The sequence below is a fragment of the Panthera tigris genome, chromosome C2 (assembly GCF_018350195.1).
Source record: "Panthera tigris isolate Pti1 chromosome C2, P.tigris_Pti1_mat1.1, whole genome shotgun sequence".
NCBI classification, from domain to species: Eukaryota; Metazoa; Chordata; class Mammalia; order Carnivora; family Felidae; genus Panthera; species Panthera tigris.
In genome coordinates, this window is record NC_056668.1 from 150,390,026 (window position 1) to 150,530,067 (window position 140,042).

General features: G+C 49.7%; 4 protein-coding genes across 10 annotated transcripts; 2 read left to right on the top strand and 2 right to left on the bottom strand.

The window, feature by feature from the left end:
* Positions 1-5,287: 5,287 nt before the first annotated feature.
* CSRNP1 (cysteine and serine rich nuclear protein 1) lies at positions 5,288-17,905 on the top strand. 3 transcript variants are annotated; one of them, XM_042956326.1, is made up of 5 exons: positions 5,288-5,434; positions 11,763-12,013; positions 14,556-14,815; positions 15,332-15,646; positions 15,730-17,905. In XM_042956326.1, the coding sequence occupies exons 2-5, from the start codon at positions 11,803-11,805 to the stop codon at positions 16,708-16,710; spliced, it is 1,767 nt and encodes a 588-aa protein (XP_042812260.1). In that variant the 5' UTR covers positions 5,288-5,434; positions 11,763-11,802; the 3' UTR covers positions 16,711-17,905. The 3 variants fall into 3 exon arrangements, with proteins under 3 accessions (XP_042812260.1, XP_042812259.1, XP_042812258.1); XM_042956325.1 differs by lacking the exon at positions 5,288-5,434 and adding an exon at positions 10,616-11,478; XM_042956324.1 differs by lacking the exon at positions 5,288-5,434 and adding an exon at positions 10,616-10,835.
* A 3,077-nt stretch (positions 17,906-20,982) lies between these two features.
* TTC21A (tetratricopeptide repeat domain 21A) lies at positions 20,983-56,020 on the bottom strand. 2 transcript variants are annotated; one of them, XM_042956333.1, is made up of 29 exons: positions 55,848-56,019; positions 54,439-54,568; positions 53,794-53,904; positions 52,977-53,143; positions 51,492-51,614; positions 49,109-49,266; positions 44,562-44,646; positions 42,374-42,472; positions 41,218-41,410; positions 37,517-37,614; positions 37,149-37,349; positions 36,236-36,365; positions 34,327-34,484; positions 33,884-34,099; positions 29,166-29,404; positions 28,299-28,371; positions 28,089-28,199; positions 27,579-27,717; positions 27,284-27,387; positions 25,876-26,064; positions 24,867-24,977; positions 24,079-24,160; positions 23,117-23,267; positions 22,706-22,867; positions 22,336-22,528; positions 22,022-22,246; positions 21,474-21,594; positions 21,290-21,357; positions 20,983-21,186 (listed from the first exon to the last, which is right to left on the bottom strand). In XM_042956333.1, exons 1-29 carry the CDS (start codon positions 55,872-55,874, stop codon positions 21,109-21,111), a joined length of 3,942 nt encoding a protein of 1,313 aa, XP_042812267.1. In that variant the 5' UTR covers positions 55,875-56,019; the 3' UTR covers positions 20,983-21,108. The 2 variants fall into 2 exon arrangements, with proteins under 2 accessions (XP_042812267.1, XP_042812268.1); XM_042956334.1 differs by lacking the exon at positions 25,876-26,064 and having other exon boundaries at positions 55,848-56,020.
* Positions 56,021-56,113: 93 nt separating this feature from the next.
* GORASP1 (golgi reassembly stacking protein 1) lies at positions 56,114-66,658 on the top strand. Of its 3 annotated transcripts, none has more exons than XM_042998388.1 (9): positions 56,114-56,213; positions 59,857-59,937; positions 60,530-60,733; positions 61,991-62,077; positions 62,227-62,357; positions 62,587-62,764; positions 63,520-63,670; positions 64,144-64,296; positions 64,533-66,658. In XM_042998388.1, the coding sequence occupies exons 1-9, from the start codon at positions 56,151-56,153 to the stop codon at positions 64,793-64,795; spliced, it is 1,311 nt and encodes a 436-aa protein (XP_042854322.1). In that variant the 5' UTR covers positions 56,114-56,150; the 3' UTR covers positions 64,796-66,658. The 3 variants fall into 3 exon arrangements, with proteins under 3 accessions (XP_042854322.1, XP_042854323.1, XP_042854324.1); XM_042998389.1 differs by having other exon boundaries at positions 64,636-66,658; XM_042998390.1 differs by lacking the exon at positions 64,533-66,658 and having other exon boundaries at positions 63,520-63,837; positions 64,144-64,234.
* On the bottom strand, positions 66,659-109,525 carry WDR48 (WD repeat domain 48). 2 transcript variants are annotated; one of them, XM_042998387.1, is made up of 20 exons: positions 109,458-109,525; positions 98,122-98,262; positions 94,687-94,765; positions 93,926-94,008; positions 93,683-93,812; positions 93,488-93,601; positions 91,641-91,729; positions 91,167-91,268; positions 86,567-86,791; positions 84,190-84,264; positions 82,990-83,092; positions 81,355-81,452; positions 80,126-80,233; positions 79,717-79,813; positions 76,549-76,644; positions 74,232-74,337; positions 73,034-73,121; positions 70,638-70,714; positions 69,285-69,477; positions 66,659-68,649 (listed from the first exon to the last, which is right to left on the bottom strand). In XM_042998387.1, exons 1-20 carry the CDS (start codon positions 109,503-109,505, stop codon positions 68,554-68,556), a joined length of 2,148 nt encoding a protein of 715 aa, XP_042854321.1. In that variant the 5' UTR covers positions 109,506-109,525; the 3' UTR covers positions 66,659-68,553. The 2 variants fall into 2 exon arrangements, with proteins under 2 accessions (XP_042854321.1, XP_007081079.2); XM_007081017.3 differs by lacking the exon at positions 93,488-93,601.
* Positions 109,526-140,042: the final 30,517 nt, after the last annotated feature.

Genomic DNA, 140,042 nt, shown 5'->3' on the forward strand with positions numbered 1-140,042 from the left:
TCAAAATGTTTTTCATATTTATTTATTTATTTCGAGGAGAGAGAGCATGAGCAGGGGAGGGGCAGAGAGAGGGAGAGAGAGAGAATCCCATGCGGGCTCTTGCGTGGAGCCCTACGTAGGGCTCGATCCCACCAACCCGACTGACTGAGCCACCCGGGTGCCCCTCAACTGCTCAGGTTTTCAATCCGCAGATTTCCGTTCAGAAACCTTCCAGTTTGGACAAACAAGTGTTCAAGACCTTACTTGAAGACGGTCCCCTTTCCTGAGCTTGCTTCCCAAGGCCTTAGCACAGTGGGTCCCAAATCCACTTTGTGCATCAGAATCCACTGGAGGGCTTGTGGGAGACAGGTCGCTGGGCCCCACCGCTATAGTTCCTGACCTAGTGGGTCTGGGGAGAACCCAAGAATCTGCATTTCTAACAAGTTTTGGGTGATGCTGATGCTGCTGGTCTGGGGGCCACCACCCCTTTAGCTTGTTGTGGGGACTCGGGTGGGTAGAGGGATGGGGACCTGGGGTGGGGGGGGTGAGTTCCTTTGAGGGAAGGAGGATGAAGCAAGGAGGAGAAGAGCAGGACTCCCCAACCCAGGACTGCGTAGAGGAGGAAGCCACCTAAGGAGATAGGACCTTAGTCCTTGTTCCCTGCCTCACAAAGCCTTCTCCCATACCCCGCCCCAACTCGGCTATTCTCCATAAATCCATAGGCCTGGGTAAGGAGCATGTTAGCTGTGAGCAGACAACAAGGATTGCGAATCAGAGAGCCAGGCCGCCCTGGACAGGGAAAGGCACCCCCATTCCTCACACTAGCCTTGGAGGTGGTGACGTTGGGGTGGCATACCGGAGGGTATCCCAGCTGAGGGAGGGAGGTAGAAAGTGCTCCTGGGGACTCAGCTGCTTTGATTTGATTTTGAAAACTAACATCTTTTCAAAATATGGTGCTGGGAAAACTGGATATTCACATGCAAAAGGGTGACGTCAGACTCGGACCTCACACCATATATAAAAACTAACTCTAAGCGGATCAAAGCCCTAAACACAAGACCGAATACTATAAAACTCTTAGAAGCCAAACGACACGAAGCTCCTTGCACCTGAGAATCAAGGTAGAGGAAAATTCTTACCCGTCTAAGAAATCTAAACAGCTGAACCTGACCTGGGAGCCCCAGGTATCCCTCACTGGTCAGGAGGCAGACTGACTTCCTGGTGGAAGGCTGAGAACGAGGGCATCCTTTTCACAATCGTTGCGCCCCCCACCCTTCTTTTATCAAGGTAAAACAGTGACGTGAACAAATCTGAAGTGTAGAAGTTGAGTTTTTACATATGTATGTACCTGTCCAACCAGGGCCCAGATCAGGATCCAGAACATCTCCAGCATCCTAGATGCCTCTCTCTTTTTTTTCAAAGTTTATTTATTTGAGAGAGAGAGAGAGAGAGCGCGCGCGCGCGCGCGCGCGCGTGCAAGTTGGGGAGGGGCAGAGAGAGAGAGACGGAGAGACAGAATCCCAAGCAGGCTCTGCACTGTCAGCACGGAGCCCGACGTGGGGCTTGAACCCATGAACTGTGAGATCATGACCTGAGCCAAAGTCGACACTGAACCAACTGACTGAGCCACCCAGGCGCCCCCGCAGAAGCCTCCCTTATGGCCCTTCCCCATCAATACCCTCTAAGGTAATGTTCTCTATCCCTGTTTAGTTCTACTGCTTCAACGTCATAGAAATAAATGGAATTATATTTATTGCTCTTTTCTGCTTGGCTTCTTTCAGTCAATATAATATTTGAAAGACTCACCCTGTCATCTCATGGGGCGAGCGTTTGTTCTTTTTCATTGCTGTGTAACATTCCATTGCAAGATAAATCACACTTTGTTTCCATTCATCCATTGGACAGCTGGGTTTGTTTCCAGTTCTAGGTTGTTAGGGATACAGTTGCTATACAATTTTTGTAAGCGTGTTTTGGTGGACACAAGCACTTTGTTTCCCTCCTGGGTATACACTGAGAAATGGAGTTGGAGTTACCTATGCTCAGCCGATTTTCCTGCCACACGATTTTCCTGCCACACGATTTTCCACAGTGATTACATAAATTCACCCTCCCACCCCAAATGCATGATAGGTCTGCCTCATTCATGACAGATCTTGGCATTATTCTTTTTTTAATTTTTCTGATGGGACCATTCCTGTATAACTTTGAAAAATATTTATTTAAAACTAGTAATAATTTTTTTATTTACCTAAAATGGGTGGTCCAGGGATGCTGAATGTTTGAGAAAATTTTTGGACTCAATTGTTAAGTATTCAGAAATTCCCCAAGGATGTGTGGGCGTGTTTCTGCCTATGTATGTGCCACAGTCACAGACGATTTGCTCCAGACCCCACCCTCCTTGCCTTGGAACAGACCCTGCACTTCCCCGTGAACAGGAAGAGCTTAGTTGGGATCCCAGAGGGAGATGTTTCCCATCACCAACAACATCTGGGGAACATCTGGAGAGCCCATCCCAGGACAGGGAGACACTTTGCTGGAGAAAACACATCACTTATTGGATTATTTTTGTGTTCCTATATTTTCTCTTATTCTCTTCCTTTCCTGCCCCCCCCCCTCCCCCCCAAGCCCCATTACCCACTGGGTCCCCTGCTCTAAGTCCCCACTCCAGCCCTTGCCAACTCCCTGCCCTGGCCTCTGTCTCATCTGGTTTCCCCAATACACAGCCCAGCAGGATGCCAACCTGGGCAGCCTGAGAGACCCCCTATTAACTCCAGTGTTCAATCCTGCCCAGTTGATCAGCAGGCAGCGTCTTCTAGAAAATTAACTCAAGGAATGTTGAAGCTGGTGCAGTTCTCTGGTCCAATGCCTCCATTTTACAAGTTGCAAGACTGAAGTTAAGAGAGAGAGGGAGAGAGAGAGAGAGAGAGAGAGAGAGAGAGAACTAGAACCCCACTCCACTGTAGGTCATCATAGAAACCCCCTTTTCTCCTGGGGACCTGACCAAGGGAAGGGATTAGAGGCAGGAAGGAGGCGGCAATGGAAAAAAGGATTCTTTGGAACCAAAAAGGTCTGCAAGCAGCAGCCACAGGGAGGACAGGGCTGACTGTCTGAGGGGGTGGTGGTGGGTGGGTGGCCACCTGCCATCATACCCTAAGGGCTGAGTCACCTCTAACAACTGACACCCAGCTCTGTAGCCTTTAAACTCCCTCCTGAGCTGTCTCAGCCACACCCATGGCTTCCTTACACCGCTGTGTATGCCGATGACCCTTCTGTGTCCACTTCCAGCCCAGCACTCCCCTAGAGCGCCAAGTGCCCGTTTACTAGGTAAACTTATTCAGCTGGTTCTTACCGAGCACCGAGGAGAGCGAGACACAGCCCCCGCCCTCCCGCGACTCCTAGAAAACACAAGGAAACCCACAAGTAAAACACAACTGAGTGCAAGGTAAGGGCAGGCTGGAGAGGAGCATCCTTGGAAGTCTGAATCAGGACACAGACCAAAAGCTGATCACTGACAACCTGGGCTGGAGTGATCATCGAGAGTGTGGGCGGGAGCGCAGGGATAAGGCTGGGAGAAACTTGACGAGACTTAGGACAGAATACCTCCCGTGTGAATTAAAACGACACGCATCCGTACCAATATTAGGTGTAGAAGGTGTAAAAGGCCACGTACACAGATTAGAGATGCCCAAATGGAGGAGCAGGGAAGGGAGTGGGGGGTGGGACCACGAAGAGACAGAGGCCAGGCTGCGAAGGTGGGCACAGGCCGGGTTATCTGGCCTTTGTAGGCCCCACAGAGTTGCGACTTCGTCTTGAGGACACTGGGAAGCCACCGGAAGCTTGGTACCAGCGGTCCAGATACCTAGCGCACACAGGCGCACACTCAATGCATGCAGGAAGGACGAGGGCTGTAGGAAGCTTCCTTCAACCTGCTTTCCTCCCATTTTTCTTCCCCGGAAAGGTACAGGGCAGGTAGACCCCTTCTCGCCCGCTCTCCATAAGCACCTGTGGCTCAAGAAGGACCTCCGCCATCATCTCCACCCCAGAGCCGTCCAGGCAGGAGAGGTCACCCCCACCCCCCACCTGGAGGAAGGTAGAAAGGAATCCCGAGGGTTGGGCTAGTCAGAGACAGCATTCATCTAGGACAGTCGGAGAAAAACCCAGAATGCAGCGGGAGCGGGACTGGAAAGGGGGAGGGTCAAGCTCCCACGAAGGCTCCCTGGAGGAGGCAGTGCAAGCCGAGACCTTAAAGGCGATGAGATTCTGGTGAGCGGCGGCGAGAAGGCAGAAAGGCATTCCAGGCGGGAGGAACGCCCTGTAGCAAAGGTGTGAAGGTAGAAACGCTCAAGGGACACGGGTGGTGGGTAAGGTTTGATCTGAGGTTGGGACGAAGGGTAGAGGATGGTCTCCCGGCCAGGACTCGCTGCGGGGGCATGCACACACTTTTCCCTGTGCAGTGATACAGGGAGAGTTGGCCCCTAGTCAGGGAAGGCCTTGGCGGGAGCAGAGAAGGCAGTGGGCCATGTTAAGTGGCTAGGGTCTGGCTCAGAAGAAATCCTTCTTCTTTTTTTTTTTTTTTTTTAGGGAGGGATGGGATTGCGGGGCGCGGGGTGGGGGGCGAGGGAAGTTGTATCCAGGACCCCCGCCCCGGGTCAGTACTTCTGCAGGGTCTCTGGCCCCGGGGCCGAGGTGAAGGTCACGCCCACCGATTACCTCCTCCCCTCCCCCTCCCCCTCCCGGCCCAGGTTGGTCTCCAGTCACAGTTTACTTTTCCGGCGCATCTTGGGGGGGGGGGGGGGGGGGGGATGGTAAGGAGGGGGCAGAGGAAGGACGTTTAGATTGGACGATAGCAACTGGCTCAGGCAGGGTTGGGGTCAAGGCCTGGAAGGAGGCCTCGGCTCCGCCGCCGTGGCCGGGCGGCCTCCCGGACGCTCCGCGCCGCTCCGGGCCTCAGTCTACCCATCCGCGAACGGGGGCCGCGTGGCGAGGTGGGGATCCTCGCGACCCGGCTCCGCCGGCCGGGCGCGTCGGCGACCTCGGGAAACCGCGGGAGGGGGACGGGCGAGGGCGGCGGAGGGCCGAGGGCGCGGGGCGGTCGCGGCGGCCGCGCGGGGTCAGAGTCCGCAGGGAGGCCCCGCGGCCGCCGCGCCGGGCTCCGGGCGGGGGGGGGGGGGGGGGGCGGCGCCTCCGGGGCGGGGCTGCCGGGCGGCCTGGCGGGAGGCCGGGCGTGCGTCAGCGCTGCGAGCCCCGGAGTTTTCCACTGACGAGGAGGGCGGAGCGGCGGGCGGGGCCGGGCGCAGCCAGTCTCCCGCCGCCGCCGCCGCCGCCGGACGCTCAGAGAGAGGGGCGGCCGGGCCGACTGCGGCTCGGCGGAGCGCGCACGGGGTCGCGGCACCGGGGGCGTCCCCGGCCGGGACGCGGGTCGCATCGGTGCCCTTGGCGAGCGTCCGGATCGCAGGTGAGCACCGAGCAGCTGCGGGCCCGGCTGTCCGGGACGTCGGGGAGGGGGCGTCCCGCGCGGGGCGGGTGGGGGGGGGGGGGGCTGCGCCCCTCCGGTCCCTGCCACTTGTCCCCCCGCCTCCCCGAGCGGGCACCGGGGCGGGGGGACGGCCCGGCCCGGCCCCTGACTGCGCGCCCGGCCGGCGTCCGGGGCGAGGAGGCGGGGAGGCGAGAGTGGCAGGTTTTCCGCTCCCCTCCCCCGCGCCACCGAGGGTACCCCGAGAAGTCGCGGCGCCCCGAGCTCAGTGCGGGTGACGGCCGAGCCCAGGTTGGCGCGGGCGGCTGGGTGACGGGGTGCGCGCGTCCACGGGAGAGTTTCCTTTTGACCCAGTTGCCTGAGAACTTTTCAGAAGTTCCTCGCGTGGCCGGAGCAGGTGACATTTGTCGCCTTCCTCCTCGGGCTCCCCCCGGGGGCGGGCGCCAGGGCTGCGGCGCGTGCCGTGCCCGGCGCCCCCGGCCAGCAGGGGTCAGGGAGGGAGTGGAGGGAAGAGCCAGAAGGAGTGAGGCTCTGTGAGTCACGGACCCCGGAGGGTGGGAGGGCGGAGGGAGGGAGGGAGGAGGGATTGTGTCGTGCGCTCACCTGTTTGTCAGTCACCGTCACACGCGGAGGCCACCGCTGTGAGTCACGGGCGCAGCCCCGCCGGACACCCGCGGGCACACGTAGGCTCTCTCCCACGCACTTCTCGGCTCCCCTGCACGTACTTCCCCCAGGTCCTCAGTTTCCCCGCCCCGGGGGCCCCTCCGCAGGCACGCACCTTTGGATGCCCTCGCCACAGCAGCCGGCACACGCTTAGGCACTCCCGCTCCCTGGCACAATCACACTCGTAGCCCCCACTCCTGACACCGGAGGGACCCTCCCCAGCTCCGCGGCCCACGGCCCACCCCACACCTCCACGCCGATGGCTCACAGCCCTCTGGATGGGGCCTCCGCCGCTGGCCCCCCATCCTTGACATCACTGCCCTCTTCCACCTCCACATCCAGAGGTTACCGAGTCTATTCCCCTTTCTCCTGTGCCCTCCCTGTCCTGTCATCTCTCACCTAGCCCTGGCACCGGCCCAGCAGGTCACACCCCCTCCAGTCGGCGACTGAGCCATCTTTTTAAAATGCAAATCTGGTATATTGTCAACTCCCTCCTTAAACCCTGCTGAGGCTTCCAGTGCCCTGGGGCTAAAGCCTGTCCCGGCAGCCGCGGCTCCAGAAACCTGTCGCAGGATGCCCCTCCCCCCCCCCCTCGGCTGTGCCCCCCTCTGGAGCTCTTTCTACTTCCTTTCCTCCCAGAGACTGTTTTTACCCTCAGCTTTGCCCCTCCTGCCCCACATCGCCTCAGACCTGCGTTCCCAGCGCTCACCACCGTTTTGTAACTACACAGTCCTTGCCACTGAATTCAAAAGCTGGGAGAGTGCAGCCAGTGTAGGTCTTGCTGTCCCTGTGTGCCCGAGTGCCTGACACTGCACCTGGCATCTTATAGGAGCTCAATAAATGTTTGTTGAATGAATGAATGAACGAATGAATGAGAACGAAGGAGGCCCTGCTCAGGTGTCAGGTACAATTTCCCTTCTGCAGGAGCAGTTGCCTTCTGTAGCCAGCAAACATTTGGCACCTACCCAGTGCCAGGCTCTGGAGGCCAAGGCTGAGGAACCGTGCCCCCCCCCCCCCCCCCCGCCCGGATCACTTTCAGAGGGATGGGGGGGGAGGGGTGTGCTAAGGCTTCCCTTCTGCCCTCTTTGTGCTGCCCAGGTTGTTTTCCTAGCCAATCCCAGTGAGGGCCAGAGGGACTCAGGGGTGCCCTCCCCTTGTCCCAGGAAGTAGCTCCTGAGAGTCTGGGGTCGTGTGCCCCCAGGTGTTGGGGGTACTGGCCTGACCAAGGCCTGGGGCTCTGAGGTTAAAGGACATAATTCTTCAGATTCCCAGAGGAGGATAGGACCAGCCCAAGGTGCCCTCTCCCCAGTACCAGCTGTGGTCGGGGGTTGGGGCACTGGGACTAACGAGTGGCACAGAGAAGTTGATGAGACTTCCCAGAGGCCCTGAGATATCCCCCTGACCCCCAACGAGCCTTTGTTTGCCTGCTGCCCAGGCTGAGGCGGCCTTCCCTGGGTTCACATAGTGTGGCCTGAATGTGTAGATAGTTGTGGGTAGTAGAGTGGGGAAGTGTCACCCCTTCGTCCTGAGCTGTCAACTCCTGTGTGTGGTGACAGGAGGGTGGCCTGATTCTCAGGGCCCAGGCAGATCCCGGAAGAAGCCTGGCTGTCTTTGATTCAGAGCCTGCCTCTGGGGCTCCTGGGGGTGTGGTGTTTCTGTCTGAGCCAGCTCCTGGGAATCGCTTCTCCTTCCCCCGGGACCCTAGGATGGGGGCTGTGTTCACCCTGGGAACAGTGCCATGGTTGGGATCTTGATTCCTGGGTAGCTGCTGAGGGCCCCTCCCCCCTCCTCTGACTCACTGTCTGACACTTTTCTTGGACTCTTTCACTATCTTTCATTCCTTTCTCTGACTTGGCCTGTCCTTGTCTCTGGCTGTCTTCTTGTCTCATCTCCTGCCTCTGGATTCCCAGGTGGGACAGGGAGGCACTGAGATCCAAGGGCTGTCCCCTCTCCCTCCACCCCAGGGGAGCGTCAGGGACTTTGCGGGTGTGCAGATCCTGGGGGGGGAGGGTCACCCCTAGAATGGACAGTGTGACGGGAGCTTATCTGTGTCCCTGTTTCCCCGTCCGCAGCCTTGGAGCCTCTAACCTCCTCACCTTGAGTTCCCATTCTGTAGACAAGCCTGAGGCAGAACCAGGGTGTCAGGCTTAAACCTGCTTCCTTGATATCTATTTGTTTACTTCTGGAGAACAGGGAGCCTCCTGAGATGCCTGTTTGGCACCTGTCTGCAGCCAATGCTTTTTAACTCCCAGAACCACTCCCTTCTGTGGCTCAAACCCTCTGGTGCAGGCTGGGGAGTGGGCATGGCACCCCCCGCCCCCCTCCCCGCCCCGACTGACTGTGACAGGACCAGGAGATCACTCTGAGCAGTCACCCCTCAGAGGTCCACCTCTGCTAGAGGTGCCTTCTCTATGCCAGGCTGTTCTAGGCATGGGCACAGTAATGGCCAGGCAGAGAGGCCGTCAGCCTGGTGTGAGGGAGGGGCGGTGAGACCGTGGCGAGACCGTGAGAGAAGGGCCCGAATAGGGGAATCCCAGGGCCCGTGGGAGCCCAGAGAGGCATATAGTCAGGAGTGAGGGGTGGAGGTTTCAGGGAGGCCCTCTTGGAAATGACTATTAAAGGAGAGCGAGGCTGGGTTCCAGCTTGTGCAAAGGCCAGGAGGCGGGCAGGTCATGGCAATTAGGGAAACTGCAAGTTCAGCTGGAATATAGTGAGGGGAGGGTGGGGAAGCAGGAGCCAAGCCTGCCTCAGCCTCTCGTGGAATTCTAGGCTTGATCCTAAGGGCCAGCTTTCCTCAGCATGGGGGTGGCAGGGAGCCATGTGGTTTAGGAAGACCACTCTGGCTGCAGGGGGGTGACAGGAGCAGAGGCAGGGGACATTGGGCAGTAGCAGTGGGGACAGAGGCATAAGGGTAATAAACTTTTAAAGGTGAAGGAGACATACATAAAATGCATAAAGCCTATGAATCCCACGTGTACAGTCAGGTGAATTTTTAGTTTTAGACATTCATGGGACCCCCAGCTAGGTCAGCACAGAATGTTTCGAGAGGATGCCACCCCCCTCCCCCCGGTGAGATTTCTGCTATCCCTCGCCCCCCCCCCCCCCCCCCCCCCCCCCCCACATTCTGACTTGTACCATCACTGATTGGGTTTGCCTTTCCTTGAACTTCATTCCCGTGTATTCTTGTGTCTGGCTCCTTTCATTCCACATGACATCATTGAGATTCACATGTGTGTATCGAGGAGCTCGTTTTTCTCACAGTTCGGAATGACATATTCACTAAGCACTTACTGCCGGTCTAAGAACTTGGCATGCACGGATTCACGTAAACCTCCCAACCCTAGGAGGTTTGAAGGCCAAGAACCGGAGAAACGGAGAGCCTGAGGACCTTGACTGGGGTCACGCGATCAAGTAATAGCCAAGCCAGGGTTCAAATGCAGGCAGTCTGGTTCTGGAGCCAAGGTTCTTAACACTGTGCCGATGGCCCCCCCAGCGCCATGTCTGTGCCTAGCCTTGCGTGCGCGAAGTGAGCTAGTGTGCGCTTGGAGGGCTGGGCGCCTGGATGTGGCCGGAGGGAGCGGGAGGAAGGAGTGGAGTGAGGATGGCTGCAGGTTTCTGGCTTGAGTAACTGGGTGGGTGGCAGTGCCGTTACTAAGATAGGGAACACAGGAAGAGGAACAGATGGCATGGGGGGTGGGGAACAGAGACAAGGGGTTCGATTTGGGGCCTATGGAATTCTATGTTTCTAAGGGACGGCCAGGCACAGATAAAAAGCGGGCATTTGGTTTTGGCGGGGGGTGGGCCTGGGGCTTGGGCATGTGATTAGGCATTCGGCACCCTGCGGACAGCATCTGGGGTTTGGGAAAGGATGGGGTCTCCCAGCGGGGCCGGTAGGGGCAGGCTGTGTGGGTATGCTCTGTCTGTGTGTGTTTCTGTGTGTGTCTGGGGGCTGCACGTGTATGTATGTGTGTGCCTGGCTCCGGGTCATGAGTTTCCCCATCTCCTGGGAGAGCCTGCAGGTCAGCTGGGAGCTGCGTTGTTTTTGTTTGTGGTTTTGCAGGGGGTGGGGTGGGGGGGGCGCCCAGCCTGAGAAACTCCCCGCTGAGAAGCCCCCGGAAGCACCTGTGCGTTCTCTTCCCCTGGCCCAGTGTGAACGAAAGGTTAGCAAGGAGGGGGGTTTCTCTTGCTTGTCTCATGCCTGCGGGGAGAGGCTGCCCCGGGGACGAATTTTATCCGGCAAGTCCGCCGACCGCGGACCCCCTAGGTCTGGGATCCAGACACTTTGTGGTAGGCTCGGCAAAAGGGGACAGGGGCCTTTCGAAAGGACACCTGAGTAGGGGAGATCGGCAGCCTTCTGGTTGGTTTTTCCTGTTCTCATTTCCTGTGATGGCAGTGGGGGAGGGGCTCCCCAGCACTGGGGCCTCTGCATCGTTTCCCCTTCCTCCTGGTGACCTCCTGGGGCCCAGGCCTGAGCACTGTAGGACACAGACAAGGTACAAGGTGGCCCAGCCCTCAGGACTGAGTCCTTTGGGGACTGCCAAGGGTGGCCGAGGCATTTAGGGGAAGGAGCCCCCAGTCCAGTCCCCTTACCCGAGGCCAGCCAGGCTGTGGGAGGCTCTGTGGTTGAGACCCTCCAAAGGGGAAGACACAGTAAGCTCTGTGTCCTGACGTGGCCCATGTCACCAAGCTACAAACAGGAGAGAGTGGAACATCTTGACCGGTCAGTTTCACTAAGAGTTGTGTGTGTGGTTGGTTGGTGGGTTGGTTTGTTTGTTTGTTTGTTTCAAGGGGAAACAAACAATCTCCACAGGAAGTTAAGCCAAACAAACGGGGTTAGATATTGGAGGAGAGACACCATGTAGATGGGTTTTTAAAAGCAAAACAGGAGTTGTTAGAGAAACACGAAGCACGGCCAGGCCTGGAGACAGGGGACTTCGGTGGGGCGGGGGTTTCTGAGGGAAAGTCTGAGCGGCTCTGTCACAGGAGAGGAGGGGCTCTGGAAAGTCCTGTGTCTGGGAATCGGGGCCAGTGTCAAAGCCAGCCTGTTTCCCGGAGCGCCCTGGTCAACCTGGCCCCGGAGAGGGAGAGGGAGAGGGAGTCTGTGTGTGTGTGTGCAGGGTGGTGTGTCGGTGGGTGTGCAGGGGCAGCCGGTGGAGGAGGAGGAGGAGGAGGAGGAAGCAAAGCCACCATACAGGGCTGTGCGGGCTGTGGCAGACGGCCTCACACACACAAAGGCACACAGATGCGAGCCGTGTGAATCAGCCAGCCAGTGAGTCAGCCCCCAGGATTCCTGTCGGGGAATGAGCGAGGCCGGGCTGAGGTCCGCCGGTCCATCTGTCGGTCTGGTGTATGCATGTGTGTAGGTGGGTCGTGGGAGGTAGCGGGGAAGGTGCCTGGTGGTGTCCCGGGAAGGCGTTTGGGCAGCGGCGGTGGGAGTCTGCAAGCGCCAGGAGGAGGCCTTGGCCCTCAGCGCCTGCGCTGGTGGAAGGAAGCCTCCTGGAGCCGGGCCCCCGGGCCCCCTGCACACGGAGTCGAGGAGGGGGCGGCCCGGGACACCTCGCAGGGCAAGGGGAGCGGGGATCGTGGCCGGGCGCCCCACCGCCTGCCCTCAGGCCTGCCGCTGAGAGCACTCTCCTTTCCGTTCCAGGCCATCCGTGCCCGAAGCCCAGAGTACCCCCAGTGCCACCATGACTGGGCCGCTAAAGAGGAAGTTTGACCAGCTGGATGAGGACTCCTCCTCGCTCTGCTCCTTTTCCTCCTCCTTGTCCTCGGGCCGCCGTTCTGGCTCCTGCTCCCCGAGCTCTTCCGTCTCCCTGGCCTGGGACTCAGATGAGGAGAGCCCCTGGGATCAGATACCCCTGCCTGACCGTGACTTCTGTGGCCCCCGGAGTTTCACCCGTGAGTCTCCCCCCGCCCCCCCTCCCGGGAACCACCACACCCCTTCATCCTTCCTGAAGATGAAATTGGGAGGCCCGCCTTGTCCCCCGACAGAGCCATTCTGGCCCCTGGAGGTCATGTCCCCGTGGCTTTGGCTCCCCACCTTGTCCACTTCCCGTAATACAGTGGTTACTCAGGAATGCCCTCTGTCCAGAGGCACCGGGGCCCGGCTAGATTCACCTTTGACCTTGGGACTCCCTGCTTAGAAGTCCTGCCGGGCAGGACGGAGCTCCTCACTGTGGCCCTCGGGCCCTCCGGCTGCAGCTCCTCCCTTCTGTTCCAGTTTCGTTTCTCCAGCTTGCACACCCTGTCCTACCTACGGAACCACCGGAGTCCCACGCCCCACACTTCTGCACTGCGGGGCCTGTCAGGCCGGTCCCTCTCCTGTCAGAATGCTGTTTGGCTTTGCCTGAACATAGTGGAAAGGTTTCTTTCCCCCAGTTATTTTTCAAGCTGGCAGAATTTTGATTTCGAACTGACAAAGCCCTAAAGCAGTATTCCTCAACCTTGTTTTCCATTATTATTGCCCCCAACCCTAAGGAGCCTTTTTAGACATATTTTTCTTTCTTTTTTAATTTCTTTTTGTTTTGTATATATTTTTTCATTTTATTTATTTATTTATTTATTTTATTATTTTTTTTTTTAACATTTTTACATGTTTTTATTTATTTTTGAGACAGAGAGAGGCAGAGCATGAGCAGGGGAGGGGCAGGGAGAGAGGGAGACACAGAATCTGAAACAGGCTCCAGGCTCTGTCAGCACAGAGCCCGACTCGGGGCTTGAACTCACAGGGTGTGAGATCATGACCTGAGCTGAAGTCGGACGCTTAACCGACTGAGCCACCCAGCTGCCCCTCATTTTATTTATTTTTTTAGAGAGAGAGAGAGCAGGGGAGAGGGACAGAGGGGGAAAGAGAGAACCTGAAGCAGGCTCCGCGTTCCGCGAGGAGCCCGACGCGGAGCTCGATCTCATGACCATGAGATCATGATCTGAGCTGAAATCAAGAGTCAGACACTCAACCCACTGAGCCACCCAGGCAGCCCTAGACATAGTTTTCCTAATTATGACATTCCTGCCATGACATTTTAATACCTCAGATATGGTGTCTTTGTTTATGTACTTGTTGTACATCTTTATATTATACTAGAAAAAGAGTATGATTTGTAGCACATAGAATCTAACAGTATGTTGACTAAACTCCTGTAGGTTTATTGGAAATACAAGAATGGCTTAATATTATAAATATCATAAAATATAAAATACTATAAAATCCGGTTTTATACTTTTATAGTTTACTATAAAATATAGGAGCCACTGTAGATGTTGAAGGACATTTGATAAAAATGTCATGTTCCTTCTGGATAAGACCCTTGATAAAGTAGCAATAAATGGATGCTACCTTACATGATTAAAAAATATGTGTCTCAACCCAAAAAGCTGGCATTCTGATTAACGAGGAAATATTAGAAGCAGTCCAACTAAAGAAAGAGATGGGGACGCTGTCACCACTGGTAGTTAGCATTGTTCAGTAAGTACTCGCCAGTTAGCAGAGAGGACGAGAATTCTATATATTGGATTGAGACAGACAAAATAATATATTGCGTGGAAATACATGAAATTGCCAGTATTCAACTGCTTTATGGTTCTGCCTATGGTTCAGCCTAATAAAAAGGAACGGTATACCAATATGTGTACAGAAGATACCAAATACGTAGCTTACTACCCAGTATACAATCCATAATTTAGAAAGGTAATCCCAAATAATAGCCTTTCTAAGTGTGCTCCAAAATGCAGAAGCTATAAAGGAAAAGATCAATATATTTTTAATTATGTAGCCTTAGAAGTTATTTTATAAAATGCCTTGGACAAAAATAAAAGACTAAAGGGGCATGAGAGTGGCTCAGTCGGTCAAGCATCCCACTTCAGCTCAGGTCGTGATTCCCGGAGTCTGGCTCTGTGCTGATAGCTCAGAGCCTGGAGCTTGCTTCGGATTGTGTCGCCCTCTCTCTCTCTCTCTCTCTGTGCCCCTCCCCCTCTCATGCTCTGTTTCCCTCCGTCTCTCAAAATGAATAAACATTTTCTTTAAAATAAATAAATAAATATTAAAAGGCTAAAATATTTGCACAGATAGGCTAGATGATTACTGTCTCTAATGTCATATATAAAGAGCTCCTGCAAATCAATACAAAACTACAGAAAGCTGCATAAGGAACCTATAAATGGCTAATAAAGATGGGAAAGATGCTTAATGTCACCAAATGCTCTCATTTGGACTGGTAAATAACAGTAAGCCCATGGTGACCTAGGAGTGGCGTTCAAATGTACCAGCTCTCATCCCAGCCGGGCTGGCTCCATTTCTCCAGATCCGTTCGGATCCATTGCTTTCTTTGGGCTAGGAGATCGGAGGGGGAGTGTGAGGAGAGGCAGCTCGCCATCTTCCTGGAGGTTAAGCCGTCCCTCACGGAGAACTAATGCCCTGCCCCTTCCCTCCCTGCCTTTCCAGCGCTGTCCATCCTGAAGAGGGCGCCCCGGAAGCGCCCAGGCCGCGTTGCCTTCGATGGCATCACCGTCTTCTACTTTCCTCGGTGTCAGGGCTTCACCAGCGTGCCCAGCCGCGGTGGCTGCACTCTGGGTATGGCCCCCCGCCACAGCGCCTGCCGCCGCTTCTCCTTGGCCGAGTTTGCACAGGAGCAAGCCCGGGCTCGGCGGGAGAAACTGCGCCTGCGCTTGAAGGAGGAGAAGCTGGAAGCCCTGCGATGGAAGGTAGGGAGACCCGCGCCTGGGCCAGCTTCTCAAGTCCTGGCCGTGAGGGGGCGGGGCCTCCGGGGTGGGAGCCCGGGTGCTCATTATATATTTGGGGAAAGAGGCCCCTGGGGCCAGTGTTGCTCGGCCAGGGCCTGTCGCCTGCATGATCTGCAGAGTGGGGTGTGGGAGGGCCTGTTTGCTGCAGGGGTTGGGGGCACGGCGCCGGGAGCTGTCTGGGGGTGGGGGGCGCCAGGAGCATTGCAGGGAGGGCGGGAATCTGGAGTCGATGTGACCCTGGGGGTCATTGTGTCTGGCCTGGCCGGTTGATGGTTGGGTGGGTTTGTCCATGGACTGGGGAATGACAGGAACGGGAAATCTCTGCAAATGCCCCGGAGGCAGTGTTCTTGGCCTCCCAGCTCACTGTGGTATCTATGGTGCCCGACCCAGAGCGCTTGTCGGGTGACCGATGGCCGTGGGTGGGGGCAGAGACCCCCGTCTGTCCCTCACATCCCTCCTCTCTCCCATTGGATACAGCTCACGGAGGCTGGCGTACCCGAGACGGAGGCCGGCCTGCCACTCACAGTGGACGCGATCGATGATGCCTCCGTGGAGGAGGACTTGGCTGTGGCCGTGGCCGGTGGCCGGTTGGAGGAAATGACCTTCCTACAGCCCTATCCGGCCCGGCGCCGGCGGGCTCTGCTGCGGGCTGCCGGAGTGCGGAGGATCGATCGCGAGGAGAAGCGGGAGCTGCAGGCCGTGCGCCAGTCCCGCGAGGACTGTGGCTGTCGCTGTGACCGGGTCTGTGACCCCGAGACCTGCAGCTGCAGCCTGGCGGGCATCAAGTGCCAGGTGTGGGCCGGGGAGGGAGGCCCGAGCGCAGGGGCTTGTCTGGGCTCGGCGGGACCCTGTCTCACGCTCTGCTCTCTCTGCAGATGGACCACACCGCGTTCCCCTGCGGCTGCTGCCGGGAGGGCTGTGCGAACCCCAAGGGCCGCGTGGAATTTAATCAGGCACGGGTGCAGACCCATTTCATCCACACGCTCACCCGCCTGCAGCTGGAGCAGGGGGCTGAGAGCCTGGGGGAGCTGGAGGCTCCTGCTCAGGGCGGCCCAGCCAGCCCCGGTGAGCAGGCGCTGGCTCCCACTTTCCCGCCGGCCAAGCCCCCCGCGAGCAGCGAGCTGGGAGACGACAGCTGTAGCAGTGACATGACCGACTCCTCCACAGCTTCAGGCTCGAGCGAGGCCCCCAGCGGCCCCCCCCGCCCAGCCCTGCCCGGCCCCGGCTTCCAGCCTGACATGGATGATGACAGCCTGGCCCGGGTCCTGAGTTTCAGTGACTCGGACCTGGGAGGAGAGGAGGAGGAGGAGGAGGAAGGGGGAGTGGGGACCCTCGACAACCTCAGCTGCTTCCACCCAGCTGACATCTTTGGGACTGGTGACCCCGGTGGCCCAGCCAGCTGGACCCACAGCTATTCCAGCTCCAGCCTCACGTCAGGCATCCTGGATGAAAATGCCAACCTGGATGCCAGCTTCTTCCTAAACGGTGGCCTTGAAGGGTTGGGAGAAGGCAGCCTCCTGGGCACCTCGGTGCCGCCCAGCTCGGACGCTGGCCAGAGCAACTCCGTGGACCTCAGCTTGTCTTCCTGCGACTCCTTCGAGCTGCTCCAGGCCCTGCCAGACTACAGTCTGGGGCCTCACTACACCTCCCGGACGCTGTGCGACAGCCTGGACAACCTCGAGGCACCCTACTTCCCCTTGCCTGCCTTCTCTCCGCCTGGGGACGCCGGCTCTTGCTTCCTGGAGTCCGTCATGGGCTTGCCTGACTCAGCCGCCGAGGCCCTGGCTCCCTTCATAGACAGCCAGTTGCTTGAGGACACCGCCCCGGCGTCTCTGGTGGAGCCTGTGCCCGTGTAAGGCCCCGGGGTACCTTGTCACGGCCCCAAGAGCCCCGTTGCTGCTTTGTTGTAATTTGGGGGCTCCCTGAGGCCTGTAGGTAAGGGTCTCCCGTTGGCTGGCTCGCCCGTGCGGGCACTCCTGATTTTTGTGCAACACTCTGGATTGATTTATTTATTTTTGTAAGTTTCTGTGCCGAAGAGAGGGCGGGGAGGGGGCCCTCCCTTTCCGCCACCCTGCTCCCCCGCCCCCCAAGCCCACACAGTCTCTCCTTCCACTTCCACGGTGTGCGTGCCAGGAACAGGAGGACGTAAGCCTTCCCTGGAGCTTCGCAGACCCCTTTTCGGTCTCGTATGATGTTCCTTAGCCCAAAGACAGCAAGACAGGGCAGCAGTCAGCCACTTCTTACGGCTTCTCCTGCCATCCTGAGCCCCAGACCCATGGGTGGCTGCGTTCTCTGGACTGTAAAGACTATAATTTATTTCCATAATTTATTTGGAGACTAGGAGGTGTAGGCCTCTCCCCTCTGGCTGGCGGGCAATGCTGGGGTTGGGGTGGGACACAGACCCCCGTGAGTCCCTTTTGCCTTGTAGTCCTATATCCCTGCCCTTCCTGGGCTTTGGTATAAACCAGGTGTGGATTTGGGCCCTGTGGTCTGCTGTGGCAGCTGCCTGGCCCCGGGTGGCTGAGGACAGCGTCCAGGCAGGGGGCTGGGTGGGGCTGACCAACCGTGACCAAAACCTGCCCCACACGGCCTCCTCTTTTTCCTGTCCTCTGCCATATCTTCCTCCTCCCCAAAGGTCACAGCCTTCATTCTGGGCCCATCAATGTAGAAGGGAAGCAGGAAGCCCCAGCGAGGGCAAGGGGCTAGCCTCGGGGCCCGTAGCACGCCCCTGACCACTATCTCAGGGCTTTCTGGGCACCGCATGCCAGCCTGGGCCGCCTGCCCATGCCCTGAGGCCACCTGGCTGGGGTGAGGGGCGGCCCCTTGTGGCTTTTATGCCGTTCGTTTGCTGATGTTAAGTTTTGCATCCTAATTTCTATATCGTCCCCGAGTGTTAGAGCTATATAATTTATTCATCTTTCTCCATGTCTGTGCCAAGAAGCCCAGGCTGTGGGCCTGCCTTCTTGCCTAGGAGGCCTTACCAGCCCGCGTGCTTGTGGGAACACCTTGTACCTGAGCTTACAGGTACCAATAAAGAGGCTCTATTTTTAACACCCGTGGTTTGCGTTTGTGGGACCTGGAGATGGGGGGGGGGGTCTACCCTCAGGAGGTGCTGGGGAGGGAGGGGGAGGCGGGCCCTGCAGGGCAGCGTGGACGCCGAGCCTCTGCTGGGGTAGGGGTGGAGACACCACATAGTGGGCCTCCTTCCGCGCAGGCCAGTCATGGCCAAGTGGGAGGCTGGCCGGGCAGGGCAGGCCGAGCAGTTTTCTCTTTGCGTCAACCCGTCTCTCCCCAGTGGTCACCTGGGTGGTGGGAGCAGCGGGGCAGTCTTCTGAGACTGAAGACTGTCTCAGAAGACAGGGCTATCTGCCCGGGGTTTTTCCCACTCGGTCACGTGGAGCTGGGGCCTGGCTCCGAGGGTGAAGTAACCACCCCCCCACGCCCTCCCCCTTTAGGGGCAGACAGTGGGATGTAGCTGGTAGAGGCCTCCTGTGGGGCCCAGCGGCTGGGGTCCCCGGGGACTTGAGCCCCGGAAGCTGCGGGACCTCCTGGGACCTCCTCCTCCTGCACCAGCCGGACCCGTCTGACCTGTCCCCGGCCTAGGCCAGAGGAGCAGGCCTCGCCCTGCCCTGGGGAGTCCCAAGTGTGGGGCCTGAGGAGGAGCAAGGTCGACCTCCCCCTTAGGAATAATGGCTTATCCGAGTGCTGGGAGGGAGGAGGACCAAACAAGGACAGCAGATTTGGGTCTCCCTTTTCTCGCTCTAATCGTCTGCCTTTCGGCCTGGGCTGGGCTCCCCTTTATTTCATCTCTGCGGCTTACGGGGTAAGAGCATGGACCCTGAGTGCCAGGTTCACATCCCAGCTCTGCTACTACCTAGCAAGGTGACCTATGCAAATCACTTCCTTTCTACGACTGCAGTGTCTTGCTGTCCCCCAGTGCTGTGCACATAATAACGCTACTTGCCTCATAAAAGCTTTTTCAGTTCACGCATACACAGCACTTAGGAGAGTGCCAGGAGCGTGCAAGCCTTGTGTGCATGTTTGTGACTTCCATTCTGTTTTCATATTGCTGCCTCTATGTTTTATCCTCTCTCTCTCTCTCTCTCTCTCTCTTTTTTGTTTTTTTGCCAGTTCTGTCACTCTTTGGGTATCTGTCTCTTGCCTCTGGACATGCATGGATGTGACCGTGTGGCCATATTGTCAGTGGCCGTGAGAGGACCCAGAGCTTGGAGCCTGGCCCGCGGTGCGCAGCCTGTTCCTGTAACCAGCGTAGCCAGGGACAGCCGGGACTTAGGCTCCTCGGGGTGGAGTATCCCCATACGGTCAGCGATGCTGTCTCCCCTCTCACTGGTCCCTGGGAGCCCTTTTGCAGAGATTGTGTCAGCATGGATGCTTCAAAATCTGGGTCTCTCCAAGGGCTCTGAGGCCCTGCTCTGACGAGCCTGGGGGTCCAGGTGGCAGGTTCCTGCAGCCCCACCCCGTCCCTGGCTGGAACCCCCACAGGTTCCTGCCCCATGGATACGGCCCATGGCTGGACTGGACCTGCCCACTTCCCCTCTAGGGCAACAGGATCACTTCCTGGCTTTCTTTTCTTTTCTTTTCTCTTTTCTTTCTTTCTTTCTTTCTTTCTTTTTTTTTTTTTTTGATAAATGAAGACAACTTAGGTTTTACAGCAACAAAAACGTGATTAATGTACAATCCATGACAGCATCATTCTCCAGACGGGCAAACCTGTCTCTCAACAACCCACCCCCAAGAAACCGGATTGTAACGCAGATGCCAGGAAAAGGGACTGGTTTCCCAAAGGAAGGATGCTAAGTAACCTGGGGAAAGCGTTCCAGGTCATTGACTCAGACCAAGAGGCCGTGCACCCGATCAGCAGGATGTTATAGAAACAAGGTCCCGCTGTCACGAAGGATAACTGTTCTACAAGGGACCCCTACCGGTTCAGTTTCCAAGCTGTAGTCACTGGACGACAACTCATAAAAACTGTACCACAGCTGCGTCCTCGCACTCACGCTAAGTGCGTATTTTACTTTACATCAATTGTATCCATGTGCTTAAAAGTTAGAACCATTGTAACAGCACTGCTTAAAAGTTAGAACCATTGTAACAGCACTCATGAGTTCACGAGTTCATCGTGTTTTCCTCTAATAGAGAATATATAATATAGAGGAATGATGTTTTAACACATAGTTATTCAACTTCAGCTATCTGCTGTATATCAGTGGCAGGGATTTGTATCATGGTTTGGGAACACAGATCTAGTCTAATTTCCTGCCACGGAGGGGAACACGGAGGCCCAAAGAGTAGAAAGTCTTGGGAAGATCACGCTCCGGGCTTCCAGTTCAGAGGTCCTTCCCCTGAGGCCTGACTGGCCCATTCTTGCCATCATGAAACACAGAAGAGAGGTGTTGGGAGCTCCAGCCAAAAGTGACCGCTGTCACCCTCTTGCCAGGTATAAGTAATACAAGTCATCTAACTAGAGACACTGCTTTTGTCCCCAGAGGTGGCGAACGGGTTTCTGGAGGATTAAGTTTGTTGGTCAGTGTCTTTTACAAAATCTTAAGTGAGAACTATTTTTTCCTGAGCTGTATTTCCCCGTACCAGGCATGGGGAATCACGTTTGTCCCAAACCAGAGAGGACCAGCCGAGGCCAGCCAAGGACTTGATGAGGAATCAGAATGTATGGACAGAGTGAGCCAATGAGCCTCAGAACCTGCAGGACGATGGCATCCCTCACACAGAACCTCAGCTACGGGGCCTTCTGAGCCGGCTCTCCTATCTGTGCCACTGCCGGGAAGGGTGTGCGGGCGGCAGGACAGGGGCGAGCAGTCACTTCTTGAGCTCGGGGGCTCTGGGGACCAGACGGGAGAGGGGAGGCACTGACATAACCATATTAAAATCGCTGTGGGGATTTTTAAAAAAATCACCTCTTTGCTCCCTCACAGAGTCTGGAATAAAAACGGAGCCCAACAGAAGGTGCCCAATGAGCCCGGCATAAGCTAGCTTGGTTGATGCCCTTTTTTCCTCTGAGCAAAACTGCTTCTTGTGCCTGAAAAACACAAAGCTTTGGGATGCCCCTTAGATCAGACGAGGCACGAGCCAAAGAAACCACACACCATACAGACACGGGAAGAATACGTCATTTTCGAATCTTCTCTCCACTGACCCACTTCTGACCCCTACTTCTGTAGAAGTGAAATGTCTGTAGGTTGATGGCTTCTCCCCGCCCTGGCTCCCACTGACCACAGCTAGGGCCTCAGAGACCCTTGGGCCTTTTCCAAAATTTCTTCTCTGATTTGGGGGTAGTTAGGATGCTCTCCGAGGACCTGGGAACAGAGGGAGAAAGGGTGTGCGGCATCAGGCCCCTGCCTGTCACCAAGCCCCCTCGCCCCTCCTCCTGGTGCCTCCCAGCCGCTGATGGTGGCTTACCGTGTGACAGACTTCAATGGCCTCCACAAATCTCTTATCCTTCAGGTAGTTGAAAGCGAGTTTGAAGCCTGTCCAGGGGCAGAGGAAACACACACGGTGGCACCTTGACCACCCAAGAGCCAGGGTGGTGGTCCTCCCGCCCAGCTTCCTCCTCACCCGCATGGGCCCTGGCTGGTGGCCTTACCCACGGCGGGGCTGGCGTGATGACTGTACTTCCAGGCCAGCTCGTAGTTGGCGGCTGCGTCTTTGTAGGCCTGCTCCTTCTCCATGATGAAGCCCATGTACTCATAGGCCCTGAAGCAGGACTGCAGGGAAAGCCAAACCGGATCCCAGCACAGGGTGGAACCAGCGGTGGGGGGAGGGGACACGGGGCGGGGGGCGGGGCAAGGGAGGGTGGGGAGCCGCATTAACGCCCACCTCTCACCGACTCCAGCAGCACCCCCACCTTTGCTGGGGAGGGGTCACCTGTGCGCCCCTTCTAGGATACCCCTATGCTTGCATGGCCCCTTTCTCCACAGCGCTCTGCGCTGACCTGCAGGCCCCTGGACCTCATGAACCCTTCCCATCTCTCTTCACCATCCCGCATTCCCCTCTCCCGGCTCCCCGACTCTGCGCGCCTCCTCTCGCCTCGCCCCGGCCCTTGCATCTCCTCTGCCCCCACGCCCCGCGCGCCCCTCCCGGCCGCCTGGACGGGGCGTCCCCGCTTCCCCGACGGCAGCGCGCCCCCCCTGCCTTGTTGTATTGCACGCAGCGCCGCAGCAGCTCCGAGGCCAGGTCGAACTTGCCGCCCTGGCAGTAAACGTCAGCCAGTAGGAGCCAGCTCTTCTCCAGGTCCTCGGCCTCGTCCGGCGTCCACGGGGCCTTGGCCAGACGCTTCAGCTGCGTGCGCGCCTTGGGGACCTGCTTCAGCAGCGCGTGGGCCTGCGCCGTGGCCAGCAGGGCGGGGACGCTGTCCTTCTGCACACGGGTGGGAAGCGGGCGTCGGCGCGCTGGGCCCCCCCGAGCCCGGCCCGGCCCCTCGCGGCCCACCCAGCGAGCCGGCCCACCTCGGCCTGTGCCATCGCGATGAAGGTGCCCAGCGCCGCCTCCACGTTGGCCTTGTCCCTGGTGGCCAGCAGGCAGAGGCTCTGCAGCAGCCGCAGCTGGGTCTGGCCCCAGTCCGAGCGCGGGTAGAAATCGCGCAGCAGCTTCTCGGCGGTGCGCACGGCGTGCTGCTCGAGGGCCTTCCTGTCCGTGGAGCTGCGGGCGTCCGACGTGAGAGTGGCAGGCTGGCAGGCCGCCTGCGGGCCCACGGCCCACGGGCCCTCGCGTGGTCTCTGCCCCGCCACGTGGCTCTCCCCGCTTTTCCCAGGGGCCCGGCCCCTGCACCCCGCCTCCCCTCCCCCCACCAAGCCCCAAGGTCAGCCGGGCCCCTACTTGCTCTGGGCCACCAGGTTCTTGAAAACCTCTCCGCCCACGACCTCGTTGTCCGGGTTCAGGCAGATCTGCACCATGTAGTAGGTGGCACTCTGGCCCCAAGTGCTGTCCTTGCGTGCCTTGTTTAGGAACTTCAGTGCTTTGTTGGGCTGCCCTATGCGCCTGTAGTGGAAGTGAGACACAGATACCAAGAACCAGAGAGGGAAACTGAGGTCCGGGGAGTGCAGGGACACACGGGCGCCACTCCCGGAGTCTGCACGGAGCGGGGCTGGGTGGCTGGTCTCCCAAACGCCTGCCCCGCAAGTCAGTCGAATTTCTGCTTCCCCAGTGCTGAGCGGAAGCCCAGCTTGCCTGCCAGGAAGGGCCCCCTGCAGGGAACTGCCCCAAAGACGCGCGCACTCCCCAGCTCACCAGCAGTAGATGCCTCTGCAGTAGTTGAAACCTGGCTCCAAAGGAGCACGGCTGGACATCCTCTTGACCAATTCAAAGAAGACAGGGGCATCCTCAAGTCTGCCGCTTCTCCATAGCAGGTCAATTAGTTTATTCCATGCCAGAAAGTTGTCTACAATAGGAGAGAAGATGCCAGGCTGTGAAAACCAACGGCCAAGTCCGATTGGGCGCTGTGGCCTGGCATGGAGAAGTGAGGGGCCCAGCAGACACTGCCTATTTGGGCTGAGCGGGGACCTCCCAGCAGCTTCAATGTCTCCCCTGGTCTCCAAAGCTGAGCAAAGAATAATCATCACACTGAAAAGTAGCAGCTAGAGCTTACACAGTACGTTAAGCATTAAGTGCTTTACCTACACACACCGAGGTAGCTATTTTTCCCTTTCCACTGAGACACACAAGTTTTCGGCCAAAAGTCACACAGCTGGTAAGTGGAAGACCGTGAGTTAGACGTAGGCAGTCTGGCTCCAGGACCCCGCGCTCCTAAGGGCCGCAGTCTGCTGGGCCTCGGGGCAGAGTTGGCTGTGGGCCCGCAGGGGCTGTCGTCTGAGCCTCAGGTGTGGCGGGAATTTAGCTACCTAACAGGGAGAGTTTCCAGCCACCTCCAGGTGGCTGTCACCTCAGAAGGGGGCTATGTCCAGTCCAGTGGCCGTGATTTGGAGACAGACAGGCTGTCCTGGGTCCAGGGCCAAGCACTGCCCTGCCTGAGACCAGGAACTGGCCCCTCGGACTCGGGAAGGGCCAGCACGTTCCATCGGCGCTTTATCAGTTTCCTGTCTCTCTGGGAACAATCAGAGAGGAAGGGGCTTCCTCTGCCCAGTCAGGAAGGAGGGGAGGCGGCCCACCCTTGTGGGGGAGAGCAGCCCTTGCTTGGTGGGAACTGATGCAGGCCATCTCAGTGGGCAGTCTTGATGTGGGCAGTTCGTTACCTGGTGCTTTCTCCAGGACTTGGTGGTAGAGATTGACGGCAGCTTCGTGTTTCTGTTTTCGAAACATCAGGTCAGCCATCATCTGTCAGAAAACACACAATGCTCCGGGACTCCTGACAGTTCGCCTGGCTGTGGTGGGGAGGCGGGTGGGCGTGGGGGTAAGCAGAGAAGGTGGACAAGGACGTCCAAGGTCGCCTCTCTGGGCCCTGGGAGGAGCGGCCACAGGAGGAGCCCAGAAGACAGGGCCTGCTTGGGGTGGGAGGAGTGCGGGGGTGAGGTCACAGGTGGGAAGGTAAGCCCAGGGGTAGACACCAGTGGGTCCCTTTGACAGCCAGCAGAGCCGGACCCTCCACCCGTGTCCGAGAACTGCCAGCTGCAGGCAGTGGAGGCAGAATGAGGACTCCCCACTCCTGTGGGGCGGCCCTGGCGGTGGTCTGGGTGTTAGGGAGAGAAGTCAGACTGGAGAGGCCTTTTCCCACATATTTCTTCTTTAAATCCAGGAACCCGTCCACCCTTGCCTTCACCCACTGTGGGTGTGGTTTCCCCTGGAGCCTATCAGCCTCCCCGCCTCCCCTTGGATTGGCCCGGGAGGCTGATGTTGCCCCGGCTGCCGGCCCACCCCTGATGCACGTGAAGGGCATCAGGCCCAGTGCTCAGTCCCCTCTGCCTGGTGGCCCCTGGGGGTGGGTCAGCCAAGCATCGGAGTTATGGGGCCAGGAAGCAGCCCTTGCGCGGTGGCGGGGACCCTGGGGAGGGCGGGGGGGGGGGGAGGTCCTGTGGCCCCATACCACTGAGGCCATCTCGTGGCTCTTCTCCGTCTGCAGGAGATCGGCACAGTGCTGCTCACACAAGTCCAGGTGGCCCTGCAGCAGGTAGAGGCGGGCCAGCTCCAGCAACACCTGGGACGAGGCCGGATGTGATCAACCAGGGAGCATGATGGGAAAACTCGGGCTGGTGTCTCACTCTCGCCTAATCCATTTTTATTAGTTCCACCTTCAACATATGTCCCCGGCTCCCCCTTCTCCCCCAGTCATACCACGTGTTTTACTAACCAACCTCTGAAACTAGGGGCCTGGGCAACTCGTCCTCCTCCTTTGGCTTGGACCTAGCCCCTCTGGGCAGCCCTCTGTGGTAGCCTCTGGGCCAGGCACCCGTCTTCTGAGTTCCCGCAGTGTGCAGACCCACATGCAGGCAGTGGAACTAAAAATGTGCTCATCTGTCCCTCTGCCTGAGGCAGTCTGTGGGCAGGGACCCTGTCCTGCCCCCCGTGGCCCCCCGGGCCTAGCACCGTGCCTGGCGCGTATGATACGTCTCTTAAATGAGTGCGTGTTGAGCGAATGAATGGCTGTCACTAAGCTCTTCATCGGTTCTCCTAGTGTGGACTCAGCCACCACTGCCTCATCTGGGCCACGCCCCCCTCACGACTCTAAACCTCCTTGGAAGCTTAGTCTGGCTTCGTGCCCAAAGACCCCTGGCAGCCACGGCTGTCACTGTGCCCCCGCCTCCAAGGGGGACCTGAAAATGCCAGACTAACATGACTTTTGGGAGCCTCTTCCCCACTCTACCCCGCACAAGGAGCTGTCCGAAGTGAGGCCTCCCAGTCTTGGTCCAAGGGCTGATGGCTGAGGGCCCTGGGGTCAGCCAGAGCAGGCTCCCCACACCAGGGGTCCCGGGCCCCTTGACCTGCAGCTCCTCAGGGAGGCACAGGGAAGGACCCGGCCTCTGCCCCTAGTCAGGGGACTCCGCAAGGCAGCAGGGCCCAAGAGAAGGAGCAGCCTCTGGCTTTGAGGACCCCACCTTATTGTCATCAGGCGAGTAGAAGAGGGCATCCTTATAAAACCGTACTGCCTTGGCAAACTCCTTCTCTGCCAGGTGGTGCTCCCCAAACTGGACACAGATGGAGGCTGCCAGTTGTTTCTGGGAGGGGATCATTTCTGGTTGCTCCAGTGCAACATGCTTCAGGATCTGAGACTGGAGGTCCATGGCCTTGGGAAACCAGTAAACTCGGGATCAGAATCCCGGGGCCTGATGTGCCAGATCTCAGGCCAATTCACAGAAAGAATCCCTACTCTCGTTTCTGGGTCAGCAGATTATCAGAAAGGGCATCTCAAGTGCCCTTGAGCAAATCTGGGTCACTCTGGGCAGGCAAGGCCCCTGGCTGAGTACTCAGGAGGCAAGCTGCCTCTGCCCCTGGGGCAGGAACGGAAGCAAAGGCACTCAAACAAAACACTCTGTTGTGCCTGTACTTGTTTACCTGTTTCCATCACGCCTTGATACTTACCGTGTCTAATTTGCTCTGGCCCTCCTACGGGCTAGAAGAAGCACACAGTAGGTACGCAGGGCAGGCTGCGTTTTGATGGATGCATTTGCTCTGAACGTTGCCCTGCTGGGAACTTGGGGCAGCCTCCACAAATATCCACAACATAAAATGATCGAGTAACCAGGGAGCATCGGGACAAGAAGAATTGATGATGCCGGGGTTAAGTCTTGGGAAGTGGGCACAAATCAGCACTCGGCTTTCTAAGGGCCAAACGGGAGTGGGAATCCAGTGGGAAACAAGGGAATAAATCGTCTCAAGCCGTCAGAGTGGGCTTTCCTGGTACAAGGGCAGAAGGCATCTCGGGAACAAGAAGCCAGCCACACCCTTGTGGAGAAAGAGCGAGGGAGGTGGGATAGGAATGGCCAGGAACTGTCCCACTGGGGCAGCCCAGGGGAGAAAAGAGCTTAGGTTGGGACAGGCCAGACCTGGTTCAAATGTCAGCTCCCCCATTTACTGGCAGTCTGACTTTGGGCACATTTCTTAACCTCTTGGAGCCTTATCTGTGAAATAGGAATGTCACAGTGCATATCTCAAAGGGCTACTGTGAGAATTAATAAGAAAGCAAAAAGCCCAGTACAGAACCCACCATAGAGCATTCAGTGCCCGGGAGCTGCTCGCATTGTCCATTATTATCCCACGGGCATCCCTGCCGACTCCCTGCTTTCTCCGACCCAGCCCAGCCGGGCTTGGGGCACTCCGGGGCACCATCAACAAAGAGCACAGGTCGGGGAATAAATGGAAGGCCGAGGTCAGAGGTGTGACCCAGGTCCTCTTTTGAGTGCCAGCCCTGGAGCCTTCCAGACCTGCAGTCCTATCCTTCCTTTTATAGCTCCCACCAGGAAATGGCCAATAAAGAGCTTGAGTCTATTGTCTAATGTCGATTACCTTGTTCAAAGTTCCCATCACGTCTTCTTTTTTATGACTCTTGTAAACCTTTGCCAGCAAAAGCAAGCACTTGACATTGTTCATCATGGATGGGAGGTCTTTGGCTGCAAAGAGTAGAAACTACTCCGATTTGAGTAGAAACTCAAATCAGTGTTCTCTGGTGCCTGGGAAGCCAGGGATGGGGGAGGTAGGGGACTGGGCTCAGGACCCCAGCTAGCGCCCATCCCCATTCCACAGGAAGAGACTGCAGGGCGGGGGCAGTAGGCTAGGGAAGTGACTTCGAAAGGGGCCTCACCAAAATCGTGTTCCAGTGCCTGTTTCAAAACTTTTTCTGCTTTGTTGAACTTCTTTAACTTCAGGAGCAGTTCAGCAAGATCACAGCACAGAAAGTCCTGTCCATTGATCTTCTGTGCAGCCTCATAATAATTAATTGCCTTTGGGCAAACAGGAAATATTGGCCTCGGGGTCTGGTTCTACCTTGAGTGCCTCAAACCATGTTCTCCTCGGCGGCCACCACACCTGTGTGTCCCTCCAGAACACAGAAGCCTGCGATGAGAAGGCCCTCCCAGCTGGCAGAGGGCTCAGGCTCGGCGTGTGTGTGTGTGTGTGTGTGTGTGTGTGTGTGTGTGTGTGTATGGCTTCTGAATTCTCCCCTAGCCAGCCCCCCTCCCCCACCCACTTCAACAGGGAGCTATGGTGGGAACGCAGCCACTCCCTTCCCATCCAGAAACTTCCACTCATGCACCCCCCTCCCTCTTCCCTGCTGGGCTGGCCCACACCTCTCCCCACCCCAGCCTGGCCTGACCTTGGTGTACTGGTGGGTCTTCACATAGGCTTGCCCGATCCTGCTGACCAGCGATGCATCATGGGGGTTCTTTCTATAGGCCTCGTCATAAGCCTCCAGGGCCTTCTCAGGCTGGTGGGGAAAGCGTCCAAAGGTCTCGGTCTCTCTTCTCTCCCGCTGGAGACATGAGATTGGGGGGCCACTTGGCAAGGCCACGAGGCTTTCACTCACCTCCTGAATGTTCATGAAAGCATCCCCCAATAGCAGGCTGGTGTGGGGGCCAGGCAGTTGTTCACAGAGCTCCCTGCAAAAGTAACCAAAGACTTAGCTTGAACCTATGCACTCTTTGTGTTTCTGAATTCATCTCCAACTCTTCTTTCCCACTCATTCATTCATTCATTCACCTAATACTTACTGAAAGCCCACTGTGCACGAGGCACTGTGCTAGCTACCTTAGTCCAAGCTCTGCTTATCTGTTATCTGGACCATGCCAGAACGTCTACCCTTTCTTCTGGCCTCCAGTCCTAACCCTCTAGGCCCCATCTGCATAAGCAGGCATCCTGCTCTTTCTAAAACTCCGGTGTGGCCGCGTCACCCCACCCCACTGTTTATTAGTGTCCCACCGCTCTTGGCTTTGCCTCCCCCCCGCCCCCGCCCCCCAGCGCTGCCTCCCACCTGGATTGCCTAGATAGAGTTCTGCTTGAGGGAGGGGCTGGGAAGGTCAAATCATAAAGACAGCTCTCCACCCTCCTGCACCTCACCTTGGCCACATCGAGTCACCGGACATTTCTTCAAGGAGGGGCAGAGTCAGGGGCCAGGGCAAAAGTGCATACCCGTGGTTCCCACCAGAATGTGGGCCATTCGGGGGAGGCCAAGCAGGATGGATTCAATTCTGTATCTTCAGAACTCGGCAGTGAGCCGGCCTGGCTAAGCTATCACGCTCAAATGCGGACCCATGGGAAATTCTGTACTTGCATTGCATCTAACACACTTGGAGGGTGCAGACTGGAGACCCAGGTTGAGGAAACACAACCTGGAGAAGCCACTCCCTAAAACACCACCGGGAAGGAGGCTGTCAGGGCGCTGCCTGGGGCTTACCGGTAGCAGCCGATGTAGAGGCAGATGTCTTTGCGGGTCTGCAGGTAGATGTTGGCCATCTTCTCCTTGGCTTCCACGTAGAAGGGCTGCTTGGGTGTGATGTTCCTCAGCATGCTCAGGGCCACGTCCACGTTCCCACTGCTCAGGGCCAGGTCCACGTTGGCAATGGCGATGCGGATCTCCTCCGGTGTGCCCCTGAACTCGTTGATGGCGTCCTGCATGACCTTGGTGGCCTCATGCTAGAGCATGGGAACCCAACAGACCTCCGTTAGCTGTCACCCACCACGGGTGACCTGAAAACACTTGAAATCTCTTGGAGGCGACTTAAAGGGATCCCTCTTCCCACTCCTGCCCCCAGAGAGAAATGAAATATGGAGACAGCCAGGAGCAGCCTTGCTCCACGGAAGGCGAGGGGAGGATGGCTCACATCCACCTGCAGAGAGGCTCCAGTGGCAGAAAGAAGAGAGATCCCTTCAGTGTCCACCACCACTCTTCCTGGGGGCAGGGGAAAGGTGCCTGGCTAGCTGGGGGTACAGAAACCCTCGACTGTTCCTTAGCACCTCTACATCTGTTGGCAATTCCTTCTTGTGGGAGACCGATGGATGCATCTCCTTGTAATTTCCTGCTTTCGGTCAAAAGTATTTTAATGTTATTGTATTTGGCACGTTAACGGTCTGTTTCAATTATTTCCTCATTATATTCATGCCCTTGGTTATGTTAACAAAGTTGCTTTCTTTCCCCATTTTGGTACTTCCAGACTGGGATTCAGCCTTACCAGACATTTCTTCCTCAATCTCTGCTTTCTTTTTGTTTGCTTGGTATATTTGTATCATCTTTTTCCTCTCATCCTGGGCCCTTTGGTGTTTGAAGTATAGAGAGTAAGGGTTCTCTCTGTTGCTAGTTTAAACCACTCTGATGCCTCTTTTATTTAAGAGGTACATTTATTTCATTTACAATTTTGTTACCACAGATACGTTCTTGGGTTTTCTGGCAACAGAAAAGTTTCTGTTTTCATTTTTTAAAAAATATTTATTTTTTGAGAGAGAGAGAGAGAGAGAGGCAGCATGAGCAGGGGAGGGGCAGAGAGAGAAGGAGACACAGAATCCCAAGCAGGCTCCAGGCTCCGAGCTGTCAGCACAGAGCCCGACGCGGGGCTCGAACTCACAAACTGGAAGATCATGACCTGAGCTGAAGTTGGATGCTTAACCGACTGAGCCCCCCAGGCGCCCGTTTTCATTTTTACATGCTGTTGTGTTCGGCTTTATTTCTGCCTTTATGACCTGCTTGGTCCTTTCTTTTCTTCTTAACTCTTGATTAATGTGGTGGAGATCGCCTCTTAAATTCTACCAAGAGTCATCTTTCTATTAAGAAATGTCTTGTGTACATTTTTTCCCCACACTCTATAAAGTGGAAACAATTAGCATGCTTATAATAATGCCACCTTCTCCCTGAATTTTTTTATAGGATGTTATTGTTATTTCGATTTTAATAACTTTTATTTTAAGAACTTAGCAATTATACTGGCTTTGGGTCAAAATTACTGTAATTATTTCAATGCAATTAGATTTATTTAGATTAGTTCTATGTGTCCTTTTACACCTCACATTTTTTCCCACTTATAAAAACTTCATTTTCTTTTGTGTTTTAGTTGTCTGGGTTATATCAGCACGTAGGTTGTTAAAAAAAAAAAGTTTAATTCATATCATAATTCTTGAGTTATTTAATTTTTGTGTTATTCAATTTTTTTATACTGGGGGACATCCTTTCCCCCTCAACACTTTGTAAATATTGTCTGTGGTCTTCCTGAATTCAGTATTGTTGAGTAAAAGTCTGAGGCTTGGTTGATTTTTTTTTTTTTCCCCACAGTGGGTAATCTGCTGCCTACCCAGATGCTTGTTGGAACCTTCAATCACCTTGTTTTTGGTTTTGTTTTTAAGTGTTTATTTATTTTTGAGAGAAAGAGAGTGAGTGGGGGAGGTATAGAGAGTGGGAGGACAGGGGATCCGAAGTGAGCTCTGTGCTGACAGCAGAGAACCAGAGGTGGGGCTCGAACTCGTGAACCGTGAGATCACGACCTGAGCTGAAGTTGGACGCTCAACTGACTGAGCCACCCAGGCGCCCCCAGTGACCGTTAATCCTTGGTTCCCATGACTCCATTAGGATATTAGTATTAGGATTTTTTAAATATTTATTTACTTATTTATTTATCTGTTTATTTATTTATTTAAAAGTAATTTCCACACCCAACGTGGGGCTCTCCCCTGCTCCATTTCTTCTCTCTTCTGCAGGAACGTTTATTTTGCCTTGGTTGGATATGTGTGGTCTCTCTCTTTCTTACCCGTCATCCCCTCACATCACTTCAATGATTTTCTCACCCCTTTCCTGCACCAGAGAGCTTCAGCAAGGGTTCAGCCACTTTCTGTTTTGTCTCGTGGGACTATAATTTTCTAACGGCATCACTGTTTTCTATGCTTACTTGCTTTAATTCTGCCACCTCTGGGGATCTCTGGTGCTCTGGGGATCTCTGGTGCTCTGCTTTGAGCTGGTTTTACAAGATTCCATGTTTCCATTTTCATCAAATGTAGACAAGTTCTCTTAGAAGTACTTCTTCTTAGGGACGCCTGGGTGGCTCAGCTGGTTGAGTGTCCGACTCTTGATTTCAGCTCAGGTCATGATCTCAGGGTTGGTGAGTTCGAGCCCCGTGTTGGGCTCAGTGCTGGCAGTGTGGAGCCTGCTTGGGGTTCTCTCTCTCTCCCTCTCTCTTCCTCTCTCTCCACCCGTCCCCTGCTCACATGCTCTCTTTCACACTTGATCTTAGCCAAAAGGCCAAGAAGCGATCACATGCTCTCTTTCAAAATAAATAAACTTTTAAAAAAGTATCTCTTCCATTTTTTATAGAACTCTTTCTCCCCAAGTGTAATCTTCACTTGTCTTTTGCTTGTGATTTTGTTTCCTCTCCCCTCTTTCCTCCCTTCCTTCCTTCCCTCCCACCCTTTCTTCTTTCCTTCCCTTCTTCTCCTCCCTCCATCACCTCTGTCCTTCCTTGTAATCACCATATTGGACCCCTTCCTCAAATGGGACCGGTCCCCCCTAACCTGGCCCTTTGCCCAGGATCTAGGCTGGGGACGGACAGGGTCTAGCACAGCTGCCCTAGGCTCACATTTCCCCTGAGCTTTCTGTGGGTCTTCCTTTTGGGGGTGGGCTTAATGAGAAGCTGGGGTCAGGACAGAACCCCTGGCTCACTGTGAAGGCCCCAGTCTGCAGATCTGTCATCTAAGCAAAGCACGCGGCAGAACTCTTTTTCAGGTTATTTCCCTCCTTACTTTCCTCGGGCCACGTCTCCTAGAAAGGAGCCCGGACAGAGAGAAGCAAGGAGGCCATCTGACCAGGGAGTTCTTGCTCAGTGGCTCTGCCCTTCCACGGGCTGGACCCGAGTCCCTCTAGGAATGCCCCTGCTTCTCCCCACTTGAGCACATCTCCAGTTCAGAAGGTTTCAAGCAAAGGCAGGAACCTCTGGCCCCGCCTCACTGCACCCTGCTTTCTCTCTCACCCACCGATGGTAAGTTCCAAAAGGACCTTGCTAGCTTCTCTCCTCTATCCCCAGCTGCCGGATGGTGCCTGGCAGCTAGCTGGCCCTCAATCAATAGCTGAATTGACTGACTGAATCGACTGTGCTGGGATGTGGCCGTTCCCTAGGTTTGCTCTAGGTGGACATTCCTTCTCCACTTTTAATTCCTGTGCTCCTTTTGGCAGATTTAAAGGAGGAAAGGACAACAAACAGGCTTCCACATCCCCACCTCTACCCAGAAGGCGGTTTTCTTTTTTAATGTTTATTTTTGAGAGACAGAGAGAGAGAGTGAGGGAGACAGAGGGTGCATGGGGGGAGGGGAGAGAGAGAGGGAGACAGAATCTGAGCCGGCAGCACAGAGCCCTACACGGGGCTTGAACTCACGAACTGTGAGATCATGACCTGAGCGGAGGTCAGAGGCCCAACCGACTGAGCCAACCAGACGCCCCCCAGAAGGCAGTTTTTAACTTTAAGGAGAAAAGGGCCTCACGAGCTGTTCCTTCTCTATGGCAGCCAGATGCCCCCGTACTGGCGCATTAGAGATGGTCCTGGAACTCTGCCAACCCTCTACGCTGAGCAGGTGAGTGAGTGAGGACAGCGAGGCCGTGGGAGCCTGTGGAGTCAGCTCTACCCCCACCCCCCACCCCATGTTCCCCCGCTGCTCCTTCACACCAGCGTAGGACGCTCAGGTGCTTCCTGTCTTTGCCAAGCCAGACCTGCCAAGGCCCCAGGGCTGCCTCATACAGTTGAGCAAATTATATACCACAAAACTCCCAAGGGGACACAGTTCGTAAAGACTGTGGTGTGATTATGGCGTCTACCGGGGCTGTGCCTTACCCAATCTGCACAACCACCCGTGGCTGTCCTGATGGGCCTGTGTGCTCTGCCTCTGTGAGATCCTCATGGGGACAGTGAGGCAGGCAGGCAGGGGACAGATCAGGTGGGGCTCAGTAGGCTTTGGACGTTAGCTAGAAGGCACTGGGAGCCATCGAGGCCTTTGGGCGGCGGGTAAGATATGCTCCCAAATGAATAAAGGCTCGAATAATAGAACGAATAAACATCAGCCAGAACCAAAGAGCCTGGTTCCCAGGCTTACCCCGGACCTCCAACATGCCCCAGTCCCCAGGGACGAGAGCGTGGTATTTCTTACCAGCTCCCCATTCATGCGGAGGGCATCTGCCAGTTCCAGTAAGAGGGACGCCCGCTCACTGGGCTGCATGGAGGGCCCGCGGAGTTTCTTGCCTTCTTCCGTCTTCCGAGTTGGTAATTTTATGATCATTTTCAGCGTCCTTATGGCTTCTGGATAGTCTCCACACTTGTTGAGGGCCCTGGCCTTGACCAAGTGGTAGAGGGGGTGGTCTCGGACCTAGAGGAGCAGAGTGGAGTGTGGGGCCCCGGTTCACGGCTGCTGCTCAAGGCACCCAGACTGGAGAGGGCCGCGGAAGCCCACCGAGCCTGCCCTGGCCTTTGGCCCGCAGAAGGGTCTGAGGGATGCCGAGAGCTCCTGGGGCCTCTCCCAGGGCAAGTGGGGGCTGTTGGCCAGCTGGGCTTGGGGAGGCGGAGGCGGGGCGACTGGGCACAGAGGACCCCCACCTGGAAGTTGTGGCTGACGCCCAGCTCTAAGCAGTGGGAGCACATGGCAAAATTGCCCTGCGCCAGGTAGATGTGGGACATGAGGAGGTGGGCGTCCACGGAGGTGGGGTCCAGCTCCAGGCAACGCTGCAGGGTGCTCTGGGCATTCTCTAACTCTCCTAGAAACGATAAACAAACCTCTACATCCGGGGGTCCCTGGGGGACTCCCAGGACCCAGTATGTAGAGGCAGAATGAATTTTGTGTGTTCCGTTACCCAGAAATACCCGAGTTGGCCATTTCACCCAGTTCTGTTCTGTTTCACTCAGAGGTCTCTTCTTGAAATTACAACTATCCAGACAAAAGCCTGGAAACTCAGACTGTGGGGCAACCCTTGAGGAGATGGCTAAGGCACGTCACTGCTCTGTCCAGAAGCTCCGGGGGACGCTTAAGTCTCGAGTCCCACACCTCAGAGCAGAACAGAACCTAACAATAACAGCAACTGTAATAGCCCCGTCTTACGAAGCACTTGCTTTATGCAAAGCACTTTTGGAAAGTCAGGGTTACTTTCCTGCCGGTTAGTTAGTTAGTTAGTTAGTTAGTTAATACCAGCCCTGCAAGATGGGCGGTATTGTCTGTGTCTTTTTGAGGTAGGACTGGAACCCAGTTACATAAGTAACTCAGCTTACGAGGGACAAAGTCAGCATTTAGACCCAGGGCCATCGGCTCCTGAGGCTGAGCTCTGCCTGCCTTGGCGCTCAGGGGCTGAGGGCTCTCCCCGCAGCCAGACTGGCCCACAGCCGGCAGCAGTGCAAGCCCAGGGGTGGGGTGCAGTGAGCTTGTAGGAGAGTCCCCCTCTCTCTCCATCCAGGTCCCTCAACAGCTCCCGCTCAGGGCCCATAACTTGGCGGGGAGGGGAGCAGCTGCTTCTGGGTCCCAAACTCCCTGCTCCTTCCTTGTGCGCTGCTGCAGAAATGCGAAGATGTCACTATGGCAACCTAAGCAGCTGGAGACCTTGCTTTGGCCCTTAACTTGCTTGTTGCCAGCTGCCCGCACCCCTGGGGGAGTGTTCCTGCCCTTGCCTTGTACCCAGGAGCCCCTGAAGCTTGTGGGTAAACCTGGAAACCCAGATGACAACGGGGAGGCCCACGGATGAAGACAGGGTCGGGGGAGGGGGTGTCTCTGCACGGTGTGACCCACGCGAGGCCGTGCCAGAAGCCAGACACATGCCATGGCATTTGGGATCCTTTGGAAGCCCCCAGCGCACCAGAGATCAGCCTGCCTTCCAGGCAGACTGGGGTGCAAGGCCACAGGTGGAGAGTCCTCAGAGGGGACAGCAAGGTTCCCACGGACGCGTCTCCCTTTTCCCTCTCTCCAGGACCTGGGTCTCGAAACAGGAGAAGCCGGAAGGACATTGCTCTGGCCACCCTGAGGCTCTGAGAGCCGAATGCTACAGGGTCCCACCTCCCCGTGATGCCCTCCTGCCCACCTTTTAATAACTGCGACCCTGCCAGTTCCCATCCCCTCCCCCGCTTTGGTTTCCTCCACGGAATTCCTGTGTCCTAACAAACAAGGCCGCGTGCTTCTCTGTTCTGCGTATCGTCCATTTCCCCTTACTAGAATGCAGACCTCACGAGGGCATTTCTGCCTATCCTGAGGACCGGGTGGATCCCGGTATCGGAGCAGACCCTGTGCGGAACTGAAGTTCAGCCGCTTCGGCCGCGGTACCCCGCTCAGAGCGAGGAAGCCTCCAGTAGCCGGGCGGGTGGGAGAGACCCCTGCTGGTGAGGGAAGTCAGGCCGGTTTCTGGGGAGTGGAGGCCAGGGGTGTGGCCGGGCCTGGTGAGGGGGTGTGTGTCTGTGTAAACCGCCCGAGGCAGGGGGCTGCGACCCCCGGGGGGGTGGCTGAACAGATGAACAGACGCGGGCTCACCTGAGAGGTACTTGACCTGAGCCATCACATACAGGGGGTCGATGAGAGCTGGCGCCGCTTTGACGACAGGACTCAGGATCACAGCGACTTGTTGGAGAAGCGGAGACACGATCTGGCCCGGCGACCGGGGCTGTAGGAACACGGGGCCTGGCTGGACGGTTTGCCCCGTTCCAGAGAGACTCCTAAAGCTCTCAGGAAACACTCTCTCAGTGAAGGAATTTTACTTTCTTCCTCGTGTTTCTTATCCAGTCGGTGCCTTCTAGTGCTACCACACAAGCTGCAGAGAACGGGGACTTTGTTTCGCTGACGGTTGTGTCCCCAGTCCCGACCACGGCGTCCGGCACACGGTGGTGCACTTAATAGATATTTGTGGAATGACTCATTACGTGGCACTGGGGGGGGCATTACGATAGCAAGGTAAGATCCTTGCCCACGGAGAATCTTGACTGGCTGGGCAAATAGGCAAACGAGTAAAGCAGGCAAAGAAGTAAAGACTAACAGACTTCTTAGAAGACTTGTGGGGAAAAAGGGAGCTGGTTATTGTCTAGGATAAAGGCAGAGGCGTGGAGCGGTGCCCTGTTCCCGAGAGTGTGGTCTGTGGGCCAGCAGCAGCGGGATTCCCCTGGGGGCTGTGCTGACAGCTCAGAGCCCGGAGCCTGCTTCAGATTCTGTGTGTGTGTGTGTGTGTGTGTGTGTGTGTGTGTGTGTGTGTGTTCTCTGCTCCTCCCCTGCACACGCTCTGTCTCTCTCGGTCTCTTGAAAATCAACATTAAAAAAAAAAAAAAATTGAAAAGCAATGGGTCCCCGAACTTCAGGGGCTCAGAGCCGCCTGCTGACCGGGCCAGACGAGGTCTTTGCCCCCGTCCAGGCCTATGCTCCAGACCCCCGCCGTGCAGATGGGACTTCCTCTAACCTGCTTGGGGCAGAAGAACAAGTACTCCCTGGCGATGCAGACCAGGAAGAGGGGGTCCAGCTTTTCGAAGTACTCGGAGCCCAGGGGGAGGCCCTGCATGCCGGCGAAGTGCAGCCCCGCAGCCTCCTTCAGGAGCCAGGTGGCCTCCTGCTCCCCCTTGTGCTTTCTGGACGCCAGAAGGGCCTGGAGGAAAACCAGCACCTGGGGGAGGCAAGCCCAGGTCTCGGCACCAACGCCAGCCGGGCCGTGGGGAGGCGAGCGCGAAGCAGGAGTCCGGGCCCTGTTGGCTGCTGGGTGCCGGAAACTGGGGCGAGGGGAGGGCCGGGGACACAAGCCTGGAGCGGCCCGCGTCCCCAGGGAGCTCTGACCTCAGACTTCCCGAGAGACTGCTGCACCTCCTTCATAAATTCCAGCTGCTGTTCAGCCTCCTCCAGGTGGCCGTCCAAGATCTGGCACCAGATGATCCCTGGGAACGGGGCAGAACAAGCGTGAGGAGCCAGCTCGGACGGACCCGGAGCCAGCAGGCCCGCGGGCCAAGAGCAGGGATGAGACAGCGGAAGGACGGGCGGCTGTGCAGGGGGCCTTTCCCAACATCTCCGCAAACGTAAAGAGCGATGCTCGCTCCTGGTAAAGAATTCGAGGCAGGAGGCAGGCAGGGAAGCATATCCCTAGCTCGTGCTCTGCCTTTAAGCATGCACCGTGGCTGGGACATTTTATTTAACCACTGCCCCGTTGAAGGACACCTCATTTCGCATCCAGTTTGCTTTCGATGCTTAAATGCTCCCGTGCCACTGTAAACATATTTCCGCGTTCTAATTCCTGCAGTCGAGTTGACTGGTCAAAGGGCGTGTATATCTAAAATGTTGATAGATAAGGCCAACTTGTCCTCCGGAGATGTTTGAATTAGGGTTACTGCCAAGAATTTGAAAGTCGCCTTTCCCCACAACCTCGACGACGTGCTTCACTCTTTGCCAGTGAAAACGTGAAAAACAACTCATTTTAGTTCCTTTTTTTTTACCAAGAGGGGAAAGGAGCATTTTTCCATACATTTAATGCCCCTTTCCTTTCTCCTGTGAATCTCCTGTACCTAGCTTAAGCCTGATTCTTTTTTTTTTTAATTTTTATTTATTTCTGAGAGACAGAGACAGAGCATGAGTGGGGGAGGGAAGAAGGAGAGAGAGAGAAGGAGACACAGAATCTGAAACAGGCTCCAGGCTCTGAGCTGTCAGCACAGAGCCCGATGCGGGGCTCGAACCCACGAACCGTGAGATCATGACCCGAGCCAAAGTCAGACGCTTAACCGGCTGAGCCACCCAGGCGCCCCTAGCCTGATTTTATTTTAGGGCGATTTGTTTTCTCTTCATAAATATTAAGATTATTAACCCTTTATAGCAAACATTTTCTACCAGTTTGCCATTCACCTTTTAACTATTTGTCACTGTCTTTTGCCATCCATTAGTTTTAAAGTTTTACATAGATCAGTAAAATATTTTCTTTTAGGGCTTCTGAGTTTCCTCCAGGGAACCCAAGTCCAACTGAACTTTTATGTTTCAATGTTTAATCCATCTGGAGCTTTTAAATTAAAAAAACATTTTTAAAATAATTTTTACCCCTGATGTGGGGCTTGAACTCACGACCTCAAGATTAATAGTCACGTGCTTTACCAACTGAGCCAGCCAGGCGCCCCTGAAGTTTACTTCTGAATATGGCGTGAACTGGGAACTTCCCTTTACGTTTTTCATACTGGATAGCCAGATGTCCAACCGTGAATTGTTGAAACCTACCTCCATATTGGTTTGAAATGTCACTTTATTTGTAAGACCTGTTTCTGTTCTGTTTATCGCCTTGTTTACTCCAGCATTGACCTGGAGCTGACTTACCTACTGGTGTTCTGTAATGTGTTTTGAGTTTGGGAAGACAAATCCTTCTACTCCTACTACTATAAAAGAGGAATCTCTTTTATAGATATTTCTTGGTCATTTTGGTGTATTTATTCCTGACTGTCTTCCTAATGAACATCTTGGTTTTTCACTTATATGCATCCCACTATTTGGCTCATCTATGGAGTTAATTTACTTTGCAATCGTATTTGTAATTTTCAGTAACTTTTTCGTTCTCTACAATCTTTGCCATAGTAGCCTCTTCTTTACTTATTGACTGACATTGTAGCCTCTGAAAACCCTGGTGTTTTAGTGGGGGGTGGCGAAGTCTTTTCTGTATCTGGCTTTAAACTTGGCTCCTCAGAGGGCCTTGGCTTTGCATGGTCCACTTGGCCCCTCTTTCAAACTGTTAGCAGATTTACAAAGGACTAGACTGATGAGTATTAGCAGCTGAGGCAGATTTCCCAAATTGTTAAGGTCACTGTTTTTCTGGGCACTGGACTTCCCTTCTGGCTGACTGGTGAGGGGGCTCCCCTGAATGAGGAAGTGGGGAAGGACTGAGCTGGGTGGGGGCTGTCCTAGGGGGTGTGGCCTGTGTGTGGAGCAAGTCTTTTTGTCCTTCATGTCCCTGGTGGTGGTGGGAAACAGGGCTCTGCTCTGCTCCCTCCTGCCCCACCGCCTTGAAAGGTCTCCTTGATTCCGTTCTCTGGTTCCCCTGTCATCTCGCTGACTGCCCCGTGGCTTGTGTAGCTCCCAGCCTCCAGCGACCATGAGCTTGCTTTTTTTTTGCTTTTTTTTTAATGTTTATTTTTTTATTTTGAGAAAGAGAGAGTGAGAAAGAGAGGCGAGAGAGGGAGAGAGAGAATACCCAGCAGGCGCTGGGAGCGCAGAGCCCGACACAGGGCTCAATCTCACAAAGCGTGAGATCACGACCTGAGCCGAAACCAAGAGTCAGACACTCAACCGACTGAGTCACCCAGACGCCCCTTGTTATTTGTCAACTTTTGTTTTTCTTGGAGCTCTTTGGGAGAAAACGGGTCTACTCGTTTCTTTAGCTGCCCCGTCTGTGTACCGTGTTGGCATACGGCTTTCCAGAGTGGCTTGTCATTTCCTTACTTTTGATGCTATCTGTTTTATATCCTCTAGAAATGTGACGTTCTCAAAGTTTCTGGTCCACCAAAGGCAGCTTTCTCTGTTTCTAGGGCTGCGTTATCTTTTCAAAACGTCTTCCAGGATTTTATGGGTTTGGAAGTGGAGGAAGATGCATGGGCTCACGAGTCAGCTGACGTGGTGAACAACCTCTCAGATAACCGTGCTGTGCTGGCGAAGAGCCTGGACCATAGAGAGAAGTGGCTGGACCCAAAAGACACGGCTCCTGAGAGCTGGGGCAAGGAGCCAGCCTGCCTTGAGCCTGGGACCACACAGTTTCCTCAACCAAAATTAAATTGCTGGTTCAGAGTTCACCAGACGCCGTAGATTTGAAGGCTTAAAAACAAAATGTGTAAAATGAAAATTGGGGTCTGGGAAATTTACTGACGTTTCTCTAGAGCGGGGTGGGCAGGCCTCTGGACAGACAGGGAAGTAAAACTCTCAAAACTATTGCTCTGGTGGCCTCTCAGCTCAGGGCCTGCAGAGGGAGAGTCTAGGGGCTTTGGGTTGGGGTGCTCCCGGACTGGGACCCTCTCCAACACTGGCCTTGCCGGGCCTGAGAAGAGGCAGGGCCCCCGAGCGGAAGGGGCAGGCTGCTGGTCCTCCAGGGGGTCACAGTGTGGACATCGGAGGTCTGACGCAGATCTGAGTGGCCGCGGCCACACTCTGACAGTTCCTGTGTCTCTTACATCTATGCTTACTGATTCATGGGTGACTCAGTTGGTTGAGTGCCTAACTCTTGATTTTGGCCCAGGTCATGACCCCAGGGTTGTGGGATCGAGCCCCATATATGGAGCCTGCTTGAGATTCTCTCACTCCCTCTGCCCCTCCCCCCCCACTCTCTCTCTCTCTCTCTCTCTCTCTCTCAAACAAACAGACACCAATTCATGCAAAGGCACCCCATCATACAATGTACTCCAAAACTCACACACCCTCTAGGGAAGATGCTTCCCAGCGCCTCTCTTCTGGACCCACGGAGGCTACCTTGCGACCTGCCTTCCCGCACCCCCCACCCCCTCCCTTGCCCAGACCGCATAGACCTGTCAAGGCAGCCACACTGCTCTCGTCCAATTTCATGGCCTCCGAGTACCACAGAGATGCCTCCTTCACTTGGTCCTGTAGGATGAAGAGATAGCCCAGCTCTGTGGCCACGTGGGCGTAGGCGGCTGTGGCCACGAACGTGTGCTCAATGAAGCCACACACCAGCTGCAGAATCGCCTGGTGCCTTCCACACTGCAAGGAACGGACACGTGGGAATAGGGAGACCCGTCAGCCCAGCCTGTCCGAGCAAGGCTGTGTCAGAAATGGGGGATACTTTGGCAGTCCCGTTTCGGGTGCTTAGGAGAGACTAAGAGGGGCCCATGACCCACATAGCCAGGGCTGTGCACTTGTCCAGCTTCCAAAGCCTCACACTGGCCACATCTGTGGAATTTGCCTCCAGGCAGGGGCCCTCCAAAGGGCCCACCTCCTGTCTGAGTCGCCAAGAAGTTTTTCAAAAACTGAAGGGGGGGCAGAGCTCTTTGTGCCCTGTCGGTGGGACGTGGCCCCGAGGGCAGCCATGTTCCCGGCCGTGTGTGGAGAACGAGCACAGAGAAGCAGACACAGGTGTGTGTCCCTGAGGGAGGGATGGTGTCCCAGTGGCATTCAACCACACGGTTCTGGTTCCTGAGGCCCCACAGCCACCCCGGATTTTGCAGCAACTCCTTCTAGTCAATCTGCTTTGGGGCTGAAGGGTCTGACAGAGACAGACTGTTTGGCGACCTGGTCTGTTTGCACCTGCCTGATGGCAGAGGGGGTGCGGGCAGGCCCGACTTTCCAGGTCACTTCCCCAGAGGGACAATATGGCAGTTGGGTGCCCTGGCACCCCGAGCTAGAGGCAGGCATAGCTCTGCCGTGTAACAGCCACAACACTGCTCTCTTCCCCCAAATAGGGAGCCTCCTACTCTGAAAGCACTGTCAGACCCAATGGCTCTGATCTTTACAGCGTCCCTGAGCGACATCTGGGCCAAGGAAACGGAGTGTATGAGACACAGGTGTTGTTCAGAGGCGGGTAGGGGCCGCTAGGTATGGGCCATCGGCCTGAGAGGCCAAGTTGGAGCCAAAGAGGGGAGGGCAGGGTCCCCGGGGGGCTCCCAGGGGGGCCATAGGGCTCCCCTTAGGAACACCCGGCCAGAAGCACGATTTCAGAAACCTTACCAGCCTGCTAACCACAAGGATTTTTTTAAGATGGAGGTTTGGATTTTGGGGCTCTCTTGTCTCCAGTGCCTTAATCAGGTTTCTAACATGATTGGCAGCCTGTGGGGACAAAACAGACAACGTCAGAGGCAATATATAAAGTGGAACTCGGGCAGAGGTTCACAACCCCGCTGTCCCTTAGCACCCCCTGGGAGATCTTAAAACACCCATGCCCAGAGGCCAGCCCGAGAGATTTGGGTTCCACTGGACTGGGGTGGGCCCAGGCACCAGTATGATTTCAAAGCCCCGTAGTGGAACTTTCAGGAGCTTATGCACCCAAGAGCTGGCAGTGCCCCTTTGTTCATGGATTTGCGAAGAGAAGTTGCCCTTTCGGACCCACCCGGCCAGAGCCAGAAGCCAGCTGTCATGGTGCCCACACAGCGGCTGACCAGGCCGGCGGCACATCACCCGGGCTGGCCCAAGAGCAGATGGTCATGGCGAGTCCCTGGCCTCGAGCCTCTGCTCCGTGGTGACATGAGTCACCACACTGGTGCCCCCTTGTCATTCCAGTGAACCCTCTCAAAGGCCCTGGAAGTCAATAGAGCTGTCTGAATTGTCCAGTGCAGCAGACAGAGGGTCAGAAAGGTTAGGTAATTTGCTTGAGGTCACTCAGCCAGCCGGGTGACTGACTCCAAAGCCTTTGTCCTTTCCGGTTGACTCCTCTATCCATTCCCTACCGAGGAGCGAGGAGCGGGGAGTTCTTAGTTCCCGGTCGCAAAGAAGTGTCAGGAGTGAAACCCCGGATGGGGCAGGTCTACTCTGCTCAGTCAGGGCAAAGCAAGCTTAGCACTGAGCAGCCTGGGCCAGGGAGAGGTGGGGGGTGAAGGACGGGCATTCAGACAACTCTGCCCCTAGGATTAGCCCTCAGGCCCCGGGAAGGCCTGCCCAAGGCTCCTGGGTTGCCTGAAGTTGAAGACAGGCCCATCTGTTCTCTGGTTCCGACCCAGCGATGATGCTGGGGCCTCTTTGGAGGGTTCCTTCTAAACATGGACTGTACCCTCTGTCTCACCCCACTGCACAAAACCCACAATCTCAGAGCTGCGCAGAAGGAACCGGAAGCTTCTTCTTCCTATCATGACCCCTTAGCGACTCCTGATTTGCCACGCTTTTCACAGAAGCAGTGTATTTACTCAAAAGGCAATGTTACGGGGTGAGAATGCAAAGTCTTCTCAAAGATAAAAACCTATCCTGGTATTGAGGTTTTCACGAAGAACTGTTTCTGTGTTTGGGGGCTGTTTTGGGTTTCTGTGGAACACTACAGGGCTTAGGAGCAAGTTTGGGGCTAGGCTCTACCTGGCCAATACCTGCTTTTTCTGCAGACCTACATCATCGGAAACGCCTAATAGAGTATATGCGTGGTTTCCTTTATTCACAGAACTATGTGTTCGACAAGACATCTATCTGCTAAAACTCTGCGAAAGACCTAACAAATTAAAAAAAATCTTAGGTAGTGGGGTATCCCAACAATCTGTACAATTCTAGGGTGTGCTGGTTTAGGGGTGAATATGATTTGGACTCATTCACATTCAGAGGCTGTTTGAAATTGAGAACGAGGCAGATGTACCTACTCTGACCCCAAACGTGGCCCTAAAGTACAAAAATTGGATCCCAAAGATTACAGGTGGGGAATTTTTGAGGTATGTCCATATTCAAGTGGAGATCAAAGATGCCCAACAGAAAGAACTCTGGGTTATTTTGAAGATTAGATTTGGACTCAGGGGGAACTATGGTGATTGGCAGTGGAAGGAATCACATGTGAAAATCCTTACATGCACATTTATTGACTTAAATTTTTTTTTAAAAAAAATGGGATTTCGTGACATCAGGCACTGTTCCAAGCTCTGCCGTTTGTCATCCCGTTTAATCCTTATAACAACCTCACAAAGTGGTGGGAATTCTCTCCACTTTTTGAGTGAGGATCCCAAGGCTTACCCAGGTGAACCCGAACCACAGTCAACTTCACTGCCGACCCAGAGAGCAAACCAGAGGACTTCCCCTTGACAGGGAGTAGGAGGGAGGGAGGGGGGGAGGGAAGGAGCTGAGATCCAGGGAGCACCCTCCAAGACCCTGGGGATGAGGGCACTAAGAGGGCTTCCTCTCAGGCTGTGCGTGTTTCAAGGTCTGGCTCCTGAGTCTTGAAAGAACTTCCCATGGTGATGTTTCCTTCTCTTGCAAGTTCATGCACGGCTAGGATTTGGCAGGCGTCAATATTGCTTTCGTCTTTTTCTAGGATTCTGAAATAGGAAGAGGAGGCCAGGGTGATGTGGCAGCCACTTCCGATTGCCTTGTATTATCCATTCTACCCTTCTCCTTCCAATAACAGAACTCCCAGGGCAGCACCTGGGTGGCTCAGTAGGTGAAGTGTCCGACTCTTGATTGCAGCTCAGATCTTTTTTTTTTTTTTTTTAATAGGCTCCACCCCCAGCGTGGAGGGAGACCAGGGCTTGAACTCACGACCCTGAGATCACGATCTGAGCTAACGCTCTGGAAAACAGTGCGGAGGCTCCTCAAAAAATTCAAAATCGATCTACCCCATGACCCAGCAATAGCACTGCTAGGAATTTACCCAAGGGATACGGGAGTGCTGAGGCACGGGGGCACTCGTACCCCAATGTTTACAGCAGCACTCTCAACAATAGCCAAATGATGGAAAGAGCCTAAATGTCCATCAACTGACGAATGGATAAAGAAGATGTGGTTTATATATACAATGGGATACTACTTGGCAATGAGAAAGAATGAAAGCCTGCCATCTGCAGCAACGTGGATGGAACTGGAAGGTATTATGCTGATAAGTCAGTCAGAGAAGGACAGATATCATGTTTACACTCATATGTGGATCTTGAGAAACTTAACAGAAGACCATGGGGGAGGGGAAGGGGAAAAAAAAACAGACAGGGAGGGAGGCAAACCACAAGAGACTCTTAAATACAGAGAACAAACTGAGGGTGGATGGCAGCGGGGAGAGAGGGGAGAGTGGGTGATGTACATTGAGGAGGGCGCTTGTTGGGATGAGCTCTGGGTGTTGTTTGTAAGCCAATTTGACGATCAATTATATTCATAAAAAAAAAAAAAAAAAAAGATCTGAGCTGAGATCAAGAGTCAGATGCTTAACCAGTGAGCCACCCAGGTGTCACTTCAGCTCAGGTCTTGAGCTCAGGGCTGTGAGTTCAAGCCCTGTGTTGGGCTCCGTGCTTGGTGAGGAGCCTACTTCAAACAAACAAACAAACAAACAAACAAACAAACAGACTAGAACTCCCCACTTGGCTGGGTACTTGCTACCCAGGATAAACACTACATCTCCTAGCCTCCCCCTGCAGCTTAGGTGTGGCCCTGTGACTAAGTTCTGGCCGACAGGATGTGAATGCAAGTGTCCCATGTGACGTCTAGCTGTATCCTCACAGCATATGCCTTCCATTTCTTCTCTTTCCTCCTTCCTACTGGCTGACATGTGGGCCATGTGAGCCGCATCCTAGGTAGAGTGGCAAGAAAGAAGGGGCGTGGGACCCTCCAGAATGAAGTTGCTGCCCCTGTCCCGGGCAACCACCCGAACTTTTACCTGACAGAGGAATAACCTTTCACGTTATTAAGTCATGTGTCTGGGGTGTCTTTGTGACAGAGGCCATTCATATTGCAGCGAACACAGGCGTGATTATCGTACCATGGTCCTGGGGTGGCGGAGAGGTGCTTGGGGGGCAATGCGTGGCTGTCAGATGGAAAGGGAACCTCGCTTTCCATCATGTGTTTCATTGTGAACATGCGATTTCTGGTCATACGTACTGTGGGGTTTTCGATGTTCTGTTTCTTTATAGGAAACTTCATATATTTTTCAGCCTGGTCAGGGATGGCCTTCTGCTTAATAGAGGGTTACTTTAGGGGCGCCTGGGTGGTTAAGTGTCCAACTTCAGCTCAGGTCACGATCTCACAGGTCGTGAGTTCAAGCCCTGCGTCGGGCTCTGTGCTGACAGCTCAGAGCCTGGAACCTGCTTCTGATTCTGTGTCTCCCTCTCTCTCTGCCCCTCCCCCCCCCCACACACACTCTCTCTCTCTCTCAAATAAACATTAGAAAAAAGAGTGTTACTCTAATGAACACACAAAATTCTAACATGATTAGTTAGGCACAGTTAACATTCAAACAGTTCTAACCATTCATGGTGATTCTGAAGGTACTAACCAAAAACATTTGGATATTTAAAAAAACTTAAAATTAAAAAAAAATTTATTTATTTAGAAAAATTTTTTTAATGTTTATTTATTTTTGACAGAGAGAGACAGAGAACGAGCAGGGGAGGAACAGAGAGAGAGGGAGACACAGAACCCGAAGCAGGCTCCAGGCTCTGACCTCTAAGCACAGAGCCTGACGCGGGGCTCGAACCCATGAGCTGTGAGATCATGACCTGAACCCAAGTCAGTTGCTTAACCGACTGAGCCACCCAGGCTCTCCTAAAAATTTTTATTTTAAAGAGAGAGAGAACCGACAGGGGAAGGGCAGAGGGAGTGAGAGAGAGAGAGAGAGAGAGAGAGAGAGAGGGAGAGAGAGAGAGGGAGAGAATCCCAAGCAAGCTCAATGCTCAGCACAAAGCTGGTCTCGATCCCATGACCCTGAGATCATGACCTGAGCGAGATCAACAGTCAGATGCTCAACCACCTGAGCCATCCAGATGTCTTCCCCCAAAAAACTTTTAAATAACTTATGGACTAAAGAAGAATCAGAGTGGGTATTAGAAAATTCTTAGAGCCAAAAGGATCCTGAAAATATATGCATCCAAATGTGTAGATACTGCTAAAAATGATGCCTTGAGGGACATCCACAGACTTACACACTGATATTCTAAAAGAAGATTGAGAATGGATCAGCCAGGCATCCACCTCAAGAGTTGAACAGCCCTTGATCCAACAAGAGCAGAACAGCCCCAAAGGAAGAAGTCGCTGGAAATCATAAAGAGCAGACATTAATGAAGTAGAAAACAGAGATGCGGTAGAGACCATTAACAAAACTCAAAGCTGCATCTTTAGAAAGACCAATAAGGGGGCTCCTGGGCGACTCAGTCGGTTACGCGTCTGATTTTGGCTCAAGTCATGAACTCCTGGTTCTTGAGTTCGAGCCCCACATCGGGAGCCTGAAGCCTGCTTCAGATTCTGTGTCTCCCCCCATCTCTCTCTGTGTCTCTCTCTCTCTTTCTCCATGTCTCCCTCTCTCCCTGTCTCCCCTGCTCCTGTTCGGTCTCTCTTAAAAAAAAGCATTAAAAAAAAAGTTTTTGAAAAGACTAATAAAAGAAACAACTTATTCTAATGTTGACGAAGGAAAACAAGAGGACAGGGAAAAATAAATAATATTAGGGATGGAAAGAGAAACACACATAGAGGGGGGCAGAGATTTAAAAAAACAAAACAAAACAATGGGGGCTAGGCGCCCGGCTGGCTCAGTGTGAAAAGCGTGAGACTCTTGATCTTGGGGTGGTGAGTTCAAGCCCCACGTTGGGCATACAGATTACTTAAACCAACAAACAAACTTAAAAAGATAAGTTCTGTGAGCACCACTCCCTGGGAAAACCTCCAGGAGGGCAGGCATCCGGTGTGGGCCTCAGCCCTTTGGCACTAAACACCGGGGCAGGGGGGCCGGGCGAGGGAGGTGGTGCACACTGAGGTTGTGGCTTTCGGCCAGGTGTCCCCAGGTATCCCGCTGGCCGAAGGCCAGGCCTCCAGAGCAAGCTCTTGAGCCAGCTCCCGCCAAGGACACTGGCCAGGTATCAGCCAGGCCCACACAGGCACTGCACGTGGGGGCCCCCGCGGGCCGAGCCGGCAGGATTCCCGTTCATTTGTGACCGGCCGCCTCTCTCGGAGACGCAGATATCAGTGAAGATCATCAGAGAAATTACCGTCCGTCCACAGCGGGGCAAGGGGTCTGCTTGCGATTTGTTTTGTTCTTGAACTGTGTGGGGTGTATTACCGCAATTCAGTAACGCCTCACAGTGATAACTTGGGATTGCTCAGGAAAAAAAATAAAATTAGCCTGCGACTCTCTTTGGGGGAGAACATTTAGAATTACTTAATAGGAATAGTTGAGGCGCTAAGAGTTTAAAGAGAGAGGCTTCAGTTTATCTAGAAAATCCCAGCCTCAGAAAACCTTCCATCAGACAACCCTTCCCCTGAAGTGGTCCTGTTTTCTATCGACGATGACAGCGCTCCCAGGTCACCCTGACGAGGTGCCTGGCTTCCACATGGCCCAGGGACTCTCTAGAGCTGGCCGTCTGGCTGACGTGCCCAGCCTCAGCTAAGTCACTGGGGACCTCTCCCCCTGAAGCTTTTATCACAGTATATCATACCCATAGTTGAAAACAATTAAATAGTGCAGCGGTCCCTTTACTCCCCCCTGCCCTCCTCTCCTTAGAGACAACTGCTTGTCGTCCCATAACCTGGCTGCTTTGGGTTCTTTGGGTCGTTCCCTCCAGCGCCCTCCTACACGATCGGCTCGTGCCTCTAGATAATGCCCATTTCTCTGTGTGTCCATCAGACCGCGTCCTCCCTGCCCTCCCCGTGTGATCGCATCACTATTCATACCTCCGCTGTCAACAAGAGTCACTTTTTTGTCTTGTTCCGTCAAATACATGGCATCTCCTAGCTCCCCAGCTCGTACGATGGGACCCTATCGGCGCCCTCGGCTGGCAAAGAAAGGAAGCGACCCCCGCCCCTCACCTGTGTCCTGTTTCTACCGCCTGCTCCCAGTCCTGCCGAGCCAAGAACAGCCGCATCTTTAGGACGAGGGCGGGCAGGAAGCTCCCCGAGATGCCGGTGATCTGGTTCACCACCTCCAGGGCCTCTGAGTAGTTCTGCTGCAGCATGAAGTATGTCGCCTGTTGAAAGCCCAAGAGAAGAGTCTCCATCGGTGCCCACGAAGAGAGGGGGCGGTGTCAGTGTCTCTGCCAGGACAGGAGCAGAGCCTGACACGTGGGTACCGTAGGCCCCCTCGAAGCCCCTGGGGAAGCAGTCAGCGCTCAGAGCGACAAATCAGGGTCCACAGCAATCTTGGGCTCCTGGACAGGCAAGGCAGGGGCTCCAGGGAGACGGGTGAGCCCCGAGCAGGCGTGGGATCCAGCAGGGCCACGCGAGGGGACCCACTAGAGGGAGGCCCGGGGGTGCCGGGCACTTCTGAGTTCCACCAACGGCCCACTCGTTTCCCATTCGCTTTCTTTTTTAAATCTTTTTTTTTTTTTAATTTTTTTTTTTTAACGTTTTATTTATTTTTGAGACAGAGAGAGACAGAGCATGAACGGGGAAGGGGCAGAGAGAGAGGGAGACACAGAATCAGAAGCAGGCTCCAGGCTCTGAGCTGTCAGCACAGAGCCCGACGCGGGGCTCGAACTCACAGACCGCAAGATCGTGACCTGAGCTGAAGTCGGACGCTTAACCGACTGAGCCACCCAGGCGCCCCAATCTTTTTTTTTTTAATGTTTATTTTTGAGAGAGAGAGTGTGTGAAGTGAGGGAGGGCCAGAGAGAGGGGGACAAAGGATCTGCACTGACAGCGGAGGGCCCCGTGCGGGGCTTGAACTCACAGACCGCAAGATCATGACCTGAGCCGAAGTCAGATGCTGAACCCCGTTCGCTTTCTTCAAGCTTATCGCTGAAAAGCGCTCACCCAGGCCCAGGGGCGGCTAGTGTTTGCGGGTAACCCCCTTAAAAAGCGTTTTGTTTTTCTCTGTCAGGGCCCCCTGGGCCAGAGTTTGGCTTCTGCGGGCCAGTGCCAGCCACCAGGTTCTCCTGAGTGAGGCACGACATGTGCCTGAGGGGCAGAGGGCACTGCTCCCAAAGGACTTGAAACTGGGCTCTGAGGGGAGCTTTTGTTAGACCTTCGGCAACCCGCCCTTCCACGACTTATTAAGAACAAGAGGAGGACTGTTCTAGATGAAGGTTTATGCATACATGTGCTCACTGCAGCCCTCTCTTTCTTTTTTTTTAATGTTTATTTATTTTTGAGAGAGAGAAAGAGAGAGAGAGACAGTGTGAGTCGGGGAAGAGCAGAGAGAGAGGGAGACACCGAATCCGAAGCAGGCTCCAGGTTCTGAGCTGTCAGCACAGAGCCCAATGTGGGGCTCGAACCCATGAACCGTGAGATCCTGAGTCGGACGCTTAACCGACTGAGCCACCCAGGGACCCCACTGCAGCACTCTTTCTAAATGTAAACTGAAGACGATCTCAGGGTCCAAAAACAGGAGATTGGGGTGACAAATTCTATTAGGCCCAGGCGACAGGGGACTGGCTTGATGGAGACGTTCAAGGTGACATTTACATATGGTGGAATCTTACGTGAAGAAAAGGGAACCAAATGACAGGAGGCCCTGTGATTACAGCTGTATTAAACATATTAAATATGTCAATATTAAACACACTAAACAATGCTATCTCCTGCCCTGCAGAGGTGCTCAGTGGGAACCCTTTCAGGACCAGGAGAGCTGGCAGCTGACAGCTGACCCCTGTGGGGTCATCCGTGGCTAAAGGAAGCGGCCTCGTGCCAGGTCACACCCGTCCCCAGGGGGCAGCCCCCATCCAGCACGTGGTCAGGGAGGGGCCGCCCCAGCCCTAGAACCCCGACTCGGCTGAGGCCTGCGCCGTGTCACGAAGCCACTTCTGTCACCCAGCCCTGCGTTCACTTTTCTAAGATATCTACAAAGAGGAGGGAATAAGAGGCTAGTTTTTCTTTCATAGGCTGATTCCGTGAGGGTCACGTAAGAAAAAAGGAACTTAAGTGGAGATCAGAAAACATAAAACTTGCCACGAACCTCCCTCCTCTTACGGCCCATTGAATTTAACGGGTGAGAAGAGAAGAGGCAGAGACAAAAGGACAGACCCTGAGAAGACGTCCCCACCCCCGCCCATGCAGAACGAGACGGGAACCCACACCGAGCCGGAAGGACTGTGACCACCGAGTGGACCCTGACTGTCTCTGGGCCCCCGCTCCTCATCGGCCAGGAGAGGGCCTGGAGACAGAGCGTCTGGCCCGAAGTCCCCTGGTGGATCTTTGGCTCCAATGGCCCAGGCAGAGACGACCCCCCGCCCCGCCTCCGTCCCCCGCTGCCCACCTTTCCCATCAGCCCCAGCACATCTTTGGCGTCCTGCATTCCTTGTTCCAGGTACTTGATGGATTTCTTCACGATGTGGGGCTTGTCTGAGGTGAGGTCCACCCAGCCTCTGAGCACATAACCCTGGGATCAGAACAAGACAGAAGATGAAGTCCTTGGCCGCGCAGAGCCTCTTGTCCGACCCCTGTCACTCTCCACCCCCAGGCCCTGCCAGGCACACCTACTTGCAGACTCCAGGGCGGCCCTGCTCTCTCTCACTGTCAGGACTTCGCTCTGATTGCTCCTTCCCAGCCCAGCCCTCCTGACCAAAGCCCCCTCACCCGGTCAACTACCACTGGTCTCTAAAGCTCAGCCTGGGAGGGCCCTCCTGTCAGAAGCCTTCCGTGACCTTCCAGGCTGGGCTTGGGCCCTTCCCTGGACCCCTGTGGCTCTGCTACCCCTACTGACACACTCCCACCCGTCTTGTCATTGGCTGTCTACTCAACACTGGGATCAGGGGGCCACCACTCCAGCCCTCTCCATGTCCTAGCCCAGCGCAGGGCCCGGCCTGCATGGAGGCAGGAACGAGCAGGGGCCATTGTGAGCTCGGGGGCCTTGCCAGTTCTGCTCCAGCCTTCACCCAGTCTCTGCTGGATAGGCAGCCGGGCCTGGGAGGTGAGGTCCGAGGTGTAGTTGGACCACATTGCCCTGAAGCATCCCTCTGCCCTGGACCAGGGTTTCTCACTCTTTACCGTTACTCTCCTCCTAAGGAGCCTTTCCAGACATTTTCCCAAATCGTTTCCCCTCCCTCCAAGACATTTTAATATCACAGATATATTATCTGTTTATGTAGTGTGTAAATCTGTGTTTTATACTTTTTTTTTTTTTTTTGCCCCCGCCCCTCTGTGTGTTATATAGTAAGATTTTTTTCACCCCCTCCTCCAGGAACCAATTTTCACCCCTTTGGGGGGGGGGTGACATCACCCCTGCTGCGGTGGTGACTAGACTGAGCCTAGACTGAGGCTTCAAACTCTACCCTTAGTACAGGTCCCCCACGTGTGAGATCCACAGCATGTGAGATCCAATATGCGATCCACCGTATGGGCCGTCGCTGACAGCCAGCCGACCCCTGCAAGAAGGCAAGGTAGGCCCACGGTGGAGACCGCTCATCTAGTTTGCCAAAAGAACCAGGAAATCTGGCCTTTTAGGTAAAAACCTTTTGGTTTCTCAATGTCAGCAACTCATCCGAGATTTTAAAAATATACAGCACAGGCTACGGAACACCTGTCTGCAGATCAGACTCCGGACGCGTGCCAGCGTGTACTCGGCTGAATCCTGAGACAACGTGGGCGGGGGCCCCTGGGAGACCCAGGGTCTCGTCCGTGCCCAGGTGCGGCCCTCTCCCAGTCCCCGGGGTGCCCCGGGGGGAGTAACGGTCACCCCAGGCTGATGTGTTTGGATGCTGCTTTCTGCAGCTGCTGCCCTCATGATGCCGGAGGCAGGTACCTCTCTGGGGCTGCTGGAAACTTTCAGCGTGCGGTCGATGTACTCCTTGGCCTTGTCACGGTGGCCCATGAGCCAGAGGAAGAGACCGGCATAGTACAGGGCAGTTCCGCTGGCTGTCTTGCGGATTTCCTTCAGGCTGTTCTCGAGCTCCTGAACGGCTTCTCGATCTGTGAATCCGAGAGGAGGGGGAGGGCAAGGCAGAGTAAGCAGGGCGGCCTGGCCCCGCAGGAGGCACTGAGGGCTCGGGGACCTCTCTGGCCTCTCTGAGCCTCCTCTAACACGCGGGAGACTCCAAGGAGCCCAGGCGCTGGAAACCCCAGGAGCCGCCCACGCCCGCACTTGGCTTTGCTGGCTGAGATTTATCTTTTCTCCTCTGTGCCTGGCAGCTTGCTGAGCAGACAGACCAAACCGAATCGCCTACCTCAGGCCCACAGTCCATCCTGGGAGGGGACATCGTGGTTCGTAGCGTCTTGGAATCTTTCCCTGCCTCTAGAGAGGTGGACATTAGGGGTGGGACTATTTACACCAACTCGATTCGCCCTCATCAAGATCTTGGCGAAGGAAAGAGGGTGTCTTCCCAACCCTTGGGAGCTGGAAGGAGGACCCCTCCCGCTGTCACCCTCTCTGCGCATGGCTCCCGCTCAGTCGGGCCTGGGCACGGGTCTTCCTTGAGGCCCCTGGGGGAGGGAACGGAAGTCCCTCCTCACTGGCCAACAGCATGTGCTGTCATCGGGGCACGTATCTCCTGCGGCGGCCCTTTGGGGCTGCATCCCTGGAGCGGGGCGGTCTCTGCCCCGCTGGGCACGGCCGCACTCACCGACAGCTGCACAGCACTTGTGAGCATAAATGAGGGCCATGATGGAGCACAGGGACACGTCTGGGTGGTTCCGGATGCTCTCCAGGTTGCTGATGGCATCCTGGATGCGCTCTGCAAAGAAGAGCCCACGTGGTTACGTTCTGGGGCTCCAGGCCCAGAGGGCAGGACGCTCTGCGGCAGACACGTGGGAACCCGTCGCGGAGCTGACCCAAGCCTTGGCACCACCTGGCTCCAGCCAGAATCATTGGGCTAACTGGTCCCAAACGTCCCCAGTGGCCCAAGTTCCCTGAAGGGGCTGTTGGTACCAGGGTCCAGGCTGCAAGGGGCGGCTGGAGGGCTTGGAGCTCAGATGTACCTGTGAGTCCTCGCAGGCTGGGACTTCGGGCTGGGGGCCATTTCTGAAGAACGGCCTCAGGGCATGCCCAGCCAGCTGCCCAAGAGCCACAAATTACACGTATCCCCCTGCGCCCAAACTAGATACGGATCACACAGCCATCTGCGGATTAACCTGGGAGTCTAGCTACTGAGCGTAAGACCTCTTCCGTGGGAACGTGACTGGGGTGGAGGCAGGCATCCAGGCCGAGCCAGAGCGACAGTGCTGGGCTGGTGCCTGAGGTCAGGAGGCCGACACTGCCCAGTCCTTACCTTCTCTGAGGATCCCATAGGTTTTAAAGAACTGCAGTACGGGGTCGTTGCTGAATTTGTCCAGGCCCAAGGCCGCAGCCTGCTGCACGTGGTGGAAATACCGTTCCTGGCTGTAGTAAATGATCCCAGCCTGTGGGGAGGAAGTCACGGTTGCAACAGCCCCAGTCCCTTCTCGGTCTCGGTTCTGGCCCACTTTCTCCCCCGCTCCCTGCTCCTCCTCTGTTCCGGAAAAGGAAGAGAGAAAGGACATTCAGGCCTCATTCAGTTCTTCCCCAGCCCCAAGAGCAACTCCATGCCATTCCCTAGGAAGGAGTCTGGAGGTGTTTGTGAATTATCCACAGATTATGGGTCAACGTGACGGAGAATTCAACTGAGGCTTTGTCTCAGGAAGGGAATAAGGGGAAAGAGAGAGGACAAATGATAGGAATGGTGACGCCACTCGTGAGAGTTGTAAGTTATTGTGGGTGAATCGCCTGTTGGGAACTGTATCTAGGGCTTTCCATCCATTATCCTATGCATTATTCTCTCCATAGCCTTCACAGTTAAAGAAGCTAAAGCCCATGCACAGTGTGGCTTCACAAAGGTCATGCAGTAAGACGGGCTGAGATTTCAAAGTGAAGTCTCACTTCCCCTAAAGGTTGTGGGTACGGGGGTTGGGGAGAGATGTGGTTGGGTTGTAAACAGCCTCGTGGGCCATTTGAAAGAGCTCAGACATCATCCTCAGGGTAATAGGAAGCAGCTAGAATGGGTTTAAGCGGGAGGAGGGATGTGTTAATATGGGTGTGTGGGGGTGTGTGCGCGGAGGGATGAGCAGTGGCTCTGGTGCAGGGACTGCTCGTGAAGAGAGGTGAAGCAGAGAACTATGTGGGGTGGGGGTGGGGGTGGGGGGACTGTTCCAGGTGCCTGGGGAGGGACGGTGGTGATTCTGGATCAGGAGATAAAAAGCAGTGGGTGATGCCAGGAGACATGTGGGAGCTGACATTTCCTGCTGATTAAAAAGGACCTGAGATGGGTTACAGTTAAGGCTGCAGGATCAAACAGCGGTGCCATATCGGAGATGGGGGACGCAGAAGAGGCAGAGGCAGGGGAGAGGGAGATGATGGCAAGATGACAGAGATGGGTTCAGGATACTTTGGTTTGGGGGAACTCGAGGACAGGATTGGGTGGGGATACCGATTTGGGGCTTAGGGTGCACAGGGAACACCAGAGAAAAAAAGATGCGCTCGCCAGGAACAGTGAGGCCAGAGGGGGCCAGGCCCTTCGTTAGCCGGCGCGGGGAGCGAAAGGCGGGTAAAAGGCGCAGCAGGAAGGGTCGGAGAGGTGGCAGGAGAGCAGCCGGGCGCGAGGGTCTCGGGGCCAGAGGCGGGGAGTCCCGAAGGGCAAGGCAGGGCAGCGCTCTGGCCACGCACCATAAGGGAGGAGTCGCTGGTGCTCATCTCCGGCGCCCGCGGCTCCGAGCCCGGCTCAGGGGGCGTCGCGCTGAGCCGGATTCCCGAGTCAGGGTCCTGGGCACGCCTCTCGCGGCCGGAAGTTGGAAGAGCGCGTCCCTGGAAGCGGAGGGGGCGGGCCGGTTGCCTAGGGCGTCAGAATCTGGGGTGGGAGGGGCAGGCGCCCACGTGACGAGGCGCGGGCAATCGAGCGCCGAGACGGCCGGTGCGCGCTGGTGGCGCCGGGCCGGGCCGCTGGGTGGGCGCCGCCGCCGGGCCGCCGCCATGGGCCTGGGCGCCAGCGCCGAGCAGCCCGCGGGCGGTGCCGAGGGCTTCCACCTGCACGGGGTGAGTCGCCCCCGCGGCGCCGGTGACCTTGGCTGGGCGCCCGCACGGAAGCGACGGGACGCTTATCGGCGGCCCGAGGTCGGCAGCGGCGGGGTCTCGGCCCCCGAGGGGCCGCCGGGTGGTGTCGGTGGGGGCGGGGGCGGGATGTGCCTCCTTCCCGGTGGGAGCCTCCTGCGGGAGGCGGCGCCGCGGCCCTCCGGCCCCCGGCCTGTCTGCGGCCGCGGTCGGCCCGGCGCCGGCCCCGGCCCCGAGTGCCAGCCAAGCAGGAAGCGGGAGCGTTTCCTGGTCCCGGAGTGGCACTTCGCCCGGATGAAGATTGCACCAGGTTCAGCCGGGAGGCACTTGTGCACTTAGGTCCTATTTGCGGTCGCCTCCGGGCTGGGCCTGGGGAGAGAGCCAGCGACACTGAGACGCTAGCTCGCCGCCCTCGGGTCCAGGGAGTCGCTGGGTGGCCGAGAGGACGCCGACTGCCAGGGAGCCGGCCGGCCCGCGCGCCGCCGTCATGGGGTCGACAGGCCTCGGGTCGGGGGCTCGAGGGGCAGCGCGAAGCAGCCAGGGAGAGCGGGAGCGGGAGAGCCAGGAGAATGGCGCAGAGGGCAGCAGGGGAGGGACCTCGGGTGAAACCCGCGGAGAGGCGCGACCGAGAAAGTCGTCTCGGTGCTGCGACCAGGAGGTCTGGACTGGCAGTTCTGGGCAAAGTGAAGACGGAGTGGGGTTCCTCGAGTCTGAAGAGGAGGAGAGGGGCCAGCAGCCAGATGGAGAGTTGGGGTGACAATGTGTACCCTGGAGAAGGAGGGCTGTGACAGGTGAGAGGGGCAGGAGGGTCTCTGACCCCAGAGCGCAGTGGGTACCGTGCTTTCCCTTGGGCACCGTGGATAGATGCAGGGCTGAGTGTAGGCAGGGAGTGTCTGTATCGTTTTTGGGAGGCTCTGTTAACAACCGCAAGGGGGGAGGGCTAGAGGAGGGTTTTCCTAAAAGGAAAGCCAGGCGGGCTTCAGGATTCTGCCTGGGTGATGGGCTTTGTCCGGTTGGCATCACGGTGAGGCCCCTGACAGAAAAGGTGGACGTTGGGATGCATCCAGGAGAGTTTTGCAACAGGTTGATGGAAAGGGAAGGACCTGAGGATTTGGCAAGAGGGAGGGGTGGGGCGATGGGGGCAGTGAAGACAGGAGGGGCCTGCTGGAGAGGGCAGAGTGGAGAGGTCAAAGGACTGGAGGTCTTCCATGCCCCCAAACGGACATTTGTAAGCACCTGCTCTGGCAGGCGGAGTTCTGGGTCCGAACAGGGGACAGAACAGACGTTGTCCCTGTTCTCATGGAGCTTACGTTTGGTTGCTGGCCCTGAGAGGAGGCAGGCACAGACGAAATAGATCTCCACGGTAAGTGGAGATCGCTGCTGGGGTGGAGGGTAAAGCAGAGGAAGTGACAGATGGGTCATCAAAGCACCTCGGAAGGAAGGAGTGGGCAGTACGGATACTTGGTGGAAGAAAGAGCCTTCTGGGCAGAGGGAGGCCCTGAGGTGGGCTGGGCTTGTTGTGTTGAGGAAGTGCATGGACGGGGCGGCCCCTGTAAGGAGGGCAGCGGTAAAGGATGAGGCCGGATTATATTGGGCCTGGCATGTTGTCCTGAAGGTCTAGGATTTTATTCTGCCCTGTGGAGCCATCGGGACGTTTTACGTGGAGGTGTGACATTTCCTGCTGACCTCTTTTTTCTAATGTTTATTTATTTGTGTGTGTGAGAGAGAGAGGGAGACAGAGGATCCGAAGTGGGCTCTGATCCCTACGCGGGGCTCGAACTCGCCAACCGTGAGATCACGACCTGAGCCAAAGTCAGATGCTTAACCGACTGGGCCACCCAGGCGCCCTTTACTAACGTTTTTTTAAAAATGGAGGACGCGTGTGCCGCCCTCTGTCAATATTGGCGTCCTCACCGTGTGCCAGGCACGTTGGAGAAGACCCTGCCCTCGGTGAGCTTAGAGCCACGGAGGGTTCCCAGGCACTGGTTGTTACAGGATGGTGGAACAGAGCTGGCTCTGGGTTGCATTTCCTGGGGCTTCCCCTCTTCTGTGAGTCGGTACGAGTTTAAGGGTTAAATGCAAGGTAGAGCAGGTGTCACAGTCCCCTGGCCTGGAGCCTGTCCTCAGCAAGGGTAAGCTGCCGTCACGTCACCGTTAATTACATTAGGTCCCCTGCTGGGGGACACAGTGGAAAGTGTTACAAAAGCACACCCGGTGGGGCTGTGGGGTGGGGGTGATGAGAGCCCCCCCCCCCCACCAGGGAGAGTGGGACTGAGGGCAGCGCTTGCTGCTGGAGTGGGGGTGCAGGAGTGGGGGTGCTGCGGCAGCGGCATAGATTATTAGTCCCGTAGAGCCACAGTGGGTGATGGCGGAGCCCAGGGCGAAGGCAGTGGAGTACAGCCAGAGGACGAGGTCACGGCCGAGGCTGAGTAGAGGTGCAGGAGGCAGCTGGGAGAGGGGCCAGCTGGGATTGGAGTCGCTTCCTGAGCTCACTGTCACGGGAAACCATGGCAGCTTTGGGAGGTGGTGAGCAGGGGCCCGGCTGGTGGTGTCACAGCCAGGAGGGGTTCCTAATTCCAGGGCCGCATTAGCTTTGATCCAGGGGCTCGGTGTGAGCTCTCCTTCAGCTGGGGGGATCCAAGACTCTAGGGGCTGGTGGGTAGTCGAAGCCACAGGGCCTTTCCATTGTGGAGGCCACAGGAGCCCAGTGTCCTCTGGGCTGATGCCTGACCAGCAGGACATCAAGTGCTCACAGCCAAAGGCCTGAGGGTGTGGGTGCGGGGTGGGGGGGGCACCGCAGGGTCCAGCCCCGGGTATAAAGCCTGCATTGTTTGAGCAAGGCTCTGTAAATGGGGCCTTTGAGATGGATTTCTACCCCAGCTGGGAGGCCTGGTTGTTGTGTGTATGGAGCCGGCGGTGAGTCCCGGGAGTACAGGGCAGGGGCCCCCCCTGGGCTAGGAGTGGCTCCTGGCGGATCTGTGTTGCGTGCTGTGGGGACTAGGCTGTGAGGCCGGGATCTGGCTCTGCTCACTGGGCCCCCTGCTCAGGCTCATCCCTTGGGGCAGTCCCTCCAGTCTGCTTCCCTCAGCCACACTCCTCAGCAGCTGCCACGCCTCCCCGGCTGGTCATGGGTCCGTCACCACAGGGTCCGGGCCCTCTGGGATCTGGCCACAGGCTGCCTTCCCCCTCTTTCTGAGCACAACCCTGGTTCCGTCCTGGGACCCTCCCTTCCTGTCCACATCTAAACCTCTCTGGTAAACTCTCCGGCTTCCCAGTCTCCTAAGCCTCCCCCCAGGCCTGTGCCACCCTGTGTCTCTGTGGCCTTCTAGAAGCCCCCAGGGCTGCCCTGAGCTCTCCTAGGAGGCCTGTCCGGAAGCATGCTGTGCGGATCATGATCAGACAAGAGCCATTTCCTAAAGAGGAAAATTTGTGCCCCGGAAGGCGGCAAGAGAGGATTGAGTTACCTCGACCGTGCCCATGTGTGGCCTGCCTGGAACAGTTCGTGCAGTACACGTGTCCCTGCTGGGACACAGGGATCCGTGATGTGTGGCCTCTGAAATTGGGGGCCGGGGCTTTCTGGGAGGGGCACGGGGTTGGGATGGTGACGGTGGCCTCTACCGTGGGACAGGTACAGGAGAACTCCCCAGCCCAGCAGGCAGGCCTGGAGCCCTACTTTGACTTCATCATCACCATCGGGCACTCGAGGCTGGTGAGGCCCCACCATGTGACGTCTGTCTGCCTTGCTTGTGTGTGTGTGTGTGTGTGTGTGTGTGTGTGTGTGTGTCTCCTGTCCCACAGCAGACCCCATCCTGCTCTGCCTCCCTTTTCTTCTGGAGGGAGGCCCAACCCACCTCTCCTTCTCCAGGCCTCTACTTAGCCTCACTGGGGCTCTCCCAGGGCTCTGCTCCTAAGCTTTCCGGGAGGAGGCCGGGGGGGGGGGGGGGGGGGGGGAAGGGACTCTTGGAGCTACCTTTCGGGGCCTGAGAGGTGCGAAGGCTCTGGCCGAGGGGCGCCTCGCAGAGGGGCAACCCTGCCACGCTCTGGACCACTTTGTTGTGTTCCCCAGGGGGCTGAGGGAGGCAGGTTCAGTGGTGCCTAGGGGCACCCTGTGGGGGCTGCGGGGGTCGCCGGCCCCAGAGCCCGCCGTGGCCCGTGCCCTCGCCGGGTCCTGCCGGGGCCGCTGGCCGCCAGGCCCTTCCTCATCTCAGACCCAGACCGGTCCGAGGGGCCCCGACCCGGGGGTGGGGGTGGGGGTGGGGGTGGGGGGTGGGGCCCCGGCGTCAGCCCCACTGCCCCTGCAGAACAAGGAGAACGACACGCTCAAGGCCCTGCTGAAGGCCAACGTGGAGAAGCCCGTGAAGCTGGAGGTGTTCAATATGAAGACCATGAAGGTGCGCGAGGTGGAGGTGGTGCCCAGCAACATGTGGGGCGGCCAGGGCCTGCTGGGAGCCAGCGTGCGCTTCTGCAGCTTCCGCAGGGCCAGCGAGCACGTGTGGCATGTGCTGGTGAGTGGGCCCAGGGTGGGCGCGCGGGGGAGGTGGTGCCTGCGCGCAGGGGGAGGCGGGGGCGGGGGGAAGGGCAGGGGGTGGGGGTGGGGGGCAACCGGGAGAGGCCAGCAGCCAGTGCTTCTCTGTTAGAGGAGTCCCGAGGTCAGCTCCTCGTCACCCCGCTTGTGAGCCGGGTGACTCTGGGCACGTTCTTACCCCCGAAACCTTGGTTTCTTGTTCTGAGAGGCGGGGTACCGTCTCCTGGAGGGGTGGTCGTGCTGCCAGAAGGCGGCCGCCCTTTATAGCGTCTCTTCCGGGCCACTCGGTGGTCTGCCGGGATCTCGTCTTTGCTGGCAGGTCCCCTGCTTTAGGCCCCCTCGGGCCTTGGCTTGCTGCCTGGGGGGCTGGGTCTTGACGAATCTCAGCGACTGAGCTGTCACAGGTGCTGCTGTTAAGGTCTGTTCGCAGACACACACGTGCGTTCCCTGGTGGTGCCCACGTCCTTGAAGGAGTCCTGCAGCTTGGTGGGCGGAGGGCTTCCTGAGCTGGCAGTGGACTGATCCGATTTGTGGCCTCCACTGTCGCTTACTGGCTTCTCGTGGGAGGCTTCTCCGTCTTTCAGCCTCCCTGGGTTGGTCCAGGAGCGCAGTGGGGGTGACGATGTGATAATCCCTTTGCACTTCCCCTGGGGGCGACTGGGAGATTGGGAATAGTAGAGTTCCCACCCCCCGCCCCCCCAGGGAGTAAACAATCCTCGGACCCAGTCCTGCTCACTGCCTCCGCCTCCAGCCCCTCCGCAGGGGTCTCCAGCCGCAGGCCCGACGCAGGAACCACACAGTTGGCACTTACGACGGGCCCGACGTGTGGTTTTCATTCTTCGTGTGTGTTCTGTTTTTAATCTTCTCGGCAGCCCTGAGGTTGTCCATGGGGAAGTACTGTGTATCCTACTTTTAACTGTGGGGAAACTGATGCTAAGGGGTTAAGTATTTGTCCACAGTCGCTGGCTCGGGGTTGGTGGAGTCAGGAGTTAACCCAGGTCAGATCGCAGAGCTCAGGGCCGGTGAGCGGCGCCTCGGTGCTGCCCTCTGCTGGACAGCCTGCGGAAATTAGGGGGTGCAGTAGGAGGGTCTGGGCTTGAGGTCCTGCAGGGCCTGGGGACAGAGGACAGAAGTCCCACTGAGTACCTGGAGAGGCAGGCCCCTCCAACCTCCCCGCTCCCCCCCACCCCCTCCCAGCTCCAGGAGCAAGACAGGCAGTTGGTGCTTGTTTCCGCAGGAAGTGGAACCCTCTTCACCCGCCTCCCTTGCCGGCCTGCGCCCCTACACAGACTATGTGGTTGGCTCAGACCAGATCCTCCAGGAGGTGAGCAGGATTTGGCTTGCCCTCCCCGGGTCCCTGAAGGCTGTCGCCGCCGGTGTGGAGATGGGTGCTGGCCGCGGGGTGGGCCTCGTTTTGTTGGGGCCTCCGATTCCTGTGCCGGGAGCAGGGCTCAGGCGCCGGCTTTGTCGTAGTCCGAGGACTTCTTTACACTCATCGAGTCCCACGAGGGGAAGCCCTTGAAGCTGATGGTTTACAACTGCGAGTCGGACTCCTGCCGGGAGGTGACTGTAACTCCCAACGCAGCCTGGGGTGGAGAGGGCAGGTACTTGCTCAGTGGGAGGGCTGCGGGGCGGGACCTGGCCGCTGGCCGCGGACCAGAATCGCACAGGGGGGGTGTGGAGGCTGGGCTCTGGGTGCAGAGGTGCTGAGGATGAACACGGGGCCGGGAGGCGCCCTTTTCGCTCTTCCACTGCCAGTCGTGGGTGGGGTTGGCGGATCTAGGACCGACTAGGGGACCACCCCTCGGATTGACTGTTTCTGGACTTCGGCAGTCTGGGGTGTGGCATCGGCTACGGGTATCTGCACCGGATCCCAACCCAGCCCTCCAGCCACCACAAGAAGCCGCCTGGTGCCCCGCCGCCTGGTGCCCCGCCACCTGGACCCACCCCCCAGGACTCTCCTGCCCCTCCTCGCCCAGAGACCGGCTCCAGGCAGGGTGACTACATGGAGGTGCGTGGGGGGGGCATCTGCCAGTGGGGGGGCCTTCCTGTGGGCAGAGGGGCCTGCCATCTGGGAAAAGAGGACTCTGGCGTCGCCGGGGGCCCGTTGGTGGAGCTCTGGGGAGGACCTTTTGCTTCTGGGACCTAGTGGAAGCGGATGGTCCCGTCCTGGCACAGTGAAGCCCACTTGGGTTCTCCTGCCACTTGGGTCTGCAGGTGAGAGTAACGGCAAGGCACTAGTTGTCATTTTCATTTGAAACTGAGGCTCGGAGGTGGGCATAGCCTCGTCCTGTGCCTCGGTGAGTCTGGTAACGTCGGGTCAGAGGCCGGGCTCGCGGAACCCGGGCTGGGCAGGTGTCTGGCCGAGTCCGTAGGAGAGCGCCGGACCTGCCTTCTCGGCTGTTGGAAGAGGCACCTGAGTGCCTCTGGGGCACCGGGCTGGTGCCTAGGGTCTGTCCCGGGGGGGCATGCAAGGATCGCTCCCCAGGCACGCTGGAGTTCAGGGAGGGCCTTCTCTTCTGGCGGGTCATGGGAGGACCCGGCCGGGTGGACACCGGGGTTCCTGTCAGCGCTGCGGGAGAGGCCACGCCAGGCCCCTTGTGCCCAACTTCAGATCACCTGGACGGGGAGGGGGCAGGTCATCGAGGCTGTCTGCGCCTTCAAGCGGAGCGCTGATCCCCTGGCAAGCGTGGGCCGGGGGTTAGGGTGGACTGTGTGACCTGAAATGCCCCCGCCCTGTTCCCTCCTCGTCCCTGGCCGCCGCAGGCCCTGCTGCAGGCACCCGGCTCCTCCTTGGAGGAACAGCTTTCTGAGCCTGGGAGTCCCAGCCGTGGTGCTCCAGACCTTGGGGGACTCGCACGTCCCACGGAGACTCCTCTTCAGCCTCCACCTCCAGTGCAGCGAGTCATGGACCCAGGTAGCGAGCGGGCCCCGCGGACGGCAGGCTCGGGGGCCTGCCACCCCTCGGTGCTGGAGTGGGAGTCGTGTTTAGGGCGAGGCTTTCGCCCAAGTGCCAAAACCTTCCCCGGACCTGTCGTCCTGTGGCATATATGTCCTATGTCGTATATGTGAGGATGGTTGCAGGTGAGCCAGTGCCGCGTGCAGATGGGGGGACGGCAGAAGGGAAGTGGCCTGCTCAAGGTCACGTGGCACTCTGGGGACAGAGCAGGCGGGGTCTGGGCTCCCTGCCACAGTGCTATTCCCCTGAGGCCCAAACGCGGACTCCTTTCTTTCCTCGGCGGTAGGCGGTGGGGACCGCTTGGGGGTTGGGTGGGGGCGCCCCCACGGGCTGAGGACATTGCAGGTTTAGGCCGGGCCAGGTGCCCCAGGGTACTGGCCTTCCAGTGGTCGGGGTTTGGTGCTGGGAAACACTCGCGCCCCTTCCTCTAGGCTTCCTGGACGTGTCGGGTATCTCCCTGTTGGACAGCAGCAATGCCAGCGTGTGGCCCAGCCTGCCGTCTCCCACGGAGCCGACCCCCACAGCCGTGACAGCCGCAGGGCCCGAGGACGTCTGCTCCAGCAGTGGTTGTCACGAGCGGGGCGGTGAGTGGCCGACGCCCGCGGAGGCTCTCCGGGAAGGACCCTGGGCTGTTGGGAAGGCTGCCCCGAGTTTCTCAGCTGGGAGGGAGGCTGGCTTTGGGGTGACACAGAGCCTCATCAAGGCATTTGTACACCGGAGCCCCCCTTCCCCATCACCGCCTGGGCTGGGGGCTGGGGGTCAGAGGAGTGGCTGGCCCCGGGTCCCGCAGGCCTCCTGAGCCCCACCCTGTGTGTTCCAGGTGAGGCCACGTGGTCGGGGTCAGAGTTTGAGGTCTCCTTCCCGGACAGCCCAGGCCCCCAGGCCCAGCCAGACCACCTGCCTCAGCTAACCCTTCCCGACAGCCTCACCTTTACGGCCTCACCGGAAGACGGGCTGTCTGCTGAGCTGCTCGAAGCACAGGCCGAGGAGGAGCCGGCGAGCACAGAGAGCCCGGACTCGGAGGCGGAGGCTGAGGGGGCGGCTGGCCAGGCCCGGCTCTCTACCCCAGAAATAACGCCCTAGGCTGGGACGAGGCCCGGTGGCATTTCACGAGGCCTCGGTGTGGGGCAGCAGCTCGGGCCGTGCCGCGCGGCCCAGCCTCCGGCCCGGTGTGTCCAGCTTCCTAGGCTGCAGCCCCCGGTGACGTGCAGGGACTTCGGCAGGCCAGGGCTCTTGTGTCCGCTCAGACCCTACTGGTCTCGAAGAGATGACACGTCGGCCTTAATTCTGCCCGACGGTCCTGGCTTTGAGGAATCGGGCACTTGAGAGTCTCAAACGAGTCCATTTGGGGCGGTAGGAGGCTGGGAGTAGCACCCAGGTTAAGTTCCGCAGGAGCTGGGGTGGGAGAGGAAAGGACTCTGCTGCTTGGGTGGGACAAAGCGAGTGGGTAGTAAGGGGAGGCCGTGGGGCTTGGCATCTTTAGGCCACGTACCCTTAAGTCCGGCGCTTCTCCTGCTCCGGTCGCTATGGCTGTCCGGGAGGCCACAGCATCCAGGCGGGGTCAGGGGTGCAGATGGGAGTGAAGGAGGAAGGGACGGGTGTGGAGTGTTTGCCTGACACTTCGTGGGGCTGGCCTTGACTCGGCCTGCACAGCTCAGCTGGCCCTGCGTGTACTAGAAGGCAGCCCCGTGCCTTGGGGACCCCTGGAGCCGCAATCACGGTCTCTTCTGTCACGTGCCCTCCTCTCCATGCATGCTACACTGCACAGGCGGTTCAGGCTGACATACGCCAGTCTCAGCTGGAGGAGAGAAGCCGTGAACGTGTCCACCTCTCCTGGGAGAGGAGGGGTGGAGACTCTGGGCCCTGCAGCAGAGACTCCCTTGATCTTGGATCATGACGTTTCTTCTTCCCCAGGGCCGCCGCCCCTCAGACCCGGTGGTGCCTCCTGTCAGCTCCCAAACTTCTACAACCATCTCTTTTAAATACACAAGGCTTTGTCAGCCCCAGCGGTGAATAAAAATGACAAATTTAAGTTCACCATCCTAAGCAGACTCTTTCAAAGCGGGTCCTGACCGGACCTCTTTAGACACTGCTCCCGCTCCACGGGGTAAGGGAGGGGGGGGCCTGGACGAGAGTGGGTAAGGGCCGCTCCGTTCTTCCCCACAGTTCGGGAGGAGGCTGCTCCCTCCACCTCCAGGTGCCCCGAGAGGCTAACACGAGGCCAGGTTTTCTGCTCTACTTGGCTCCTGCAGGCAGGGAGGGCTCCATCCAGGAAGGGCCCCTCCCCTCCACGGAAGTGCTTCCTGACTTGGCTTCAGTCCCTCCCCTCCCTACTTGCTGATCGCCACTTGGGCTGCCTCCGGCCTTGTCTTCTAGCTGCCACCCAGCGGGAGGTGCCACCTTTGCTGCTTGATGTGTAACGTCTGCACTTAACGGGGCCCAGATTTCTGTTAGGCCCAAGGCCCACGGGATGGGGACTCTGCTCTGGGCGGGACAGGTCAAGTATACGGAGGGAGGGCCCCCGGTTAGCGAACACTTCAACTTCCTGGCACTGTGACAGCACTGAAAGCAAGCCCTTGGCAAACCTACCGGAGCAGCCGATACGCTGCAGAACGGAGACACCAGCGCCGGGGCTTGGTTCTCGGATGGTCTGGGAGCCCAGCGTCTGTCCGCCTGCGGGAATCCGGGCAGCGGAACAGCATCACCGCGGGACCGTTCTGAGAGCAGCTTCCCTGAGCTGCAGCCTGGGAGTCTGGCCCAAAGTGCCCTTCCCTTCAGAGCTGTGGCTCTTCCCTCCCTTTTACGCACTCCCCTCCTGAAACTGGGTGATAAAATGGGCGTTGATGCTGATTATTGTCAGGATAAACACGGAACCGGAAGTTTCTCTGTAATCTGCTATGAAGGAAAGTGACAAGTGAAAGAAATAAATGTGTACTACACTTTAAATATTTTAACTAAAGCCTTTATTCTATACAACCGTGAAATACAGATTTTTACCCTTTTGGCGTTGCAGGCTGTCAAATTTTCTGGAAGCTATTACTGGTTTGACTGGAAGGAAAAAAAGAAGTAGAAGCATGCCGAGGGTCAGATGGATGACAGGAAGGGGGTGCGGCCGCCCCTCAAGCCTCGGCACACAGGGCAAAACGGCCCAGCAAAACCCGTTCTGTGGCCCAAGGGCCCCTCCCGCAGACACAGCTGAGGGCTGGTAAATGAGCTGTGGGGTTTTTTGGTTGTTGTGTTTTCGTCATTAATTCACAACTATTGCTAAAAAATGTGCACCAAAAGTGCACCGTTGTATCCAACAGATAGAAAGGACTTTAAAAAAAGAAGCCGGTGGCTCTGTGCGTGAGGGGGAAAGACTCCTTGGGAACGTGGCACCTCTTTGCTGACTTCTTCAAAGTGCTGGAGGCAGTGACCTGTCCACTTTCCAAAGGAGCCTGACCGGCGGTGAGGGAGCCCTGTCTCTACAGTCGTGCAGGCAAGGGAATCTCAAATGGTCAGGTCTGGCCCCGGGCCCGTCGGCTGCCTCCAGCCGAGCCTGGGAAGAGGACGGGGAGGAAGAAAGACCTTCCCCGCCCTCCCCGGCCCCTGCTGCCGTGGGGACTGACCGCACACGAGAGGGGGAGGCGACCGGACCCGAATAAACTGCCCTCCGAAGGCACTTGTGCTTCTGGCTTCATACAGGAGGCTTGTCTTAAGTAGTTTTATGGGGCGGGCCATTGTTCTGTGCTGAATACAAATGACCTTGGGGAGGATCCAAAGTATTTCTTCTTGCCAAAAGTTGAAGTGTTTATCCCCAATAAGTTATATTCTGTACAAGACTCAAAGGATTCTAGGAAAGCTTCAGATCGTTAGAAAGAACAGTGAAGAGAACTGTGGGTGCAGGTACCACACCACCGCCCTGCCTATGAAACTCCGGAGGAACAAGTATGTATACTCCCAGGACAGGACACCAGGCGTTTTAGGTCGCGTGTAAATGAAGCTAGTGTTCCATCGTGGTCTTGGGCTTTGATGGCATCACACTGTTCACCCAGAGCGAGAGCCTGTGGCGTCGCCTGGCTTTTGCCCATAAACAAAACGGGGCACCGTGAGGAGGAGTGAAAGAGCCGCACCTCCCTGCGGCCCACGGCACCGCGGGGCACCGCGGGGCGCACTCCAGCGTGGCAGTCCGAGGGCTGCGGTCCGGCACCCGGAATCTCTCCAGGCCTTCCTAAAAGAACGCATCTGAGATGCAGGGTTAAAACAAGCCCAGGAAGGAGAATTTATTTTGAGGTGGGCTGGCTCCTGAATTGTACAACAGCAAATTCCTATTAAAAATAACTGTCGTAAGTGTGAGAACATTTGTGGTGTTTGTTTTTAATGACCAACTTGGAAAAAGCCTTCATAGGTGCTGCGTGGATGGAATGTACTCTCTTAGAAAAGCTACAGAGCGTGTGGGTTTGAAGTTGAAACACAGTGACAGAGGTGGCTCTACCGATGTGTCTCTAACAAGTGCTAACAGACAAAGGTAAGGTCCTTTGAAACAAAAGGAGGAAGCCGAGTCTGTGCTGGCCTGTCGTCCGTTCTCTGTACATCTTGCAAGACACAGTCCTCTTCGGGGGCGGGGGGGGGGTGTCCTGCTCTCGCTCTCTGCCTCCCTGGGGACAGCTTAATCTACACATGGAGACTGGTTTCTATATTACATCTCGATTAGTCGCTTCAACAGAAAGAGAATCTCGGTCCATACCAAATCGGCCGCTAGAAGTCTTGCTCCCATTGGGGCCCAGCGGGCTTCCTAGGACTACTCTCGGGGCCACGGAGGAAGGTCAGGAAATGCATACCCAGGAGCGCCTGCCCGCCCTTCACGTGGACTTCTGGCGGTAATGGAGGGTGAGGTCGCCCCCGCTCTTCCAGATGAAGTGCTTCACCGTCCGGAGGTCCATGTTTGGATCCAAAACCTGAGCGGCAAAAAAACAGGTCACAAAAAGTGTCAGAGCCTCTACTGCGTGATACCTAAGACCTTTATTGTGAACTCAGACTCTCAGCAGGCGATCCAGCTCGTCCCCACCTGCCGGCCTGCTCGTGCTGACACAGCCGCCGTGACGCGGACACAAACCGGGCCCCGAGAGACGCGCAGCTTGTGCGGCTGGGACAGAAATCCCAACTCCAGCCGCTCCTCTGAGGAAATGCCTCGAGTGCACCTTTACTTCAAACAGCTCCCCCGGGGCGCCGCCCACCTCCGCTGCACGTCTCCACCCAGCACGGCAGGTGCTGCTCTGCGCACCGAGGCCAGCGGGTGTCTTTCTCTGGTCGGGGAAAGAAACGGCCACCGGCACATTCACATTTACCGTCTCGGTGTCCTTTTGCGGAGAACCTCCCCGGGGTAAATGGGAGCTTCAGGGTGGGCCGAAGAGCCCCTTCGGAAGGGGCCTCACCAGTAGGTGGGAGAGACCCGGCACTCCCTCCTCAGAGTCTCCTTAAAAGCAGAAGCACCCCCAAAGGCCACAGACGTGGGAAGCGTAATCACACGACACCTGACTTTCTGAGCATCAGCGCTAGAGAGAATGGGGCCGCGGTCCTCGCGTGCACTTACCTGGTCCTGGCACAAAAGTTCGATTTTCTCCTCTGCCAACACAGCAATATCCTCCTCTTTTTCCTGTTCTCCTGGCTTTTCATTGTTAGAAGAGCTAGTGGTTTGCGACTCATTATCCAAGTTGATGATTTTCTCGTAAACGTGTTCCATTACCTTCCGGACTTGGAGCATGTCACTGGCGGAGAGTCTGTCTCTGCAAAAAAAAAAAAAAAAAAAAAAAAAAAAGCAAGGGCAGAGTGTGACGTCAGGCAATCGCCGGACGTTGTCTTACATGCTCTTTGGTGTCCCCGTTTGGTAAAGATAAAGCAAACCGCAGAAGCATAAACCAATAAATGTTTTCAGTCACTGCCTTCATCTATTTTAGAATTGCCAACATATTCTCTATAGTGTCCTCCTAAGACACAGATAGCGGGTAACTGAGATTAAATACACGTTAAGACTTACACATACATAAAGAACAGCCTTCCGGGTTTTATTCCCTTAAAGACTTTCCTAGCACAGCAGCAGACTGAATGCTCCTGGGAGGGAAGGCAGCCCCCGGTGATCACCCACAAGCCCAACAGCCAGCCGGGTATCTCCAGATGGATGTCCTGCAGGAACCTCAAACTCTCCGTGTCCAAAACTACATTCATCAGCTTCCTCACTCCCAAACCTATTTCTGTATCACTGACGTCAGGTTGCCAACCCAAGCAGCTCAGGCTCAAACTCTGAAAGCCATCTAAAACGTCAGTCATTACAAGCGGTATCTAGGACTCGCTTTAAAATAATCCGGGGTGTGTGTGTGTGTGTGTGTGTGTGTGTGTGTGTGTGTGTAGGTGGGTGGGAGGGAGGGGAGGCAGAGAAGAAGGAAAGTGTTCAGACTGTGTCAATAACCCTGAAGCTGTTTGACAGGATAACGGGGTTCATTCTAATCTCCTTTTCGTTATGTCTGGAAATTTCCCTAACAAAAGGTTTTTAAGTCTTGTTGAATACCTCTCTTTTGAAACTCTATCCATCCTTACATGTCCAGCTCAAATTCCATGTCCTTCAAGAAGCCTTTCCAGAAAGCTCCAGCCCCAAATCCATTTCTCCCTCTCTCCTCATTCCCCAAGTATCTGTGAAAGCAGTCTTTATATACAAACTGTGTCCTAAACTATGCTGTGGCAAGAAACAAAATCCAAGTCTTACTTTTTTGAACTTCTGTGGCCTACCACATAGGTACTTGGTAAAGGGTAAATTGTGTAAACTTTCAGTATTATGAAACTAGCTTTAGATCTATCACATGTCTCCTTTGCTATAAAAGCAATCATAAAGAATACAAAAATCTCTGGCAATTAATTAGATCCGGCATCACATGATACTACATTTACTTACTTTTTTAAGGTTTTTGCTCCCGAAGATGCGTGAGGTTGGAGGTAGAAAGGAATTTTGTTGAATTTGGGCATATTTTTCTGAAATATTAAAAGTAAAAAAGGCACAATCATTTCTATTAGCTGATGAGTGAAAATGATGTCAATAAAAAACATGATTTACCAGTTAATAGTTATTTTACAATTCAAATGAACTTTCTATGAAATGTATAGTAAGCTATCTAATCACCTAAGCCTAGTGAAAGTGTATCCAGAAAAGTCTCACGTTCAGTTTCGTAATAAAACGTATACAAGATAAATGATACGTCAGTGGCAGTGTGAGACTGCAGTATGGCTCTTCCCAAATAACAATTCAAGGTATTAAAGGGAAACAAATTTTACTTGCTATTTAAAGCAAAATCTCAATTCCACATTAAAACACTGGGGCTGATACTTAGGGGCCCAAACAGAAAATTCAGTGTCTGGAGAGAAACCCACAGCATCCACTTCTGAGCAAAACCACACACTCTAGGCTGGTGAGGCCCATCATCTAGCTGGAAAGGTCACTGAGGTCCTCCAACTTTCTCTCCCTCTCACATCAGGTCTGAGGTTTTAATCGAGAGTGGAAACTTCAGCCAAACGCCTAGATGTCTACCATGCAGTAAATCACGTACTCAGATGAAGGACAAAATTAACTGGTCAGCTTTTCTCTGGGTATTTCTCCCCTTCAAGCCTCCGTGTCATATCCTGTCTGGGTGTCTCCTCTCAGGAATACGCCACAGGCTGAATGTCAGCAATGCATCCCAGGTGAGTTTCACACTCAAAGAAAATAGTGCTTATGGGGAGCTCAGACTCAGAGCTAAGAGCACAGAATACCCATCAGGTGTCACACTGGCTTTAGGTTCTTGGAGGTATATCTGGACAGAAAACACATTTTCTGGAGGTTCTAGAGATTCAATCTCTTTTCATAAGGCTTTAGGAATATATAAAACAGATCAACAGCACATAAGAGAGTCTAGAAACAGACCCATGTGCATATAGAAATTTAGTACCTGATAAAGACAGCATTTCCAATTACTAAGAAAAGGATAGGTTATTCAAAAAAATTGTTTTGGCACACTGGCTATCTGCTTGGAGGAAGTTAGCATCCCACCTCACACTAAACAGCACACATTCTCATAAATTACAGGTCTAGACACAAACAATGATCACAGACGTACCAGAGAATAGCCAAGCAAGATGTGACACTCAGAGCCATGAAGATCAATCTGATTACATAAAAATTCAAACTTTTTGCCTGGTAAAAGACACCAACCACGAAAAAGTAATACTTCAACTGAGAGGCACAGATAATAGTCAAAGGGTGACTGTTCAATATGAAGAAGTCCTGCAAATCAGGGAGAAACACAAACTCCCCAACAGAAAAAGGAGTGAAGGATACAGAGGCAATTCACAGGAGAAGCACAAACAGCCAATACGAAAAGATGCCTAACCTCAGTACAGATGGAAGCAAACAAACCGACCCACATTAAAACAAGGATATATTTGCCATCTTTTAGCAAAGACCGACAGTGTCGGTCAGTGTGGAAAAATGGGCACTCATGCACTGTTGGAGCCTCTGTGGGGGCAAGTGGGCTGTATCGTAAAATTTAAAACCTGCAGACCCTTGGATCCAGCAAGTCCACTTCTAGGAATTTATCCTAAAAGTATACAAAGATACACGTACAAGGATGTTGACGGAAGCATTGTTTGTGATCGAGAACACTGGAAACAACCTTAACGTCCCTCAATCGGGGACCAGATAATTAATTATGACACATTTATACAAAGACATACTATGTAATCATTAAAAAGGAATGACCCATATGACGTACAGACATGAAAAACCATCCAAGACATATTTTTAAGCAAAAAATAAAACCAAACCAAGTTGCAGAACAGAATGTATAAGATTTTGTGCAAAATAATGAACTGTGTGTGTGTGTGTGTGTGTGTGTGTGTGTCTGTATCTACACACACACAGAGGCACCTACACACACACCTGGATAGTACCTGCTTGTGTATGCACAGAAAAAAGTCCTGAAGGTTATGCATTAAACGACGAAAAGTTATCGCTCTAGGGAGAAGGACAGGAGTGGATGGAAGAAAGGGATGACTGGGAAAGAGGTGGGAGTTTCCCTTCATTCGTTTATTTTCTTTAATAAGCACATGCCATGTTTATAACTCAATCCAACAGAGATATAAACTGACACGACTCATTACCAACTTCTTCCGCAGCCCTGGAGCTGCAGGGAAGCAGAGGGGGATTCCACTTGGAGCCTAGTTTTGACTCGAGTTTAGGACGGCACGGTCTAAAGCTGTTCTTATGCCTTCGTGATCTGGAAAGGACAAAAGGGCGAAGCAGGAGCGAAGGACACTTACATCCACAGTGATGTCAATGACCCATTGTGGCACTGTCTCATTAAGAAGCATCGACTCAGTCTCACCCCCGGAGTCTCGGCAGAGCAGCCTAAACAAAACCCGTCAGGTAGTAAGTGACACAAGCAGCACAAACGACAACCCCCCGTCAGCAAACATTAGAGGGAGGGACCCTACGGAGCTCGTTCCGGGCAACCCCCCCTTGACGGCAGCCAGGCGGCCTGACTCAGCCCGCCGGGAGGGAGAGCAGGGCCCCAGACCTCGAGGCCAGGCGCACACTAGCGTCGCTCCTCTGAGTCGGGTGACGACAGGAACCCTGGGTGGAGGCGGAACAGCCCGGAAAGCTCTCCTGCCCGGGCGGGGCTCCCGTGCACGGCACAGGCCACCCCCCCCCACCCCCCCCCCCACCCCCGGCGCCTGAGATGGGGCGGGGCGGTTTTGGTAATGACCCTCGGAGGATTCCGAGCTCAAGGGCAACAGAAGCGTTCCTCTCACTTCTGGCCCAGAGGAGACGCTAGTGAGCTCCCCCGTGGCTCCAGCAGGGCCTCGCTGGCAACCTGAGGGGAAGCTACTGCAGCTTCCCCGCGGGGCCTCACGAGGGACCGACCGCCTTGCACCTCAGGCCGCGGCACCACCGAGCACCACGGTTCTCAGGAGCAGCCCAGGCGGTCCTGCAGGGCCCAGCCCGAGGGAAGTGCCCTGCTCTGCTGCTCTGAGCAGGGACATCTGGGGATTCCTGGCCCCCCAGTCACGCTGGCTTAAGTGAGAGAAAGGGAGAGCTTCCTGCAGAAACCACCAGAGGAGCTGCCTGAAAGCAAGGTCCCGACCTGACTTTCACACGAGAGGCTCAGCTCTCAGTTAGGATGGGGCTGACCGGCATCAGACACTGAATTATCGCACGGACAGGGAAAAGCTTCCGAATCACACCCATAAAAGTTAGTGATGAACAACTTATCATGTTTGGACGTGCCTGGCTGGCTCCGTCAGTAAAGCGAGCGACTCTTGATCTCGGGGTTGTGAGGCTGAGCCCCATGTTGGAGTGATCACTTTAACAATAAAATCTTTAAAAATAACTAATTAATTGGCTAAAAAAAGTAAAATCTTAAAAAAAAACAAACCCCAGCTTATCATGTTTGAGTCCGTATCTCTTAGCAAACGGGATGCTCTCTTCGGCAGGGTCTCCGACCTTCCTTACCCATACCTGAACAGCGTGCGTCCCCCAGCTTCACCAAAGATCACAGGAGTGTGGGGGGGGACTTGAAAATATCCATTTCCCTTCTGCACTCGGTTCTCCTGCTCCCCATTTACTAGGAAAAGATGCACATGGTGTCAGTATCCAGAGCCAGTGCTCAAATGTAACATTTTGTTTCTACAGGCTTCAAACCGCCAAGCTTTTTAAAGTTCAAAGTCTGAGAAGTCAGCCAGTCAGATAAAGGGACAAAACCAATCAAAGTCAAATTTCCACAAAGAATGAGGACGGCAACTTGGGGTGTACCTCATGGGAAATGACTGTATACTTTTAGGGAATTTTAATCGAAGACATTAGCATCTGAGATTTGAAATAAAGAGCGAACCATCTCCTTCAGCCACAGGGAAGTCTAGGACAGCCTGTTTACGAATGGCGGTCCGCTGTTGTGCACGTGGGTAGAACGCCGAGATCGGGAAAATTTCTGCGGCCAGAAACAAATTTATGTTTTAACGGCCGCCGTAGCCGATGGCAGAGGTATTAGCGGAAAGTAAAACCCCCAAAGCGGCCCGAATCTCCTTCCTGTTATTCCCTGCAGATTTCATTACCCTGCTTTCTTCGTCACCTTTTGACGAAGTGCGGTTGAGCCCCACTCCAGTGCCGCCTTGTTCACAGAGACACCTCTGGTGAATCTGGAAGCCACGTCACCCTCTGACCCTACAGCACTTTCAGACCCTCTCCCACAGCACCCGACACCTCCCTGCGATCTCGTAATGCTCTATCTGCTCTATCCAAGGAGCTTTCTGCCCTGCCGGAACGTCAGGCCCGAAAGGATGCGATCCGTGCCCATTTATCTCTATCAACCCTGCCAGCAGCTCACGACAGGCCTCCGGACGCCTGAGCTGCTCACCGAGGGGCATCTACACGACTCTGGAGAGCCCACGGAGCACGGTGCTGGTGCCGATCACCACGATCACCACACGGGTGGAGCAAGCAGTGGTCTGGCTGCACGGTGGGTGGGACCCGCCCCCGCCCTTACTACGGCAGTTTGATTTGAGGATGACCCGGATTCCTGCGGCTTTCCTTACTCCCACAGCCAAAGCCTGGACGCCAGTGCTGCAGACTGTCCTACTAGTTTTTGATCTTGATCGTCTACCTGGGCCTCTAGGGCATTCTAACTGTCACCCTGCAGGTGGAGAGGGACGGGCATGGCTGGGAATGACATGCCCACAGCTACACAGCTGATAAATGCCAGAGCCCACACTGAGACCTGGCTTTTTCCACCCTCTGCTGAAGATCTTTCCGTCGAGTTTCTCTGGCTCAGAGCCCCCTGTACGATTCTGATGGGGAGGGGCGTGCACCAGATGACACAAAACAAAAGCCACCACGGGTGGGGTCGGCGCCCTCTGCGACAGGGATATCAGAAGACTGGCTTGCAGAGAAGCATGCACAAGAGACCTTGCGCACAAGAGATTTAAACTGATTATGAATGAATCAGCCAGAACAAAGGCTCTGGCAGGAGGTCCTGGTCATTACTGGCCACCAGAAGTGGGCGCTCTTCAGCAGAATCTTCAGAGAATTCAGAGAATATTCAACAGAGTGAGCCCTCGGCAGGTAGGACTCAAGGATTCTTCAACTGGCTAATAGGTGACATATGAGCTGTGAGATTGTTTTCTTTTTTTTCTCTTCAATCAAACTGAATCAAAATTACAAACTCAAAACATGTTCTCCTCTACTGTCCAGAGAAAGTTATTGCCACTGTCTGAGGCACACATAACTTTTCAATGTCCTCAGTGACATTAATTCTTTACAAATACCCATTCGCTTATCCTGACACTTCTGGGTTGAAATTTGATTCTTTGAAACGTTTGGAGCCAAAATCAGGTAGATCATCAGACTAGGTAATGCCTGTGTTTCAGGCCGGCATGAATTATGACCAGGTAAGGACAGAAATGGCTTCCTGACGCAGCTAAGTAGCTAGCTCTGGAGGTGAGTCCAGCAGGGACCACAGATGCTCCGAGGAACAGTCTTCTTTGGAAGAAGACTGCTAAGCCACTTGCTTTTAAGGAGAAGGTCATTTGTATATATAGGGTTTTTTTTTTACCCATCTTGAGCAGCTTCACGAAAAGTGCTCTTGGAATCTCAAGTCAAGACCGGACGTTCTTTGATACGTGGAAGGGTGATAAATTGGGCACATCACAAGTATTTATTTTGTCACGATTTAGCAAATGCTTCCAAACATTTCTTAAACATCCTTAGAATAACAAACACTCCAAGCATCTTAAACTTCTGAGTAATCTTAAGTCAATTATTTGGATATAAAAACACGAACCGTGGTTTACTTCATTTTCTTCTTCATCCATTGGATTCACATGTGTTCTAGGCCAATATTCTAGGAGTGCCTGCAGTAAAAGTCCTCCTAAGTTCACTGCAAAAGAGTTAAAATGAAAAGACATGGAAAAGAGAGTTATTAGTTTTCACCTAAAAACAGAGGGAAAGAAATAAAAATTGTTTCCACATATTTGGATGTTACATTCGTAACCCGATGCCAACGATGTTTAAAAGACTTTACAGATTTTTCCAAGTCTATTAAAATTTGTCTTAGAATGTTTCAGCAGTGATAATACAGAGCAATTAACTGGTTGTTCTGATAATATGGAGCTATCTGGTTGTTCAGATATAACCATTCTTTTTTTTTTTTTAATGTTTATTTTTGAGAGCGAGAAAGAGCAGGTGAGCAGGGGAGGGGCAGAGGAAGGGAGAGAGAGAATCCCCAGCAGATGCCGTGTTGTCAGAGCAGAGCCCAACGTAGGGCTTGAACCTATGAACAGTGAGATCATGACCTGAGCTGGAGTCGAACACTTAACCAACTGAACCACCTAGGTGCCCCAAATGGGACCATTTTAAAAAAATGAACAAAAACAGAGGCCTGGGTGGCTCAGCTGGTTAAGCGTCTGACTCTTGATTTTGGCTCAGGTCATGATTTCACATGATTTCTCTCTGCTGACAGTGGGGAGCCTGCTTGGGATTCTCTCTCTCTCTCCCCATCCCCCGCTCACACTGTCTCTGTCTCTGAAAATAAATAAATAACTTTAAAAAAATTAAAAATGAACAAAAACGGGAATTACATTCTTTAAAGAACTATTTCCATACAGAGCCACTAAAACTATATTTATGTACATCAGGTATGTCTACATACTACATTCTCAGGAGAATAGCAACCAAAGATGTAATCAACAAAATATAATAGACTTTTATACGTTTCTTCTCACACTACACAAGAATTAACTCAAAATAGATTAAAGATTTGACTGTCAGAACCATAAAACTCCTAGAAGAAGGGGTGCCTGGGTGGCTCAGTCCGTCAAGCGTCCAACTTCGGCTCAGCTCATGATCTCGTGGTTTGTGAGCTCGAGCCCCACGTCGGGCTCTGTGCTGAGAGCTCAGAGCCTGGAACCTGCTTCGGATTCTGTGTCTCCCTCTCTCTCTGTTCCTCCCCTGCTCGTGCTCTGTCTCTTTCTCTCTCAAGATTAAATAAAAATTTTAAATACTAAGGAAAAAAAAAAAACCCCTAGAAGAAAACATAGGCAGCGAGGTCCTGGAGCTTGGTGATGATTTTTTGGATCTGACACCAAAAGCAAAAACAACAAAAGCAAAAGTGAGCTAGTGGGACTACATCAGGCTAACAAGCTCCGCACAGCAAAGGAAACCATCAACAAAATGAAAAGGCAGCCTACGGCATAGGAGAAATCTCTACAAATCATAGATCTGATAAGGGGTTAATACCCAAAATATACAAGGAATTCATACAACTCAACGGCGAAAACAAGCAATCCAATTAAAAAATGGGGAGAAAGGGGCGCCCGGCTGGTTCAGTTGGTGGAGCATGTGACTCCGATCTCAGGGACTGTGAGTTCAAGCCCCACACTGGGTACAGAGATCACTTAAGAATAAAATCTTAAAAAAAAAAAAATGGACAGAAGATCTGAATAGACATTTTCCCAAAGAAGACATACAGATGGCCAACAAGTACATGAAAAAAAATGCTCAACATCACTAATCATCGGGGAAATGCAAATCAAAAGCACAACCTCACACACATTAGAATGGCTAGTACCAAAAAGATAAAAGGTAAGTGTTCCTGAAAATGTGCGTAAAGGGAACCCTCTTACACTGTTGGTGGGAACATAAACCGGTGCAGTCACTGTGCAAAACAGTATGCAGTCTCCTCAAGAAATTAAAAATAGTAAATGCCGTATTATCTCGCAATTCCACTTCTGGGTATTTACCAAAGAAAATGAAAAAACCAACTCAAAAAGATATACACACCCTTATGTTCACTGCAGCAGTATTTACAGTAGCCAAGATATGGAAACCAAGCGTTCATCGATAGATGAACGGATAAAGAAAAAATGTGGTACGTAGGTACAACGGAATGTTATTCAGCCACAAGAAAGAACACAATCCTGCCATCTGTGATAATTCAGTTGGACCTTGAGGGCTATGTGAAGTAAGACAGAGAAAGAAAATACCAGATGATCTCACATACATGTCGAATCTTAAAAAGAAACAAAAGACAAAATAGACTGGTGGTCGCCAGAGGCAGGGAGCAGTGACGTGAAGCGGGTATCAAAAGGTACAAACTTCCAGTTATCACGTAAGTAAGTCATGGTGACTACTATTGTGCACATTTGAAAGCTGCTAACAGGGCAGATCTTAGACGTTCTCATCATAAGCAACAACAACAACAACAAACATGTGTAACTATGTACTGTGGTAATGGATATTACCTAGATTTATGATCATTTTGCAATATATACAAATATTGAATCAGGTTGGACATCTGAAACTAATATAATGTCACATGCCAATTATACCTCAATTAAAAACAAACAAAACAAAGGAAGACACCAGAACTGTTTCCCAGCTTCACTTTTCCTACCCTAACAGACTTCCAGAAAGGATTAGGGGTAGAGAGTGTGCTGTGTGTTTAATTGTTAAAGGTAAACCACAGACTGCGAGAAAAACCCAGGCCCCCACAACATTTATTTATCTTAAAACCAATTTATTCAAAGTTACTTATTTATTTATTTTGAGAGAGAAAGAGAGCCTGAGATGGGGAGGGGAGTGAGAGGGAGGGAGAAGAGAATCCCAAGCAGGCTCCGTGCTGTCAGCGTGGGGCCCAACACAGGACTCAAACTCACCCACCGTGAGATCACGACCTGAGCCAAAATCGAGAGTCGGACACTTAACCGACTGAGCCACCCAGGCGCCCCAAGACCCCCAAAACATTTAAAACGGTATAGTATTTTCAAATTCCATGAGGGAATATATGTATTTCCTGAAAAGTGATTTAAAAATGCCCAAACATTGTTAAAAAAAAAAAAGGGAGCACATAGTGAAGAAAACCAAAGCAAACCAAACACAAACAAAAAAACCTAACCCAGCACAGATCCACCTTCTCTTTCGAAAGGAGGGAGGGAAGGACACTTAAACGCACGTTTTGGATCTGACCCGTCAGGGCTGCTGAAGCCAGCGTCTTTTGCAGAAACCCAAGCGGCAAAACAATCACTCTCATCCAAAGTAATAGTCAACATCTGTCAAAATAAAAACACTGTTAGCAGCATTCCATTTCAACACATTCTCCAAATATGCCCCTACATATCTGTACTAAGTGCTAAGCCACAGATTCAAGACCAAAATGTGTTTCATGGGATTCACTGGAACTACAGTTTAATTTCCTGGGATACCAAAAGGCGCTTTTTAACTGCATTTGGCAAGTATTAACATGAAAAACTTACTGCGTTCATACTTAAACATAGGACTCCGTACTTAATAATACTTAATTTTGAGCTACATAAGAAACTTTCAACTATTCCAAATTGTACGAATGTCAGTTGCAAACTCACCCCTGTTTTTAAGTCTACTGAGAACCAATTTGGCACATACACCATCTTAAATCTTTTCTTAATTTCATCCTCAAAATCCACTTTGCCCAGATCTTCAACTTTACATGCCTATACAGCAAAAAGAAAGTATGGGAATTATCAATATAAGTGGTGAACTGATTTGATTCCGACTTAGGTACTCAAAATTTTACACATATTCATATCTGTCTCAATAAAATGGAGTCAAAGAAACATTTCAACAAGGACGTGGCCAAATAGTTGCAGGTAGATGCTTTAAGACAAAAATATCCGCTATTACACTTTTAAGTTAAAAGAAAAAAAAAAACCCAAAACACAAAACGTTCTCTTTTTGGAATTGTCATGTTGGTCATACTGATAAAACACATCATCACACTGACCTGGAAGCAATGTTAAATGAGGCACAGACAATCTTCCAGGAACAAAGAACAGTTACTAAACACCCTAGGAGACCCGGGCAGCTGCTGTGAAGATGAGAAGTAAGGTTCTCTTTCTTGACCCTTCCGATTTCTCCTTCACTGCCCTCGAGTGCTCCCCAGAGGCGTGTCCTGACCTCCGAGGGAGCCCTGGGGCGTTTCCCATCACAGCTCACCTCCATTCCGATCCGTGTCGCGGAATACTCCCTCCACCACCTCGTCACATCCATGTGGCTCTTTCCTGAGGGTCAGCTGTCTTCTCGAAGGCTGACTCTGCTGCCTCTCCTCTATCCTGTGCCTCCCCGATGGCACATGGAAACCACTTATTCCCTCGCCTCCACGTAGAGATGCCTATTTCTCTGAGGCTGCAGGATACTCTACCCCGTTCCCTCATTCCACCGGGCAACCTCTGTGGCCGCTTTCCCTGGGTAGAGGCTGGGGATCCTGCTAACATCCTACAGTGCACAGGACAGATCCCACTCCACCCTGCCTCCCTCGACAAAGACTTATTTGGCCCAAAATGTCAACAGTGTCAAGGATCAGGAACTGTGATGTATTCTTGTTAAGGCAAGGCAGCATATAGCAGAAAGGTTCCATTCAAATTTTAGGTGCTTAAAAAGATGAACTATGGCCTTATCTATTATTTGTATTAAAAAGTACCCCCAAATAAGGTATTATTGCAATCAAATCTTAACTTACACACTTACTATCTTGGTTACTACGTATTTTTTTACAATAAACAATACAGGTGATACATGATCCAATAACTTACGTTTTATACAAAAAGATACTCACCTTCAATACATCCCAATATGCCACATTATTATTGGTATCTTTGGTTAATATATGTCTCTTATCATTAAGAATGTGACACTGAATAATACTAGCACCCCCTAAAGGAAAAAAGAAACCCACACGATTAGCAAAACAATTCTCTATTTAAATTCACAGTATGGCAATAATCACTAACTGGCATGTAACAACATAAATCATAACATCCATCAGAAAGAAGGCGAGTCAGAAGATACATAGATATTAATATATATACATATAATTATATCTAAGGCAATTTAAGGCCAAAGAAAAACTGTCTCATCTTAAAAACAGATTATAGCTTTAAAAACTCCCTACTTCGAGGGGCTTCTAGTGGAAAATTGTTAAGGGCAAACAGTTTTACCCAGTGGGAAAAGTTCACAATTATTATTATTGTTATTTTTTAATATAATTTGTTGTCAAATTGGTTTCCCTACAACACCCAGTGCTCATCCCAACAGGTGCCCTCCTCGATACCCATCCCCCACCCTCCCCTCCCTCCCACCCCCCATCAGCCCTCAGTTTGTTCTCAGTTTTTAAGAGTCTCTTATGCTTTGGCTCTCTCCCACTCTAACCTCTTTTTTTTTTTTTTTCCTTCCCCTCCCCCATGGGTTTCTGTTAAGTTTCTCAGGATCCACATAAGAGTGAAACCATATGGTATCTGTGTTTCTCTGTATGGCTTATTTCACTTAGCATCACACTCTCCAGTTCCATCCACGTTGCTACAAAGGGCCATATTTCGTTCTTTCTCATTGCCAAGTAGTATTCCATTGTGTATATAAACCACAATTTCTTTATCCACTCATCAGTTGATGGACAGTTAGGCTCTTTCCATCATTTGGCTACTGTTGAAAGGGCTGCTATAAATACCCACTGGGAAAAGTTCAATCGGTGACAGAAAATCTCTGAATCAGTCCCATGGCTAACTTTTGCTTCCTGTCTTCCTTCTCTCTCTGATGCCACCTGCACGGACATCGAACTGCAGACGAAGACACCAGTAAGTACCTTGACCCCACGCTCCAGCATTCAAGACAGAGCTGCCGCTTCCAGGGGCAGCACAGAGAATACAAGGATCAGACCTGACTTTTTCTGCCTTGTGCCAAGAGACAACATTCAACTCTCTAGATTTTGCAGAGTGGTTTGGCTTTTCCAACACCATCATTATTCTGATGCTAGGCAAAAAGACTGTACCTCAAGAAAGCCCACTTTTTAAAGTCACTAAATCGCATTTAAAAAAACAACAACAACAACAACTTACTTTTGAGAGTGAGAAAAAGAGAGAGAGAGAGAGAGAGAGAGAGAGAGAGAGAAAATGAGTGGGGAGGGGGACAGAATATCTGAAGCGGGTTCTGCGCTGACCACAGAGAGCCTGATGTGGAGCTTGAACTCACGGCCCGAGCCGAAGTCAGACATTTAACCGACTGAGCCACCCAGGCACCCCAACACTAAGTAGCATTTAAAAAATGTATTTCTTCTATTAAAAATAAACCTATATACTGTGTCTCCTGTTGACAGGAGAATTACATTTAAAGGAAAGTCATCTCCTTTTTGTCTATCTCTTAGTAACTATAATTAACCTTAGTAAAAAGTATCGTACCTTCCACCTTCCCTACTCACCTTTAATAACCTGGTCAGGCTGCGTACAAAGTGGTGTTATAGGATTTGTACAGTCATTGTCATAATCTCCGGAGGCTCTGAAATTATGAATTCCCTTCAAGGTCTAAAGGAACAAAATTCATTTGTTAATCATTTTACGCTTTATAATTTGCCAATCCGTTTCAAGTGGCAAGAAAAACAAAGAACAAGAAAAAACAAAACAGTAAAATCAACCACAAAATATTTAGTGACAAAGTACAATTACCTACCACGATTAAAAAAAAAAAAAGTATTAAGAAGGGAAAGTCAACATTATCTTTTTGGAGAGAAAAATAAGCAATCTTCCAGGTAAAGCTACTGTTGATTTCAAATCGGGACAATGAAATTTAGACAAGATATATAACATTTTTTACCATACCAAGAAAGCCCACTTGACTGGCATATAAACAAATAAATGTAAACACACTCTCTTTTGTTATCCACACATAATCTGATAAGCAAGAAAACTTAAATGTTCTTTAAATAACATTTAAGGATTAGGAGTATTTTTGATGACTTCTCTATGCGTATCCTCTAATTCTATCCCTGTTCTACAAACCAAGAGGGAAAAGGAAATGAATTCGAAAGCACAATTTTCTAATTGTCTTATGCTTAGAAAAACAGAATCCTAGCCAAGTGTCCCTGCCGTGTTGGTACAGGGATTCCCCGCTTTCCAAAAATAAAGCGTTCATATGAAAACTTCCATAAGCCGAAACAGTGTAAAGACAAAGAAGCAATCGCCATTTCATAAAAGCAACGATCGTCTTCCGATTTCTTTTGGTTACAGAAACTGGGTAACACAGGAATTTGCAGAAGTGAAGTAGTATAAAGCAAACTTCTGGACAGTGGGGGAAACCTGTACCCAGGCTGCCTTCAAATGCAGTTCTGTGAGGTCAGAAGCTATACTAATATTTTTTGGTTTCACCGGGCAACGGTGCCTATTCTAAGCACAACAAATGTCCATCTTGGCTCCTGACAAAGAAGTCGGAAGCTTCATGTTGACTTTTACCTTAATTTTAGTACAATCCTTAGGATGATTCACAGAGGCTTTCATGTTTTTGCCACTGTTCAAAAGCATGCTGGGCTTTTTCATCTTGAGCATTTGCTACTGATGTCCGGCAGGTCTGTGATAACAAACCACATGTTTGCACACCTTTGCCAGGTGTATGGAAGCTCACTTACCCATTTATTTACTGTAGACTTAGTCGTCGCGACCCAGATTGCGGGAGGGGGATCAGCTGACCTATCAAGCTCCATCTGAAAACAAAGCACAGAAACATTGCCTTCTTGAGTGCTGACTCTCCTGAGTCGCTGGGACTAGCTATGTATTATTAAATATCGACTCCTGCTGACGGTACCCTGGCATGCGTTAAAAAGCTACGGGGCATGGGGCGCCTGGGTGGCTCAGTCCGTCAAGTCTCTGACCTCGGCTCAGGTTGTGAGCTTATGGTTCGTGGGTTCAAACCTTGTGTCGGGCTCTGTGCTGACAGCTCGGAGCCTGGAGCCTGCTCCAAATTCTGTGTCTCCCTCTCTCTGTCCTTCCCCCCACTCATGCTCTCTCTCGCTCTCAAAAATAAATAATAAACATTGAGGAAAAAAAGCTAGGGATGCACAGGGGCACCTGGGTGGCTCAGCTGGTTGAGTGTCTGACTTGATTTCAGCTCAGGTCGTGGTCCCAGGCTCATGGGAATGAGCCCCGCAGAAGGCTCTGTGCTGAGTGTGGAGCCTGCTTGGGATTCTCTATCTCCCTCTGCCCCTCTCCCCTGCTTGCTCTCAAATAAAAATTTTTTAAAAAGAGGGAGAAAAGCTACGGATGCACAGAATAATGAGGCAGTCTCTTTGCTAAAGGAAGCGTGGCCTCATAAAAGTATAATAGGGGTGACTTCTCATCAAAAACAGTGGCTTAAAGTCTGTGTGATTTTAAATTAATTAATTAATCAGGGGACCCAAACAGGTACAGTCAAAAGGATGACTTACATAATTTTTGTTTTTGCTTTTGTTTTTCTGTTCTTTTTTAAGTTTATTTTATTTTTTGAGAGAGAGCGTGCACGCGTGTGCACACAAGGCGGAGGGGAGGGGCAGAGAAAAGGAGAGACAGAATCCCAAGCAGGTTCCATGCCATCAGTGCAGAGCCTGATGTAGGGCTCAAACTCACGAACCATGAGATCGTGACCTGACCCAAGATCAAGAGTTGGATGCTTAACCGACCTGGCGCCCCTATTCTTTCTTAATGATAAAGAAATAGATCTTTCTCTATGAAGATGTTTGTACTAAAAAAACATCCTGAGAATACAGCAAAAGTGAAAAGTATGCAAGTAAGTCCCCCCCCACCTAAGAATAGTACACCTGTGAATAGCTTACTGCGTCTTCTGTATTTTTAAAATAGCACAAGTATAGAAACACATCCCTGCACCCATGTACATAGTCTGCACACAAAATCACTCTGTAGTCAGTCAACCACTATTCTTCCCGTGCCAGGAAACGGAAGGTTGGGAGTTGTGGGACAGGCTGGACTCCTCGCAAGAAGGAATCCCCTCAGTTCAGAGTGACGTTTCTTGTAACACACAGTTATGTGGGCACTAAGTCCTTTTAGGCTTTCCTCTCCCCTGGCACTGCAAAACGCCGTGTTTCTCCTCCCTGCCGTCTGCCCCCAGGAGCCTGCTTCCTGCACACAGGCTCTGACTGCCGCAACTCCCTTGCTTCTCTAGGATTACTGGGTGTGTCCCTGGGGGGCACCACCTATTCTGAAGAGCTGTACTCGGCCAGTCTGTGTGCGCTCATAGGCCACAAGCATCCCCTCAACCGTCTCATTTGACCTCTATTCCTTTGCTTCAGCTCTTCCTCTTATACTGTGGTCTGGGTTTCAGATGTCGCTCAGTTTTGTGGGTATCTGCAGTTTTGTCTCTTGCTTTCCTGATTGTTTTTGGACGATTGTTGTGAAAAGGAAGTCGTGCTGCCTTTATGCCTCCATTTTAAATCTGGAGTTCTCTTCAGTACGGTTTTAACGTGCAATGCTGAGACGATCAGTGAGGCCGAACGCGCGGTCATGTGATGACAGGCCATTCTGCAGTCCAGGCTTCACTTTTAGCACGTGTCAATATGGACGGCTTCCCAAGTACTCTTTCACCAACACGCCGGACGCTGGTCAGCAATCGGGACTGCTGTGAGGTAGAAATGTCAGGTTTGGAGGATGAACCGGCTCGTTCTCTTCTTCCGAAGCATTCTTCCACATCCTCCCTCGGAGGCAGTGGTCTTTCTGCTTTGCTGTCTGCTCGCGGACACCTGAACCTGTCACATTCCTCCACTTAGGACAGGTTAGCAAAGCCGGGGAAGCTCAGGAGCAACGTGGGGCAATCGCACTGGGATTCGCCAGTGGGAGAGCTACGTGTCCCGAACGTACCCAAAAAGTCACAATCTCTTCTACAGATGACTAATAAAACTTAAAATATCTTTTTTTCACCACCCCACAGCTGTGTGAGTTGTGTTCTAATACAGATTTTGCTGGATTTGGCCAGCACGTGTAACAATGTTAGGCACAAAACTAAAACACAGGACATACCTTGAGAACTGGTGCCTTTTCTTCACAAATTAGTACCCGAATGTCAGGGTTTCTTAGGTCTGTACAGTAAATCTTCCTGTCCCTTCCACCGGAATACACATGTGTGAAGGCGTCATTGACCTGCAAAGCCCAAACGCCTTCATCATGGACTCGGTACGTCGCTATACATCTCTGTTGGCCAAGGGACCAAAGGCGAATTGTCCCATCAGAACTGCCCGAAAGGCACTGAAAACAGACAAAGTTAACGTTAGAAAAAGTTCCGGCCAGAAGGTTCCTGCTTTCCTGTGTTCTGCAGCCAGTGTCTGTCCTTGTTGACTCTACACTGTCAAACGCACAGGTCCGACAACCTGTATTTCTGCCTCTGATAAAGACTTCTGATAAGCACGCACCATAGGCTCACATGACCGAAGGCCAACAGTACCTGCTCAAGCAGGGGGAAAAAAACTGCCTTTGTCCTCTCTTGGCTGGCCACATGCAGAATTAGCATCCCCTGGGAAGTTGTTAAAAATGCAGATTCCTGGGTCCGATTCCAGACTTAATGTGGCAGAAACTGTGGTGGGGCCCAGCAATCCATGCTTTGATGGGCTCTCCAGGTCATTCTGGTACTCTAAGGTTGACAAGCTTTGCACTAGGCCAGCAAGCCTATTAGAGCCAGGGGTCACACTCCGTCTCATCCCCCTGCTCGTGGCAATGGATTCCTGATGGCCTGCCAGGTCTCTGAGATTCTACTAATAGGAGTCAGAAGCAAATCCTAGTCCCAGGCTTACCACTACTCTCTGTGACCTTGGGTACTTCCCATCTGAGCCTCAAGTTCAATGTCTATTAATATAAAATGGGGACCTCCAGCATTCAGAGTTAACATTAGCAATCCTGACGCTTTCTAAAGGTTCCGGAGCATCAACTGCGTAGAAGTTGCTGGCACACAAATTAGGGCCGAGCACGCTGTGAGTCCGGCAGAAGGAGGCTGAATCAGCCACATGCCTGGTGTTCGCTACCAGTTCCCATGGTGACTTGCCGAAGAGAATAAACCTTGATCCTCTGAGGGAACAAGTGGCCTCGAGGAGAAGCAAGTGCTGGTGCTCGCGTGTGAAATCAAGTAGGCAAAAGCTTAGAGCAGGTAGCCGTGGGCTTAGAGATTTGGGAAGTGTCCGAATAGATGAGGCCTTCAGGAATGCTAAAGATATACTGGGGTGCCCCGTGACCGGAAGGACCCTTCAGAACTCTGGACAAGGTTAACTAAATGAACACGTACCAGGAGACTCCCCCGTAAGTGGCCGGGAGCATCGGTGTTTGAATCACCTGTTCCAACTGGTCTACAAGGCAACCGAGAGACCAGCCAACAAAGAAACTGTCCCAGCTAAGTTACAAGCAGACCTCCAACGTGCGCGCGGGAGGACCGACACAATCTAATGGAGGAAGGGCAAGGAAGGGCTCGCCTTCCACAAAGAGACGCTACTCTGAGGTGGTGAAGCTGTCAGTACAGCTCTGATCCCTCAGATCCTAGGCCGTGTACCTACAGAGAGTAAGTCTGACAACTTGAGGAGGAGGAAACTCCACCCTAAGGTGATGGGCTGGAAGTCCTCAGAGCCTGGGCAACATGCAGTTACTCCCAAACCCAAAGTGTAGAGCTGAAAGCCGATGAGGGGACACAGAGCTGTATCAACCCTGATATGGAAGACAAAATCATCTCTGATGGTAACCGTATCCTAAGACTGCTAAAAAGCAGGCCCCCAAGCAGACAGCGAGTGCTTTTAAAGTATAATGTTGGTGACCTTCCTTGTAGTGGTCGGTAGCGTGGTTGAAGGATGTGCCTATTTTATAGGACTTCTAGGGCCTGACAGCTTGCAGGAGCTCGAGTCGTGCACCAAACTATCTCCACCCTTCCGGTAGATACACGTGAAGACCCTGTCATTAGGAGGTAACTCTTGGGACTAGGACAGGAGGCCCTGAATGGTTCTGCTACACCAGACTTAGGGGCACAGAGTCTACAGCCCTGATCAGGGGGGTCTGTGCTCCTGAACGAGAAAGTAGAGGGGCCAGTGGACCAAAGCCAGGCTGCTGTGGACCAACACGAGTGTTTCTGGGATGGTCGCTCACACATAACTCAACTCCCAATAGCAGGCAAGGAATAGCCCGATGCTTAAAGACCCCTGGACCCACAAGATAAGGCTAAGCAGTACTTAGGTTACCAGGAAAACCCTCTGAGGGACACATAAGGATGTCACTGACTCAAACTAAGATGGCAGAGGTCCCAGCTCCTCAAGCAATTGCCTGAGCAAATACAAGGGATGAGATGTCCACTGGCTCGGCCCAGTAATGTTGGCACCGATCAAAACAAGCTCAGTGGCGACGGACCTCAAACAGTAAGATTTGCTAAACAATAACAACAACAAAGGAAGAGGATGTCCATGGGATTCACAGGCCTATGATACACACACACACGCACACACATTATTTTTTAATGCTTATTATTTTTGAGAGAGAGGCAGAAAGAGGGAGACAGAGAATCTGAAGCAGACTGCACTGTCAGGGCTGAGCCCAGTGTGGGGCTAGAACCCACGAACTGCAAGATCGTGACTCAAACTGAACCACGGAGCCACTCAGGTGACCCTTATACGTATCTTATCACAAGTCCTGACTTACGATGACACCGGAGATCCTGTGTTAGAAGCTTACAGGGCAACTCTGCAGGATACAGTACATACTCTGGTCCGGTAATTGTTAACTATTTCTCTCATATATTACAAGAGTTTGAGAATCAGTATGCCAAGGTTTCTTTCTCCTTCCTCTCTTTTACCCAAACAGCTAGTTAGCATTGCTGTCATGTTGATCAGATTCCCTAATGTTAATATGTTGCGCAGTTGGTGGTTAAATTTACATTTGGCCTCCAGCTGCCAGTAAGGACAACGGATGGAGGGGGAAAGGGGGAAGGAGTCTCTGCCTAATTACGCACCCCGGGGCTGACCCCGGGGCTGGCGGCAGCCTTTCAAGCGGTCTGCGTACAGTCGGTGGAGCTGACTTCACGTGAAGTGCGTCTGTAACCACGTGTGCTGAATTGCCTTAGGTAAAAGCACACTCCTATCTGTACACACAGGAGACAAAGCAAGGAGTATAGGAGCAAGAGGAGCTTTAGAAAATCTGCCCAGCCCACGGCCCCCTTCTGAAAACCATCTTATCCACATCCCCTGTTTCGGGGCAGCTGCACAAAGACCACGTGACCCAGTCAAATCCCGAACAAAGCCAACAGAACAAGGCAGGGTCAGCCATCCCAAGTGGAGCTCAGTAGCTACACTGCAAAAACAGCGAGGAGCGGACTGACCGGGCTTCTCAGACTCCCATGAAAACGGGGCTGCAGAGGAACTCAAGAGCTCTAGAAAATGCCACAGCTTACAGAGAAGAATATACTCACTACTTCTAACCTTACCGACATTATGATCCCCACTTTGCAGATGAGCAAACCAAGGACTAGGAAAGTGAAGTCCTCTCCTCGAGGCCACACAGTAAGTACATTAACACTGGGATGTAGCTCCAAAGACCTCCACGGGCATCGTCTAACTTCTCTTTGCCTGGTTCTGAAGGACGATTTCCTCTCACCTCCGGAGACAAAGGCTTCTCTAACTCACATGGGAGGCAACTTGCATGACGTAATTCCCACAGGAGTGACAGACCGATGGCGCTTCTCACTGTGCCACCTCCCCACTCTGCTTTTCCTAACCCACTCGCAATCAATTCCAGCTAGCTCCGGGCTCCTCCCTGGCCGGTGAGCAAACATGGCTGGGGAGACGGGGACACGGGGCAGAAGTAGGCCCTAACTGGAAACGGTGCTCGGTTTTTGTTTGTATTACCTACATTGATGGAAGATCATTTTCCCACTGCTACAGAACAAATTGAATTGTGATTTATAATCCACAAATTATGTACCCAACGAAGTACTAGGGTACCAGTACATGTTCAAACATTACCAAAATGTTTGTAAGTATTATGTCAGATGTCTAAACTTACAGGCTGTATCTACAGAGTCAAATGACAGGATTTGGCCCAAAGTCAGACCCACTGTTAGGAAATTTTCACTAGCAGAAAGCATTCAATACCAAAACTTCCTTCTGCTTTACACAAAGTAACATTTTAAATTATCTTATCCTAAGGGTGCCTGGGTGGCTCAGTCGGTTAAGCGTCCGACTTGGGCTCGGGTCATGATCTCCTGGTTCGTGGGTTCGGGCCCCGCATCGGGCTCTGGGCTGACAGCTCGAAGCCTGGAGCCTGCTTCGGATTCTGTGTCTCCCTCTCTCTCCACCCCTCGTCCGCTCACACTCTGTGTCTCTCTCTCAAAAATAAACATTAAAAAATAAATAAAAAATAAATTATTTTATCCTATCCCATCGTAACTGCATATAGTCATTGGCATTAGAGTTATTCTGAGGGAACCTCTTGTTTGGTCTGTATTTAAGTGAGGCAAACAGAATTAATTTCAAAATGTGGATTACTATTAGGTGCAACTGGGGTATTTTAAGCATTGGAAAGTAGACCACTCTTCAGAAGTGTCTGGTGCATGAAATTTGAGACAAGGTCACTAGGTAAACATCCACGTGCAAGTACGTACCTGTGTACCATCCCTGTTCAACAGCAGTGCTTTGACATTGTCTGTGTGCCCTTTCAGCTTCATTAGTTTCGCACATGTTCTTGGATCCCACACCCTTAAAACCTGTGTATTTTAACAAAATGTTACATCAACTGAATACACGCCTGAACCAATTTCAATGACCGAGAGGTCAAATGACAACCATTACACTGTGAAGGAAATACTGTTTTGCCAATGGGCACCGACTGAGGCTCCCAATCTTTTCAAGTAGGAGGAACCCCTTCTAATGTCGAAACGTGAATAGGCCTCCCCCACCCATTCAGCCCACCCCCGTCACCACAAACGACAGTAATTATATAGTTATATTCTTATTTGTTCAAATAAAACCTTTCCCTTAACAAAATCTCTGTCTGTGTATTTAGTAATTATACGGATCGAATTATTTTGGTGTCTCTGTTTTCCGGTGTTAAAATATACCCGTTAGCTCCCCCTTACCTTCTCAGTGGACCCTGATACAATGATTGTTCCCAGTTGATTCATTGCCAGGCTATAAATGGAATCTTTGTTCCCACTTAAAGAAGAGGCTATTAAGGATAAACAAAGCTAAATGTTAACAAAATCATCATCTGTTCAGCAGTTAGCCAGCAAAAATTCAAGTTTAATTATTTGGCTTAGAAAATCTTTGTGAGTGTTCTAAGGAAAAGAAATCTTGCTATGAGGGAGATCATTCTAAACAACAATACTGTTATCAAAATTTACATCTTGTCTAGATTTGAGACACAAAAGTGCTCAATAAATATTTGCTAAATTGAACTGCACTGCCACTTAAAAACTATCTACATAAGTAATGTATTTTCAAAGATATACTCGTGCCAATAAATATGAACAACATATCCAAACTCACCGTTTTCAAGGAAACACAAACCAAAACAAAAAATATTATTTTGACCTATCAAATCAGATTTTCAATGAGGCAATAATTAATTCTCAAAAAACAGTACAATGGTACTCTCATACATTACTTGTGGGATAAGTACAACTTGTTTGGTATAACTCTTGGAAGGATATTAGGCAATGTTTAGTGAGAATCATGTTCATGCTCTACAATTCAGAACTCAGTTTCAGTGAATTGAAGGAAGCTACGTATAAACTGTCTATACAGTATCATCCTAATTTTCAATCAAGAATAAATATAAGCAAAAATACTGAGAAGTTACGAGTAAAGGAATTAATATACGTATTTAGAAAAGTTAACAGGTTATGTAGTAAGTGCTCAGTAACTGTTAGCTGTTAGTACTTCTATAATCATAACTCAGCTTGTGTGATATCCTCTCTAAACGATTCTAAGCAAGATATATCTGTTGCAGAATCTGTAACCCTAAGCCCGGTCTCTGACCTGGGGACAATCCTGCCTTCTTCTGCTTTGTTCCCTCTTGTTAGTGTTTCTTTGGGGCAGGCCCTACATCTAGAGAGCTAAATAATGTGTCGTGACAGCCCCCAGCAGAGATCGGCTGCTGGATCACTACAGTAATGCCCTGGTGAAAAATCAAGGAGATCAAGGGGCGAGTAGTGTTTAGAGCTCTGCATACTTCCTAGGGAAAAGGGTGGGAACGATATTCAAGAAATTACAAACATCAGTCTCCCAACCTGCCCTTCCTGGCACATCCTAGATTATGTTAGGCCTGTTTTAGCTATGTCAATGTGAGTATTCCACAGTCATGAAAAGCTGGACCTGTATGCAGAGATCTGGATAGTTCAGGCCTATATCCTGAACACAGACCTGCCAGGCCAGCCTTAGCCACAAATGTGCTCCTAAAAGCCCTCTGACACCTGGCCTAGAGGACGCTAGTGGGCTGGCTCAAGTGTGAGGCTCAGTTTCAAATTTAGACTCCTATGGGTCTGACCTGGTAATCTCAGATGTCTTAGCTGATGAGGCATCTGTGCAATTAATGTGTTGTGAATGTTTCTGAATTGCCTCTGGAGGCACCCTAGCCTTTCCTGATCTCTTCTGAAATTGGCTGGATTCTTTAGGGTGGCTCTGAAAGGGTCCTGCAAAATCAGTGCAGGGAGCCTTTTCTTTCTTTGTGTATTTTCCATGTTGGCCATTAACTCAAGGGCTCATAGTAACACTTTTAAGAGTCAGAAACTGCCTGCTTTGTCAAGTAATCACCACCTCCATCAACAGTGTCTGCTGAGATTGTGACCCTGGACCAGGCAATGCTATGGGAGGTACAAAGTGGTAATAAGACAGACTCTTTTGCCCTGCAGGAGCTTACACTTTAGCTAGGGAGCTAAGACATGCACATGTACAAAATTAGCCAGGTTACACCTGGAGAAGTTACCATTTTTAGACTGCAGTGAGGAACTAGCTCCTTGTTGTTCAATCATACTCTTGGGGGCTAGAACGCTGTAGGTAGAAGCACTCTCAAAATACGAACCACTGTCTCGATGCAAACCTATCAAAGATGTTTCACCAACCATTCTTTATTTATGTCAACTTGAATCACTTCCAAAGAAATTTTCTTCAAACACCTTACTTGTGACAGTGTTGTTTGAGGCAGTCAATGCTGTTAAGGTATTCACATCCCAAAGGAATATCTGTCTGTCCAACCCAGCTGAAGCTACCAGTTCTTTATCCTTGGCATAGGCTAAGGCCTTTACATAATCCTGTAACAGAACACACACACGATGATCTACTAGATCGGTAAGGAAAGGAGTCACAGAAAGTACTGAGATCTCACCGTTACACTAAAGACGCTGAAAATTGTTTGTTGTTTTACCTTATGTGTCCTTAGTGTTGACATGCAAAATCCCTTATGTGCATTCCACACTTTCACTGTTGTGTCAGAAGAAGCAGATATTACTAGAAGAGGCAAAGAATAAATGAACCCCTTAGTAAGACTTTTCATCATTTTAAGGACTCTTAACAATGTAACGTGCTTTCAAACTGACATTCACAGACACACACGTATACTTGAATATTTACAGTATTTGTAACATTAATTCCAGTACCTGTTCATGTTCACACACACACACATCTAAAAGCTCTTCCTAGAACCTATTTTTGAAACATGTTTTTAAATATGCAGGGCAAAGTTTTTCAATGTTCCAGCTGAAGGCACAACTAATTTGACTGAAAAAAGTTTTCCTAACACAGACTGCAAAACTAAGAAATGGATCTTACCATAATAAGAACAAAGAGACATTAATAAGGCTAACAGAAGACTGCATATTGTATGAATCTGTTTACATATATATAGCTTGAATGTAGGCAAAACTAATTTATAGTGTTTAGCAGACAGGAGAGCAGTTATCTTGGGGCATGAGGGAGTGATTGAAAGGGTGGTCCAAGGGGGATTTTGGTAATCTGTACCTGGACACGGGTATTCACCTTACGAAATTTTACTGAGCTGTATTCTCAAGGTGTGTGCTTTTCTGCATGTATGTCAGACTTCAATTAAAAAGGCACATGAAAAATAAAAAAACACACCAAGTTGAGTGAAAAACTCCCAGAAACCCAATAATCTAAAGAAGTACTTACATGTTTTCCCATTACAACAAAGCACAATGTCGTTTACCCAATCGGTATGGTGTTCCATAGATGCTATATATGGATCTTGCTAAAATAAAAAGAAAAATTGTGAGAACGTCACTAGTTTGCATTAGAGGACAAAATCTGTATTATAAATTATAGATATGTTTGCATTCTTCAATTAATGTGACCCGTTACTCTCGGGTCGTAAAATTGACAACTGAATTCAGAGTACAATTTCATCAAACAGTTGATGCTTCTGTATTACAGATGTGAATAGAAGTTTTGTTTCAGGAGTTTTATTACTGACGAAAGCCTGGGTTCCTAGGGCAAATGCTTACTTTTTACGCCTCGAGTGAGTGAAGGCAACAAGATCTGGGCTAGGCACCGCACGTGACACAGAGCGCTGCAGGCAGGGCTTTCCTAGGACAGGACGTGAGCAGATCTGCAGGCTGGCGGCGTCTGAATCAGTGGTGGTGAAGGCTCACCACAGACACAGATATGAAAATGAGGCTGATGAAAGCGGAGAGGAGGCCAGCCTAACCCCCTACTGCTATTTTGACTTTCTGAATTAATGTCTTCCTCATGGTATGTACAGTCCTTCAGAAGGCTATAAGAGTATTCCCCATGCTACCGTATCAATTCAGTAACTTGAGATTCTTCCACTCCTCTCTCTTGGCTTAATTACCAGGAGTTAAAGAACGGTATTTCATTACATGCTACACCCAACACTTCAAGGGGGAAGAGAACAGTTCTCTACAAGTCTATCTGACAAGTGATGCTACTCAGTCTCGTTGTAAAATGAAGACCGGAAAAAAGATGTCTAAGGGCAGGATGGGTAGGTTTTCTAGATTCTTTCAGGCTTAAACTTTTTTTTTTTTTAAACATGAAATTTATTGTCAAATTGGCTTCCATACCACACCCACGGCTCATCCCAACAGGTGCCCTCCTCAGTACCCATCACCCACCCTCCCCTCCCTCCCACCCCCCATCAACCCTCAGTTCTCAGTTTTTGAGAGTCTCTTATGTTTTGGCTCCCTCCCCCTCTAACTGTTTTTTTTTCCTTCCCCTCCCCCCATGGTCTTCTGTTAAGTTTCTCAGGATCCACATAAGAGTGAAAAGATATGGTATCTGTCTTTCTCTCTCTGACTTAATTCACTTAGCGTAACACTCTCCAGTTCCATCCACATTGCTACAAAAGGCCATATTTCATTCTTTCTCATTGCCAAGTAGTATTCCATTGTGTACATAAACCACATCTTCTTTATCCATTCGTCAGTTGATGGACATTTAGGCTCTTTCCATCATTTGGCTATTGTTGAAAGTGCTGCTATAAACATTGGGGTACAAGTGCCCCCATGCCTCAGCACTCCTGTATCCCTTGGGTAAATTCCTAGCAGTGCTATTGCTGGGTCATAGGGTAGATCTATTTTTAATTTTTTGAGGAACCTCCACACTGTTTTCCAGAGCAGCTGCACCAGTTTGCATTCCCACTAATGATGCAAGAGGGTTCTGGTTTCTCCACATCCTCACCAGCATCTATAGTCTCCTGATTTGTTCATTTGAACCACTCTGGTGTGGGGCGGTATCTGAGTGTGGTTCTGATTTATATTTCCCTGATGAGGAGTGACGTTGAGCATCTTTTCATGTGCCTGTTGGCCATCTGGATGTCTTCTTTAGAGAAGTGTCTATTCATGTTTTCTGCCCATTTCTTCACTGGATTATTTGTTTTTCGGGTGTGGAGTTTGGACTCACATTCAGGTCCTTTATCCATTTTGAGTTTATTTTTGTGATGTAAGAAAGTGGTCCTTTATCCATTTTGAGTTTATTTTGTGATGTAAGAAAGTGGTCTAGTTTCATCCTTCTGCATGTTGCTGTCCAGTTCTCCCAGCACCATTTGTTAAACAGACTGTCTTTTTTCCACTGGATATTCTTTCTTGCTTTGTCAAAGATTAGTTGGCCATACTTTTGTGGGTCTAGTTCTGGGGTTTCTATTCTATTCCATTGGTCTATGTGTCTGTTTTTGTGCCAATACCATGCTGTCTTGATGATTACAGCTTTGTAGTAGAGGCTAAAGTCTGGGATTGTGATGCCTGCTGCTTTGGTCTTCTTCTTCAAAATTACTTTGGCTATTCGGGGTCTTTTGTGGTTCCATACAAATTTTAGGATTGCTTGTTCTAGCTTCGAGAAGAATGCTGGTGCAATTTTGATTGGGATTGCATTGAACGTGTAGATAGCTTTGGGTAGTATTGACATTTTAACAATATTTATTCTTCCAGGCTTAAACTCTTGTGAATGTTTTCCGTAATTTGCCTGAAATACTGTAAGTTCCCAGAATGGTGACATTCCAATTCAAATGTGAGTTCCAAAAAGCATTTCAAAGTCCTATTTTCTTAGTTTCTATGTTTCTGACACCGGGCCACCACTGTTTCCGTTGGTTACAAAATTCAAAACCCACAGGACCAAAGTCCACTTAAAGAAACATTATCCAGCAACCGTGCAAAGTAGTGGCTCTTTTTCAGACTGCACATCAGACTTGCAAAGCTTGCTAGAGAGACACGGACTTTTAAAACCACAAGGTCAAGCACCAGGGTTCTGAAGTTAAACTGTGCTCTAATTCTCTGTCACCTACTAGCTATTTAAGCATGGGCTTCTCTGAGCCTATCTTCCCAGCGATGAAAATGAATCATAACAGCTGCCCTGAAGGTTGATGTGAGAGTTAAAACCACACTGGATAGGAAAGTGCTAAGACTGTCTGGTACATGGCTGGGGGCTCTAAATGCTCCTTCTCCTTCCCTGAATCTTCCTTTCGATGTCATTGACAATACATGCATTCAAACAAAATACAGGAACAGTTCCTTTCCATCTGACTGGGGATTTGTCTTTACATAGATTTAAGTCCTGTTCCCTGTTTAAGAAAACAGACCTTCAATCTCCCGAAGAAGTGGAACATTTGTCTTTATATTTTTCTATCAACTTTCTATTAACTAATGAGGCCTATTGATTTTTTGGGGGGTACCCTACTCACTTTTCAATAAAGAAACCAAATGTTTGTTCAAGATTAATTATAAATGTAAAAGCATATTCGACCTTTTTTTTTTTTTTTTTTAAAGCACTGACAAGGGTTGCCAAGAAGCTTTTGGGAAACATACTTAAAACAGAAAAATAAACTGTTGAGAGTAATCCTCCTACCAGACAAATCTCTCTGTTCTTTTGTAGGAGACAGCTCTTATCACACACCTAGTTTATGGAGTCCCCACCTTAGCTAAAACACTTTTGAATACTCTCCTACGGGTGTTTTCTCAGAGGCTTACAGAATTCTGGTTGCAGTGTACCAAATACCTCCCTGCTCAGAGATTAAGTCTGAAACTGTGAAAGGTGCCACTTGGACAGACTACAATTTACTGGGTAAACGTGAAATGTGAAACTCAATCCCTGCCTTACCTTGTGCTGATTGACACTCCATATTCTTATGATGGAGTCTCGACCGGCCGTGAAAAGTCTGTTCAGTGCTGGATCCAGCTGCAGGGCATTGACTCCATTTCGATTGTACTTCTCTACTTCATCTCGAATAACATAGGAAACCTGAGAAATACGTCCAAATTTGCTTTTTATAAAGTTGCAAGACATGCGATAATATGTAGGCTACTCGTGGCCAATCTGAAATTCAAAATCCCTTGTTTCCCAATATAAAACTTATTTTTCAACCCGCTGAGACGCTGAGGAGTGGAGAAGAATGACACCCGTAACAGCCGAGTCCAGGATAAGCACGAATGAAGCTAACTTCCCGCAACTTCCTAACCAGACTCTTCCCCAGTCTTGTCTCTCGAATCCACTTTCTACAAAGCGGTTGTAAACTGGAACGTGTCTCACCGCTGCTCAAAAACCTCTTCAGTTGCTCACCCTCCTAGACCCGTGATTTGACCCGAACTCCTCTACTGGTCTCCAGTGCCTTCTTCATCTCTCCTGCCACCCATCTTTGCACACTCTGCTCGTGGTTCTTACACACCGTGCCTCCAGACCATCGGTGCCCCGGCCCCTCTGTGTGGAAGCTCTCCTTCCTACTCTGCCGCAGTCTTTACACGTGTTTAGATGACGCTTCCTCGAAAGGCCTCGTCTGACCTGCCAAACAAAGTGAGGTTTTGTGTTCCTGTAATACACTAACCCCTTCCTTCAGAGTACCTTGCCTTACTTCGCCGCCGTCGGTAACCTGTCTGATCACTGTGAAAACCCAGGAGAATCAACCAAAAGCAATTACAACTAAGAAAAAGGCAGCCAAAAGCGAAATGTTTCTAATCTAATGAAATAACCAGTGAAGACAAAATTGGGGGGGAGGTACTTACAATAGGAACAAGAATGAATACCCAGAAATATATTTTGCAAGGAAGACACATAATCGGCAGGACAAGGTATGTAAAAGAACGACTTGAATAGAGGAGACATGCCGTACGGGAAGATTCAAAATTAGTAATTCTTGCCTAAATTTGTGAATTTAGCCCAACTTTGGTCAGAATCCTGTCAGATTTCTTCCTAGAAGACAAAGTACATACAGTATACTGTCTCTGAGGGAATACCCAGTCATTTTTAAAAACGAAAAGATATTCTTTAGAGATCTTAAGAGGTATTATTGTAAAGCTACTAGAATTACAATGGAGTACCACCACGGGAATATGGAAAAAAGGATCACTAGAATGAAACAACATTTGGAAACATATTTTCCTGTTATAAATTTTTAATTTTTGCTATAAACATAGTATGTCAAATGAATGAGGGCATGAGAAGTCATTTAATAAATTATCTAGGAGCATCTAGTGATTCCACCGGGAATAATTATATCCTTTCTCCAAATCTGAAACCAAAATGAATTTTTATATGAACTAAAGATTGAAATTTAACAATTTAATCATAAAAATACTTTTTAAAAAGACAGGCAAATATTTATAATCTCTAGACAGAGAAGGTTCTGCTAACATGAAAAGCAACAGGGTAATCTTTTCAAAGAAAAAGGCCAACGCGGCTATGACCAAACACAAGTCTATACCTTGCGTGTGTACACAACTGTTCACAACAGCCAAAAAGTGGAAACGACTCAAATGTCCACCAACTGACAGATGGATAGACAAAATGTGGTATATCTGTGCAACGGAGTATTATTCAGCCATAAAAAGCAGGGAAGTATTGACATAGCTTATGGACACAGCCAGAATCTTAAAAACATTATTAGGCTAAGTTAAAGAGACCAGTTACAAAAGGCCACCTATTTTATTCTATTTATATGAAACATCCAGACAGGTAAATCAATCTACAGAGAAAGAAAGCAGATTAGGGTTGCCAGGGGCTTAGAGGAGAGGAAAATGGGGGTGACTACTAACAGGTATGATGTTTCTTTCCGGGGTGATAAAATGTTCTGAACTAGGTGATCAATGCACAGTGTTGGGAGTTTCCAAAAAAGCTCTAAATTGTATACTTTAGCAGGGTGAACTTGTAAATTTTATCTCAATACAGCTGTTATTTAGGAAAAAAAACACCCTGAATGTCAAAAAATAATAGGAGTAAGGTTAAAAGGCAAACATCTCACTGGGAGAATAATGAAACAGATATGAAAGACAAAAGTTCACTCTTGAGAACATACTAAGCATCCTTACAAAACAGTAAGAAAAAGTCAAACTCCTTAACAGAAAGAGGAACAAAGATCACAAAGGGGAAATTTTTTAAAAAGAAAAGAAAACGGCCAGCAAACGCATAAATAAAGTCACAAAACAGGCCAGGGTTATATGCACAAAGACAACAGGACTGTTGTTTTTGGCCTAGTCTTTTGGGTACAAGTAATTGTAATAGAAATTTGCAAATGAGCTTAAATGGAAAAAAAGAAAGAGAGAGAGAGAGAGAGAATTTAACATAGAGATACAAGGATATCTATCAGAGCCCAAGGGCAAGAAATATATATAGTCGTGACTCATAAGAGACATTTTAAAATAAAATCATGGCACTTCTCTGTTGAAGCCTTCCAAAGATTTTTCACTGCATTGAAAGTCCAAATTCCTCACGTGCTTTGGATCTATCCTGTGCCTTCACACTCACCTCTAACTAACTCCCCCCAGCGTCTTTCATGAGAGTCACCCCAAACTCCTTTCTGTTCCTCCGATACAACAAACTCTTTTACTGTTGACTGTGCCAAGAAGATCCCCTGAGTCTACAACACCCACAGGAATACCCACCCCCCCGGCTTTTATCTGCTTTTATCTTGTCTGGCTCACCCTGGCCCTCCATGTCTTAGCAGAAAGGTCACCTCTTCCGAAAGGCATCCCCTGATCTCCTTCGTCACTTACCCTACTTACTTCTCCCGTGGTTCTTACCACACTCCATATTTCCCTTTTTTTCCTTTTATCATTAAGTTTCCTATGCTTTGAGAAAGCCCTTTCAATCTAGAAACTTGTGGCACTTCGGCTCTGAGAAACTTTCTTGTATCAAGTCATTAATAATGATCTTTGCTTCCTTTGCTCCTTCTTAAAGTCCCATCAATCAGATGTTGGAACTTTCTTTTTTTTTAATTTTTAAAAAATGTCTGTTTTTGAGAGAGAGAGAGAGAGAGAGAGAGAGAGCAAGCACAGGAGTGGAGGAGGGGCAGAGACAGAGACACAGAATCTGAAGCAGGCCCCAGGCTCTGAGCTGTCAGCACAGAGCCCGACGCGGGGCTCGAACCCACAAACTGTGAGATCATGCCCTGAACTGAAGTTGGACGCTCAACCTACTGAGCCACCCAGGCTCCCCAGATGTTGGAACTTTCAAACTGATCCTTCATCTTTTATTCTATATTATCGACCTTTGCCCTTTTGTTTCCTTTTGTAATACCTCCTTCACTATTTTTTAACTGCTATTATTTTTTTTAGTAAATTTCAGTATGATGGACAAAACAGAGGTGGGATCTTCAAAAAGGAAATGACTTGGTAAATTACGGCACATCCGTCCTAGGTGGTCATTAAAGAATCAACATGAACTATACACACTGCAATGCTCCAAGACCTATTACAGTAAAACCTTGTTGTTAAAGAAAAAAAATACTGGCTGTAGAGATCAGGAAAACAGGATTCAGGTCTTTTAACAAACACGGATGAGGCATCCACCGGTGGCCAGGCTCGATTCTAAATGCTGAGGATCTTGTGAGCAAGCACAAAGTCCGCTTGGAGCTTTCACTCTAGCGGGGGCTGGAGCTAGAGAATATAAGTCACAGCAAGTTAAGTGACATTGGCTGCCCTCCCCCTGCAGGATACAGGCAAGCTTTGCAGGCAGATGAGATGGAAGTAAAAGAAAGAGAAAAGCAGAAGGTACTGGAGACAGAAGCAATGAATGAGCGAACAAAGTCCTGGAAAAACTCATTTAGACAGAGTCAAGAGTACACGCAAAGGCAGAGAAGATGGAAGATAGACCTTCGGTAGGAACTATGCATTTTGGAAGAGACATGTAAAGGGACTGACAGGAAGAAGACTAGGGCAGTGCCCTAGCAGTAAGTACCCAGCCAGACTACACTGTAAGTATTTGTAGCTGGCTCAATAAGTAAGCACTGTTTGATTAACTTGTGGGACCCAAAACAAAGAAATCAGAGTGGGGACGATCCACTAAACTTCATGTGGTGATACCCCTAGAGTATTTGGCAATGTGCCAGAGGGCAGAGGAAACACTATCCTTGATTATTTTATTTCAAGATAATCAGATTCGTTTTCTATTGCTGAGATATACATTACTACACATTCAGTGGTTTCAAACAACTCCCATTTATTATTTCACAGTTCTGAAGGTCAGAAGTCCAGGATGAGCTTGGGTAGGTCCTCCGCTTAGGGTCTCTCACAAAGTCTAAACTGATTGGTCAAAATTTGATTGGTCTGTTCCTTCTCGGAGGCTCTAGGACAGTTGGCTTCTAAGCTAATTCAAGTTGCAGGCCTGCAGGCCGTTTCCTTGCTGGCGGTCAGCCAGGGGTCCATCCTTGCTCCTAGAGGCTGCTTGCAATCCTTCTCAAACTTTCTACGTGCCCTCTCCTGCAAAAGAGGGACTCTCTCGTGCCTCAAATCTGACTTCTGCGTCCAGTGGGAGAACACTCTCTGTTTTTAAGGGATCACATAATTAAATTGGGCCCGCTGGGATAATCCAGGATAATCCCCCCTTTAAGGTCTGTAACCTTAATTACATCTGCAAAGTCCTTTTTATCATGCAACATAACATATTCACAAATTCCAGGGATTAGGGCATGGGCATTTGCTGGGGGAGGGGGGATTCTGCCTATCACAGTAACAATTTTTTATGTGAAAACAAATATAGACGTATCATGTAATAAGTACAAAATTCACAATCTTTTTAAGAAAAGAAGGGGTGTCTGCCGGCATTTCAGGCTTACAATGGAGGCACTCTGAACTATTACCCTGCACCCCGCCCCGCCCCTCCCCCACAGTGTGCATTGACTCACCTCCAGCTGGATGTCTAACAGGCATCTTAATCGTGCCATTGCCCAAACCACCTCCTAACAGTCCTCTCCAAACTAGTTTTTCCCAGTCTTCCTCACTGAGAGGCGTTAACGGCAACTCCGTTCTTCCAGTCGCTCGGGCCAAAAACCTTGGTGCCATGGTTAATTCAATTTGTCTCATCTCACATCCTGTCAGCAAGTCTAGTCTTGCAAAATTTAACTACTTCTCACCACCCCGTGTGGAGCCACTATCACACAGCGTCTGGATTTCTTTTTGTTTTCCTGTTCACTTATTCATTCTGAGGGAGAGAGAATCCCAAGCAGGCTCTGCGCTGTGTGCCGGTGCTGCCCCCTCCCCGATGCGGGGCTCGACCCAGCGAACCCGTGAGACCACAACTGGAGCCCAAATCAAGAGCTGGACGTTTAAGTTTCACCGACTGAGCCACCCAGTCCCTACCCACCCCCACCCAGGTTTCTTGAACAGCTCTTGGTCCCCCTGCTCTGCCCCTGCTCTAAATATAGCCGCCAGGCTGGTCCTGTTAAAACACAGATATATCATGTATATTCCTCTACTCCAAATTCGCCAGGGCTTCCCAGCTCGCCCAGTGTAAAAGCCAAAGCCCTCCCTATGAGCCGCAGCGCTCCTAAAAGATCTGGCCTGCAACGACCTCTCTGATCTCATCACCTGCTTCTCTTCCCTCACTCATTCCACGCCAGCCACAAAGGCATCTCGAGCACGCCACCAGCAGGCCAGGCACATTCCCACTCGGGACTTCTGCATTTGACGTTCTCCCTGGAATGCTCTCCCAGATGGCAATCTCATTTCCTTCAGCTCCTTACTCAAAAGTCAGCCTCTCAGCAAGGCCTTCTCTGGCCACCACCACTAAAATTTCACTTCCCCTTCCGCTGCTCACCACTAACCATTTTTTACATCTGAAACTTATTTCCCCCCACATTATCTTACGGAAATTTCAAACACATATAAAAATCGAAAGAATTACACAGCCAATGTCTGTATACCCACATCTGTTCTACAATGAACACTGTTTATGTTTGCTTTATCTCATACCCATCCAACCATCTGATCTGCTATTTTCAATGCGTTTCAAAATAAGTTGCACATCATCATCACTTCCCCCTAAGTACTTCAACGTGTATATCACTGTCTAGACTCCATTATTTATTTATGGCTTTTTTTTTAGTGGTTCCTTTTTTAAGGTAAAATTTACATACAACGAAATGTAGAAATCTTAAGGGTACACAGATACTTCTGACAAACGCATGTATCTGTATAATATAAACCCCTACGAAGACATACAGAACATCATTACCACCCTAGGAAGCTCCCTCCTCTGCTTCCCAACCTCTACGTGCCATTTCTAGGCAATCTAGAGCTCACTTTTTTTCACCATAGATTAGTTTTGTCTGTTCTAAAACAATCCGTAAGTGGAATCACACAGCTCTTTTGTGGAAGGATACTTCCAGCTATCCAGGTTACATCGGGTCAAATTTGGCCAAGAAAAACTGGCCAAGTTTCAGTAATTCTCACATCTGTTTTCCCTGTTCAATCCTGTGGCTGCTTTCACAGCCACATATACAATGGCTGAGTTGAGCGGCTATGACACAGTAATGTGGCCTGCAAAGCCTAAAATACTTACCATCTGATCCCTTAGAGAAAAAGTTTATTGACCTCTGTTCCAATGGATGCCACAGTGGTACAATTTTTTTTTTTCACTATCCATCCTGTATAAAAAGTAACTCATCTTGGACATCTGGCTAATTTGTAAGGGTCTTTCCTTGAGAAGCCAGGATTTGGATTCACTGTACTTCTTTTAAAAAGTCTCAAAGATTAAACAACCAACCCCAAACTGGGACTCAGACTCAGAAGTAAGGACCCACACTACCTTTGAATAGGTCTGGAATAACTCAATATTTAGCAGAGAAAGAAGGTAAGTACTGATAGAAGAGAACTTGGTTGGTTGCCTCTCCATTCCCCATTTCTGCTCCTGATACTTTCCTTAAGGCAAGCAAATCCTAGAAGAAAATGTACAGGAGCTACTTAAGACACTGTAATCTTGGATACTGTGTGAAAGGACATGAGGCTTGGGATGGGACAGCCACCAAGTGGAAAGCCCAAAGCTGGGAGTTTGGGAATCGAAGAGAACTCCTACGCAGCGCAGCCCGATGGTCAAGTTTCTTAGGTTAGAGAGTCACAGTGAGCCTGCTGGTTCAAGATTTGCATGAAACTAGGACTACCTCTTGAGTTTTCATTTACATGAGCCAATACATATCTTTTATTATGGGAGCCGGATTAACTTGGATTTGGGGTCATTTCCAAGGAGAAGAGTCCTCCTGTTAATGGAAGGCCGAGTATTTATATGTTTGAACCATCACTCAGTACTATGGCATAGTCAGCATAGTTGTTTCTCCTAAACCAGTAATAGTAGTGACAACCTCACCCCAAGAATTCTGAAGCAAGTGAGGAAAAAGGTCATTGTTGAAGGAAGATGGAGATGGAAGATGGAGAGATGGGGGGGGAGGAGGTAGAGAGAGAGAGTGCGCACGCATATGCGCGCCAACCAAAAGACTCAGGTTTTGGAAAATCGTAACACCAAGGGACCACCAGGGAGTGAAATGACTTGCTTTGATACTTTACCAGGAAAAAAATCTGCATCATATATCTGAATTCACCAATTTGATAGTCTGATAATGTTTTTGCCAATCACAAATCCACCCCTACCCCTCATACTCCCTCTCAGGCTTTTTAGAAGTTGAAAATGGTAAGACGTGTTCATTCTTCATTATGTCTATAATTAATAAGCAGTATGTTTGGACCCCTCTCCACTGTCTATTTATCAATATTATAAGTCTCAAGGTTCTTTTTGGCCTACAATTTAATCACGAAGCTCAGGGCTACTGCCTCTTGGTACAAGACACAGACAGCCAAGAGGCACAATATATTTATGTAGTCATATATATGTTTTCCAAAATGGAAAGATTTTATGAGAACAAAGAATGTTTTAAAAAGCTCAAAAATATAAAAGTTAATACATATTTTAAAATAAAAGATATCCCATTTCCTGCCTTACCCATAATCACATAATCTAAAACATAGAGATAATCACTGTTAATAGCTTTTCAGACTTTTGAAATACATTATTTCCTTGTGGAAATGGGACTATGTAATGTTGACTTATTTTTTTTTTTACTTCTGGACACTTTTCCTTTTTAGTAATACAGACTGAACGTATCTTTTTAACAACTATAGATTAATCTACTACATACTGTACCTAAGTTACCTGCCAAGTGACTACCAATAGACATTTAGATTTTTTTCACAATGACAGCATTCCAAAAATAAACCCGCTAGCACAACCAGAGAAAGATATATGCATATGCGCTTCTGTTTTTTTTTTTAATATTTTTAATGTTTATTTTTGAGAGAGAGAGGCAGACAGACAGACAATGTGAGCAAGGGAGGGGCACAGAAAGAGGGAGACACAGAATCCAAAGCAGGCTCCAGGCTCACAGTTGTCAGCACAGAGCCCGATGTGGTGCTCAAACTCACAACCCACGAGATCATGACCTGAGCCGAAGTCAGACACTTAACCGACTGAACCACCCAGGCACTCCTGTACTTTTGTAAAACAGACGAGGAATTGCTGGGTCAATGGGAATGTGTATTTAAAATTTTGACAAACAGCAAGACACTAAACAAATATTATAACATTTAGAATAAAAAAAAATCACATAAGTTGGGTACACACGCACAAGGAGGTATAGAACATTGGTTTTCTTTTTTTTTTAATTTTTTTAATGTTTATTTATTTTTGAGACAGAGAGAGACAGAGCATGAATGGGGGAGGGTCAGAGACACAGAATCTGAAACAGACTCCGGGCTCTGAGCTGTCAGCACAGAGCCCGACGCGGGGCTCGAACTCACGGACCGTGAGATCATGACCTGGGCTGAAGTCGGACGCTCAACCGACTGAGCCACCCAGGCGCCCCAGAACATTGGTCTTCAACCAGGGGCAATTTTGCCCTCCAGGGGACATTTGAAAGTATCTAGTCATTTTTGGTCGTTGAAACCGGGAAGATGTTAACATCTAGTAGACAGAAGCCAGGATAATGCAAAACAACCTACAATGCATAGGATAAACCCACCCCCCCCCCCAATAAAGAATCATGCAGTCCAACATGCCAACAGCACACAGAGTAAAACAAACAAACAAACAAACAAACAAACAAAAACTGGTCTAGGATTATATATCACATGGTCCAAAGTAGCATTCTTTGAAGAGTAGAGGACAATTATCACCTTTACCTTTATATTGTTTTGTGGGGTTCTTTGGCAACAAACATGCACTAGTTAAAAAAAAAAAACACTTCCATAAATAAAAGTTCTCTCTCATGTTGAGATAAAATCAATCTCTGTAGCTTCTCACATTGGTTCTGTCTCTTGGGGACAAATTCTGAAAGCAGCTAATAAGATTCACGGAAGATTCTCTTCATCAGACTAATCTTAGCTCTTCTGAATGCTCTTCGTAGGAAATAGTTTTAGGTTACTTCACCAATCTGATGGCTAGACCTATCAAGAACAACGTACTAAGTGCTGGCCCCCAAATTGTAGTTTTGTACTCTGATCAGCAAAGAATGGAATTATCTCCCTCGTTAAACATGTGATGGCTCACATTCAGCTTATTAAAACATTCAGTTTTTCCATACACACTGTGGTGAATTTACATTTCCTCATCTTGCACTTTTATATTGCTTTTTAATTTTTTAAATGCTTATTTTTGAGAGAAAGACAGAGAGAGACAGAGAGAGAGAGAGAGAGAGAGAGTGAGTGAGTGAGCAAGCGGGGGTGGGGGTGGGGCAGAAAATCCAAAACAGGCTCTGTGCTAACAGCAGAGAGCCTGATGGAGGGCTCAAATCCATGAACTGTGAGATCATGGCCTGAGCTGAAGTCAGACACTTAACTGACTGAGCCACCCAGGCACCCTTATATTGCTTTTTAAATTTAAATACAAGAAACTGAGGTGGCTGATTAACTCTCCTTTATTTACTACCTTATGGTGTACCACTCCAGTGTCTAGAATACAATTAAGACAATTTTGAGTTGCATTTTAGTCAGGAGCAGTCATTCTCACCCACCTGGCTTGGATGCTGGGGTTATATAATCCCATTACTGGTGCACTTAAAAATCACCTAACAGGGTGAGCAGTTGTAGATTCTAACTCAGGACCCTGCATTGATCAATGAGATCAATAAAACAAGTAAACTGCCCAGAAGACTATGGCCTACAGCCAGTAAGGGTTACCTTACTGAAGATAAGGGTTTTTTTTTTGTTTGTTTGTTTGTTTGTTTGTTTTTACCTATTACATACTCGATTTCAACCTGTAGACCTACATATGCAGTGTCCCATATTACTTATTCCTCCACTGTCTCAATTCTTTGCACATCTTTGGGACTAAACTAAGTGCTCAGGAAATGTTTAATGAGTAAGTACACAAACCTTCACTCCTACATACAATCCACCTGCAGGCAAACACCTGTAATAGGGCTTTTACTCCTCGCACCGTTTAAAATAGGTAGCAATAACTCTTAAACGTACCCAAAATAAAAGTGGATTCACGAAGGCATAAAGCACACACCGAAGGGTTGGATAACTCTACGCTTCGAGAATAAATTACAGAAACAGGAAAGAAAGATTCGAGGATGCACAAGATGAAAAAAATTCATAAAAATGATCGTTTCCCCACTAACACTGGCACACTCCCACGTCGTTTCCACCTCACAAGGGACAAAGCTTCCGGGGGGAGGGGGAGGGTCGGGAAGGCAGGGGGCTCCCGAGCAGAATCCTCCGCAGAAACCCCGCAGGACCGTGGGCGCCCCGCTGCCCCGCCACGCCCCCGCACAAGCCCACTCCGTGGCCGCCCGCCGGGGAATTGCCCGGAGGCCTCTGCTCAGACGCGGCTAGGGCAGAGCGCTTTGAAGAAAAGCAAGGGAAGGGGGAGGCAGGTGGGCGGGGAACGAGCCCATCCAGATCCCGCAAGCCCACAAGAGAGCTGCAGACCCGCAACCCTGGGCTCCGAACCGCGCACCCGAGGGTCCTGGGACCGGGCCAGGCGGGCCCAGCCAGCCGCCCCCCGCCCCTTCCTCAAGCCGTTAACGCCGCGGCCCCACCCCTCGCCGCTGGCTGCGCCCCGTCCCGCTCGCCCCAAGACGCTACCCTGGCCGACCGCGGCCCGAGGCCGCTGCTCGTTGGAGGTGGGCCCGGGGCCGCAGGCCGCGTCCGGGAGGTCGAGGAGCGGGGCTCCCATACCTGCACTTTCCTCCGCCCTGCCGTGTTCTGCCGGTGATGGGCCGCCATCTTGCATGTTGACACTCCTACGTCACTTCCGGAAGTGTCTGGGACCGGGCGGATGTCCCGCCTCTTCCCCTTTAGCCAAGGGCAGGTGGTGGAGCCGAAGTTGGCCTGGCCTCGTGCTCACCTGATGCTGTGTGTCCGTGTGGCCGGCGGCTCTCTGGTGAGGTAGAAGCACCTAAAAACCGTTGTGTGGTATCGTGGTGGCGGAAAGAGCGCCGCTTTCTGAGCCGAAGGAGCAGTCCGACTCCAGCTCCGTGGCCTTAAACCATGGCTTGCGCTGCCCTCCGTTCGGGATGCCTCCTCCAGAGGTCCAAGCAGGCGAAACGAAAACGCTGAAAGAATTAATGCTGGACATGGGAGGCTTGGACAGACCTCTCCCCTCTCTGCCCCAGCTTTCCTAGGCCGCCGAAGGAACCTACCGATTTGCCACAAAGTACCTGAAATTGTAGAATTATTAAATTGGTTTCGAGGGGTGGGGAGAAATAGAAGGTTCCGAAAGAAGTGGCCCGTATCTTCAGGAGGAGCAAAATTTCTATTTAAATAAGAGATAAAAGGGTGTTATTAGAAGGCGAACATTAAAATTGGTCCTGGAGACAACTTTTCTAAGTTAACAAATCCTGAAGGAGTTGAGGCTCACTCTTGTATCTGCTTTAAGGCATCTCTTACACTAGGATGGTTAGATCTGGATGAAAGTTTGCCTTGAGGACGCTTTCCTGACACTAATTATAGGTGCTGAAGAGCGCCAGGCTCTTCCTTGTGAAAGTGAATTCTTTAGAACGGCACTGTCCCATACAGCATCTGCTAGCTACATGTGGCTACTGAGTACTTGAAATTAGCAACTTCAAACAGGCTGAAACTAAACTACCTGCCAGATTTCAAAGAAAGGGTAAAGAAAAGAATAAAATATTTCATTAATAATTTTAATATAGATCTCACGTTGAAATGATGTCTTGGAAATACTGGTAAAATAAAATAGATTGTTTCTCTTTTTTTTTTTTTTAAATTTTTAAGTGTTTATTTTTGAGAGAGAGAGAGAGAGAGAGAGAGAGAGAGAGAGAGAGAGAAAGCGCAAGCAGGGGAGGGGCAGAGAGAGGGGGAGACAGAACGCAAAGCAGGCTCCAGGCTCTGATTTGTCAGCACAGAGCCCTATGCGGGGCTCAAACCCGCGAACCGCGACATCATGAACCACTAGATCATAACCTGAGCCGAAGTCAGATGCTTAATCGACTGAGCCACTCAGGCGCCCATAGGTTATTTCTTTTTACTTTGTATAATGTGGCTATTAGTATATTTGAAGTTACATACATATCTCACGTATTTCTGTTGCATAGTGCCAGTATAGAATGATGCTTTAGAAAGTTCTTGTCTCGACAAATGCCTTTTTAAGTTAATAAATGTGGATTAGAAGAGTAGAAACTGATATCAGAAAGCTTCTTAAAACTTGCAGTGGTAACGTGTGGTTTTTTTTAAGTTTATTTATTTTGAGAGAGAGAGCATGAAGAGGGGAAGAGTAGACAAAGGGAGAGAGAGAATCCCAGGCAGGCCCCACACTTTCAGTGCAGAGCCTGGCACGAGGCTCCAACTCATGAACCACGAGATCATGACCTTAGCCAAAACCAAGAGTCAGACCCTCAACGAACTGAACCACCCAGGCACCCCTAGCAGTGAGAACTTGTAGATAAGTTACCATTACTGCATTTTATTATGACACATTCACTCATTTATTAATGTGTTCATCCAACAAAATATTATTTAGCATCTGTTAACTGCCAGGCACTATATTAGGTGCTGGGCACCTAGTGGTGAGTGCACATAATCATAGTACTTAGAACCCCAGGGTAGGGCAGGATTTAATTAAACACATTAGTGAATATGGAATAAGTACAATGCAGAAAAATGGTTATAAGACAGGAAAGAATCCTTGAGTCAGGATCTGAGGATAGAGTTAATTTGGCAAGGAGAGGAAACAGTGTGAGCAAAGGTCTTGTGGCAGGAGGGAGCATGGAACATTCCAAGAATTGAGGACCAGTGCTCAGCGTACAGAGAACAAGGAGAAAGACAGGCAGAGGCCATACCCAGAAAATGCCAGTTGTGTACCCATGAAGTGCCAGGCATTGTGCAGGCTTGTTGCCCTGCACAATATGGTGGTGCCTGCCAGAAATGGTTTGTTAGATTGCAGCGGTCCTACTTTGGTCCTGAAGGACAGTGAAGTCACGATGTCCTTTTAATGTGCAGAATATCCAACAGTATTGGGGCACCTGGGTGGCTCAGTTGGATAAGCAGCCGACTCTTGATTCCAGCTCAGGTCGTGATCTCACAGTTTGTAGATTCAAGGCCTGCATTGGGCTCTGTGCTGATACAGTAGATGGAGTCTGCCTCGGATTCTGTCTGTCTGTCTCTGTCTCTCTGTCCCTCCCTGCGTGCACTCTTTCTCTCTCTCAAAAATAAATAGAACAAACAGGAAGAAAAGTTAAAAAAAAAAAAGAAGAAGAAGAAGAAGAAGAAGAAGAAGAAGAAGAAGAAGAAAAGAATATCCAGCAATATGTCTTGAAGTTCACTTTGCCTAAAAGGAGAGATGGCCTTGGGTAATAATAATTGATGGCGCAAGGCTAATTATTTGGCCAGTTGGTCAAGGACATTGGAAAGAGCAAGACTGGAGAACTGGTGACAAGGAAGATTTGGGATGGGATATGCCGATGGACCTAGCAAAATGAAACTTCTGCTCTGTGGAGGAAGCTCAGCCTCCTTTTCCAGGCTCAGCACTGGCTCCGTGGAATCATGAATGAAACAGAAAGGATAACAGGACTGGAGCTCTGCCTAGGACCACCACGCACTGTCGGGCGTTCAGGTTGCCAGCAACGATGACCAGTTCTGAGTTGGTGAGACAGCCCCTGCTCCGGGAGGATCAACCAACCACTTGGAGGCAAGTCATTTCCTTTGGCCCTACCCAGTCATTGAGAGAGAGAGGAGTTATGTCCTCTCTGCAATATACTTACCCTACATTTCCATTTGTTTCCCTGCTTGCTGTGCTGGTGTAAACACCACCGTCTGGGGATTGAATGAATGCTTTACATACAATCATTGTGTCTGATGCCATATAGCTTCTGACCAGGAAACTCACTCTGTAATGAAAGAAATAGCACACTGGGCTATTGCCCATAGAATTCATTGGTCTAATTGCACTGTCTGTCCCCAGGAAGCACATGTCTTACTGAAGATGTTAGTTATGGTGCTTTCTTGGAGATAGCCCTTTTTGCAGCATATGCTTTGAACTTTGTGTCCAATATTTGGTACTTTTCCTTCATGTTCTTGCTGTCTATTGCTGTATAACTGTCCCAAAACGTAGTGGTTTAAAACAACTACAACATTTACTTTGCTTACAAATCCATAATTTATGCAGGGCTCGTGAGGACAGCTTATCTCTGTTTCACTTTCCACTTAATGCCAGCTGGGGCAGCCAAAAAGTTGGGGGCTGAAATCATCTAAAGCCTCCCTCTTTCACATGTCTGGGGACTGATGCTGAATCTGTGGCCAGAACATCTACTCATGGCCTTTCCACAGTGCTGTTTGGTTCCTCACAACATAGTATCTGGGTTCCAAGGGCAAGCATCCCCAGAGAGAGAAATGTGGGTGGAAACTGTAATGTCTTTTCTAAACTAACAGTGGAAGCCCAATAACTTTTTTAAAGTTTATTTTGAAACAGTAAGAATGAGGGAAGGGCAGAGAGAGAGGGAGAGAGAGAGAATCCTAAGCAGGCTCTTCACTGTTAGCACAGAACCCCATATGGGGCTCCATCTCATGAACTGTGGGACCGTGACCTGAGCTGAAACCAAGAGTTGGACGCTTAACCCTCTGAGCCACCCAGGCGCCCTGTGGATATGTTTTAAAACTATCAGGCTTCCATAGGCAAAATTAATGGATTTAGGAACAAAGGGATGTTATGCAACTTAAATTTTTTTGAACTTCCATTCTCTGAGATTCTGGTTTGGAGGTTTTGCTCGTTTGAAGGGTTTGTTACCAAAGAAAGGAATTCTTCCAACAAAGGCTGAGCAATGGTTCCACTGATTTGGGGGTAAGACTGCCATCTAACCATGTTGCACGCCTTGTGACACTGGAGAGGCAAGAGAAGGAAAAGGAGAAGAACAAGGTTATGGTATTAGCTGGAGTGAGTCACCCTGATCGTCGAGCAGATAATTCTATCAGACACACAGATCCCTTAGCAATGAAGGTACTGGCTGAAAGTAAAGGGAACTCAGAATGGCTTGTGGAGAAAGGGAGTCACTAAGGTGGTGAAGTCCTCATGATCAGCGGAAGCAGCGAGAGCTGGCATCTATACTTGTATCTCCTTTCTTGAAGAGTATCACGTACACTTTTATGTGTTTTAATTTTTATTTTATTTCTTGCCCTCTTCTCCACTGTTATGTGTAGGGTGTGCTATTGTTGGTAAACTTCATTATTTATTTAGCCTACACATTACAAAGGAATGGATATCAACCAGAGGTTCTGGATTTAGACATGGACAGATGGATGTGGCAACTGATGAAACATTGGCTGACTTTCTTGGAGAGTTATAGAGTGAAGTGCGCCTTTGATTGTATGAAGGATATTTGCAACATTTTAAGTAGCACCTTTTTTGAAGTATAAGCATTGAAAGCAGAGGTTGTATCAGTGTTGGGCAGCCAAAGAGATGACTTTGAGTTAGACATTTGTGTGGTGTTATTTTCTGCCGTTTACCATTTGAGTTCTTTTTCTGTGTTTGGGGAATCCCCACTGTGTTTCTTGGTGGTGATGAGCATTGCTTACAGAAAGTGAGAAAGACGGTTACTCGCTTTTTCTAGCCTTCTTAACAGTGAGAGTGTATGCATGTGACCTCGGCTTGATCAATCAGATGACATCTTGACTTCAACTTTAGGAGAAACTCTGAGCCAACACATTCACAAAAATGCTCCCAAATTCCTGATTTATAGAAACTGTGTGAGATAATGTTTCTTGTTTTAGGTACCTTCCTTGTGGGAGAATTTGTTATGCAGCAATGGATAGCTGATACATCCTCCCTTCTCCATAAGGAGGGGATGCATCACAGTACCTACACAGCTGTGCAAAGATATTCTCATCATCAGTCTCTGCAATCACTATTTCATTCTTTGTCTTGTCTTGTGTAACTGCCAGGAGGCTTATCCTGGAAGAATTCCTTCAACAATCTCTTAGCATTTCTGGCATGGGCAGATTAGCAACTTTATTCAAAATGTAAGAAAGGCTTGACAACTATTATATTGTTCTCAGATTTTGAGATCTCTGCCTAGGGTCCTAGGCAACATGAAAACTTTGCCATCCTGCAAGAAAAATCCTCACACGTATTAAGTAAAAATGCAGTAAATGTAAAAAGTAAATTAGAGTTTTAGAAGGTTTCTACATCCAAATAAACCAGATATGCTCTTTCTAAATCTCTCTGGTGGTTGATCCTGCCAGTTACTTGAGCAAGTTAACTAACTTCTCTCTTCAGTTTCCGTATCTGTAAAATAGAATAACAAGGGTATCTATCTCATATGGTTCTTATGAAGGCAAGTGAAATAATCTATGGTAACATATACCTGGTATGTAGGAAATATTCAGTACATTTTAGGTATCATTTTTAATCATCACCTTGTTCAGGAAGCATTGCCAAAGTGCTGTATTTTCCAAGGGTAGATTGTCTCAGAAGTTTTATGTAATGTAGGCTCTATCACTTTTTAAAGTTTTCAGACCAACTCGAAATTTCATATCTTTTATTCTTGCCTCCTCTCTTGTTCTCAACAGACTGGAAAAAGATTTGTGAGATGATAAGGCGTTTTTAAAGCGTGAGCGCCCTCATGCTTAAATCCCTGTTTTTTTGGCTCCATGATCAATCCATTTATTGAACAAAGTGAAGGTAAACAGATATGTCTTTGTACCATACCTCCGACTTGCCATCTGGCCATCACTAGGGGGAGACATGAATGTTGTCTTGTTTTTTGTTTTAATTATTTAAGAGGAATTACTATGTTTTTTTAATGTTTATTTTTAATTTTTAATGCTTATTTATCTTTGAGAGAGATAGAGAGACAGAGTGCGAGCAGGGGAGGGCAGAGGGAGAGGGAGACACAGAATCCAAAGCAGGGTCCAGGCTCTGAGCTGTCAGCACAGAACCTGACACGGGGCTCGAACCCATGAACCGTAAGATCATGACCTGAGCTGAAGTCAGATGCTCAACCGACTGAGCCACCCAGGTGCCCCTATTTATTTATTTTTGAGAGAGAGAGAGACAGAGAGAGACAGAGAAAATGAGCCAGGGAGGGGCAGAGAGAGAGGGAGAGAAAGAATCCCAAGCAGGCTCTGCACTGTCAGCACAGAGCCAGACGTGGGGCTTGAACCTGTGAACTGTGTGATCATGACCTGAGCTGAAATCAAGAATCAGATGGTCAACTGACTGAAGCCCCTCAGGTGCCCTGAAGAATTAATATGTTTTTGAAAATTGGTTTACAAACATGAAACCATATAAAGCCTTGGTTTGCAACTACTGCTGTCCTACTGCATTAATTTGGATATTTGAAAGATGAATTTTAAAAAGTATAAAATTTTCAGCCTCACATGGAAGTGCGAAATAAGCTTTTTAATGTAAGCCTGTCATGACATCAGTCAGAAATGTGGGGAAATTGAGAAGCTGCATAAATTTTCCTGTAACTCTTCAATGATTCTCTACTAAGAAGAGTTTGATATATAACAGACATCATAACATCATAACTACATTATAATATCATAACATTATAACATCATAACTATGTAAGTATGCATAAGTAAGTCAATTTTATATAAGTAAATACAGAGACTCAGAATGCGTAAGATGTTTATATCAAAAATTGTGCTATTTTATGCTTTGTCAGTAACTCCTCAGGTTTAAATGCAGTCTTAGAACGTATGATACTAAGTGACTCATCATTCAACAGTTCGCTTATTTCTGAACACACTGGGAAAAAATAGCCTTTGGTTCTTTTTATTACTTTTTGTCTATATTTTCTACATGCCAATATTAGAAATATACACTAGTCTCTTGCGCTCCAAAAATGTTTCCACCTCCTTCCAACCTCCCACTGGAGGGCAGTAGAGAACCATCCAGACCATCACTGATTTTGGACCTCCCTGGCTCTAATGTGACAAATTAAATCTTAAAATGCCTAATACTTATTTCCTTCTGCTAAAATGTCATAATCAGTATGGAAATCAGGAAATCAGTATGCTTCCATAAAAAACCCATAATTTATTGTAAAAATAAAAGAAAATAGAGCAAAAGTTTTGCATTTATAAGCATATACTAAGTGGAAAAAATTAAAACTACATCACAAATGTGCTTTGTTTGCGGTGGGATTTTTGTAGCTGACTGGCTGAAACTTCCCAAAATGCTAGTCCTAAAAAGTACGTTGGATGTGAATCTTGCTCCACAAACTCTGCTATAGCACATTAGATTATTAAAATTATATCAACCGTAATTTTTAGCACCCAGCCAGCCAAAATGATGGCGAAGTCTACGTAAGTCATTTCTTAGACTCCCCTAGTCACCCTGATCCAAGTAAATCACTCATAGATTTCAGGAGTTATATATAGGGAGGCACAGTAGTCCCCGGCCACAGTGGTTAGGTCTGCGATGCCCAGTGCCCTTTGAAAGTAGCCAGGCTTCTGGCTTCTTCCTGCACAGGAAATGGGATTTTTTTGTTATAGCTGGAAATCCCGGTGCCTTGGTCCCTGTTTCCCTGAGATCACTAGCCATCATTGATCAGGTTCTGTCACTGTTAGGAGGAAAATTTTTCCTTTACCCTTCAAGGTTCTCTTGGCTGGCCTAAGAATTAAGTTGACATGAGGCAGAATCACAGGAAAAAAAAAATTAATTTAATTACATACATAGGGGGACTCCATAAGAATATGAAACCCACAGGCAGTCAGGAAATTGAGGCTTATCCAGAGCTAAGGAGAAAGGGCCAGGGGTCTGGGACTTCAAAAGGAAGATAATTCCCAGGAAGACAAAGAGATAAACGTTTGGTAAACAAATGTGTGTTGGGCCATCCAGAAACAATGGGACATAAAGAGGAGTTTTGTACTGTAGTTGTTTATGGTGATTGCTCCCTTCCTGGAGCAGGTCCTCTGTCTAAATTCTTTTAGGCAGTCAGTGGGAAGGTCAAAGTTTCTTCCTCAGCCTTTTGTTTCTTAAAAATAACCAGCCTAAAATAATCCACAAGCCAAAGAGAAACATTTTGGGGAGGCAAATTTTGCATCCTTTACAGTCAGTCACCAACCTGGACGCTTTCAACAGTGGTCGCAGGTTGTCACCCCTTGCAGAACCTTTCCTGATTTCATTGACTTCTCTGCCTTCCAAAGAGAATGGATTTTTTTCCCCTACTCACCCTTTCCCACCTAGATTCATAGTTTAACCTCTTCAGTGATCCCCGGCTTTCACTAAAGGCAAAACCAGAGGTAGTCTTTAGGCATAAGGCCTACTAAGCACTGGGGACTGGCAACCATCAGCAGAAGGTGGGGAAGGAAGGAAAATTGCAGCAAAACCAAAATACAGTCTAATGTCTTCACAAATTATCCCCACAGAAGCTGGAACTGAAGAGTATTCTCTGCCTAGTAATCTCCCACTGGAAACCACAGGCATTCTTCATGCCTCTAAGCACCTTCCAACTGCATTCAAAATCAGGGCTGTGAGTCTGGAAATCTTTCTTTGCTAATTTGTTGTACATGAATGCCTGTAGAAGCCTTTGAATGGTAAATGCTGTGGGAGGGGCAGTTTCCATGGTGACTTTTCAGCGCACCCTTTTCCTTGCACTTCAATTAGATCTTCATTGCTGAGCTGCTGTGAATGAGAAGGTAAGGACTCGGTCACATCTGGGGGGCAGGAGGCTGCATCTAGACGCAGCCTTTCTAGATGCAGATACATTGTGAACCCGCTGAGTTGTACTATGCTTGCCTGGTCCCTTCTCTACACGGTTGCCCCAGCCCCACTGTGGGAAAAGCTGTTTGCAACACCCACGACAAAAGGTCAATTTCCTTAACATCCGAACAAGTTAATGTGAACAATACCAAAACAATAGGGAAAAATGGGCAAAGGACATAAATAGCTCCCAGAGAAAGAAAATTGATGGCTTACATTATATGAAAATACGCCAATCTAATTCATAATGAAAGAGATATGTACTTAATTAGATAAAGATTCCATTTTTTACCTACCACCCTGGAAAAGATCTTAAGGTTTGATAATGTGCTGTGTTCAGAGAATATGAAAAACCATCATTTTATACACTCTTAGTGGGTGGATAAATTGGTATAATTTCTTTGGAGAATGATTTAGTCCTTCTTCTGGAAAGACATCCTACAAGTGTAATTACATTTGACTTAAAAACACAAGTAAAATCATATTTATCGGAGCCTTGTTGAAGCAAATGATGAATAGATTAAATGAGTTACTGATAAATCAGACAGTTACTCAGAGACAAAAATAAAGTTAGGTTTTCCTCACACCCCATGAGTTGTGTGTTCAGCCTATTGGCTAAACACTGTTAAAGGATAATTCTCAAAAAAAAAAAAAAAAAAGTAAAATCATGACTCTCATGCAGATATAAAATGAACACGTGTTCCAGATTTTATTTTGCTCATAACGAAGGAACTAGGCAGATGTCATAACTGGCTCAAAGGAGAAGTCAGAGAAGGACAAATTCATGTGGAGCAAAGGAGTGTTGAAATGAATGTGCAAAATGTGGGTTTTCCACAGGTGGGGGAGCTTGTCCCTGCACCTGCCAGCATTGATTTGCATGTGGGTAGACAGGAGTTACTTTGCATTGTTATCTGTGATTTACAGAGTTGTAAAATAGCTCTCAGAAACAGAATCAGTTAGGCTGCAGGGTGTGCTGTGGTGCACGGTTTCCACGGTAGCTATTTTCTGTACGAGCTTTAAGTGACTTAACTGATAAATGCGAGGAGTCTAATAGAGTGTAAAACACTGGAGGCCCAATTATATTCCAAAAAGGACATTGAAGTATGGGCACATGTATATATGCACATACACATCGACTGTTCCTCTACGGAGACAGAAGAAATCGGTGATTGTGGCTGACACTCAGGAGAGGGATTGAAAGTTGGGAATGTGAAGCAAAAGAGGAATCTGTTTTTCACCGTCCGCCTTTATATATTGCTTCATTTTTTTCCTTTACATTTGCCATGAGTACGTATTATTTTTCCAAGGCAATCTTTTGTAAACCTCCGTGTGACAAATAATAAAGCAATAACATGTATAAATCAAGCATCACAGGAAGTACACGGAGAAATGCATAGAAATGTAATAGGGGAGGGGAGTCCTTAACAAACCTCTTTCGGGCTTTGATTGTCGATCAGACAAAAAATAGATAAAGCAACGAAAAGCAGCTTTCGGCACGGATTGTATATTAAGACCAATTAGGGAGCTTCTTTGGAAAAGTTGTTTTATTTCAAACCTATGCAGAAGCAGACAGACCGGCCTAATGCACCCAGGGGACCCACCACCCACCTTTCACAGTTTTACCAATTCATGGCCAGCTAATTCTCCCTCCACTTTCCCTCTTTGCATACTATATTGAAGCAATCCCAGGAATCATATGCTGTCATATATAAACATTTTCTCTAGCAAGTGTCTCTAAAATGTAAGGAATCTTGTAAAAAACATAGCCACAATACCATTATCACTTTTTTAAATAAAAAAAAATCATAAGCACAGTATTCTTATCACACCTGAAAAATAAACGGCAACTCTTTAACTTCATCAAAGATTCAGTGTTAAAATCTCTAATTGTTTTATGAATGTCATTAAAAAACAACAGTTTTGTTTGAATTAGGACCTGAATAAGGTCCACACATTTTGATTAGTTGACGCATCTCTCAAGTCTTTTATTGTAATCTAAACATTATCTGGGGGGCTTCTAGAAACTGTTGTTGTCCAGGCTCCATCCTGACAGTGTTGAATTTTACCTGAGCCCAGTGCTCTGGAAAACAGTGACAGTCAAGGCACGCTCACGCACAGAATCTCTTTTGTGTTCTGGAAAAGGCTTACTACAAAGAACCATCATTTCCCATATGACTTAGGTAAATCTCATGCATGCTGCCTTGTTTACCTATTACAGGGCTAGGCACAGACCCTCTCAGTTCCCAGCCGTGGCCTCATAGATGATTAGCTGACCCGCTTGTTCCCGCTGACCAATCAGAACAAAATTCTTGTTAACCAAACTTTGGTAAAGAGTCTCTTCAAGTCTCTGAGCTTTGCCCCACCCCTAGCCTGAGCCAGCACGTAACTCCTCCTTAATAGCCTCTCCTCAGGGTTTACATTCTCTGATCTACTGTCCCATTAGGTCACCCTTTCACCCCACTTCCCCACATCTAGTTCCTTCCAGGCTTGTTTATTCTTCTCCATAAAGGCAGAATTCTTCTTGCCTAACACTCGAGATCTTATGGTCAGAGCTTCTCCCTGCAGCACCAATCCCTCCCAGCTCCTTCTCATTAGTCCTTTCCAGGAGTCTCTCCTTACTAAATCTGGATTTGTTTTTTTATTTGACAATTCCCAGAAATTTTGATATATTTATCTCCCATTGATTATAATATGAAATGAGATTTGAGAACCACTGCTTAACAGATGTCAACCACGCAATTATGAGGATAATCTAATACATATATATCTGTGTTTGTGTTCCTCTAGAAAACAGGTTCTGAGGCGAGGTCTTGTGCAGATGGTTTATTTAGGAGGTAATCTCAGGAAGCACAAGAGAGAGAGCAGGATGGAGGAGAACCCCATCCAGGATGTACAAGGAGCAGGTTTCACCTATGGGTAACTGAAACTTAGTTCCTTTGGGGGACTCTTGGAAGAACATGTAGAATGTGTGTTAGATTTGACCTCTCCAGGGACAGCAAAGCTGGAGTATTTATCCGCTTTCTCCTGTCCTTCACTGGTTGAGCAGTTGTCTCTGAGGGTTTTAAGTCCCAAACTTTGCTGGGCACTTTCAAGCAGAGAAGCAGAAATGTATAGGTTTTTGAGGGGACCATCAGCACATTGTCCCCTGCAGCTTCAGGCAAAGTCCGAGGGGTATGGAACCGGAATCAAGAGTGTGTGCTACTGTGTTGAACTTTATACCTACAGAGAATACCCCTTTTCACTTCTGGCAAGTGCCAATCGAATGGCAAAAGTTGGCCACAAAGAATTCCCTATAAATTCCCACAAACAGACACTTGAACTAAGATTTGTTGGATACTTACTATGTGCTAAAGGATTTACATGGATTATCTCCATTTAATTCTCAGGGCAACACCTGCAATAGGTATGATTATTATCTCAGTTTTACAAATGAAGAAATTGAGCCTCAGGTTAAATACTCTGCCCAAGGTCATACAACCAGGAAAGACAGAGCAGGGATTTAAATCCCAGCCTCCTGACTCCAGAAAACAGTGTTAACCGTTCCGCGGTATGCTTCCACATAGCATTTAATCATAATGTGGGAAAACTACAGATTAATAATAACAATGCTATAATGATCCAACGATAAATACTCCTATCGTTTGGGGATTAAAAAAATTTCTCTATAGAGAAAATGAAAACGCCAATAAGAAAAACCCTATATGGCCAAATAGATGAGTTCTGGTTATAGCTGTGATGAAAAGGAATATCATTATAAGTAAGAGTGACATTATATGAATTAAGCATTCTGCTCAAAAGGTTAGGAAAAGAATAAATCAGCATTGGATAATGTAAGGAACTAATAAAAATAACAATAGAGAGGACTTCCAATTCAGCTCAAGATGGAGTAACCGGAATTAGATGTACCCTCCTGCCTGGATAATCAAAAAGCAGACAAAACGTATGAAACAGGTTTTCAAGACACTCTATCAGGCAACAAAGGACAGTGATCCCTGATGGGAAATGAGGTGAGCCCCACCTTGAGAGAGTTTCCAGGCCTTGGTGGAAGAAGGGGAACCCAGGCAGAGCCCAGCAGACTCCTTGAGGAGGAAGGAACTCGGAGTCTTGAGGAGAAGAAGAAAGCTGGAGTTTTCAGGATGGGCTATGAAACAGGAGAAAACTGCACATTGGGAGAAACCCAGAGACATGTAGAGTGTTCTCACGTCTTCAGCAGAATACTGGTCAGTGAGTGCATGTAGAGAAATAACCTGTGGACAGGGAAAGCAGCACCCAAAAGTATGAGAGGTAGCAATGTACAGTGGTCACACAGAGCCAGGAATGGTGCCTCTTCCCACCAGCCAGACTGGGAAACCTCAAGACGCACAGGGCACTGGGTAAGGTACACACAAGAGTCTTACCCTCCATACTGGGAAACAATCAGCCCTAGAATGAGCACTGTGGAAGTCCCACCCAACAAATCATCAAACCAAGACCAAAGGATCAAACGCTTTCCAAGTTATTTAGTAGTGGCCCAGAACGAAGCTCAGAAATATTTATTGGAAGACAAATTGTCCATACATAACAAGTGAATTTTATAATATCTGCTATCCAATATATAACTGTCAGGCAATGCAAAGAAGTAGGAAATATGACCCATGATGAAGGGACAAATTATTCAGTTGAAACCACCCAGAATGGACACAGATATAAGAATTAGTAGACAAGGATATAAAGTTATAACCATATACATATGTTCAAAAAGTTATGTAGAGACATGAAAGATGTTTTAAAAAACACTCAAATAGAGCTTTCAGAGATGAAAATTAATAAGTGAGCTGTGGGACAACTTCAAGTACCCTAATATAAATATAGTTGGAGTTTCCAGGGTGGGGGGGGGGGGAGACAAAAAAAAATAAATAAATAATGATTGAAAATTTCCCAAACTTGAGGGAAACTATAAACATATACATATGAAACTTCACAAATATTCAAGCACAATAAAGTTGAAGAAAACAACATTGGCGCCCATCATAATTGATGAGGGAGCGTAAGGCAAGCTGACACCCCCACACCCCCACCCCCTCCACTCCCAGTAGGGATATGTGTGACATTCCTCAGGCAATCCTGGCTGCCCAAGAATAAAGGAAAGGGGAAAATAAATGGTTAACTGAGAGATCACGGTTCTGCAGGACATGAGTTTCCATCAGTTTACAAATGTACAAATGTCTTAGCAAATTATAAGAAAAAGGCAATCTTATCAATAGCCTAATCTCCAGAAACCCATAGACTCAGTTTCCTGGAGCCCCCTCCCCTCCATAGTGATGGGGAACAAAGACAAGAAGGAAATGGCAGGTAAAATTAAATTTCTCTGTAACCTGCAGTCCGTTGACAAATACCTGAGGCAAATACAGAGAGAACATTTCTCCGGGAACCCCCTACTGTCCTAACGTTAATGCCTTACTAAAGGGAAAACAATCTTAGCTTGACAATAGCAAGGCCTCTGGTGTCTTAGGAGTCCTCATTAGCATATGAAAGTCCTTTTGGAGGCCTCCCTTTTGCTTGCCTCTACCTCAAATCCATGGTATATAATCAGTTGCTCTTCACAACCCCAGTGCTGCTCTTTCGGCCCATGGGTAGGGTCCCTGTGCTTTAATAATGTCTTTTTGCCTCAAAGACATCTCAAGAATTCTTTCTTGGCCATCAGCTCCGGACCCGTACTACTCCAAAACCCCGTCAATAATCAAATGGCTTAAAAGCAGTGATAAAGAGAGAATCTTGAAAACAACTAGAGAAAAAAGGCATTCTACATATGGAGGAACAAGGGTAAGGATGAATTCAGATTTCTTGTTGGAAATAATGCAAGTGAGAAGATAATAGAGCAATAGCTTTAAGCGCTAAAAGAAAAAAACCCCATCAACCTAGAATTCTATACTCAATAAAATATCTTTCAAAAATGAAGGTGAGGGGCGCCTGGGTGGCTCAGTCGGTTGAGCGTCCGACTTTGGCTCAGGTCATGATCTCGCAGTCTGTGACTTCAAGCTCTGCGTCGGGCTCTGTGCTGACAGCTTGGAGCCTGGAGCCTGCTTCGGATGCTGTGTCTCCCTCTCTCTCTGCCCCTCCCCACTCATGCTGTGTTTCTTAAAAAAATTTTTTTTAAATAAAAAAAAAAAGAAGGTGAAATAAGGTGAAAGGTTTTTAGACTTAACGAAGGTGGAAAGAATTAGTCACTACTACATCACACACAAGAAGAAATATTAAAGGATGTCCTTCAGGCAGGAGGAAAATGATGCCACATAGAAATCTGGATCTATACAATGAAATACACAGCAACGGTTCCATTGATGTGGAGGCATTTCTATACAATGGAGATAGATAAGAATTTGTCTGGAATTGGGATTCATTAAGGTGCTTCCTAATACCTGCAAATTCAATAGGAAAGGTCAGTCAGTATAGGGGAAAAGGATAATAGCAACCCCAAAAGGCAGGATGATTAAGAATGAAAGTTGGCTGGGGCGCCTGGGTGGCTCAGTCGGTTAAGTGGCCGACTTCAGCTCAGGTCATGATCTCGTGGTCCGTGAGTTCGAGCCCCGCGTCGGGCTCTGTGCTGACAGCTCAGAGCCTGGAGCCTGTTTCGGATTCTGTGTCTCCCTCTCTCTGACCCTCCTCCGTTCATGTTCTGTCTCTCTCTGTCTCAAAAATAAATAAACATTAAAAAAAAAAATTAAAAAAAAAAAAAAGAATGAAGGTTGGGGTCACCTTACTAGGTAAAGAATTCAAGCAGCCAAGGTTCTGAATGAAGTCAAGGGCAACATGGAATGTGTAGAGGGAGAAGGATATGATAAATAATCAGCTATGGCCTTGTGATCAGTTATGAAGTTGAGAACTAAGGCTGCTCTATTATGTGTATTTTAATGAGTGATTTCAACACCCCCTTCCTTTCCCTGTGGTTTTGCATAAAGAGTTTTGGCAGTGCTTGGGGCGGGGGGGCTCAGTTGGTTAAGCATCTGATTCTTAATTTCAGCTCAGGTCATGATCCCAAGGTCATGGGATCGAGCCCTGCATCAGGCTCCATGCTGAGCATGGAGCCTGCTTAAGATTCTCTGTCTCTGTCTCTGTCTCTCTCTCTCTCTCTCTCCACCCCACCCCCCCCGCTTTCTCTCTCTAAAAAAAAGTGTTTATAATTTTATAATTATAAACTTTATAGGCAACCAGGTTATGAGGCATCACACTCAGGCCCGATGGTGCTGCATATCCCTTGGAGATCCTAGACTTGATATGCACAACCTGGTAGATGGAACTGTGTTCCCTCTTGTTGGGGAGAGGGTGAGAGCACCTTCATTTGTAGGATACCTCTTCTGCCTGGCCTAATCTCCAGAAACCCATAGACTCACAACCCTTTGTGTTGTGTTGGTTCCAGCCGATTCATAGTGATGCCATTGGCTGGGAATGCCTGAAGCGCTTGCCCAGACCTATTTTATTGTTAGCAAGACCCCACAGACAGTTCCCCACCAGGGCCAGCATTGTGGCTGGATTAGCCCTTGAGATTCTTCTTCTTATTTTTTAATTATTTTTTAATGTTTATTTATTTTTAAGAGAGAGAGAGAGAGAGAGATTGAGAGAGAGAGAGAATGCAAACAGGGGAGAGGCAGAGAGAGGGGAGACACAGAATCCGAAGCAGGCTGCAGGCTCCAGGCTCTGAGCTGTCAGCACAGAGCCCAACCCAGGGTTCAAACTCACAAACCTCGAGGTCATGACCTGGGCCGAAGTCAGATACTTAACCGACTGAGCCACCCAGGTGCCCCTTGTGATTCTTATCATAATTATAGGATGCATTTCAGCAAGAAATGATCAGAGAACTTTGAGGAACAGGATTTATTACTCACAAGTGCTGGAGGGCCATATAGTGAGGTCTAGGGTAAAGGGAAAAGAGGGAGGGAAGGAAAGAAAGAGGGAGAGAGAAAAAGAGAGGGAGAGAGAGGACCTAGGGCTCTGCCTTTATTAGGGTTCAAGGGTGGGTTGTCTGGGGTTTCATTGGCTAATTTAACACTGAAGAGTGGGAATTAATTAGGGCATGGGACAAGAGAATCAGGGTCATTTGAGTGGTCAGTTGTCTAGGTTACCCAGTGCTCTCTGAAAGCGGAAACTTCATGGGTAGTGGTGGCTCGATTCCTTATCTGGTTGTTTTGCTAGTAGCTGTGTCACACAGCCGGTAAAATGTTTATTCAAGATGGATGTCTTTGAAAGTGGATGCCTCAGCAATCGAAAGCCTAACGCCAGGCACATACACTGCAGTTTTATGTTAGGTAGGAGCATGAAGTTGTTTCAGAGGGTTAAGCATGGGTAGAAAGATGGGAACAAATGCTGAGTAGCAAAAGGGGTGGACTGTGCTGATGTGGCTCTTGTCGATGCCTCACCCGGCCCCTTCCCTGATTGATGGGGGCTTGCCTGCCGCCTGCCACACTTTCCAGAGCCTCATGTCTGCTGGCTTCTGGCCGCGTTTGGCACCACTGGGAACCCGGAAAGAAAAGAAAGGAGGAAGCCAGGGAATTTCTTTGTCTTCTTCTCTGTTCTGGGCATCATCTCTGGCGGGGGGCCACGTCTCCTCCATAGAACAGCTATGACATGTATACGCTTTTATGTCTGTGACAGTGTGCGTGTGTGTGTGTGTGTGTGTGTGCGCGCGCGTGCTTTTAAAATGTGCCTTTGAAATGTGTCGCTGGGTCACTGGTTGCTAGAGCTGCTAAGGAAAAAGATTGGAAGACACTCTTAATGATGCAGTCTGTTAAAGGTGGTTTTCTCTAAGTGGTAGCATTATTGATGACTTTTCTTCATTTGGTTATTTTTAAAAAAGAAAAAACAGTATGCCCCCTCTCACCTCCGTTAATACTCTTTGATGAATAGTGCAAACCGTCACCTGGTATTTATTTTCATGCACGCCTAATTGCAGCTAATCAAGCATTTACCTTGCATTTACAGGCTCTTGCTACAGGTACATTTTTAGCTATCCTCAGTAAAGAAACATAATTGCAGTAGAAACCATAGAAATGAACATAAGAAAAAGGAAGAGTATCATCACTTATTACTTAAGCATAATTCCTTTTTTTCTAGCCACAGAGATCAGGAAGAGAAAACAGCATCTTAAATAGAATTTACCAAGCAGAGAAGCTGTTGACAAGGAGCTCAGATAAAAACACCATGGCATTTGCATGTAATGAAACTGTATCCACAACGCCAATTTTATTCGATGAATAGAATTATGGATTATTTAATTGGCAAATCTTGAAGCCCAAATCAAATGCTATTTTCTTCTCCAAAATGTTTTCATTTCTGTGTTAAAGATAAAAGAGTTTCCTTGTTCAGATCAATCTGACCTGCCTTTGCTGTCCAGAATGTTACTGGTAGAGCATACAATAGGTTTTTAGACTTAATTGTAATCTTAGTGACCATCAAGTGCAGCCCTCTAATTTAATAGGAAATTGAGACCAAGTGACTTGGTTAGGCGAGTACGTGGCAAAGCCAGGACCACAAACCACCCTCTTGATTCTACCTTCACTGCTTCCCATAAATATTAGCGGCTCTCAAATAGTGGTTTGTCTTCAAACCACACCTACCCTCCTCAGCGTTCTGACTCTTGTGATTCTCTTATGTTCCCTTCCCCAGTTGAAAACCAGCATGTTACAATCTCCCACCTCTCAATTCAGAATTTAAAATCCCAAATTTACTATGTTATCTCTTGGCTTTCTACTGTGGGAGATGTGGAGTTAGCGCTCTTTTGCCTACCGTCCTTTTAGCCCCCTGGTCCTGCTCCCAGTCCCCCAACATAGTTATGCCATACTTTTTTTTTTTAAGTTTATTTATTTATTTTGAGAGATACAGAGACAGCACAAGTGGGAGAGGGGCAGAGAGAAGGAGACAGAGTATCCCAAGCAAGCTCTGTGCTGCTAGCACAGAGCCCGATATGGGGCTTGAACTCATGAAACCACGAGATCATGACCTGGGCCAAAACCAACAGTCGGCCGCTTAACTGACCGAGCCACCCAGGTGCCCCAGTTATGCCATACTTTTGATTAGACAATATCAGTTTACATTAATATGTCTATGTAAATAAATGCTTTCCTCAGCCGAGCCATGCAGTATGCTATGGATACCTTCCTTTTCTATTTGATTTTCTCTTTTCTCTGGAGTTTACAGTTGTTCGTTTGCTTAGGTCTACTTAACGCTAATGCAGTCCACACACTCCACTAGCTGTCTAAATTAGTAGTTCTCAACCTTTTTGGTCTCATAATATTATGAAGGATCCCAAAGAGTTTTTGTTTATGTAGGTCATATCCACTGACATGTGCCATATTGGAAATCAACACCGAAAAAAATATTTATAGATACATTTAAAAGAATTAGTAAATCTATTTCATGTAAACATAAATAATATTTTTAATGAAATACAACTATATTTTCCAAATCAAAATACATTTAATAAGAAGAGTGGCATTATTTTATGTATTTTCAAGTATCTTTAATGTTGGGCTTATCAGTGGACATCTGGCTTCTCATTTCTACTTCTGCATTCAATCTGTTGTATGTATGTTGTATGTTAAGTAGCCTCTGGAAAACTCCACTGTATGCCCATGTGGAAATAGTTTGACCTTGCAAATTCCCTGACAGGATCTTGAGGACCTCCTACAGTCACTGGACCTCATTTTGAGAATTATTGGTTTAAATATGTTCAGATGCAACAGGTGTTTCTGGATCCTCTGAGTTCTCCAATATGGCCTGGTTTCCCTCTATGTCAAGTGCTTAGCTATTATCCCGGGATCTCCCTTCACCTGTCTCCAAAGGAAACATCCTTTGTTTCATATATCCCAAGGCTTCCTCTTTCTGGTTTTGGTGGAGTATATCCTGCAGTAGCTTTCTTTAAAATGATGCATGGGAAACACATTTTCATAGACCTTGCATGTCCAAAAATATTCTACCTTCATACTCCATTGGAATTTGGCTGAATTTATAATGATTGGAAATTATCTTTCCATCATTATTTTGAATGCATTACTCCATCATCTTTTCTTTTAGCTTCCTACGTTGTCGCTGATGAGTCGAAAGCCATTGTGATTCCTGATCCTGGTATTTTATCCTCAGGGAATTTTTAGTACTTTCTCTTTGTTCCCCCTGTTCTGAAATTTCACAGTGATATATCTTGGTGTGAGCCCACTGGAGTTTCCTGAGTGGTAGGAGTGAGAGGAACATCTTTTGTTATTTATAACAAATCCATTTCAAGCATACCTGAGTTTATGTGAATGAAGTGACTCCAAGGTTGGGGGCTGGTTGCCAGAGGAACCAACCCTGTGATTGGAGGGTTGGAACTTTTAGCTTTACCCCCTGACTTCTGGGGTGTCAGGAGTTGGGGAAAGGGAGGGGAAGGCTATGAATGGAGTTAGTCGCCAGTGACCAATTTTTAATTAATCATGCCTACATAATGAAACCTTCATAAAAACCCTAAAAGAAAGGGTTTGGAGAGCTTCTTGGTTGGTGAAGCTGAGAGGGTGGTGCACCTCAAACTCCATGATAACAGAAGCTCCTGTGCGTGGGACCCTTCTGGACCTTGCCCAATGTACCTCTTCCTCTGGCTTTTTATCTGTATGCTTTATAATATATCAGTGATATTAAGTAAAGTGTTTCCCTGAGTTTGTGAGCCATTATTGAACCTGAGGAGAGAGTTGTAGGAACCTCCATTTTGTAACCAAATCAGACAGAAGGATAGGTAACCTGAAGACCTATGACCTGTGATAGGTATGACTGGTTGAATCATTGGCCATTAGTGACTGACTTAACCTCTAGTCCCTGTCCTCTATCTGCAGGTCAGGTGGTGGGACTGCTAGATCCAACCCTCTAGTCACATGGTTGGTGCTCCCTGGCAACCATCCCCCATCCTGAGTCTATCTAGGGACTTTACAAAAATTATGTCATTAACATGAACTCAGGTGTGGTTGAAAGGGGCTTGTTATGAGTGACAAAATCTTTACCGCTTTGGAGCCGTTTTAGGAAGCAAGGACAAAAGACCAAATATTATAGCAAAAGATGTTCCCATCACTCTTTATCCTTCAGGATGTTTTAGGGGCTCTGTTCCAGGAATGAGACAAAGACCAAATGTACATATTTATTACATATTACAATCTCATAAGAATATACACAGGTCTGTCTACCACTGTTCTGGAGGGAAGAGCACTGGGCATCTTAGCACTCAGCAAGTAAACATTCAATCTTCCTAATTTCAAAATGGTGCCTGTTGCAGACATTGTTAGTTCACCTAGAGCCCCTCAAATCTTTCTAAAGTTTTTAACATACTTTATTTTTTATTTTTTTAAACTCTTCTTTTTAATGTTTTTATTTATTTTTGAGACAGAGAGAGACAGTGCATGAGCAGGGGAGGGGCAGAGAGAGAGAGGGAGACACAGAATCCGAAGCAGGCTCCAGGCTCCGGGCTATCAGCCTGATGCGGGGCTTGAACTCACGGACAGTGAGATCATGACCTGAGCCGAAGTCGGACGCTTAACCGACTGAGCCACCCAGGAGCCCCTATACTTTATTTTTTTTTAATGTTTATTTATTTTGAGAGAGGGAGAGAGCACGAGCATGAGCGGGGGAGGGGCACAGAGAGTTGGAGAGAGAGAATCCCAAGCAGGCTCCACACTGTCAACACAGAGCCTGACATGGGCCTCAATCCCACAAACCATGAGACCATGACCTGTGCTGAGATCAAGAGTTAGACGCTTAGCTGAGTCACCAGGGTGCCCCTGTACTTTATTGTTTAGATCAATTTTATGTTCACAGCAAAATCAAGTAGAAGGTACAGATATTTCCCCAAATACCTTCTACTGCCACACATTCATACTCTCCCCAACTATCAACACCCCAAACCAAAGTGGTACACTTGTTACAGTCAATGAATCTACATTGGCACATCAGTATCAACCAAAGTCCATAGTTAACGTTAGGTTTCACTCTTGATATTGTACATTCTATGGGCTTTGACAAATGTATAATGTCATGTATCCACCACTGTAGTGTTATATCAAATAGCTTCAATGCCTTAGAAGTATTCTGTGCTAGACCTATCCGTCCCTCCCTGACCCCTAACCCCTGACATCACTGATCTTTTTACTGTCCTCATAGTTTTGCTTTTTCCGGAATATCATATTGTTGGAATCATACCACATATAGCCTTTTCACATTGGCTTCTTGCATTCAGTAGTATGCATTTAAGGTTCCTCTCTTTTCATATCATGATAGCTCATTTCTTTTCAGTACTAAATAATATTCCATTTCTGGATGTACCATGATTGATTTATCCATTCATTAACTAAAGGACCTCTCATTTGCTTCCAAGTTTTCATGATCCCTTTTGCCTCTGTGCTTTTGCTCATATGAATCATTCCAAATGGTGAAACTCAGCTCTCTTTTTACTTCATAAACATATTCCATTCACACAAAACATCTTTGAGTAAAGAGAATTTATTATAGCACTGGTCATGGGGCGTATTATGGGCAAAATAAACTTACAAGTTCATGCTTTCATAGTCTTTGTATTTCACTTACACTTCTTTATGCCTTATTGCTTAAGAATCATTGGTGAGATTTTGAAACTTACTATAAGCTACATTGATCTAAACATTGTGGTACCAGCATAAGGATAACCATGTAGATGAATGGAATAGAATTGAAAGTTCACAAATAAACTCATATGTCTCTGGTCAATTGATTTTTAATAAGGATGCAAAAACCATTCATTGGGAACAGAATAGCCTTTTCAACAAATGGTGTTGGGACAACTGGATAGCCACATGCCAAAGAATGAAGTTGGACCCCTTACCTTACACCATATACAAAAATTAAAATGGAACAAAGACCTAGATGTGAGGCCTGAAACTATAAACCTCTGAGAAGCTAATGTAGGTATAAACCTTCATGACCTTGGGTTAGGCAATTGTTTCTTAAATATGACACCAAAAACATAAGCAACAAAAGGAAAAAATAGACAAATTGGACTTCATCAAAATTAAAACTTTTGTGCCCCAAAAGATATTATCGAGAAAGTGAAAAGACAACTCACAGAATGGGGGAAATATTTGCAAATTATAGGATCTGATAAGGACCTCATATCTAGAACATAGAAAGAATTCTTACATCTGAGCAACAAAGAGACAACCCAATAGAAATAGATATTTCTTCTAAGAACATATACATGTAGGGGAGGAAAAGTAGTTTTCCTGTACTCTTCTAGGTTCTTGGCTGAGATCCCTTATAATAAAAAGATTAACAAGAGAAAACATATTTAATTACATGTGTATGTACAGGAGCCCCACAAAGATATGGGATAAAGAAGTGACCAAAGTAGGAAGCATTTTACCTTTTAGACAAGGAAACAATAAATTTCTGAAGAATTGACTAGTAAAGGGGTTTGGACTAAGGGTAGTAAAATGGAGAAGAAGTAACAAGTTTTAAGGATCCTTTTTGGCCTTAAATTCCCTGTCTCTAGTGATAAGGATGCTTCCTTTCATAGGGGAGATTTATCTCCTGCTTTCAGAAGGACAAAGACAGGTCAGAGTATCTGTCTTGTGCTTGGTGTTTCTCAAGTTTAATTCAAAATAATCAGTATGCCAAATGGCAAAGCTTGAGGTGATATATTCTGAGCCACTGCGTACAAATAGCCAACAAGCACATGAAAAGATGCTCAATATCACTAGTCATTAAAGAAATGCAAACCAAAATCATAATAAGATACCACTTCATACTCACTAGGGTGGCTATATCTAGTGTGAAACATGGTGAATATACTAAAAACCACTGATTGTCCACTTTAAGAGGACTTAAATGGTGAATTGTATGTTACATGAATTTTACCCCATTTGAAAACACTGACTTCAGGAGACTGATGAAACCTTGGGCTGTTTGACACAATCACAGGATTCATTCATTTAATAAATTTTGAGCGAGTGTTTTCCATGTGCTAGGTAGTGGAACACCTGCTAATAAAATTAAATCATGACAGCTATACTCAAAAAGCTTGAGTCTAGAGGAGGAGATGGAATATTAAACAATTAGGTTGCATGTGGTTAAGTGTTGTCAACAGAACTGACTAAAACTTGTTTGAAGCACAGAGGAAAGGGAGAACAACCTTGGGAAAGTTGAGAAAGTCTTTGTAGAGGGGATATTTGAGCTTGATCTTGAAGAACAGTTTGCCGATTGGACCAGTAGTATAAAGAACGTGTGCAAAGTCAGATATGAAAGAATGAGCCATATTCCAAGAATGGATTTCCCTGTTACTGTGCAAGCCTTGAAGGCTTGTGGAGCCACACCCAACACAGTCCAGAGCAAACCAGACCCAAAACCAGAATCTCTCAACAGTCTCCCATTAGGAGGAAGGGGTTTTAAGCCTTGCCAGACCTCCTCAGTGGGACTCCTCAGCCCTGACTAGGCCTAAGCAAATCTACACAAACCATAGACTGCAATGCATTGCCCCCTAGAGTCCTTTGCATTGTCCGCAACAGTAAAATTGGAAATGACGCTTACTTTCAATAGGTGGCAGTGTTCACAAAGCAGATACTTGTGTCTTCTTCTCCCCCAGGATTTTGGCTGTAGGTGTTGACCATAGCCTTAGGGCTTCACCATGCAGGGTCTGGAAGCCAGAGCCTGGAGGGACCCTAGTCAGCCTCTCAGCCAGCATCACTTACATCAGAGCTGACCACCTTCACCCGTGGTGGACTCCTCACATTTCTCCCAGAGGAGTCCTTTCACCCAGGAACTGCAGTGCTAATTCCTGTTTTTGAGTGCAAAGGAACGGCATTATCAGAGTGTTTGTTATCGGAGTACCCATAATTACCAGTTGGGAGGCAACCTCCCAACATGAAATGTTCACTGACAGACAAATCCCTTAAAGCCAGTCCCCCATCACATCTCCTTGTGGCTTAACGCTGACAATCTACTCCCACCCAACCTTGATGTCAGATGTTTTCACTGTGATTACTACTGTGTCAAACAATTGCAGAGTGAAATTGCCAGTCTCGCCAAAGACGTAGGATTTCGCTAAGATAATGGAAGTGTTGGTGGAGGATTGATTCAGTAATTATTACAAAGTCTCCAAGAAATGAGGGTCTGGCAGAGTTTATCTGGTTACAACTGAAAAAAAGAAACTCAACAATGATGATGACATAATGGAGGTTTCAGAAGGGGATGAAGAGAAATTCAAAAATTAGGAGCAGCCCTGGGGAAAAGTCATGAAGCCCTCGACTATTTGCAAAATTTACTTTCTTTAAAACCTCACTGTGAAGTTCCAGTGAGAAATGATGAATGTTGTATTTTGCTATCTTACAATTTCTTTTTTTCAGAAAAAAAGCATGCCCCAAACAAGTCTGGATTCATTTTTCTGTTCCACGAATTAGTCCATTGCAGTTATAATCAAAATGTGGTTAAATATAAAATAAATTTACTTTCATCATTTTTAGTTCTTTTTGAGATAAATCTCTAATCCGCATTCCCATTTACCCCCTCTATTTGCTATAAAATGTTGCTTTCCATTTAAGTGGATTCACTTAAAGTGACCTTTTGCCAGGACCAGTTATCCTCAAAAACCTTTTTTTTTTTTTCCTAAGGAACTCCTTAATTCTACCCTGTGAGAGCCTATAGGGCCCACTAGGCGTGAGAGCATTTTAGATGTGCTCTGTGTTTGGTTAGTGGAAATTGCAGACTCTCTGGGCTTTGTGAGGAATTCAGCTGCTGATATAGCTGGCTGTCCATCCTTCCTTTAATGGGGCAGCCACATTTCTTTTCTTTTCTTTTTTTTTTTACTTTTCTTTTTTTCACATTTATTTATTTTTGAGAGGCGGAGACAGAGCAAAAGTGGGGGAGGGGCAGAGAGAGAAGGAGACACAGAATCAGAATCAGGCTCCAAGCTCTGAGCTGTCCGCACAAGGCCTGACGTGGGGCTCGAACTCACAAGCCGTGATATCATGACCTGAGCTGAAGTGGGACGCTCAACCAACTGAGCCACCCAGGCACCCCTGGTGCAGCCACATTTCTTAAAAAGTGATACAGGTAAATAAAATATTTATCAAGTGAGTCAATTCTAAGGGAGGGGGGAAGTCCATACTTAAAAAACAGAGAATCCCCATGTTATACTAGGAGCAAAGAATTCCTCCTTTTTTGGAAGAGAAATGTTTTGAAAATTCTTCCCCTCCCTATCCCTAATTTATAGATATTTAATGTATTTATTTTGTAAACTGTGTGACCAGGGTGAAAGCGGGGAGGTCAGTTATCTGCAATAACCAAAGCAGGAAATGATGGTCACTTAAACCGAGGTAGAGGCAAAGAAAGTGTTCAGAACTGATTCGCTTTGAAGGTCGATCCAACATGTATTTTGGTACATTGGATGTGTGATGCAAGAGAAGCAAAGAATGATTCTAAGTTTCTTGGCTACTGGAAGGACTGAGTTTCCATCAGCTGATGACGGAAGACTGTTTCAAGCGTTAAGAAAATCTTAGCCGTTTAGCTTTGGATATGCGAAATTTGAGATGTCTGTTGGTCATCCCCGTGGAGATAGTAAATAAGCAGTTGAAAATAGAGTTTAGAGATTAGGAGAGTGGTGTAGGCTGGAGATATAAACTGACTGTCACCAGCAGATAGATGATAATTAAAGCCACATTGATCGAGGAGGTTGCCAGGGGTAGTAAAGAAGACAAGGGGCCCAGGATGGAGTCCCTGGGCACTAACATGTAAAGGTGTTGGGAAAACTAGCAGGACCCGAACTGAAGACTGAGAAGGAGCTGCCAGAGGAGAACCAAGGGAGTATGGTGACCTGGAAACAAAGGGAAGAAAGTATATATAAAAGGAGAGGATGGCCAACTTTATCACATGTCACTAAATGGCTGAAAGCTAGTCATTGAGTTTAACAACTTGGGATGCAGCGGTGACTTTGGCCTGAGAGGTTTTGTCATGGGGATCGAGGCAAAAGCCTGACTGGAATGGGATTCAGAAAAGGCAGGAGGAAAAGAACAGGAGACTGAAAGAAGAGACAACACTTTGGGGAGGTTTAGAGCAAAAGGAAGTAGAGAATTGGGGCAGAAACTGGCAGGGGAAGTGGAGTCAAGAGAAGGTTTTGACTTATTTTTTGGTGTGGGGGAAATATCAGCATGTTTGCAAGCTGGTAGGGATGATTCCTTAAAGTGGGAAACATTTGGGGTACAGGAAAGAGAGGGGAGAAATGATGAAATTGTGGCTCTAAATTTATAAGAGGGGGATAAGACAGGTGTGCAAGTGGAGGGGCTGTCTTTAGATGGGTCGCAGAGAGTCCATCCAAAGTAATAGGGAGTGTGTTGGTTAGCTTTTGTGGCCTAACAAACCACCCCGAAGCTTAATGCATTAGTGGATCAGTGGGGTGGTTCTTCCCGTCTGGGCTGGCTTGAATGGTCTTTCCCGGGCTTGCTGTGGGTCAGCTGGTGGGTTGGCTAGAAGTTGGGTGATCCAGATCATCATTTGGAACTCACGCATCGCTCATCTATCTGGCAGTTGGCTGTCAACCGGAGTGTGTCGGTGGTTTTCCACGTGGCCGCCACTCTGCTGGGAGGCTCACTTGAACTTGTTGACATGGTAGTCTCAGATTTCCAGGGGAAGGCAGACCCCAGTGTGCAAATATTTCTCAAGCCTCTATTTGCATCACACCGACTAATGTCCTCCTGGCTAAAGTGATTCAAACGTTAGAGAAATACATTCTATCTCCTGATAGAAGAAGCTGCATAAGTACATTCCAACGGGACATGGATTCAGGGAGGGGAAGAGTTTGTGGCCATTTTTGCAATTTGCGACAGGACAGAAGGCAGTGAATATGAATGCAGATCCCAGTAGGTAAACGGATATAATTGTGGGATTCTGGAGAATTCTCTTCTGAGTGCTTCGGTTTCCTTAAGTTAAGGTCTCAGGTTCGAAGCTCACACCAGGCTGATGTTGATTTATTCATTTACAATGAACAACAAAACTGCTTAGAGAACTAGGTCTTTATGGCACCTTTCTAGAGTCCTCCTTTAGGGGACTGTTTCATGGAAGCCACCCAACCATGAAGCCTGGGATTCCTACAAAAGGGACTAACTGGGTAATTGATGACTGATGTCATGGAACTTAACAGCAAGATGCACCCATCCTTGAAAAGGACAGATTGAAATATCCCGTCTACTAGGCATCCCCCACTCTGGATAATGCTATACGGGTGCCTCTGGACTCTGCTTTTTGAGTATATTTTCTCTGTGGACCAGCCCCTTTATCTACCTACTCTCTACTGCATATGTTATTAATGAGGCTGTGGTGGACTTCTGTTCTTGCTGTTGTGGTCCTGGGACCATTTTGACTTTTCAAATATATGTTATCCCAACCTTTACCTGGATCTTTACCAGTTTAACTACCAGTGTTCCGAGAGGTATTTCCACTTGGACTTTTCTTTCTTTGAATGTATAGATTTTTTTCAGACGTCTGTTTCTTCTGGATTTACAGTGTCTCCCTGTAATTTTATGAAATGTCATTCAGTGACTAGAAGCTTCTATTGGCCTGGTTTTATGATCAGTGCATAATTTGATTCTTGTAGTGAACCTAATCCTTCTCTTGGTTAGTATAAAAGTATTTGATTGGGAACTAATAATTTTAGAAGGAGGAGAAGGAGCCAAGGTCAGTTTTATGGACTGAATGTTAATGTTCCTATTCCGCCCTGTATGCCCAAATTAGTATATTGAAGCCCTGACCCCCAGTATGATAGTATTAAGAGGTGGGGCCTTTGGGAAGTAATTAGGTTTAGATGAAGTCATGAGGTGAGACCCTCATGATGGGATTAGTGCCCTTATAAGAGGAGACCAGAGCTCACGCTCCATGCTCTCTCTCTCTTCACCGCATGAAGACCTAGCAAGAAGGTGACCATCTGTAAACCACCATCTGGTGGGCTCTCACCAGACACTGAATCTCTCAGCACCTTGATCTTGCACTTCCCCATCTCCAGGACTGTGAGAAATATTTGTTGTTCAAGCCACCTAGTTATGGTATCTGTTGAAGCCTGAGATGACCAAGAAAAGCAGCATAACTTTGGGACGCCTAAATATGATGTAACTTGGCTGAGAAAAGGCGAGACATGATTTTTGGCTCAGTGCCTCTAAGTGGCAATGGAGATTCATTTTTGGTAGGGCTCCATTTTTGTGGTTTCTCGTAGACTTGATCCTGGATTCTTGAATGAGTAGGACTCCAAGGAGTACCCCCAGTCTGGGGTCTGTTGCCCCTCTCAAGGCCCTTTAGAAAGCCTCCTTCTGCTCTCATGGGCACCCCAAAGAAGTCCAGGTGGATACCCAAACACTTGGGAGTCAGTCACTCCAAACAACCAACCAGCCACAGCTGATCTGTGACAGAGAAGTGCCTTGGAAAAATCGAATTTTCCTTTTCTCCTCTCACTGCAACCCATTCTCTGGGTCTCAGTGGGCCAAGTGCAGCATTAACCACTGCTCCTAAAAATCAGCCAACTCTACCTGTCTTTGAAAATCAAGAAAATGCACTGGATTAGAGTCGGGCCCCATCTGGGCAGTACGATGCTTGGCAAGGCACTTAACCTGTCTGTGCATTGGTTTCCTAATCTCTAAAATAGTGCCATGCCACTCTAATGAGGTTGCTGTAAGAGTCAAGTGAGATTAAACGTGTGAAAGAATATTAGCTTGACAGAATAACTGTAAGGGCATTTTTACTATTTAAAATAAGTAGAAGGTAAGGGCATGAGTCATTTATATAATATGCGCGAGCAGGAGAGAGGTGATGGGGAGTTGACTGTCAATGGGGAAACGAGATCAGCCGAAGGGATGCAGGTCGTCTGTAAAGACATAACAGAAGTCAGCAGTTATATTTAGCAAAACTATAGGCCTCGGGGTGAGCGGTGTGTTGTCTATTAACGTTTTGGGGCATGAAAGCACAGCATTCATGAGGGGGAGCTGTATGGATGATTTGGCCGTGACCCATCCTGGATAGATTGAAATCTGGGTCTTTACCCTGAAATTAACTTTGACAGATCAATTCATCAGGCCTTCAGTGAAATGTCTCACTGATAGAGGACGCACAGAATGGAAAGGATGTGTTGGACTCTGTTCCTGTGCTCCAGGATCGTGGGGAGAATAGAGTTGTGAGACAACTGGGAATTATTTGCAATCTAAACCACGAACTGAAAATTCGACTGCTTATCAGGGCCCAGCAGGTGATGTGGCTGAAGAAGGACACCAGTTATAAGAGAAAGAAATGCATAGATGCCATATCGATGGCATTTAGACTTAATAAGAAAATATAAGGGGTGGTAAAGACAGAGGCAAACAGCATGGGTCCTGTTGAACGGGCCAGGAACCTCAGCTCAGCTCCCAAGTTGCCCAGCGAGAATGAAGGCCTATGGTTGCCAGGTCTTCTGGTTTGGTCAAAAGAGATAAGAAATCCAGATGTTTATATGGAATTTCTGAATTTTTGTAGGTTCTCAATTAATTAAAAAAATTATAAAACATGGGTCTGTAGCTCTCTTTGGGATCTTTGCAAACATGTAGTGGTGAGTGGAAAGCTGGGGGGGCTCCTAG

What these genes read in the sequence shown, in the direction of transcription:
- CSRNP1 (XM_042956324.1), top strand. Translation starts at nt 10,792, where the DNA reads ATGTCACCAAGCTACAAACAGGAGAGAGTGGAACATCTTGACCG. An exon ending in AGAGTGGAACATCTTGACCG is followed by an intron (nt 10,836 to 11,762) that starts GTCAGTTTCACT and finishes TTTCCGTTCCAG; the next exon opens with GCCATCCGTGCCCGAAGCCC. An exon ending in TGGCCCCCGGAGTTTCACCC is followed by an intron (nt 12,014 to 14,555) that starts GTGAGTCTCCCC and finishes CTGCCTTTCCAG; the next exon opens with CGCTGTCCATCCTGAAGAGG.
- TTC21A (XM_042956333.1), bottom strand. Translation starts at nt 55,874, where the DNA reads ATGAGCACCAGCGACTCCTCCCTTATG. An exon ending in TCCTTGTGGTTAGCAGGCTG is followed by an intron (nt 41,411 to 42,373) that starts GTAAGGTTTCTG and finishes CGTTCCTTGCAG; the next exon opens with TGTGGAAGGCACCAGGCGAT. An exon ending in GCTGCGTGCAATACAACAAG is followed by an intron (nt 21,595 to 22,021) that starts GCAGGGGGGGCG and finishes CTTTCCCTGCAG; the next exon opens with TCCTGCTTCAGGGCCTATGA.
- GORASP1 (XM_042998388.1), top strand. Translation starts at nt 56,151, where the DNA reads ATGGGCCTGGGCGCCAGCGCCGAGCAGCCCGCGGGCGGTGCCGAGGGC. An exon ending in CCATCGGGCACTCGAGGCTG is followed by an intron (nt 59,938 to 60,529) that starts GTGAGGCCCCAC and finishes CTGCCCCTGCAG; the next exon opens with AACAAGGAGAACGACACGCT. An exon ending in CAGACCAGATCCTCCAGGAG is followed by an intron (nt 62,078 to 62,226) that starts GTGAGCAGGATT and finishes GCTTTGTCGTAG; the next exon opens with TCCGAGGACTTCTTTACACT.
- WDR48 (XM_042998387.1), bottom strand. Translation starts at nt 109,505, where the DNA reads ATGGCGGCCCATCACCGGCAGAACACGGCAGGGCGGAGGAAAGTGCAG. An exon ending in GGAGTGTCAATCAGCACAAG is followed by an intron (nt 94,766 to 98,121) that starts GTAAGGCAGGGA and finishes TTTTTATTTTAG; the next exon opens with CAAGATCCATATATAGCATC. An exon ending in CTCAAACAACACTGTCACAA is followed by an intron (nt 93,602 to 93,682) that starts GTAAGGTGTTTG and finishes CATCTTTGATAG; the next exon opens with GTTTGCATCGAGACAGTGGT.